The 144179-nt window shown below is 42.9% G+C and overlaps 3 protein-coding genes and 2 long non-coding RNA genes across 9 annotated transcripts; all 5 read right to left on the bottom strand.

Moving 5' to 3' along the window:
* Positions 1-1748: 1748 nt before the first annotated feature.
* LOC118692856 (uncharacterized) lies at positions 1749-3087 on the bottom strand. The gene is made up of 3 exons (XR_004981192.2): positions 2975-3087; positions 2812-2891; positions 1749-2734 (listed from the first exon to the last, which is right to left on the bottom strand). It is a non-coding gene; the product is annotated as an uncharacterized LOC118692856 (long non-coding RNA).
* A 280-nt stretch (positions 3088-3367) lies between these two features.
* Positions 3368-5498, bottom strand: LOC129046876 (uncharacterized). Its single transcript, XR_008508700.1, has 4 exons — positions 4837-5498; positions 4721-4762; positions 4501-4626; positions 3368-4423 (listed from the first exon to the last, which is right to left on the bottom strand). It is a non-coding gene; the product is annotated as an uncharacterized LOC129046876 (long non-coding RNA).
* Positions 5499-15917: 10419 nt separating this feature from the next.
* Positions 15918-20084, bottom strand: LOC129046867 (uncharacterized). The gene is made up of 3 exons (XM_054516742.1): positions 19585-20084; positions 19165-19291; positions 15918-17284 (listed from the first exon to the last, which is right to left on the bottom strand). The coding sequence occupies exons 1-3, from the start codon at positions 20082-20084 to the stop codon at positions 17267-17269; spliced, it is 645 nt and encodes a 214-aa protein (XP_054372717.1). The 3' UTR covers positions 15918-17266.
* Positions 20085-23194: 3110 nt separating this feature from the next.
* Positions 23195-73247, bottom strand: MMP17 (matrix metallopeptidase 17). Of its 3 annotated transcripts, XM_036393350.2 has the most exons (11): positions 73023-73107; positions 46728-46876; positions 43812-43944; positions 42030-42156; positions 35802-36085; positions 33326-33502; positions 33094-33193; positions 31424-31506; positions 27750-27902; positions 25347-25604; positions 23195-24174 (listed from the first exon to the last, which is right to left on the bottom strand). In XM_036393350.2, the coding sequence occupies exons 3-11, from the start codon at positions 43849-43851 to the stop codon at positions 23849-23851; spliced, it is 1548 nt and encodes a 515-aa protein (XP_036249243.1). In that variant the 5' UTR covers positions 43852-43944; positions 46728-46876; positions 73023-73107; the 3' UTR covers positions 23195-23848. The 3 variants fall into 3 exon arrangements, with proteins under 3 accessions (XP_036249243.1, XP_036249242.1, XP_036249244.1); XM_036393349.2 differs by lacking the exon at positions 46728-46876 and having other exon boundaries at positions 73023-73247; XM_036393351.2 differs by lacking the exon at positions 43812-43944.
* Positions 73248-104577: 31330 nt separating this feature from the next.
* Positions 104578-140934, bottom strand: SFSWAP (splicing factor SWAP). Of its 3 annotated transcripts, XM_036392897.2 has the most exons (19): positions 140587-140934; positions 137951-138120; positions 137293-137430; positions 135797-135882; positions 132814-133039; positions 132254-132369; positions 131272-131407; positions 129211-129433; positions 128720-128851; positions 128251-128344; positions 125871-126045; positions 123796-124029; positions 122080-122270; positions 114944-115209; positions 111372-111527; positions 110391-110516; positions 107535-107705; positions 106890-106962; positions 104578-104991 (listed from the first exon to the last, which is right to left on the bottom strand). In XM_036392897.2, exons 1-19 carry the CDS (start codon positions 140838-140840, stop codon positions 104926-104928), a joined length of 3033 nt encoding a protein of 1010 aa, XP_036248790.1. In that variant the 5' UTR covers positions 140841-140934; the 3' UTR covers positions 104578-104925. The 3 variants fall into 3 exon arrangements, with proteins under 3 accessions (XP_036248790.1, XP_036248788.1, XP_036248789.1); XM_036392895.2 differs by lacking the exon at positions 111372-111527 and having other exon boundaries at positions 140587-140931; XM_036392896.2 differs by lacking the exon at positions 111372-111527 and having other exon boundaries at positions 137998-138120; positions 138499-140685.
* Positions 140935-144179: the final 3245 nt, after the last annotated feature.

Genomic DNA, 144179 nt, shown 5'->3' on the forward strand with positions numbered 1-144179 from the left:
CTGAAAAAAATGTCAGGACAAGAGTCAAGCTGTTGCAGGATAACTTAAGAGCTCCAGATATCCTGTGTCCATCTACAAATCCCACCTAGAGTCCAACTACACCCCACATTACAAACTTCAAGTCCCCGGGGCTTCTCCTGTTGCACCGGGCTATGCGGCAGGGCAGAGCAGCTCCGGCACAAATGTGTGTGCAGACACCCGTGACACGGGACAGGACGTGACAGAGAACGGGGACACAACACGGACAGAAATCTCTGGGCAAGAAGGATGACTGCAAGGACTGAGAAGATGCCAAATGAGATGACCAAGGAGAGACTGATGGTGAGCTAATGAGGCTCAGAGAAACCTGGAGGAAGAAGATGCTAACCGAATGATTTATTCCAAGAACTGCAAAGATGGATGCCCGAGAATCCTACGGCCAGAAGCCTCTACCTGCCCTCACCTTCTCACAAGTCCTAGTCCACCATAATGGATCCTGGCGGGACATAGCTGTCCATACAGCTCAGAACAAGACCTGAAAAGACATCTGACCGGATGCTTCTAAAGAGACAAGAGAGTCTGATGCCTGTCTGAGCTCCTGAGGCGAAAGTTCTATGGCCTGGCTGCCAGGCCGAGGAATGCAGAGATCACAGATGCTAACAATGATGCCAGGGTGTCTGACAGGCCCCTCCAAGGCCTAAGGTAAAAGACATGACATATCCAATCACACATAATACACAAAAGACAAGTGACACGATACACACCGGGACTGCTCCGCCCTGCGCACCACAGCACTGTGATCCAAAGCCAGGCTTTGCTTTTATGGGGCCTAAGGGTGTGCACTTCATGGACACCCCCATGTCCATAGGAGACTCAAAAATCCCTCACGGTGGGTCCCTACCCTGCGCCCCGCTTTCATCCCCTCTGTGGGTTGTAGCCCTCTACTTATCTCTCAGACATCTGGGGATGCAGGTCCCTGCCAGGTGCAACAGAAGGAAGCCTCAACATCTGGGAAGTTCCTGCTGGCACTGTTGTTCAACAACTCCCTGTTGTTTCTCAGTCAGCTACGTGAAAGAAAACCAAATATCAGTGCATGATCTCTGCAGCACACTGGCCAAATCCCAACAATTCTGCCACTCACCGTTCTGCTAAGAATGCCCGGCTCCTGGGACTGCACCCTTCGGCCGCGCTCCGAGGCTGATGCCATTGTCACGGGGTAAGCCTGGGTTAAAAGGAGACAAGGTCATGTGGCATGGCTGAAACCTGAGGGGACCATCGCTCCTCCTCCCTACTTCCTCGACTCACCGCAACTCCTTGGCAGGTGCCCAAGGCCACCTGGATGGCACCTTTAAATAGAAAAGTTCTGGGCTTCATCACCAGGTCCTGTAACGCGTCCACAAGGCTCGCACGTGCAGGGAACCCGGTGCATCGGCCGGCTGGTGACGGGGGCTTGGCAGGCTCCGAGTGGATTGCCTAAAGCACAAAAAAAGAGAATGGAAACTTAGAGCTGCACCAGAAAATGAGACTGGAGCAATTACAACTACTTCTCTCCACTGCTCACCTTGACTGCTGGTACCCAGATTTACTTCCTAAAAAGACAGACAAAGAACAGAGCTGTAACAGAGTCACCACAAACCCTCTGCTGCAGAGATAAACGGTGCCTCACCTGGTTGGGGGAATCCACTCACCTGGGATGGGGCTCTCTGGCACACATTTAATCCATCTGAATCTGAAAAAATAGTTAGGACAAGAGTCAAACTGTTGCAGGATAACTTAAGAGCTCCTGATATCCTGTGTCCATCTACAAATCCCACCTAGAGTCCAACTACACCCCACATTACAAACTTCAAGTCCACAGGACTTCTCCTATTGCACCAGGCTATGCGGCAGGGCAGAGCAGCTCCGGCACAAATGTGTGTGCGCACACCCGTGACACAGGACAGGACGTGACAGACAACGGGGACACAACATGGACAGAAATCTCCTGGCAAGGAAAATGGCTACGAGGACTGAGAGAATGCAAAAGGAGATGACCGAGGGGAGACCGATGGTGAGCTGATGAGGCTCAGAGAAACCTGGAGGAAGAAGATGCTAACTGAATGATTTATTCCAAAAACTGCAAAGATGGATGCCCGAGAATCCTATGGCCAGAAGCCACTACCTGCCCTCACGTTCTTTCAAGTCCTCGTCTGCCATAATGGATCCTGGCGGGGCACAGCTGCCCATACAGCTCAGAACAAGACCTGAAAAGACATCCGACCGGATGCTTCTAAAGAAACAAGAGAGTCTGATGCCTGTCTGAGATCCCAAGTTAAAAGTTCTATGGCCTGGCTGCCAGGATGAGGAATGCAGAGATCACAGATGCTAACAATGATGCCACGGTTTCTGACAGGCCCCTCCAAGGCCTAAGGTAAAAGACATGACATATGCAAACAACACATAATACACAAAAGACAAGTGACACGATACACACCGGGACTGCTCTGCCCTGCTCACCTCAGCACTGTGATCCAAAGCCAGGCTTTGCTTTTATGGGGCCTAAGGGACCGCTTCATGGACACCCCCACCTCCAAAGGGGAAACAAAAACCCCTCCCAGTAATTCCCAAACCAGCACCCTGCTTGCATCCCCTCTCTGGGTCGTGGCCCTCTACTTATCTCTCGCACAGCTGGGGATGCCGGTCTCAGGTGCGAAGAAAGGCCACCTCGTCAGCCAGGAAAGGTCCTGCTGGCACCGGGCTGGTGTCTCTTAGACAGCTGTATTAATGAAAACCAAACATCAGTGCCCGATCTTGGCAGCCCCGCGACCAAAACCCCACAAGTCTGCGACTCACCGTGCTCTTAAGAACGCTCAGCTGCTCGGGCCGCATGCTTCGGGCATGCTCGGACACCGAGGCCGTCATCACAGGGGTGCCTGGGGTAAGAGGAGATGAGGTGATTTGGCATGGCTGAAACCTGAGGGGACCATCGCTCCTCCTCCCTACTTCCCCGACTCACTGCAACTCCTTGGCAGGTGCCCAAGGCCACCTGGATGGCACCTTTAAATAGAAAAGTTCTGGGCTTCATCACCAGGTCCTGTAACGCATCCACAGGGCTCGCACGGGCAGGGAACCCGGTGCATCGGCCGGCTGGTGACAGGGGCTTGGCAGGCTCCAAGTGGATTGCCTAAAGCACAAAAAAAGAGAATGGAAACTTAGAGCTGCACCAGAAAATGAGACTGGAGCAATTACAACTACTTCTCTCCACTGCTCACCTTGACTGCTGGTATCCAGATTTACTTCCTAAAAAGACAGACAAAGAACAGAGCTGAAAGAGAGTCACCACATACACTTCTGCTGCAGAGACAAATGGTGACTGACCTGCTCGGGGGAAACCACTCACCCAGGATGGGGCCCTCTGGCACACATTTAATCCATCTGAATCTGAAAAAATAGTTAGGACAAGAGTCAAACTGTTGCAGGATAACATAAGAGCTCCAGATATCTTTTCTGCATCGACAAATCCCACCTAGAGTCCAGCTACACCCCACATTACAAACTCCAGGTCCCCGGGACTTCTCCTATTGCACCAGGCTATGCAGCAGGGCAGAGCAGCTCCGGCACACATGTGTGTGCAGACACCCATGACACAGGACAGGACGTGACAGAGAACGGGGACACAACACGGACAGAAATCTCGAGACAAGGAAAATGGCTGCGAGGACTGAGAGAATGCAAAAGGAGATGACCGAGGGGAGACCGATGGTGAGCTGATGAAGCTCAGAGAAACCTGGAGGAAGAAGATGCTAACCGAATGATTTATTCCAAAAACTGCAAAGATGGATGCCTGAGAATCCTACGGCCAGAAGCCTCTACCTGCCCTCACCTTCTCACAAGTCCTAGTCCACCATAATGGATCCTGGCGGGGCACAGCTGCCCATACAGCTCAGAACAAGACCTGAAAAGACATCTGACCGGATGCTTCTAAAGAGACAAGAGAGTTTGATGCCTGTCTGAGATCCCGAGTTAAAAGTTCTATGGCCTGGCTGCCAGGCCGAGGAATGCAGAGATCACAGATGCTAACAATGATGCCAGGGTTTCTGACAGGCCCCACAACGACCTATGGTAAAAGACATGACATATCCAAACACACATAATACACAAAAGACAAGTGACACGATACACACCGGGACTGCTCTGCCCTGTGCACCTCAGCACTGTGATCAAAAGTCAGGCTTTGCTTTTAGGGGGCCTAAGGGGCCGCTTCATGGACACCCCCACCTCCAAAGGGGAAACAAAAACCCCTCCCAGTAATTCCCAAACCAGCACCCTGCTTTCATCCCCTCTCTGGGTCGTGGCCCTCTACTTATCTCTCGCACATCTGGGGATGCCGGTCTCGGGTGCGAAGAAAGGCCACCTCATCAGCTGGGAAGATCCTGCTGGCACCGGGCTTTTGTCTCTTAGACAGCTGTATTAATGAAAACCAAACATCAGTGCCCGATCTTGGCAGCCCATCGGCCAAAACCCCACAAGTCTGCTACTCACCGTGCTCCTAAGAACATTCAGCTTCATCGACGAGTCCCATGATTCTTCAGCAGGGCTCGAGAGAGCGGCACACCCGGTGCATCGGCCGGTTGGTGACTGGGGCTCGGCGTACTCCGAGTGGATTGCCTAAAACACAGAAACCGGAACAGATGCTTATAGTTGCACTGGAAAGTGAGACTGGAGCAATAACAACTGCTTCTGTACGCTACTCAATGCTCACCTTGCCCACCTCACCTTGACTGCTGATATCCAGCTTTACTTCCTAAAAAGAAAAAGAACAGTGCTGTAACAGAGTCATACTTTACACTCCCCCTTCAGAGACAAACAGTGACTGACCTGCTCGGGGGAACCTCCTCACTCAGGATGGGTGGATGGATTTTGCCCTGGATTTTATCCTTCTGCATCTGAAAGAAAGCAAGGACAAAAGTCAAATGGCTGTAGCATAACTTCACACCTCCAAACATCTTCTGTCTATCTAGGAATATCATCTAGAGTCTGGCAACACCCCACAAACTGCAAGTCCCCGGGACTTGTCCTGTTGCAGCAGGCTATGCGGCAGGGCAGGGCAGAGCAGCTCCGGCACAAATATGTGCGGACACCCGTGACACAGAACGTGACAAACAGGGGGACAACAAACACAACACATTATGCTTGTGGTGAGGGTCTTGAGGGGAAAAGGCAAAAGGGACCCCCAAAGACACACTAGGTAACACGGTACACCGGACAACACGACGTCGACCGGAACTGTTCTGCGCTGCCCGCCTGAAAGCTGCCATCAAAAGTAGAGCCTCTCCCTTTAGCTGTCCTAAGAGGCCCCTTGGAGGAGATTGTTTTTCCCTCTGCTAATTTTTAAATCTGTCCCAGGAACTCCCAACCCGCTACTCTCCCATCATCCCATCTCCAGGCCGTGGCCCTGACTTATCTTTTGGATGATCGGTGATGTGGATCCACATGGCACCTGAAATGAGTCTGCCTCAGAGGGCCCCGTGATCGCCTGTTAGCCTCTCGGTCAGCTACAATAAAGAAAACCAAAACCAAAGTATGAGTACAGAGTTATGTGGGCCAAATCCCAGCGAGTCAGCTACTTGCCCTCTCCTGAGTGTGCCTGGCTCCTTCAGGCTCCAGCTTCATCCTGATTCCAAGGCTGTGGCCGTTATTATGAGTAGCACCTGGGTAAGAGAAAGGCAAAGTTAAATGGCATTCCTGTGAGTGCAGTGGATGACCTTGTGTGCTGCAAGACGTGTGAATGCCTCTGCTCAGCTTCTAAAAGGCCTCGGGTGGGGGGCTCAAATAAACACCCTTTCTCACCCTGCTACCTTCAAAACCACCCCCCCAACAATAACTCCTAACCGGATACCCGCTCACCCTCCCTCTCCTAGTCACAATCCTCAACTCACCTGAAGCCTCAATCTCAAACATAATCTTGGACACTGGGCAGATCCCTCTTGTGACACAATGAAACTGCTGAAAAAAGCGTTGTAGTTGACACAACCTGGAGCCTCTGGAAGCTACGCTCCTCCTAAAAAAAATACAAAACAAAATAAGAACAAAACAGGAAATTACAAATGCACTTTACCACCCCTAAACACAAAACCCAAAATTGTGAACTTAAATACTCCCTGTATTCTATGCTGTTTTCTTCACAGTATCTTCAAAGCCTCTGTTGCTTTAGATGCCCAGAAACACCTGCTGAAAACAAGCTGAGATAAGCTGAAAGAGCCTCTTACCTGAAATGAGAGTGAAATGAGAGTGAAATGAGAGGAGAGCTCTGATCCCAGCACATCCCAGAGAGGGAATGAAGGCCCTGAGCAAAGGCTGGGGTTAATATACCCCTGATGGTGCCCGCCTCTCGTTCCCATGGCACCCGGGAAAAGGGAGGGAGCGAATCCCACCCGGTATGAAAGCCCTCAGAGCAGTTGCAGCTGTTTGGCTCCTCTGACTCAAGTTCAAGGGGAGAAAAGGGCTTGTTATAGAAGAAAACTCTTCTGAAAAATAACAGCGCTTTGTTTTTTGCAGCAACAACTTGGAGTAAATGGGCAGGAAACTGGTATGAAATAAAATTTTCTGTTTAGGCAGCATAACTAGATAAATTGGCTAATTTGCTGTGAACTTACATAATTTTTCTTTAGTGGCTATTAAGAAGTACTTCATGTGTGACTATGCTGGGTGGAAAAGAATGCTTCTGATGTGAATCATCTAAGTCTCCTTGGGACCTCTAATTAGGCCTATCTACATTATAAGTAAAAATAAGAAAAATAAAAGCTTCCCAGGCAGTGTAAGGGTTAAGTGCATGCCAGGCTCACCCTGCTCTGAGATACTTGGTCCTATGGCACAGAAAGAAGGGCCCTGAAATGTATTTTTAAACCCTTAAAATGCTGAAAAAGGCAGAGCTTCCTTCCAGTGCACCCCTTAAAAAAAGGAAATGGGGCAGTTACCTCTACTGAAACTAATACAATAGCAAATAAATAGCTTCTGCCCTTTAATTTACTCTCCTTAATTATTGGGAAAAGAAGGGTTTTCTTCTCTCTTTAAATCTCTCCAGGGATGAAAAAAGAGGGATTTTTCCCTCAGTTCTACTCTTAAGATGGAGGGATAGCTGGGCTTCTCCCTCAATTTAGGCCTCAGGACAACAAAAAGGGTTAATTAAGGCTACCCTTAATTCAAACCCATAAGAAACATTGTCAAGATTTTCCCCTTCTATTTAAACTGGAAAATAATAGAAAATGAGGACTCCCTGTCAATTAACACCCCTAACAGCATAGAAAAGGCAGGGATTCTTTCAACTGAGACCACTAAAATTGCAGGGGAAGCAGAGTCCCTCCCAGTTTGAACACAAAAAATAAAGGAAAAGGAAGCTTTTTCCCTTTTTTCTAAACCCTTTTTCTCCTAATAACCCCTCTCCTTTCTGGGAGTGCTGTGGAGGGTCTGGGGGCTCTGGGGAGGGACTGGCACAGTAAAAGGGGAAAGTTGAAAGCCCTCTCCTGGAACCCCACATGCTGCCTGGCCTGCTCAGATGCTGCCCCTTGGCAAAAGGGCTCTTCCCTTGGCGTTTTCTCAAAGGGGACTGAGTGGTAATAGTTTCAAAAAAGGCAAATGATCCAAGAAATGTACAAAGAATAACACAGAATTAAGAATTAAGACAACGCTTGTACCACTGATTTCAAACACTGCCTGGTTTTATTCTGGTCTTGCCTGAATAAAACATCTCCTTAGGGGAGGAATACTCCAGATAGAAGGATCAAGACTGTTTTTGTGTTCTGACCGTAGCCTGAGAATTGTACAGGGGAGAAGGGGAATTACCATTTCCATCAGTAAACTTTATTTGATTCATTCCAAGACTGGACATGCTAGCTGGGTTATAAGTAAATGCTTGAATTGTGAGAATAATTAGTATTGTAGTTCACAACATTTATGCTCTTATTGCAAAAAGTGTTAAAGTAATAACTTAGTTTTGTGGATGGGAATTACTAGTGCCTGGTGAATGAGAGATACCTGAAGAACGGTAAGAGTCCACAGTTAAAGGGTGTCCAAACCAATTTGCCTGGAAATTATTTAAGAGAAAGTGACAAGGAAATAGAGGCCATGACCAGATTGGCCTCTGTTTTTTGCCACCGAGAAGATCAAATACACCTGCTGTGGGTTGCAACCTCACAGGCCTGGGAGGTGGGAGTATAAGGCATACTGGACCTCTGTTATTCCTGTTTCTGGCACTCATTTGTTCTCTTTTCCCTTTCGGGATACCAGCAAGATCGTGTCACAAATGCTGCAGAAAGCATCACGTGGAAAGAAACCAAAGTTCCTCTTTAATTACACACACCTATGTCAACAGCCACTGTTATAACCCATCCAAATTAAGAACCTGTAGGCAAAATGGAGTAAATTATTGGATTACAAGAAACTTAGGAAAAAGTGGTAATAGATTTGGAATTGAATGTCCAAAAGGAGAGAGAGGGATTTGTTTTACATTTAATCCTGACGGTTCGAGATTTGGTAAAAAAACAAATAATAAACGAAAAGGTAAAACCAGCACAGCAACTTAACTCTGTATTGACCCCAAATTATCTATTGAGTCGTATTACAAGACTCCAAGCAGTTATAGAAATGATAGCAAATGGAGCTGCCCAGGCATTGGAGTTAATATAAAGTCAGCTAAGCCGAACAAAAACTGTAGGGTATCAGAATAGGTTGGCTTTACACTATTTATTGGCCAAAGAAGGGGGTGTTTGTGGAAAGTTTAATATATCAAATTGTTGAAAATTGATGACCACAGAAAAGTCATTCTAGAAAAAGCAAAAGAAATCAAAGAAGAAAAAAATATATATGCATATAATAACCGAGGTACCGGTCCAAAAATTAGAAAACAATGTTAAAACCTAGCTGGTAGGGTAATGTATTAGAAGAAATTAAGATCTTCCATTTTATGTGTTGCAACTATTTTTATATTTCTTCCTTGTGTAATCCCCTGTTTTATTTTGCCCGCATAGTCCAGAAGATGCAAGTAGATAAGAAATATTGCTCAAGCCAAAGGATTTACAAAGAATAAGAGTGGGGATTGTGACAAATGCAGGTATTTTATGATTGGCTTTTTTGAAATATTAAAATGAATATTATATGTGTTGTGTTAGAAAGGAATGCTGTATTAATTCTCTTAAGTAGTGTGTTAAATATAGTTTTAGGTTATAAAAACTGTTAAAATAGAAACGATGCTATGTAAGATACATTTTTTTAAAGAAAGGACTTGCAGTGAGATAGCGGCCACAGGACACCTGGATCTTTCAGGGAAAAAGAATTTATATATATTGCCCTCTTATCAGAAGAAACAAACTTCTTCCTGCCTCCAAGGCGCTGTTAGGATTAGAAGGAAGAAGTGGATGATGAGCAGACAGAATCCTGTGTTTGAATGGAATTTATGCACCATGTACGAAGTGTATGACTATGCAACAGGCTATTGCTTTTAAGGGTTAATCCTTTGTTAACAGGGTCCTTTTTCAGGCCCGTGCTGCCCAGAAAAAGGTACCCGGACGTCCGTAACTCTTTGTTTTTGTTGTCTCATATTGTCCTAATTCAAATTGTCCAAATTATTATTACTCTAATTGTATGACTATTTTTATAACCATTTTATTACTATTAAACTTTCAAAAATTTGAAAAGCAAGTGATTGATGTTTTTCACACCAGTCTGTTAGGTGAAAATTATCAAAAGATTTTTGTGAGTTTTCTAATTTTGGCATTAATGCTGGCAAATTTTCAGGGTTTACTGTCTATTTGTGGGTCGAGAAATCTGTCCCAAACACTGAGGGGACTCTGGAGCTATTTGGGAACAGTTCTTTTTCAAAATTCTTTTGTGTTGGGATCAAAGAGCTGGCATTTGCAGGGGCAAAATAATTCTCTGTCTGTCCTGTATTTATTAAAGCAGCTGTCATATTCCAACCTCCTCCTCCTCCTCCTCCTCCTCGTCGCACGATTTGTGTGCATGGATGTGGCTGTGCAGACGAATCGTGACACAAAGTAGTCCCACTGGGTGCTAGGAGTGTGGAAGGCAAAAACGCAGAGGCACACCAGGTATCGGTTGCTCAGGGTTACGTGCTGGAGAGGGATCTCTCGGTGCCGGCAGAAGGAGAGACGCGGAAGGATACGTGCAAGGCGCTGCAGTTTTCACCTGCTGTGGTGCCGTGTATAGATGCAGTGGCGGCAGAAGTGGCGTGACAGGGCACAGGGATGCCGGCTGTGGCTGGACAGCGGCACGCAGCAGCTCGGAACCGGGAGCGGGCTGTGCCAAAGCTGCGACAAACGCAGTGGGGGGTGGCGGCGGGGCCGTGGAGATAGAACTGCGCATGCGAGCGGCTGATCCTGGAAGCAGCGCTGTGGTTCGATGAGTCGGCGTGGAGTGATATCGCTGGTGCGGGGGTTGTAGCAACTGCGCATGCGTGGGTTCCATCACTACGGCAGCGCGGGCAGTCATCATGGCGCCGGGCGGGCCGGGGCGTGCGGGAGGCGGCGGAGCTGCAGGAACGGGAACGGGGCCGCGGCTGCGGCCGTGGAAGGGAACGCCGGGACACCCGTGGTTGCAGGAGGCGGCGGAGCCACGCCATCCAGCAGCTCTGAAGCGGGAGGGTGCGGTGGGGAAGGCACGGCTCGGCCCGCCATGCAGCGGCGGCGGCAGGAGAGGGGAAGCGACCACGGGCGGCGCTGACGGGAGCCTGGGCTGGAGCGCCGCGGCGCCAGCAGGGGGTGCCTTGGGTGGCTGGGGCGCCCCGGTAAGACAGTCATTAAAACACCCTAAAAATTATTTTTAAAGCCCTGAAAAAGCCCTAAAGGTATCCTAAACATTTCCAGAGAATTCCTAAAAAACTCCTGTAAAAAAACCCCTAAAATATCCCTAAAAATCCCTGAAATATCACCTGAAAGACCCTAAAAAACAGTTTAACCCCTACCTGTAACACTGTGGCCTCCAAACATCATCTCTACCTATTAATCGGGGTAACTGCAAGACCCTCAAATACCACCACAATCACCAGCTTGAGTTGGTCTGGGCAGCACCAAATAAAATAAAATTAAAAGCTTTAAAAATAGAAAAATTAAAAATAAAAATTAAATAAAAAAATAAAAAAAAATAAAATAAATGTTTTAAAAATGGGAAAATAAAAAAAAAGAAAATTAAAAAAATAAAAAGCTTTAAAAACAGAAAAATTAAAACTAAAAATTAAAAAAATTAAAAAAATAAAAGAAATGCTTTAAAAATAGAAAAATTAAAACTAAAAATGAAATAAAAATGAAATTAAAAAAATAAAAGAAATGCTTTAAAAATAAAAAAATCAAAACTAAAAAATTAAATAAAAAATAAAATTTAAAAAATAAATGCTTTAAAAATAAATCAAAACTAAAAATAAATAAAAAATAAAATTAAAAAATAAAATTAAATAAAATAAATGTTTAAAAATAAAAAAATTAAAACTAAAAATTAAATAAAAAATAAAAAAAGGTTTAAAAATAGAAAGATCAAAAATAAAAATTAAATAAAAAATAAAAAATAAAAAAGTTTTAAAAATAAAAAAATAACTAAAATTTAAATAAAACGGAAAATTAAAAAAATAAAATAAATGCTTTAAAAATAGAAAAAGCAAAAAATAAAAATGAAATAAAAAATAAAATTAAAAAATAAAAAAAGCTTTAAAAATAGAAAAATTTAAAAAAATTAAATAAAAAATAAAAAAGCCCTAAAAATAGAAAGATCAAAAATAAAAATTAAATAAAAAATAATAAAAAAATGCTTTAAAAATAAAAAAATCAAAACTAAAAATGAAATTAAAAAAATAAAAATAAAATAAATAGTTCAAAAATAAAAAATTAAAACTAAAAATGAAATAAAAAATAAAATTAAAAATAAAATAAATGTTTAAAAATAAAAAAAAATAAAACTGAAAATTACAAAAAATTAAAAAAGCTTTAAAAATAGAAAGATCAAAAATAAAAATTAAATTAAAAAAACTTTAAAAAATGCTTTAAAAATAAAAAAATCAAAACTAAAAATTAAATAAAAAATAAAAGTAAAAAAATAAAACAAATGCTTTAAAAATAGAAAAAGCAAAAAATAAAAATGAAATAAAATATAATATTTGAAAAATAAAATAAATAGTTCAAAAATAAAAAATTAAAACTAAAAATGAAATAAAAAATTAAATAAAAAATTTTTAAAAAGCATTAAAAATAGAAAAAGCAAAAAATAAAAATGAAATAAAAAATAAAATTAAAAAAATGAAATAAATGATTTAAAAATAAAAAAATTAAAACAAAAAAATAAAAATAAAATTAAAAAATAAAATAAATGCTTTAAAAATAGAAAAAGCAAAAAATAAAAATGAAATAAAAATAAAATTAAAAAAATAAAATCAATAGTTTAAAATAAAAAATTAAAACTAAAAATGAAATAAAAATAAAATTAAAAAAATAATATAAATGCTTTAAAAATAAAAAAATTAAAAATAAAAATTAAATAAAAAATTAGATTAAAAAATAAAATAAAAAGCTTGAAAAATAGAAAAATCAAAAAAAAATTAAATAAAATTAAAAAAATAAAATAAATGCTTTAAAAATAAAAAATCAAAACTAAAAATTAAGATCAAAATAAAATTAAAAAATAAAATACATGCTTTAAAAATAAAAAAATCAAAACTAAAAATTAGATAAAAAATAATAAAATAAAATAAATGCTTTAAAAATAGAAAAATTAAAACTAAAAATTAAATAAAAAATAATATTTAAAAAATAAAATAAATAGTTTATAAATAAAAAATGAAAACTAAAAATTAAGTAAAAAATAAAATTAAAAAACCAAAATAAATGCTTTAAAAATAAAAAAATCAAAACTAAAAATTAAGATAAAAATAAAAATAAAAATAAAAAATTAAAAAATAAATGCTTTAAAAATAGAAAATATAAAACTAAAAATTAAATTTAAAAAAAATTAAAAAATAAAATAAATACTTTAAAAATAGAAAAATTAAAACTAAAAATTAAATAAAAAATAAAATTAAAACAATAAAATAAAAAGCTTTAAAAACAGAAAAATTAAAAATAAAAATAAAATAAAAATTAAATTTAAAAAATAAAATTAATCAAAGATTAATAAAAAACAAAATAAAATCCATAAAGTGCTGTAAAGTACCGTAAAAGTTCCATAAAAGGTAGTGTCGTAAAGCGCGACTGTCGTAAAAAGTGTAATTTACGACACTCGCGCATTACGACACGTTTTACGACAGTCGCGCTTTACGACACCTTTTACGACAGTCGCGCTTTACGGCACCTTTTACGACAGTCGCGCTTTACGGCCCCTTTTACGACAGTCGCGCTTTACGGCACCTTTTGCGACAGTCGCGCTTTACGACCACTTTTACGACAGTCGCGCTTTACGGCACCTTTTACGACAGTCGCGCTTTACGGCACCTTTTGCGACAGTCGCGCTTTACGGCAGTTTACAGGACTTTACGGTTTTTATTTTGTTTTTCTTTTCTTTCTTAATTCATTTTTAATTTTTCCATTTTTAAAATTTTTTTATTTAATTTTAATTTTTAATTTTTCCATTTTTAAAGCATTTATTTTAATTTTTTAATTTTATTTTTTATTTAATTTTTTTTTCTATTTTTAAAGCTTATTTTATTTTTTTAATTTTATTTTTTATTTATTTTTTACTTTTAATTTTTTTCATTTTAAAGCATTTTTTTAAATTTAATTTTAATATTAATGTTTCCATTTTTACTGGATTTATTTTTTAATTTTATTTTTTTGTTAATTTTTATTTAAAATTTTGCTATTTTTAAAGCTTTTTATTTTATTTTTATATTTTTATTTTTTTTAATTTTTATTGTTAATTTTTCAATTTTTAAAGCTTTTATTTTTTTAATTTTATTTTTTATTTAATTTTAATTTTTAATTTTTCCATTTTATAAATTTTTTTTTTTTATTTTAATTTTTAATTTTTCATTTTTCAGCTTTTTATTTTATTTTTTAATTTTATTTTTATTTTTATTTTTAATTTTTCCATTTTTAAAGCATTTATTTTATTTTTATTTAATTTTAATTTTAATTTTTCCATTTTTAATGCATTTATTTTTTTAATTATATTTTTTTTTAATTTTTATTTAAAACTTTTCTATTTTTAAAGCTTTTATTTTATTCTAATTTTTTTTTTTATTTAATATTTGGTTTTAATTTTTTTATTTTATAAGTTTTTTGAAATTTTTTTTAATTTTAATTTTTCTATTTTTAAAGCATTTATTTTATTTTTCTATTTTTTTCTATTTTTAAAGCTTTTTATTATATTTTTTTAATTTTATTTTTATTTAATTTTTATTTTTAATTTTTTATTTTATAAAAGTTTTTTTAATTTTTTTTATTTTTAATTTTTCTATTTTTAAAGCTTTTCATTTTATTTTTCTAATTTCATTTTTTATTTATTTATTATTTTTAATTTTTCTATTTTTAAAGCTTTTAATTTCATTTTTCTGATTTTATTTTTTTAATTTTATTTTTAGTTTTTCTATTTTTAAAGCTTTTCATTATATTTTTCTAATTTTATTTTTTATTTAATTTTTAATTTTTCTATTTTTAAAGCATTTATTTTATTTTTTTTAGTTTTATTTTTTATTTAATTTATATTTTTAGTTTTTTTGATTTTTAAAGCTTTTCATTTTATTTTTCTAATTTTATTTTAAATTTTCCTATTTTTAAAGCATTTATTTTATTTTTTATTTAATTTTTATATTTAATTTTTCTTTTTTTAAAGCACTTATTTTATTTTTTTTTATTTTTTATTTAATTTTTTTTAATTTTTTTATTTTTAAAGTTTTTATTTTTTTAATTTTATTTTTTATTTTTAATTTTTCTATTTTTAAAGCTTTTTATTTTTTTTAATTTGGTGCTGCCCAGACCATCTCAAGCTGGTGATTGTGGTGGTGTTTGAGGGTCTTGCTTTATGGCACTACCTTTTATGGAACTCTTACAGCACTTTACTGCACTTTACAGTTTTTATTTTGTTTTTCATTTATTTTAAATTAATTTTTTTAAAATTTTATTTAATTTTTATTTTTAATTTTTCTATTTTTAAAGCATTTTATTACATTTCATTTGGTGCTGCCCAAACCTGCTGTAGTGCATTTTTATATTTCGTAATACTTTGAAGTAATTTTGTTTTGTATCCCCATATTTCTCCCAAATGGTTTATCCCAAACTTCTACCTGTGTTATCCCTCTCCAGGGATGAGAGCATCCCCAAACCCCCACCCTGGCTCTCTGTCAATCACTCAGCCTCCCATCCCCTCCATGCAGAAGTTTAGGTCCAAGTTGTCCAGTGATTAGCCAGAGGCCAGGGGTCAGCCCCCCAAGCCTTACCCCATACGCTCTCCTATATGTCTATCACCCAGCATCCATCCCTTAGGGTCACTTAATGGTTGGTAGGATGTTATCTACTGTCGGTTTCCACCTCCCTTTAAATGTAACCTTGGCACATCTCCCTGGGGCTCTCAGCAGGAGGCCCCCTGAGGTGCAGGAGCTCCTTTGGGGGTCCTAATAAAGCCTTGGATTAACCCCTGCTAAGAGTCGGCCCTTTATCTTCTACCGCTGTCTCTGGTGTCTCTTCTGCTGCAAAGGCGACCAGCCCAGGTGCCCTCAGTACCCTCGGGGCACACACAGAGAGTGTCTCCCCCCAGCCCAGGTGCCCTCAGCACCCTCGGGGCACAGAGAGTGTCTCCCCACTGTCGGCCCTGTCGGGGCTGCCCCCCCGGTGTCTGCCGACTCGGGACCGGCTGAGGGTTACTGAGAGGCTCGCACAAACCCGCTCGGCCGCTGATTGTGGTGGTGTTTGAGGGTCCCCAGGACAAGGGAAGAGACGAGAATCTTGACTCCACCATTCAGAAGGCTGAAATATTATTTTATGATCTCTATTATATTAAAAGAAAATGAGATATTAGAACTACACTAAAAGAGCAAGGAGACATCAGAAAGCTGGAAAGGAATGAATAATAAAAACCTGAGACTGCTCACAGCCCCGACACCGCTGGACCATGATTGGTCATCAAGTAGAAACAATGCACAGGAGACCAATCCAAGATGCCCCTGTTGCTAAACCATCTCCAGCCCACACTCCACAGCCAGCAGATTGTTACTGGTTCCATTTCTGTTCTGAGGCTTCTCAGGAGAAAAATCCCAGCAAAAGGATTTTCATCAAACACGTCAGTGCCAGGTGATGGCACAGGCAGCATCGGCTGGCAGAGGTCACTGTGTCATCCCTGCCAGCCCACGTGTCACAGCAAGGAGGAGAGAGTTCACCCGGTGCTCACCCTGTGCTCACACAGCCCTGCCAGGGGACCGGCTGCCAAAAGAGAGCCGTGCCATGCATGCCAGTGTCTGCACGGGAGAGAGAGGACATGAAAAGCCACTGAGGAAGCTGCCACCTCCTCCCTGAGCTCTGCCCTGCAGGCCAGGTCATGGGCAGCCACTTTGGGAAGGCTGCATTTGCTGCCCATCAGCTGCTCTGTGTCTGACAGGAATTGGAATAGCCCAGGTTTGGGTTGGTGCTGAGCAGAGGGCAGTGAGGAGAAAGGGAGAAGGCTGTGCTGCAGGGCAGGTGGATCCAGGCAGAGCAAATTTGGGGAGCAGCCTTGTCTAACAGCATTTCATTTTCCAGTGCTTCTACATTGCATTTCATTTTGCACTTCTGCTAGAACTGCATGTCAACATGTTTCAAATATCCTCCTCAGTCCAGCAGCCTGCTTGAAAGTGCTGTGTCTTTATCAGACCATTGATGGTCCCTCTGAAATGTGAGTCTCACTGGCTGCATCCAAACCTTGTGCTTGAAGAGCATTCCTAATTAAAGCAGATTGGGCCTTTGGGGAAGAAGGGGCTGAAAAGCATTTCCTAAAGCATTTTCTACTCAAATTTCATTGTGAGGAAATACACCTGAAGGATGATGCAGGGATTAGGATTGAGATAAAGATGAGTTTGGTAGGTCAATTTTACTTTGAGAGCTTGAGAAGCACAGGAAGCCCAAGGTGATGATCCCAGAGGGTTGAACACAGAGGTTTCACCCTCCCAGATAAACAAGGGCCTTAACCTTAAAACCACTGCTCTCAGCAAGGAGCTGTCTCAACGCTGCATTAATGTCTTCTCCTCTTTGTGCATGAGATTGAAATCCCTCTTGGGGAAGAATCTTATTCCAAGTAAATTCCAGTTTGGTTTTGGCAGCTCAAACACCTTGGCAAGGCCAGGACAAGTTCAGTGGTTCTCCCTGTCCTGAAAGAGAGGAGAAAAGGGAAGTTAAGCTCACTGCAGAATCAAAGACTCCTGCATTTCATCTTTTGGCTTGGATTGCTCACCATGGAGTTTTAGCCATAAAAAAAGGGGAGGTGGCACCAAATTGGATTAAAAAGTGCCCTTTCCCAGTGTTTTTATTCCAGACATTCAAAGGAAGCTCATTTTTCCTCTAGCATTCTTTCCCTAATTTTAGCAGAACCATTCTCATCCCAGACCCCACTCATCAGCTCATCAATCCTTTGGCACTGGATCTGGACAAAGGAAGGGACACATCTGGGTCATGGGAAAGCACGGAGAGAAACCCTCCAAAACTGGACAGAGAAAAATGAGATGCGGGAAGACAGAGCCTGCAGACAGAGAAAAATTAAATGCAGGAAGACTTACCTGCAGCTGGTTGCTCTTTGCACTGGGCTTCCTTTAAAGGAATGGATTTGCTGCTAAACACATCTCAGGCTCAGATGTGACCAGGAGAAGGTGGGATGGAGATGAAGAGCCAGACAGGGAATAGCCAGGGAGATGCAGGGCCCAGGAACATCAAGGATGGAGAAGAGAAGGAACAGGGATTGTTCTCCTTGTTTAGATCCATCAGTGCTGGGAGCTTGGGAAGCACATGAGGGTACCAGAGGGATGCTGGGCAGGAGCAGGATAACTCCAGGATAAGGGCAAGCTGCTCCCACTCCAGGGCTGGGCCAGGGAAGGAGGGGAATTATTTCTCTCCCCTTTCCAGTGGGATGCAGGTGCCACCCCATACAGAGGCAGGAAAACTGCCTTGCAATCAAGTACAAAACCTGCCTGGCAAGCCCAGGATGCCAGCAGAGCAGCCATTTCTCCTGGATTTCCCGCTTACAGGCATTTTAAGCTTGCTTTGTCTCAAAAGCACCTTTTTTGCCAAGGGCATTCCCATTTCTTTTGGATCCTGAACAGAGGTTTGGAAAGCTGACTTTGATGAGGGAACCTTTCCTATTTTGATCCGTGTTAACTTGGAGTTTCCCTTGGCACCAAAATCAGGGGGTGAACCCAACCCTTGAAGGGCCATAAGATCCTAACTATCCAATCCCCAATCCCCTCAGCATTGGCTTGTAGAACCTTCTCAGGGTTAATTTAGCAAACTTAAGGGTTTGGCAAGTTCAGGATCAAAACAACCAAAAAAATTCGTGAAAAAGAAGCTGAACTGAGGCTGGCTAAAAGCTGATGACTCATTACAACAATTCAGTGAAAAGGAAGCAGGATTGATCCTGTGAAAAACGCCAATCATTTGTTTTTAAAATGCTAAACATTTAACAGTAATTAAATGGTTATAAAAATAGTAATACAATTAGAGTAATAATAATTTGGACAAATTAAATTAAATATGAGACAATAGAGACAAAGAGTTACGGACGTCCGGGTACCTTTTTCCGGGCAGCACGAGCCTGAAAAAGTACCCCCATTAACAAAGGATTAACCCTTAAAAGCAATAGCCTGTTGCATAGTCATACACTTCATACATGATGCATAAACTCCATTCAAACACAGGATTCTGTCTGGTCATCATCAACTTCTTCCTCTGAATCCTAACAGCGCCTTCGAGGCAGGAAGAAGTTTGTTTCTTCTGATAAGAGGGCAATAAATTCTTTTTCTCTGAAAGATTTAGGTGTCCTGTGACTGCTATCTCGCTGCGAGTCCTTTCTTTACAAAAAGTCTCCTACATAGCATAGTTTCTACTTTAACATTTTGTTATAACCTAAAACTATATTTAACACACTACTTAAGAGAATTAATACAGCATTACTTTCTAACAAAACACATATAATATTCATTTTAATATTTGAGAAAAGACAATCACAAAATACGCATTTTTTCACATTTTCAATACTCACCAAGCCACCTGGCCAGAGTTCTGTGCCCACCGAGGACACAGCAACCAGCAGGGACCTTCCTCCCATTCTCCAGCACAGGCTTCTTCCCTCCACACGCAGGGAGCTGCAGCCACTCAGGGAACACCGACTTAGTCACAACAGGAGAGGCACAAGGATAATTTGGAACTCGTTGTGACCTCAATGCCGCCCAGACCCAGGAGAAAGCACTTTTCCGATCAGACGGAGCGGGGTATTTCCTGTACCGCCCTCTCTTCTCCCTACCCAAGGCGCATGAGCACACTGCCGCAATCATTGCAAGGGCAAGTGAGCGCCACCCTGAGCCGCCATCTTGGATGTGGCGTAAAAAGTGACCTTTTTTTGTCACCCCTTTCCCTTTTTCACCCCCTGCAGAGGCAGGAAAACTGCCTTGCAATCAAGTACAAAACCTGCCTGGCAAGCCCAGGATGCCAGCAGCCATTTCTCCTGGATTTCCTCTCCGCAATCTTTGGTACTGGCAGAAGCCACTCCCGGCCAAGCCACCATCTTTGTTGTGGTACCCTTAAGCATCCCCCGCTCCTCACACAGGCGTTTCTCTTGCCGGCTGCCTCAACCCGGTCCCGACGCGGATCCCGCGCTCTCAGCGCCATTTTCTGCTGCTTTTCCCGGCGGGAGAAAACGGGTGGCGGGGTCAGCGGCACCGGAGCCCCGCGAGCCGTGGCAGGGAGCGGCGGCGACGCCTCTGCCGGAGTCCTCCCGCGGCGCCATCTCGAGTGTGGCTGGAGCCCGACCCAGCTCATGCAGGGTCCTGGTACGCGGGCGCTTCTCCGCCTTGAAATGGCAGCTCTGTCCCCTCCGCGCCTCCGCCGCCCGCCGAAACCGGCCCCGCCGCTGTCGTTCTTCCCAGCCACCGCCCCGCACGGCGGCCGCTCGAGCCCGGTCATGCCCCTTTGCACCCCTAACTGTGCTTCGCCGCTCCCCTCTGTGCACAGCACCGCTCTGTGCCCACAAGGTGGCAGCACCGTCCCCCGCCCGGGCCAGGCTGGACGCGCTTTGGGGCAGGCAGGGAACGGAGACCGAAGCTGCCGGAGAGCCTTTTGTATTTATTCCCTTCAGCCTCAGCAGCTGTTCCTACGGTTTAAGGGCACTTGATTGGTTCATTCCTAGGTAAAAACATTATAACATTGGTTTCAAAACGACTATGCGTCTCTAGTCAGAATTTCCTACATTCCTGTATACAATAGAATGGATAGATTCTTTCCAAATGGTTTTAGAGATAAATTCCAATTCTTTGCCAATACCTATAAAAACGAAAAACTTGACAGGTTTTGGTGTTCTACACCCACTCCTCCGTGTGAATTTTCTGGCAGCTTTTGGTCCCTCTTGGGGGAGAGTAATCCAGCATGACCCCCCCCTCATTCCCCACTCACCTGCTCCTCCATCACAGCCTGGTGTGACGGTGTTCACAGGAGTCTTAGGATGAGGGAAGAGACGAGGAGTTGACTCCATGTTTCAGAAAGCTTGATTTATTATTTTATTATATGTATTATATTAAAACTATACTAAAAGAATAAAAGAAAGGATTTCATCAGAAGGCTAGCTAAGAATAGAAAAAGAAAGAATAATAACAAAGGCTTGTGTCTCGGACAGAGAGTCCAAGCCAGCTGGACTGTGATTGGCCGTTAATTAGAAACAACCGCATTAGACCAATCACAGATGCGCCTGTTGCATTCCACAGCAGCAGATAATCATTGTTTACATTTTGTTCCTGAGGCCTCTCAGCTTCTCAGGAGAAAAAATGCTAAGGAAAGGATTTTTCAGAAAATATCATGGCTACAGCCTGGCTCTCCCTCCTAGGGCCAAATCCCATCCAGTCAGCTACTTATCCTCTCCTAAGTGTGCTGGGACCCTCAAGTCTCCAGCTTCATCCTGAGTTCAAGACTCAGGATGTTATTATGAGTGGCACCTGGGTTAGAGAGAGGCAAAACTACATGACATTTCTGTAAGTGCAGTAGATGAGTCTCTGTGCTGTGAGACAAGTGAATGCCTCTGCTATGCCTGTGAAAAGCCTTGTAAAAAGATGCAGAACTCAAATCAACGCTATTTCTCACCCTGCTGCCTTCAAAACACCCCACAATATCCCTTAACTGGGTACCCTGTTCACCCCCTCTTTCTCCTAGTCACAATCCTCACCTCATCTGAAGCCTCAATCTCAAACATCATCTTCGACACAGGGTAGATCTCTTTTGTGACACGATGAATCTGCTGAAAAACTCTGAAGTGTTGTAGTTGACACAACCTGTATTTTCAGGAAGTTGTGCTCTTCCTAAACAAAACCTAAAAAAACAAAACAAAAAAAACCCAAACAAGAACAAAACCAGAAATTATAAAAGCACCTTAACACCCCTAAACACACAACCCTAAATCACGAACTTAAATACTCCCTGAGTTCAATGCTTTACAGTGTTTTCCAAACCTCTGTTGCTTTAGATACCCAAAAGCACCTACTGAAAACAAGCTGAGATAAGCTGAAAGAGCTTCTGCACTGAAATGAGAGGAGCTCTTATCCCAGCTGATCCCAGAGAGGGAATGAAGCCCCTTAGCAAAGGCTGGGGCTAATATACCCCTGACTGTGCCTGCCTCTCATTCCCAGGAAAAGGGAGGGGGCAAAGCCCACCACCCCATTTAGAAACCCTTCAGCAAAAACGTTGCTGGAAAAGCAAAGCTGATGTCTGGTGACCTGGAGCTCCAGAGGATTGAGGGAAACATGGGGAACGAGCAGACAGTGAACAGCTTCCACTGCTTTTCGTTCCAATTGCTACTGCAAGTGTAGCTTCTCTGCAATTTCATGTCCAGCATGTCTCTTCCAAGCTCAACAGATGAACAATCAAGTACTCCAGGACTGGAAAGAGGGTGTCTTCTGCTACTTGGCTACAGCTCCAAGAGGAATCTGTAACATGCTGACGTTTAGACTCAAGGACTAAAAGCTGTGTCTTCATGACTGAAGAGAAAGAAATGCAATGGGAATCAATCAAAGGAACTTCACATCTCCCACAGCCCCAGCAACCTCTGCTTGGCTCGACTGGCAGAGGTGGGATGGGGAGCTGCTCTGAACCACAGAGGCAGCTTCACTCAGCAGAGGGAGCTGTATGCCAGAGATTTTTTTGCTTGTATGTTTTTAAAGGCTATTTAGTGGTTTAATGGGATGTTTCATTGAGTCATGACCCATAAAATCACATTATAGCACACCTGTGAGTGCTTGGGACTATTCAAAAATGCAAATAGCAGAGGGAAACTCAAGGTGACCCCCCTCTTTTTGTCAGGATGCAACTGTGCACTTTTCCTGCCTTTCCTGCTGTGCCACAGAGGGCTTTGTCTTACACCTAGCACCAGGGCCACTGGAGCAGCCTTGGGTCCCGCAGTGACACTGTCTGCTCCGTGTCTCCCCGAGAAGCTGGCCTCGGCACGGCAGCAAAAGACATTTGTGCGGGAGCTTTGCAGAAGCAGGGCAGAGAAGACTGTGTCCCAGTGGTCTCCGCCCATGACAACAGCACCTTGACAACAGCAGACTCGAGGACCCTGGCTTCTTTGACATCTCATCCAAGTTTTCACTCACTATTTTCAAGGACTCTCAAATGCCCAAATCATACCACAGAAAATTGATAAACGGTGAGGAATAAATACAAACAGGAGCATCTAAAGGCAGCACTTGACCCTGGCTTCTGCCATTCCAAACTCCTGTCAGAGGCATCAAAAGGAATTTGAGCTGACCACACAGTGTCTTCCCTGCTCCAGCCCATCGTGTGCAGCACGGCCAGGTATGGCAGAGCCACAAACAAATGCAATCTTGATTCCTCCCAAAACATAAGGCCAACCTGACACAGGATTTCTGTGAGAGCAGGAGTTTGTGTGCACAGATTAGTCTGGGGCAGTGGTTGTAACTGCATCTCATTTGGCTGCACTGCCCTCATCCAGAGGCAAGGCTGCTACGAGCCTCAGCCGACAGTACCTTGCTGCAGGTATCAGGCTTGATGTGGCACAGGACCGGGAGATCTCCATGTAGGCGGCCAAGGTTTATTAGAGAAATTGTTAAATTACAATGACTCGTATACAAAGATAAGCTGCAGCGCCTTCTGAAAGGCAAAGGTGTTTCTGACCCATAGAAACTGATACAGGTTACCCAGACACCAGTGACTACAGCAGGCTTGACAGTAAATAATGATCACCTTGCAGTTAATCTTAGTGGAGTCACGGTTTCTTCTACCTAGTACATCCAATGGGATGTGTACATTGTCTCAGCACACAACTACTACCTCCTGCTGGCTGCCTTTCTGTCGCCATCTATCTCAGCAGCAACTCTTCTGTCCCCACTCCATCCCGGGAGCTCTCCCCTCCCTAGTTTGCTGTGTTTAAACATCCAGAGCAACACATCTCTATGAAGCATTTCTAAATTCAACATAAGGCTGCTCTTATCTTTAACTGGATGGGGGAATAAGAAGATGCAGAACTCAACTCTGTTATTAGACCTTTAAACTAAAATCAAGAAGAAAGAAAATCCCAAAACAAAATCACTGTTCATTTCTCATGGAGAATTCAAACCCTTCACTGGCATGTTCTTAGGAATGTTTTTTTTCTGCTTGCAACAATTAGCAATCACGGAGCTGTATCCCGGAGCACCATGGTGTTGATCTGCTGGTGAGATGAGCCGTCAGAGGGCCACACAGACCAGTGCTGCTGTCCACACAGCCAGCACGAGGCTGGCAGTCAGTCTCGGTATGGGGTGAGGGCGCAGGGATGGGGTGCCCGAGGTGCAGGAGCAGACCTCGTAACGGTTCTTCGAGCGGGTCTCGTCATGCTGTCCCGGCCTGGAGCGCGCCCCAGTCCTGCTGCTCCCGGCTGCCTCGGGGGCGTCAGCCTGCATGTCATTGCACACCAGCCAGTCCTTGGCGATGGACTGTGGGTACCCGGGCTGCACCTCCAGATCACTGTCCAGCACCTTCCAGTACTCCTTGCCCTTGAAGAAGTAACTTGCACCTGCAAAGAGACCAAAACCCAAGCGCGAGGTGAGTGGCGGTGGTTGGCGTCCCAGAGAAAGGTCAAACACCCCAGCTGAGGCCTGGGAGCAGAGGCACATGAGATATCACTGCTTGTTGTCAATATCCCCTCTGGCTGCAGGAGGGATGCTCCAGAAGGGAAGGTAACTCTGTGCCCGCGCAGGATCTCTCACCTCAGCCAGGAGCCACCAGCAGTTGGAGGTGGATGGTGAGCTGTTGCCTCTTCTGTGCTGAGTCCTGGAGCAGCTATGCCTCCCAGTACTTGTGGGTGTGTAGGGTCGAGGCCCTGTGAACCCACAGCTGGACACATCATGCACTACTCTCCTTCTTGTAATCGGGCATGGTAAAGCTGGAGAGCCCACTATTCATTAATGACTTGAGGTGTGTGCTGCTGACCCTGGGCTCAGAAAAATAACCTGAGCCTACACAGGACCCTGGGAACCTTCTGCTTTCACGTGCACTTTTTCCACTCTGAACTGGGAGGCTGTGAATTCTCTAAGCAGGCTCCATGCTCAGGAGGACTTCTACCTATGGGAATGTCACTCTCAATAGCTTTGGAAATTCAGCTTGAAAAGTCTCTGGAAGTAGCCTTCCTCTCTGCCTGGTTTAATGATTGCTAATACACTGTTAGGTCACCAGTAAATAAACCCTGGAAGTACCACTTTGTTGTGAGTGAATAGCTGATTGTGACAAAATTTTGTGGTCTTTTCAGGGGAAAAAACCACTGAGAAATCTCATCAGAAAATAAGTTGTAACTCTGGGAAAACATCTTTAAAAGTATTTTCTGTCTGCATCCTCATATAAGCACCTAAAAATCCAATGACAACAAGACCGGGGAGGACCAAATCAGCCCGTAATAGGATAAAAATCACTGCAAAACAGTGACATCGCATGTCAACTGTGTTCTTTTAACGAAGTGCAACAATTATCCCCCCACCTTATTTTTGATGCCTGTTTAAAATTACAAAGTCCTCTAGTGAGCAGTATGGGGAGTTCTGGCTGGAATCACACCTCTCTCTTCAGCTTCCAGTCACCAGGAACATCCTGTGAGGGGCTCAGTGTTTGTGTTGGCAGGCAGGGTAGAAGGGGCTACAGCTCAATAGAGCACTGATTTTCTTTGCTGTGCTTTTTTAAACTGGCATATGGACTCACCATCTGACCACCTCATGGCATCATCTAAAGGGTTGGGTATTCCCTTCCACGGGATGGCCTCTGAAGGATAGCCGGGATCCATCCTCCGCTCGTGGTCATCGTAGCACCAGTAGAGATTGTCCTTAAAGAAATAAGTCTTGTCACTGTGAGCCCAGGAGAAAGCAGCATCGATTCCTCCCAGGGGCAGGCCAAAGTCCGAAATGGGCCGTGGGTACCCTTCTTCCACATTGTTATCTTTGAAGACCCAGTATCTGTCTCCTGTGGAAAGGAAACAAGCACAGAATAAAATGACATGTGTTTCATAGCCTAAACCAGCATTTCCCCACAGATGAGCTGAGCTAATGTTTTGTTATCTACTGTGGTGACAAAGTCTCGGGGCTGAGCTCTGGGCATTTAAGGATGGGAGTAAGAAGGGGTCAGCCCATGGGGGAACCTCTGGCTTTGAATAGCTGCTTCTTTGTTTCAGGCTGTCCACATAGCCCCGCTGCTGAAAGCATGACTGTCGCAGGATATGAACACACAGCATCAGTAGAGCTGTCACTTTTATGTATTTGATGGAGGCATTTGGTTTTCTGCCCCTTGGATTTCTGCCTGATATCCAAAGAAACAAAGCAGCTTTTGTGGGCAAACTGGGCACTTTCTGCAGACTATTTGGTTCCTGAGAAGCCAAGTGTGGTCCACTTTGGAAGAGAAATCACCACTTTCTAGGGCCAGATGGGCCGAAAGACCTGTGCATTATGAGGATGCACAGGGACCTGATACATCCCATACAAGCAGCTCAGTGCTCTTCAAGGGTCTTACACAGCTGCCCCCTCGGCCTGACCTTGGGAAGGATAGAACAAGCAAATTAACTCAGATGTCTCAATTTCTTCATAGTTCTCTAACCACTGGAATGGTCTTTCTTCTTTTACAACACCTATTTAGGAACCCGCAGTGCCCTTTTGGGTATCGCATAGCCTATTTTAAGGATCAGAGGTTTTTCCTCCCTTGGTTTTCTAGAATATCTGAAGGGGCCCTTAAATGCATGCCCATGTATCAGCAGCAGGACCTTAGAGGTCAAGGTAATTTGTGCTCTTTGGTTTCAGTCCAGGGATCAATGAAATAGAGCTGGAGGGAGAGAATGAGTCAGATTTTATAGCTGGAAAGAAAATTCTGAGTTTATGTTGGGAACTAGGCAGGACTAACACACACAGAGAACGCGTGTCTTGGAACAAGATGCCAGCCGTGGCACATCCGGAATTTCAGCCTCCTTAGCAGCTGAGAGGAGCCCCTGGACCTGTGCTCTTGGTTCGTTGTCTGTTCATCCCCAGCAGAGAGAGAAGGAAGTGACTGAGGACCGCTGTGGTCTGCAGACCTGACTGGGAGGGTCTAGAGCCAGGCATAAGGGGTGGCACACCCCTTAAGCTGGCCCCATTCCCTCTGGGAAAGCAGAGCAGGGCAGGCTGCCTGAGGCAGCTGGACACACATGGCAGAGCCTTCCATATGCTGTTCCATGAAGAGATGTGGGGCTCAGCATGGCTCTGCTCTCAGCTGCGGCAGTCCAGGAGGATGTCAGCTGCATTTGGAAAGGCCTTCTGCAAGCCTAGGGGCTTGTGTGGGACATGAGCCATCTCTCTGGCCTGGCTGGGGGAACTGAGAGCAAATTATTGCTTCCAGAAGCACTTCGTTCAGCACTTCTGAAACCGATAATTGCACCATGTTTCAAGCAGAACGGTCGGGAGACAACAAGTAGTTTCCAAACAGGAAGAATGGAGAGCTGGGATGTGTTTAGCACTTCAAGTGCACAACCTTGGTGAAACAAGAGTCTTGCCAGGGTCTTTGGTGACACTTGAGTGCATGGGTGGCGTCTAACCAGCACAGGTAGATGGTGTGTGGGGGACTCAGACATTTGTATAGAAACCAAGAGGTAAAATGTTCCTCCAGCTCTTCTGAAATAAAAGCTTGCAAGTTTTTTTAAATTAAAAGAGAGAATTATACTACTAATTTTAAGAAAAAAACTACAGTGACAGAAATATAATTATTAAAACCGAAGGCCTTCAGTTCCATTTTTATTTCCTCTCTATTTTTTTTCTCAGCAACACATGCTGAAAAGAGAAAAGGTCAAAGGAGGAACACACCACCTTTGAGCATGTGCAGGGGTGGTTTCTGCTTGTGTTTCATTCCTGAAAAGCTCTTGAAAAGATTTTTGTTACATTTGGCTGAACTTTATCTTCAATGACATTTCCCTCATTTTCTGGGGAACGCAACCATTACCTTTTGCTTGCCCTCCCTGCCAGCTCATTTCTTCTGGCCTTGCTCATGGACAACAGGATTCAGACTGGCAGTCGAGATGCTTAACACGTGGCACTGGTGTCTCCTGCCTACCACCGCATTCTATACCTCCAGCACCATGTTTGCTCTCACCTTTGAAGAAGACAATCTTGTGGTCGCTGGTTCTCTCGTAGACTGCGTCTAGGCTCTCCAGGTTGAGCGGCAAGCCCCGCCAGAAACGGTGAATCTGAGCCGGCTGGAGGGAGACCAAGTGCTTATTGCGAGTCAGTCTCCAGAAGTACTTGCCTGGAGGGACAGACTGGACATTACTGAACCACACTCAACCCACCTTCCCAGGGGGGTGAGTGTCAGGTGGGCGGCAGCAGCAGGAAGCAAAGCGTGTGAGATGGGAGCCATGATTTAGAGCCATCCTGCTTTCCAGCAGCAGCTGCAACTGCTTTCTATTTCTAGCAGTCATTAGAAGAAATCCCTTTCTTTTTTGGATTAAAATAATCCTCTGGACATTGCGCTGGAGCTGTTATACTCCTGGCCACAGCGTGAGGCTGTGCCGCTGAGCCGGGGCAGGAGAGAGGAGCCTTTCGTCTCCTCCCTCCCTCTCTGCTCAGGACCTCCTGCAAGCTGGTGGGACCAGGCACTGACAGCCTTAAGCAAGAACTTCCAAAAACACATCCCTATTCCTCCTCTCCTGGAGCAGCCACAACTTCCTGCACACAGGATATCCAGCTGCTTTTATGTTTGGAAATGTCTGGTATGTTACAGTGAAACACAGAAATACCAGATGGGTTGTTTTGTAATGAAGAAAAGAAGTGAGAAAATAAAGGAGGAGGAAAACATCTGAATAGATCTGGAAGGCTTTAGGTGGGGAAGGAGGCAGTTAAGGACTTTGATACCATCTAGAGCTGCAGGATACTAAGCAGAGACTGCAGTCTTGTGGAGCTTCCAGGATGAATGTACTGGTGGTACCGGCAAATGCACTTCAACACCTGCAGCAGCACTGCCCCAGCTAGGAAAGAGTATTTTGGGGATTTCTGAAATATTTTGGATGGTGTAAAAGAAAACAGATTTATCCTTTGTGGGAAGGATGACAAACTTTTTCCTGCTGGAAGAGCCTTATATGGGATTTCCCGAGGAATCTTAATGGTTTTCAAGGGCAACTCCAAACCCAACTCTGTGTTGGCTCTGGGATTCTCAGCCTTTTTGCAGCACATTTCATGCTGTGTTTTCTCCAGAGAGCTCCATGGAGTGATGTGAGCCAGAGCAAGATGTTTAGGAGGCAACTCTCAACTTTGTCTTCTATTTGTTATTGCCCGTTAGAAATTATTGCACATTATTTGCATCTGGTCTTGCATTAATTTCTTGCATGAAAGCAATAGAAAACAAAGACGCATCTTCAGATTTCTATGCCCCACACACTCAGTTTTTTCTCCAGAGCTGGCAGATTGTGACACCAGCTTTTAAAATTCTATGGAAATCGGGTCTTAGGGTAATAATGCAGGACACAAAATTCTAACACTTTAACATCCACAGAGAGGGAATTTTACTCTAATTATAAGGATTTATATAACATTCTTGTTCTTCTGCTCCAGTTTGCATATTTACTCTATCTTACTGAAACATAAATTAATAATAAATTCCAATATGGTGGGAATTGCCATAATTACAGATCCTTTTAAGAATATAAAAAATCCCGAGGATTCAAATTTGGTGGCTATTTTACATCAATGGAAACATATGTAATTAAATAAAGATGATCTCTGCATCTGTAATTAGCAAGGCACTAGACAAGGTCAGATTTCCACCTTTTTAGCAAGAAATACAGCGCAACTTAATTCCCTCTTTAGCAGATCAACATCTGAACTTCCAAGTTCCCTGGGCTCATTTGAGACACAAAAGGAAGCCTCGATACTTGTGACATTTTGTCCCTTTGGAAAGGATGGGCTCAGCATGTGAGCTGCTGCAGCAGAAAAACCTTAAATCTACCCCAAAAGTCAGGAATAAATAGCCTGAGCTGTTGGTGACTTTGGTTGGGTTTTTATAAGCTATCAGGAAAAAGAAAGAAAATAAAGCACTTAAGTAGCAAGGAATGCTAAATGAGACAGCCCCAGTCTGCTTGGGCTCATGATCTGCCATAGCCCAGCCTGCTCACCAAAAGTGCTGCTGTTGCATGGATGATCCTCAGCCGAAGCCAGATCCATGGGAGAACTGCTGCCATTAGCATGCAGGAATAATTTAAAAACCAAAATCCTAACCCCGTATTTGTTTAAAAAGCTCAATTTAAACCCTCCTCTGAGCTGAAAAACTGAACACGATAAAAGCCAAGCGTGAGGTCCTGCTGCACCAAGATATGCATGATAAGTTGAGGCAATTGCTTTCTTTAATTTCAGTTAATTTTGAACCCAGCTGTGTTCCACGTTATCCAGACTTTGGGTGCCTTTGGCAAGACTGCTGCACACACCACGCAGACGCACACACAGGCCAAAGGTGTTAAAAACTTCGGGAGTCTGTGGTGAAGCACCTACATCAAAGCAAGCGGTGATTCCAAAGAGCAGAGAACGCATCGTTGCCTTCAAAATGACAAGCCTATGAGGTCTGGGGAGCTCCAGTCCTGGGGCCTTTGCAGTGGCTTCTTTCCATCTAGGAAACCAGCAGGACCAGCTCAGAATAAAATGTCTATCGAGGGACAAAGCTCAGCACTAGAGATTATTTACTCTGCCCCAGAGGTGACATCCCCTCTCCTTGGCGCACAGGACGGTTTCGGGGGGCAACAATGGAGGCTGCAAGTAAAGTGCTGGAGGCAGACATGCAGCTGGTATCCACTGACCCTGTGCTCTTTACATCTGCTTTTTGGCCTGCAATAAATATATCCAAAAATAGACACCGAGATGGATTTCTCTTTACTTCATCAGTTTTTCCCCTCAGAGGGACAGCCAGCCATTTATCCTGACAGCAGTTCATGTCTTTGAGTTTCCCTTCTTAGCTGTGGCTTTTTGGAGCTGGCATCTGAACAAATAATGTTGTGGAACAGTCCCCATATTGTGCTTCCCTCAGGGCACAGGCAACACCAAATTCTCTGGAGCCCTTTTGCTGTTCTTGCCTGCGACCCAAGGCTCACGCTGTGATACCCAGATGCCAGGACGCTGCTGCACATCCCTGGAGAAAATGCTTCTGCTTACCTGGTGGATGGCTTTGGGGTGGCCAAATGGTGGCTAGGGATGCAAAGAAACACCCATGGGCATTTTTACATCTTGGAAATGAGAGAAAGCAAGCCCAGAGAGTCCAGCCTACACAGGCTCTGCTCAGCTGAGAAGGTACCGATGGGATCCTCATCAACAGCTGGGCATCCTGGGAACACAGTGCCAGCAAGCGTTCGCTGGCACAAAACCAGATGGTCCTCATTTATGTACATACTGTCTTTGAGAGATGTACGGCAAGCAAAATTAGGGAAGGTGAAGCATGGGAGGAAAGGAAAGGAAGGCTCGAGCTATCCAGAAAGAAAGCAGTGGAGTGTTGTTGCTGCTCTGCTTATCCTTGGTTCGACCTCAATTTTGACTTTTAGGTAGCACAATTATCAGATTTTAGTCCTTCACCGGGCAGTCCAGTATGATGGATCGGAGTAAAAACCGCTGTGCTGGATTGTCACCAGTCCGGCCACACACTCAGGTATGAGATGCCTCCCTGGGTATGTGGGAGCAGGCCACAAACCCCAGCCAGCTCATCCTCACCACCCACTCCCATCCCACACTGTCCTGCCTCTGGTGCTGCCACATCAAAGCCACCGCAGGGTGGCACAGACCCCTGGTGCTCACCTTTGAAGAAGAAAGCCTCTCCCCGGATCTGGGCCACTGCATCGAAGTGCGTGTTACACCTGTTGGGCACGTCCCGCCTGAGCCTGTGGAGAGATGCCCAGGTGAGCAGGGCCCAGGCAGGCAGTGAGGGGCTGTGTCCCCCCCAATGCCTCCTACCCCACAGACTGAATCGCCCCTGCTCCTGGAGAAGACTAGAGGCTGTGCCCATCTGTCACACCTCATGCTCAAGCCCAGCCACGTGCACAAGGATTTCCAAGGCGAGCTCGGGCAAACCTCAGCCTGAAGACAGCTTGGGCTGACAACCCTGGGCCACCGGAAGCCATTGCTGGGAGTCGAGCGAGGACATGCTCTACATTCACCAGCTCTGTAGCTGGTGAGAGCCGGCTTCCTGCTCCCAGTGGCACAGCGTGGCTTGGCCAGCTACCCCAGGGCAGCAGGACATGGAAATCAGCCAAGCAGCCTCTCACTCCAGCAGCTCAGGATGCCACTGCTCCAGGGCTAAGCTCCAAACTGCCAGTGAGAGGTGACTGAGCTGCAAAGCAGAAAGCAGCTGAGCTTAAACAGAGGGACCTGGAGGAGACATATGATGTCCAGTGAAATCTACCTGGTGAAAGCCACCTGGCAAGTGGCAGCTGAGATATTGAGCTGCTTTAACAAGGTGGGTGGGGAAGGCACAGAGTATGAAGAACTGAGAGAGCTACAAAGCCCACGTAAGAAATGATGACTGTTGGAGGAACAATGAGAGGATGCTGGGAACACGCACGGAAAAGCTCCTGTGGATGACAAGGAGGCATGAATCTATTCTACGGATAGAAAAATTTTGCTGGGCTGCCAGCACCAGTTTCTTTCCTCTTTGACCACAAAATGACAGATGTGGAGGCAAACCCCATCTACTCTCCCAGAATACAAGGCAGGAACAAGGGGATGACATGAGCAAGTTTCCTGCTGCTCTTGCTGCTGGTATGAGATGGTGGCCTCTTACGACAGCAGGGGGAAAGGCTCTCTTATATCTAGGTCTAAACATGGCCATAAGGAGCCTGGTGGACAAGCGCCTTTAGAAGCTACGTGTGGAGAAATGTAACTAATGGCATTCAGCATGTTCAAACAAAAGGCGCACGAGGTGAAGGTGACCTGCCCCATCTCTGCCGCTCTCAACTGGGGGGCTTTTGGTGTCTGGCAAAAATGTGTGACCATCACCTCCTGCCTTTTTGTTCAGTGTCCCTTCTTCTCTTAACTGTCCTGCTGTCTTGGTCAACATTTATTAATGAGCTATGTCCTGCACTTCCCTTAATGAAGCCATGCTGGTTGCTTGATGACACATGTAAGCAGCCCTTTGCCAATGTTAACCTGCATTGGAGTCAGGCTATCAGTCCACTTGTTCCAATACTCACGCCCTCAGGTACATTAAGCAGTTGCTCACTGTGGAACAATTTAGGTAAGTTATACTTCTGCAATTCAGGATACTGCTGAGGAAGTTTGCTTAAGATTCCAGCAAGGATGAATTTACCTAAGGGTGATGGTGACAACTTTCCACTAATATGAATAAAAAAACTGAGTTTTAGCAAAATATCCAGAGAGACATACCAAAGCCAGAGTGAGCAGGAAAGATATGGATGAAGCAGAGCTTCACTGCTACACATCCTTTGCAGGAAAGGAAGAATTTGACTTACGGGACAGTGGAGCGGTTCTCTGGCAGCTCTGGCAGGATTGGATGATCATCTGTTTTGCTTACTTCAGGCTTGGCTGTGGGGGACACAGATTCCCTGACTCCTGTGTAGAAAAAAAGCAATAAGAGGGAACACCATCCTTCTTGCCAGCACCACTCACCCCAGAGAGCAGCTATTCCAGTGTGTCCTACCTTGGCAGGAACAGGCTGTAGCCAGTTGAGGGACACAAACTTACCATAGAGTTGCCAGATCCGGACTTTGTCCTCGTAAGGCAGGTCGTACTTCAGAGGATCTCCCACTGGACCTTGGTAGTAGGGTCTCATGATAGATTCTATGGCAGAGATGTGGGTCAAGCCGATGGCATGGCCAAACTCATGGACAGCTACAGCAAATAGGTCCATCCCATGAGTGTCTGGAGATAAGGATAAAATTGAAATAATAGTCACTGAGTGCTGAGAGTAATTGGAGGATTTGGGTGGGCTGTAGGGGCAGTAAGAGAAAGTGTAGGTTTATCTTGAATAAACTGGAAAGAAGAGCTTTGGAATAGGTAAAGTTTAAAAATTTTTTTTTTTCCAGTTAGAGAATGGGGTGGATCATATGAAAATGGAAAGCAAGCCAGACTTCAGCCTACATCAGCCTGGGTATCACCCCTCTAATTTCCAAATCACTGTCGGCACCTGAGAAAAAAAAGGGCTGAGACAGCAACCACATCAGAACCATTTGCTGAGTGGCACTGCAGAAGCTGGGCCAGAGCAGTCACTCCCCACATCTCATGCCTGCTGCAGCTGCTGACACAGCCTTTGCATTGCCCAAAATGCTCATTTCCAAACATACACCACTGCTACCAAAGCAAAGGAGGAGCTGCTCCCAGCTGTAGGGGACTGAGACTGCTTGGTGCACTCCCACCACCCAGCTCTAGACAGGCTGGGCCGCATGTCCATGTAATTTCTGCCCCTCTCTGCACAGCAATGTCCTGCAGAGCGATACCAGAGGGCAGCAATGATTTTAAGTGTGGTTCTTATGAAGATCATGATGTCAAGTATTGTAATAAAGAAGCAATGAGTTGGAAAGATCCCTGTGGAGCTCAGGGGAGTGTCACATTCCCTGAGAAAGACTGGAGACAAAAGAGATGGCTTCTTTGCCATCTGCGATGGCTACTTTTTTGCACGAAAGTAGCTGATCCTGCCTAGCCCTTAGTGCTCCTCACCAGGCTCAGGGTGCCAGAGCAGGGAGGAGATAGTCTTTGCAGAATTTTGCCTTTTCCTTCATGACTATTATTTACAGGGTCTGCAACCAGGTGAGATTTTTATAACCTGTGCTGTTTTCCCTGGCACTAAAAGAGAACAAGGCATATGCTCTCTGACATTTTAATGCCAGACTGACAACCTTGGGGATATTTTTATATCACCTACCAAGTTGTTTTTGAATCAGTAGAGAGAACAAAATAAATAAAAGATGAAGCTCAGATAGCTCTAAGATCTTCAAAATAGAGGGCAGCTTTTTGCTGGCAGGCTCATCCCCTCATCTCTTGCTGGAGCTCGGAGGGGCACCCCCGTGGGAGTGCTGGCTCTGAGCTCGCTCCTTCATTGGAGTTTGTTTCACAATGAGCACTCCCAACCACTAGCTGCAAAACTGACTCCATCACTAACACATTCCCTCTGGCAATCTACTGACCACAGTGCTTGTCGCTGCCCTGTATGTCTGCAGATCAAAACTGCTGCTTTTTTTTTTCCTTCCTGATAAGAGCCATCAGCTGGGGCTAGACACATGAAACAAGGAGCATGAAACAAGAAGCAGGTATAATTCTCAAGGATCAGCCTGTCCAGACCTTTAACCTTCATCTCAAGACCTCTTCCAGCACTCTCGGTGAGCCCTTCTGCCCATGAACACTCAGGGGGATGGATGCAGGTCAGCTGGTGGGCTTGTATTAGCTTGTTTCAGAGAAGACAGGTTTAAACAAAGTCATTAAGCTGAGGCAGCAGGATCCCACTAGGAGGCTGGTGGAGGAGGTGGAACGAGAAATAAATTAGCAGCTGGTGGCTGCAGAGAAGACATTCTGTCAAAACATGCCTGACACAAAGGCTCGGGACCTGATCCCCACAGATGGTTTTGCAACTGAGGAACACTTGCCTCTGATATTCCCTCTGCTAATTAAAATCTGCTTTGGCCAGATGAGATGAAGATAAAAAAGAAAAGAACTGCAACTTGTAACCATCCTGATGCTAGGTAATAGACAGGAGATGTGAGGAAAAAACTAGGCCTTTTTCCCAGCACAATACAGAGCCCTTTATATGTAGGTCAGCTAACAGTATACTTTAAAAATAGGGAACTGAGACATGTGGCAGTGAAGGCACCCAAAAGGTGTCAAAGTCAGAGAATGCAGTCCCCATTCAAGAGCTCCAGTAGCCGCATACCCAACCCGCAACCTTCCAGGTCTCAGAAGAGACGGGGACTGTGGTTGGGCAATGGGGAGCTCTGCAATTGCTGGCAGGATAAGGAGAAATATGGAGATGCCATTGAGGCTTCCAGGAACATAAGAGTGTCCTCAACACTGCCTGGGTTGATTTTGCTAGCAAGAGGAATCAGATGACTTCAGGGATCCTGAAGCCTAGGGTGAAGGTGTGGCAGAGGCTAAACCACTCCAGCCACCCGAGCAGAAGAGAAAATCGTGAGCCCTTGTGCTTGGCTGCAGCTCTCCCACCCTGACCTACCTGATGATCGGAAGGTCCAATATTCGTCATCGTCAAAATGAGTGTCCCCTGCTGTGTGATGGTCTCCGGGGAAAAAAGCATGTGCCACCGTCCCACCAGGCCCGTCAAAGGGATAGCCGTCATTGTGATCTGCTTTGGAGAAGTCTATCTGGATGTCAGCATTGTTTCCGGCCACTTCGTGGAAATTCAGCGGAGTGATGTCACTCCAGACCTTCAGGGCATAGTACATCAGGGCTCGGACAGTGTCGTGGCCCAGGTGGGACTCTTTTGGGAAGGTGCGAACTCTGAAACAAAGAGGGCAAAAAAGAGGATGGGTCAGTAGCATGAAAGATCTCCAAGAACAACCAGAACTGGCTCTGCAGGTGCCTGGTGCCTCAGAGCCACAGTGAAGACTTCAGAGCTTTTTGCGGTTTTGGGCTGAGCTGGAATGGAATAAAAGTCAATGTTTCCCATTGAAAAGTCAATGTATAACCCAACTGTGAAAAAGAATGCCTAATATTGTTGATTTAATAGAGGAGATGAAAAGACAAAGATGCAACGAGGCACCTTGGCTTCTAAAGGAGTACATTTAGATAATCATTGGCGATTTTGACAAAAATATACGCGCTTTCCAAGCACATGTACTGTCGATTGAGTAATTATTGACAAAAGCCTGTTTGGATGCCTTCTGGCCAGGTCTACCCCTATAATAACAGATACTTTCTTTTTTGTGCACCAGCACACCATCCAAAGTGTTTTCATGATTTGACAGATTTTTAAAGGCTGAAGCAACAATTATGACCACATCACTTACCCTGCTACATAACACGGCTGTGACAGCATCACTTGGTACCACACCACTTCCCATCACCAACGGGCAGTGATGACCTGACTACACTTCACGAGATAATTACAAGCACCAGAAGGGGAAGTCACACCACTCAAGCTCTTCTTGAATAGTGATCTGAGTGCTGGGAGACAGTATGGGTGTGAAAAGTAGGGAGCAACTTGCTTGCTGAGGTTGTGAACACATACCACACCCTCAAGAGACAGGCAGCCCAAAGCAGGCACCACCTTTGGGCCAGGGCAAGACTAGTCAGGGTTGAATCTCTGATTGAGGAAAAAAGGGCTTATGAAAATAAGCAGAAATCTCACTAGCAGTTCCTCTGAAGCACTTGGGATGCTTATCCTTGAGACAGTGGGAATGAGTGGATGAATCAGGAGAAACACATCATAACCAAATGAGAAAAAATCATTTGTACCTTTGCCTTTGCTATCCCTTGACTCTTTGGGCAAAGAAAAACCTTATTGACTAATCTAAATGAGTTACATGCATGTAACACCAGATGATTGTAGGACTTCAAAGAAAACACATTTGTAAAGGAGACAGCACAGAGGTACAAACAGGATTAGCATGGGATTAGAAAAGACAGTTTTCAAGGCAATTTTTAATTTATAGAAGAGATTATGCCCAGATGTAATCCTCTACAGTACAGAGATAAAGGCCACCTGGATTCCAGATATTCATTAACTAGCTGTCTCCATCTTTCATAACACTCCTCAGGACTTAGGTAAACCCTTCGCTGCTTTAATTTCTACTGAGTAAGTCATTATACGTATAACACACACCATGTTTAGCCTAGGAATTATGACCTTTCTCCAGGATCATAGTGCCGAAGGCACAGAGTCACATTTAGGGACATTATCTGCTCTTTCCTTCCCAAGCCCTGCTCACCATGTGAGCTATTTTCCTTTCCTTTTCTTTCCAGCTGTAGAATGAGGATAATAAATCAGATCTCCCTTGTAAAAGGATAGTGGATAAAAAGCCCTGTCTAAAGAAACAAATATTATTAATATTCATCCCAAGATCTGACTCCAGAAGCATTAGATTAAGGCAGAAACAGGATCAATACCTATTTTACTTCTTCCAAAAAGTCCTACACCTCTGAGCTGATCCACATTTTATTCATATGCTGCAAGTTTAAGTGGAAAGTCCCTTATCCTTGATTCATTATCATTGTCATTTTTAAGAGAATCCCATCAGGGTTTTTTAATTCAGCATCTGATTTGATTGCTAGAACTCTGCTAATTGTTTTCAATGAGATTAGGAAAAGACTATTATGATGATAGGATGTTTGTTGGCCTTGCATCACCCAATTCGACTGAAAAGGAAGAACATTTCTAACAGCATGCAGATAAAAAACCTTCCTCCTACCTTAAATTATTATTAGTAGTAATAGTAGTAGTAAATGGTGTTTAGGTTTCCAGTGAAGAGAAGCACTCCTTCTTGGATGTAAATCCCTTCTGAGATTCCTCTTACAGAACTCAGAACTTTGGCAAAAGCCTGATGTGAGTAATTGGAGAGAAAGCTCTCTGTTCCAGACAGCCTCTGCCAGCCAGAGGGACGGTGATGACAACCGGACTGCTCAGTCCCTTCAGCCACCCCACCAACACTTCTCTAAGCTGTAGGCTCAGTCACATCCTGCTGCAAATCACACTCTGGGACATCCTGAGGAGTGTCTATCCCTGTGGCAGATGGGGCTGCAGGAGGGAGCATCAGCCACAATACCGGAACTGGCACCTGCCGAGCAGGATGTGGTGTTGAGGGACACAACTGGATACCAAGGAGAAAATCTCCCTTCTGCGTTTAGTGCTCAGCCAGGCAGCAGCATTGCCATGCAGACAAATGAATGCTGACTCTCACACAGCGATGCCAGTCCTTCAGGTGTCCTCTGAGTCACCTCCTTTGCTTGACCCATCCCAAACAGACTTTGTATCTAGAATGGTTAATAAGTAGAGACTAGAGAGGACTGATCTGCCTCTGTTTGCCGTTGAGGGGCACCCACACCTATTTTGATTTCTGATTTCCTTATTTGTTTTGTCCTCCAAAAGACAAAAGTGGGAGAGTATCAGTGATGGATGAGAAATCAATAGCTTGTTAATGAAAGCACTCTTTCACTTTCCCAGCCCTGAAACCATGGACAAATAAAATAAATGCAGAGAACTACCAAACACAACAAGCTAAGGAGTGCTTGATAAACCCACACTGATTTTTCTTGGAAGGGGAAGGAAGAGGGGATAGTTGAAAAGGTAGATGCTTGCTGCCTTGGCAAAGGTGCTTTTCCAGCTGCCCAGAGCCATCCATGGCACAGGAGCCCTGATCCAGGAACACTGCTGGAACACTGCCATTGTCTGCAGGAGGAAAACAGCGGACGTTGGAACCCTCCATCAACCCTCTCCCAGCAGTTAGACTATCACCCAAAAATGTTCAGTTTTTTCATTCTCCTGCCCTTTATCACACACAGAACACCAGTCACCTCCAAGCCACTGTGCCTCTACACACCTACCTGCTCTCTGACTCAGCTGCTCAGGGATTTTCCTATGGGGGTCCCAGTTGCCTGTGACAGGGACATTACAAAAACCTAAAGAAGCCTGACACTGACAGGTGACAGCGTGCCCCCCTGGACACCTGTCAGCCCCAGACATGGGGGACAAAGCAGTCTGGGCTTTGGATGGGAGGTCCCCATGGCAGGATGCCACTGACTAAAGGAAGAAAGCAGAAGGATCAGGACCGTTGTGGGGATGGGAGCACAGAACTGAGAGTTATGCCACCTTCCTCTTGACTGCCACCCCTCCACACCTGAGTAAATCCACATCTGGGCTCAGGCCATGGCACTCACAGCAATGGTGGGCACTGACTGACTGGTGTCACTGCTTCTCTGGCAGTGGGCTCTGCTCCCACTCCGGCAGTCCATGGCCTGAGCATCAGTGTCAAAGACTGCAGCTCTGATGAGATGGCACAAGGGAGTAGTCCTTAACTATGGACAGATGAAAGCCAGCTCAGTTCAGCACTGAAAGGAAAAAAGTGGGCAATATTAAAAGCTGAGCTTCCACGGCTCCCCTTTCCCCAGGGAGCTCGAAGCATGCGGAGACGGGGCATGGCCCTGCTGCTGCACTTCCCAGGACTGCGGGGAAACAGCAAGCACTGGGAAGAAATGGAGATGTGCCAGCTATGAACTCCCCTTCTGTGGGGTGTAACCAGAAGTAATAAAGCAAAATCAACAAGTGAAAAACAAGGCTGCAAACATGAGGGGAAGTGGCTGTGGGCAGCTCTGGCGCTGATGCTGGCAGAGGGCATCCACAGCACACCACTCTCTCAGCAGCTGCCTTGGCACCTGGGGAGAGCACAGGGAAAATAAAATAATAACAAAAACAATCCTGTGAAAAGAAAATGTATATGCTGTAATATCCTGGAAACTCTACATGGAGATGAGGCACAGAAAACCATCTATTTCTGATGCAGTAATTGGGTGCTACAAGACTGTACTGTGACATGTGCAAGATGCAACCTGTATAGTTTTGCTCCTTGGGCCCTCCAGTCCCACAGGCTGGTTGTACTCAAAGGTAAAAGGAAGAAATCTGAATGACCTGTATACCTATACAATTCTGTTTGCCCAAAACTGCCTTCTCAATCAGTGCATTTGCCTGTTTTGAGGCCCTCCTTTCCTACAGCTCTGCTTGCCTGTTTATTTCAGCCTTGCAATTGTTCAGGTTTTTCTTCAACTTTTAAATTCATGTCTGAGTAGCATTTAGTTGTGTTTTCCCCTTTTAAAATCTTCAAACAATGTGTAAAAGGTAAGCGAGTAAAACTTTTATGTCTCTATTGGCCGACTTTCAGGCAGTTTCCAAAAAGCCAGTTTAGTCTCAAATGTTGGATATAAATACTACATCGGAGTTTCTGTAATGCTGCAGTGTTCTGCTGGCTACAACCTACCATTGTAAAATACAGCCCTTTCTTGGACAAAAGACAAGATTTTTGAAAGGATCAAAGAATAAAAAGCAGAAATTACATTGTCAGGAGATGGATTTTTTTATGCCTTACATATAATATTGTCTCAGACCTCAACCCGTTTTTATGGCAATCCTTGCTGCAGCATCAGTTTCCAAGGGGGTAGGAGGCAGGGAATATCCCAGGGCTGCATCCACCAGAACAGCCAGACCACATTTCACGTCCACATTTCTCTCCAGCCTGGAACTGGGGATACTGTGTCAGCACATCCAAAGTCCTGATGGCACCTGCAGTGCCAATTCCCTGACCGTGCTGCCCAGCCACGGGATGTCATTCAGGTTTGTCAGGAGCTGCTGGGGTCAGGCTGCGCACAAGCCGTGCCCTTGCACTGGCTCTGGCAGCTCCCAGAACACCAGGGCAGGTTTTCTTTTTACCCCCAAAGGATTTTCTCCTTTCTGAAATGTGAAGTTCTTCCTCTTTCCCCATAAAGTCAAGCCTGGGCAACAGGGAGACAGCTTGAGTTTTTATAACATGGGTCACTTCACGACATGAAGCCATCTATGAACCAAAGTTGTTTCTTACTGAAGCTGAATTATGTTTATCTTCTCTCAAAATTAAGTCTCAAAGCAATCTGCTGGAACAGAGACCAAATCTCTGCTAAGTTTCAACATGTGTTGACAGCAACAGCCAAGTTGAGATTTGTTACTGCAGTGGGAACAGGACTCTCTCTAGAGGCTATGCCAGGATCAAAGAAAATTCTTAAGTTCTCCTTATTATTGATAAGGAGAACTTTTCATAAGATCCACATGTGTTTTCAGAATGGTACAAGCACCTCATGCTGCACACTGTTCTTAGAGGAAAGATCACTGCAGCACACGGTATTTGAGGGAGGAAAAATGAGTCCCAAAAAGCACAAATCTTAATGGGACAGGGATCAGTTTGCTTGCCAACCCTGACCTGCAGCATATTTCTGAAAGCTGGACCTGAGCTTCTGCGTGTCACAGGTGCAGAGGGATCCTGACACTGAGGGAAAAATATTCGCCTGTGGCAAGGATTAGGAGAAAAAAGAGTGACTTTATTATCCAGAAAATTGTCCTTCCCTTGGACTTGGGTGGGGCAAGAGAAGAAGCTCCAGGCTTGGCAGCTGCCTGAGAAAGCACAGAACTAATGAACTCAAGAAAAAAGATGCTCTAACAACAATTGCAACCCAGCAAAAAGCTCCCAGCTAATTCACCAGCCAAATCTGTATCATTCTCAGGCACTGCCAAGTGGGTCCAAGAAGTTCACTGCTGAGACTGTCAGGAGAAGAATTAAAGTAAGTAGTCTATGGGGTCTTGGGAGGCCACTGGGACATGTTTTAACCATCACCCTAAAACTCATCTCAAAGCCGTAATTAACAAAGATGATGGTGGAATGGGTCTTTTGCTGCAAGATTTCAGCAGGGATAGATGAATTCCTACCTCCAGGACAAGTTCCTTTTGCTCCACTTGGTGACAGCCTGGGCAAATCGCTTCCTCCTGGTCTCTTCAATGGTGAGGTCGGGCAGAGAACAGCGAGGGGTCTTCATCAGCTCCAGGGTGGCTTCATCTAGGGTTAGAGAAAAAACAAGAAATCATGGGAATGGTGGGTTAAGAAATCCCAGGGGGACAAAGAGATATGAAATGAAGTGCTAAGAATGAACCAGAAGAGCAAAAGTGAATACTCAGGAGCCCACTGGGACATGGCACCAGCCCCAGCATGTTGTGGTGACACCCACAGAACACTGAGCCCCCTATGTCTCACTGCTGCTCCCACCACTGGACAGCAATTCCTGCTGGAAGCCCACCTGTGGCCAGCTTTGATCATGCTTTTAAACATATTTTTTCAAATATTCTGTCTTGTTCTCGCTTGATGAATTTCCAAGGAGAGACAATCACATATAAATAAACTCCATCTCTGTTCAGCTAGGAGCTTATTTGAAGAATGTCCAGGTTCTTTCTTATTAAATTTTTTTAATAAATGAAAGCGTGAAGTGTCTATTCTCACCAGCTGAAATGCAAAAAAGTTGTTTCATTCACTCATTTCCCTGCTGACTTTACCTCTTAAACTCTGTTTTCATGAACAAACCCACAACTATGACCTGTGCAGGGCAGCCATCCCTCCCACCCCCAGACTGTTTCAAACACCCTCTCTGAAAATGCAATTTGAATGGCCACTCCTGTTCCAGGGTCTCCTGCAGCTTGTGATGCAGTGGAAGAGAAATTATTGCACATGCTCAATTAAGACCAGAGAAAGGAAGTCCTCATGTTGGGATGCAGCTGTGCTTTCAGGAGACCAGCAGAGGGATGCTGGGATGTTGGGATGGATAGAGACTCGCCTGCTAATTAGCTGCTACTCCTTAATTATGTCCCGAGCAGTAGAAGCATGCTGGCCCCATGGTGGGAGGATCACAGAGGGGAGGAGAGCAGAGAGGTGCCCTTCTGCAGGCCGGGATAATGCTGGCTTTCTCCTTCCCTCAATGAAGGCTTTGAGAGGAATGACCCCAGCCACGCTAGTGAACTCGTGCTGCTTCAGCCTCCCCTTGGACTTCTCCCTCCCAGGCAGATGCGGCTGCCCCACAGATGCCACTGCCTGCCTCTGCTGGCCAATGGAGCTGCTGGAGCAGGTGATGGGCTCCCAGTTGGCTGGGCATGACTGAGGAGTACCTGGAGCTGCTGTGGCTCAGTGAGATCCCAGGAGAGCCCCAAAGAGCCTCCTGCAAACAAAGTTGAGGTGATGCAACATCATGCCTCTCCCTTCCCTGTCTGTGCCCCAGCAGCAAGGAACCCAAAATATCTTCGCATACAAATTGGGGGGCTTAATCAGGATTTTTGTTCAATTCAATTTGATGCTGCAAGTAAAGCTCTGAACAGGACAACTTTCTCCCTTTTTTTCCCTTCGTCTTTTTAAATTTTTTGTTGTTTTTTTTTTTTTTTTAACACACCAAGAGCTATTTTAATCACACTGAGAACCCCAAGGGTCTGTGGGTCTGTTGAAATAATTGCTTGCCTCAGGTTCTTGAAAACACAAGGCAACAGAACACCTGAGCCATGTAATTACTCTTATAGCTCCAAACTGGGCCATATGCTCCACCCACGGTGGAGCTTTTCCTGCTGCTGCTCCAGAACACAGGAGAGGGAGAGTCCCTTCTCCCTCATGGACCTGCAAGAAGCCATCCCTGTCTCGCTCTGCACCAAGGAGAGGAGGGGTCATGAGCCACTGACCTAGGACTCCTGTGGCCTCAAGCCCCCCGAACCTCTGCATGGCAGTGATGGCCTTGGTGAGCTCCTCCTGCGTCTGCAGCTGCCCCGTGACAGGGTCCGGAGGAGGCAGATACCCAAATTTTGTCAGCCAGTCCTGTGAAACAAGGCGAAGGGGAAATGAGAAAAGGAAAGGAAGGAAATACAGGGAATGACGATCTGAAGGTCCTCTCCCTCCACTGCACCCTGATAGTTTGACGGCCTTAGCTTAATGGTTGGACTTGATGATCTCAAGGGTCTTTGCCAACTTAAATGATTCTGTGGGGGTGGATTGTTTTGCCTTGCTTGGCCCATCCCCCTGGGGAGAGCATCTCACAATGCTCTTTGCATTATGCTCTTTACATTATGAGTCTTTACAAGACTCAATTTTATCAGTCATGCAGTGAGACTCAGTGGTCCTTTAGTGGAAGAGATAAAGAAAACTGCCCCACCTGGTTTTAGCAGGCAGCCTAATTAAGAGAAGATAAGTGCCCTACCTCTTAACAGATAACGACAGAATACACACCCCCAGCCACATCTTGCATTTGCAACAGAAGACACTTGACTTTCACACCAGGATTTTGTTTGGAAATAAACTTAGCCATGAAGTCTCCAAGCCCACTTTGTGCCACACAGTTATCCAAGACCTGAGGCAGATTACCTCAGCATTGACACAAAACAGCCCTTCTCTCCAGCATTTCCACACTCCCTGGTTTAATCATCTTCCTGCCAGCTGACCTAAAGTATTTACAGACGGGTGTGGGTCTCTCAACCACCAGAAAGCAGCAGGGACCTGTGGAACCCCTGGACGTCCCTCTTTCCCAAAGCCTAGGCAAGCACAGCCATGTGCCAGTGATCCCCTTGCCACAGGCCTCTCATTAAACCCAAACCCACTGTTCAGTCAGAATTTGTCTCTCAAAGGACAATATATCTTTATGAAGATTTTTCTCTTTCTCTCTTCAGGCTAAAATTGATGAGAAAAAATGCTATAAATCTCCTTCTTATAACTGCTTTTTAAAGTGAAATACCTTCCTAAATCCTTTCTTACCTTTCTAAATCCTTTCTTACCTTCCTTCTCTCTCCTTCCCTTCCCTTGGCAGAAGAATGAGCAAGGAATAGTAAAACTGCACACAGGGGATGCCATAAACACCTGCTCTCTATTTTCTTTATCTGTATCAAACATTGATCTGTTGAGCCTCTTGTAGACTGATATTGATCCAGACTTCCACTGCAGCCAATACATCACAAATTGATGGTAGCCAGATTAGGGCCAGAAGCCAGTAGCTACTTATCGCTACATTCTGAGCATCTCAGTTTGGTGTCACCTGCAGCTGCCGCCCTAAATGCCACAGAACCCCCAGCCCCTCTCTGCAAAGTCCAGTTAAACAGATTCACACTTACTGAGCTTTATGAGTGATCTCCTCAGGCTTGGTGTGACTCTCCATTGGGGAGCAGGGCCTGCTGTGCTGGTTTTCTCACTAGCATTAAACTTCCCTCCCAATCCTCCTTCACAGTTGCCTTATTTCAGTGGGATACTGTGCTCAGGAAACAGCTTATCTGGCCACTTCTTGTTGATTAATGCAACTCCATTAGCCACCACCTTGCTGGGAATGCGTAGGCATCATCACAGCCGCTCCCTGCCATCGGGCTGATGGCCAGGCGCAGTGCCGTCCCCTCTGCTCCCCTGCTACTATTTTTCCCTTTGCATAGCCAAGCCATTTGTGACAGAAATTAGAGATACAATTAATCTTTGATTCTTTGTGAGAAATTGGCTGTGACATGGAGGTCAGCAGCTGGCCCATCAATTGCTGAGGATGGTGGAGTTTAATTTGGTTTGTTCCCTGACCACGGAGACAGTGCCATTTATCCTCTAATGACAATGGAGACACTGCCACACCAGAGACAGGCGCAACTCTACTGTCCTTGGGGGCTCCTGGGGATGGAGGTGGCAGCAAAAGGCTGGGGAAAGCAACAGCAGAGGAATATCCAACAAAAGTTGTGCAGGTCTTCTTTCCTTCCTAACCCCAAGGGATAGAGAAAGCACAAACACAAACCGACACCCCAAAGCAAATTGGGGGCTTTCTACACAAAAGATGGAATGAGTGGTCAGAGATCACAAATCCTTCACCTGATCTACCTTGCAAGCACCAATTTCCCTTCATGTGATTTTTCATCTAGACCATCCAGTTTATCCTGCTTTACTCAGATCCTCCTTAGTTTTATAGACATCTGTGATCTTGCTCTTATTCAGCTCTTTTCCATGTAGGGGTTTTGACTGGTTTCCTCTCTCCTTGTAAGCAAAGCCGATTCATAAAATTGAACTTTAACATTTAACATTCTACTTTTGCTGTGGCAGAAAATTTCATGCGGGAGACTGAAGCTGGCTTGGAGATGAGAAAGAACAGCAGAAATTGTCTGCCTAATTATCTGTGTGCCCCATGAAAGCTTCTCAGATATTTTCTTGTCCTTAATAATGACAATGGCTAAATTTACATACTTCCATAAATAAGAATTATGAAAACATTTTCCATTGAGATAACTTCAACACATCCCCTTCTTATTTCCTTCTTAATAAAAAAAGCACTTTTTTTGCCAACTCTCGTTAGCTTAAAATGTTTAAATGAAATAGTGATTTCAGCTGAAAGCTAAAATTCTTTGAACATATTTCTTGCCTGAGCTGGCACTACAAAAATTTTTCCTTAAAACTGGTTTGTGCTAAATGAATTGACCTACTCCCACGAGAAGATTCAGCTTCAATAACTATTTCAAAAGTAAAAAAAAATTGCTTCATCAAAAAAATGAGGAGCTTAACCCAACGTCTAACAATCTTCTGGCTCTGAGAGAAGCTGGGAAAAAGTGGGGCTGAGCTACATGACTCATGCCATGCCCCAGGGTAGGTACCTTGGTCTGAGGCTCACATGATCCCAGCTCAATTTTTGTACGAATCACCACCAGCAAAGATGGTCTGGGAGCCAAGTCCAGAATGAATCTTCCGATCCAGCTCCACCACTGAGCAATACAGAATTAAAGGCTCCACACTGCACTGGCTCCTGTCCAGGAAAAGGAAAAAAAAAAAAAAAAAAGGCAAAAAAAGGAAGAACTGCATGCTGAGGAGAAAGGTCCAAAACCACCCACCCATCTGCCCCTCCTCTCTGCCAGCTAAACACAGCTGTCAGCAAGAGCCCTGGTGCTACACAGCGCATAGCAACAGCAACACGTTGTCTACAAACCACAGCTGGGATGTTTATGGACAAAACAATGTCCCTTCTGGGGGCTGGAGGGCCCCCTTGCCCCATTCCAGATTGTGGGACTTGCACCATGTCCTCAGCATTGGGAAAAGCCACTGCAACTGTCTCAGGACAGTGGTACTTGGAAAAGTGAAAAAAATGAAAAAAAAAAAATTTCCCATTTCCCCCTGGTTTCATTTTACCATCCTACCATGGGCGGTATGCAATAAAAGATTTACTCAGTCTTAAACCAACTGCTCCAGATGAGAGTCTGCCTTTGCAAAGGGACCCTGTTAGCAATGCCACAGTGTCATTCCTTCGTGGAGCAGTTCCACATGTGTGTTTGGAGACAGATTACTCACTCGGCTGGCTAAAAATAAACTGTATTTTTTTTCTCATCTGGGTTCCCATCTGTAATGGGGAAAAGCCTGCTTCTTGACTTAAAAAAAAAGTTTAACAGAATTCAAAACTACAAATATTTTCACTTTTATTTTTCCCATTTGGAGAAGCACAAAGTTAAGAAAAAATGGTAGTGCAGTCCTCCCCTCTGCAAACAAGCTCTGCTTCAATTTTGGACTTTTTTTTTTCCTCCTAAAGCCACTTGAATGGAATACCAGGTAGCAGTCAGGGACTGGAGCTTTCCACGGTCAAGTGATCAGCCAGAGCAAAGCGTTAGCTCCCGCAGTAGTGAGGCCTCTGGTATTACTTACGCAGAGACAATTTTCAGATTAAAATGGCAATTTCATTTCTTTCATCTCTCCACTTCCTTTGTATCAATATCCTTTTGTTCTAGAACCTACTTACCTGCTCCATTTTAAAACAGACATAGATATTGCCCCTCTTTTATGGAAGATTTATGAGCTCTGCTTTTACAAATATTAATATTATATAAGATGATCTGCCACAGGCAAAGGAAAGACTTGATCAGCAAGTTTTCTTCCTGATCATTTCTTTTTAAGGGTGGTAGGTTGGCATTTACAAGAAGACAAACCAGTTCAGGATAACAAGGAGAGGATAAACAGGATAAACAGCAAAACAGAAATCAGGATAAGCAGGAAAATTATACTCAAGCTGGCTCCACAATTCTGCCTGCTCTTGTAGTATTAAAATGACCATCTATCTAAAGCTTAGCCCTAAACAATCAGGACATTTTTTTCTCTTGGAAAAAAACAGCCTTAATCCCGTAGAGGTTGTAACATTCCCTTCGCTCAGGGATGGAGATTGTTATCCTCAGTGTACCCAGCCTGTTGCCAAGCCGAGAGAAGAGCAGAGCTTTACCACAGTCCCTCACTCCTTGGCAGATTCATGAAACGGACCCTGAACTTTGCACCACCAGCCCACACTGTCTCCATACCCATCCCATCAAAGCTGAACGAAGAAACTGGGGTAACTGGGGTTAAATTTAGAACACTGCTGGCAGGGGTACAAGCAGCTCCCTCAGTGCTCTGCCTGAAGGTGTTGGTAGCAATACCCACGGGCTCTTCTCCCTGGTCTGTGTCACGGCCACCAACATTTCTCTAGGCACCTCTTTGCAGCCAGTGACTAACACACCCCCAGAGACCATCTGGATGTGCAACGTGCACTGAGAAGACCCCAGTATGTCACAATTTCCAAATCTTTGGGGCAGTCCAAGGCTTGACCAGAAGCAAGTTTTCTTCCATTGAAAAGATCTCTTTTATTAACAGTCTTTGAAAAGCCTTACCAAACTGCACCTTTTTTTCATTAATCAAGTGACAAGTTGGTTTTATTCATTTAAAAAGGGTGTTGTTATGGCTGGGAGGTTAAACCCTTACCCTGACCTGAACCTGGCCCTCGGCTTTCTGGCAGGGGCACCCCGCTCCCTACCGACTGTGCCCCATGCCCTGGGCTGCAGCAAGAGCACAAACCACCCCACCACTCTTCTCCACAGCTCATCTCCTGCCTTCAATGCTGGATAACCACAGAGAAACAGACCTTGTTTCAGTGGAGTTGCCCAGAGACAAGAGGACTTTTCCTGCCAGAAGTCCTGTTGTACCCTGCAACCATGCTTCACACGTGCAAGGGAAGAAAATCCAAACATACTAGTCAACAAAATTAATGACCCAGATTAGTAAAACAAAGCTACAACTCAAACATCTGGAACTAATTTTCAAATTACACTTTGCTTTATCTCTGCAGCTACCATTAAATAGGGTGAAAGCTTTTAAATAATAATAATAATAATAATAAAATCCCAACACCACAAGCTAGATTAAAGGAAATTGCTTTGAGCTGTTTGAGGTTTTATTCCAAGTTATCGAAGGTTTACAGTATTACAATTTTTACAGCCATTTTCCTGAGATCAAAAGACCCCGGGAACAACACCCGTTAATTAGAGCAACACATATGGTCCTGCAATACTCAAAGGAGCATGTTCCTGCAATGGAACGGCCTCCGGGACCCACAGAGCCAGCACTTCCCTTCCAAACGTTGCCACACACCTCTCTAATCGCACGCACACAATCAGCTGATTAATTCATTAGGAGAAAAAAAATTGCAGTTTGGATTACAACCAGGATTTTGGCTGATACCACTGCTGAACTGCGGGACTAGTTTCATTAGCTGCCATCAGAGGAGTTGCTTGAATCCAAACAGCTCTCTTTAATTTGAACAACTGTTGTGTACAGAATCCAGGGTGGAAGTTAATGCAGCTGCTAATAACTTCCTCTCCCTAACCCTTGCTTTAAATGTTCCGTTAGTGGAACAGCCAGCAACTGGATGCTAACGTGGCTGCCTGTGGGTCCTGTCAGACGTGGTCAGGTCTAGAATGTAACTTAATGCTCATTAGAACAGTTCTGCTCATGTTACGACTCTCCTGGGTGTTGGGGGGAGGATGTCCTTTGCCTGGCAAGGTGGGGAGAGAAGAGGGCTGTGGTGACTTGGAGACAAGCCTCATCCACCATGCAAGAGCTGTTACACAAGGTGCAAGCATCTCTTTGGTTGGATGCATACCCAGAGCCTTCCAAGAAACACAGACTTAATCAGGAGATGTTGCAGAAGCAGAAGGAAATTCTCTGCAGACCACAGAAACAGCCTTATCAAACCTTTTGAAATGAAGATCAAAAAACCAATTCCTACCCACAGAAGGGGGACAGAGCAGTGCAGCACAACACAGTATTTACTACAGATGGCTTAGATTTCTTTTCAGAGTACCAACATATAAACAAGATACAGCTTATTCTGCATTTTCAACATAAATGTGTATTTTTCTTGGTGGAGATTTAATACACTAAGGCTTTAGGGAGTCCTTCAATCACTGAATGCTTTCCAGCACATCCTAAAAATTTCCACTTGAAGTCAATAAACAAAGCAAAAAAAACCCCAAAAAACCACAAACATAAAACCCCAAAAACTGCATCTAACTGAAATCCCACATGAACATCAAAAAGCGGTTTCAACAGTAATAGTTTTCTGTTTCTACATCAGTCCTAGTTTTGCACTATGCTGCCTGTTGTGGTCAACATGTCAACATTGAGTTATCTAGAAAGGAAAAGAAGAAGTATAACGGTGTATAACGGTGTATAATGGTCTCTTGAACTGTGATGGGAAGTTAGGTAAGCGACAGAATTAGCATCCTTTTATCTTGCTACAGAAATAGCTCTAAATCACATAACTCATGGCTGGTTTATGAAAATAGCCCTGCTACATTGAGCAGGTGCGGTTGGAGGCTGCTGGTGGCAGGCACAGGAGGCTCTTACCTGGCAATGCCATGTCTTGGTGACAGATGCCTATGGTCAGATCCTGTGCTGAACAGCAACCTTGGGACCTCGGCTTTCCCCAAGTACCCTCAGCACTACTCACCACAAAGGAAAATGTAGTGGAAAATAAAACCACAATGAGTTCTAGTCCTCTGGTGGGCACAGAGGCCAGTAACATCACTGGAGGGGAGCTAAACAACCCCTGTGCTCCATTCTATTGAGAAGCACAATAAGTAACTACCACTGCAACATATGGCTCATAAATACTGGCATCAGTTTGGATGTGCTTTCAAACCCACATTAGATTATGTGTGTGGCTGGTACCCAGGTTGTGTCTGGCTTTGCATCCTTCAATGTGGTAGCTGTTGGATTAATTCACAGACTTGCTCCACCTCCATTTACACAGGATGAACCATGAGTATGGTCTCGACTGACAAATCCAGTGGCTAAGCAGAGTAGAGGAAAACTCAACTCCAGTGTTAAGAGATGGAGCAACAGGAATCCACAAGACCTGTTAGTTGCCACTCTTGAAGCGGCTGCAGATGATGATCTGTGATGTTCACAGCTCACACAAACCCCAGGACAGGCAGTTCTGGATGCTGGCTCCTTCTGTGCTGGAAACCAGCAGCCAGCATGTGCACAGATCTGGGAAATCTTTTTCCCTGGCAACTCCCCTTCTATACCAGCATCACCCACTGTTGTGCTCTGAGCAGGTATGACTAACCTCAGATCTGCTGTGACAGGGCTATATTAAATGTTACCAGATCCAGTTCTGACAGCATTTTGTAAGCCCAGAATTCCTCTCCGCATGTGCCCAGCTGCAATCCACACGCAGCCAGGGAAGAGAAGAGGTTTCCCTGCCTGACACCGCACAATAAATCACAGTGAGTGACTGCCTCATCCATGAAATCACATCCTCTCTGTATTACAAAAAGGGAAAGCCAAAACTTTGTGAATTCGGGGTTTTCTGGGCACAGGACAGGACTACCCGTGGTTTCCTGGAGAATTTTGCTCAAGGATCATCAGAGTCCAAAGCTGCCTGGGAGCTGCTGTGAGCAGAGCCAGCTGGACAGTGCTCCTCAGGAAACATCTGCTGAAGAGGGGCTGAGAGAACAGAACGTGCCTTGACCTTCCTCTCCCCATGCTTCTCCACCCTGTCTCATCCATACACTGGGGAGAGCAGCTGCTGTGGCCCATGTCCAAGGGAATCCCAGAATCAGGAGGCTCCCTGAATCCTCTCCATCACTGGAGTGGGGACACCTGCCCTGCACATAGCGGGGAGGCTCTGTCAGCACACCGATGTTTGGATTTTTACTTAAAATCTCAAAGCCTCCCAAGTATCTGACACAGGGCTATTGACATCACCCAAAAAGACTGTGCAGAGAAGTTCTGAACACTCCTATCTTCCTGTTGGATTGAGACCAAGATGAACAAGAGGATGATGCGTTCTTTTAAAAGAAGTACAAATTGCGCTTTACCAAAATGAGAATACACATGGAGGTTCTCTTAAGGGATGACATGAGAGGTTCTGATTTTGCTTAGTGAGCCTGGCCATCTCACCAGACCTGAAGAGCACATGGCTCATGGTATGTAGGGAAAGTGAGTGTCACACAGAGAGCACAATGGAGTTAATCTATACTCTCTCCCAGTGTCACAGAGATGAGCTCCTACTCCTTCAGTTTCAGTCACTAAACAAAGCATATCTGGCAGCAAACTGAACAGACTGCTATACATCAAAACAAATCCTTGCTAACTCCACTTACCAGATCCTTTGTTAGGACAGTGTCTTCTCCAGGAGAGACTCCAGACCTGTCTCCCTGCAGTATGACCAGGAACACCAGAGTTTGCATTGGCCTGTTCGTGTCCTTGTTCGGAGCTCTCAGTCTCCATCCTAGCCTTTAGAGTTGCACTTCCAGCATGACTTAGCTTACTCCCCATTTACAGCAGCACGTGACCACCCAGGTCTGAGGAGTCACTTTCCTTTTCCATTATCCCAGTCACACCCAGCTTCAACCATGGCCAGCTTGCACTGTGCAAGTCCAAACATGTTTGCAAAAGGCATCCTTTGATGTATGGATGGATGAAGAGAGAGGAACAGAAGAAAATCTATTCAGATTGCTCTGACACAATTGCATCTGACTAAAAGCTACAACCACAAAGGCAGCAGCAGGCAGATGCCCATAGTAACCCCAGCAGGGCCCACCGTAATGGACTTTTTGTTTGCTCTATGTCTAAGTGAGCACATTGTATGCCATCATCTTGTACAACAAGAAGCATTAAAGCAGCTTCCCAGCTCTCAGGGCATGAACAACACATATGACAGCCTGGGGGGCCATGCAGTGGGGTGCTGGGGTGAGCAGGCACCACCAGATCACCCTCAAAGCCTGGCATGTGGAAAGGCAGCCTGCAAGGTGGGTTAGGAAGTGCAGGGAGAAGGCAGGAAGAAAGCATGCCTCACCCTCATAAAGACATCACAGACTACTTGGTAAGAGAAGGCAAGTGTCAGCCAAGAACAAAGAGACCTCAATACAGATCTGACTGAATAGAAAACTGCAGCAGTGACCTGCATTCCAGGGATTACTAAAGCCAAGACAGGTCCAAGAAGGAAATGGTGCTGGGATAAGCCTCACCCCCATGGATGCTACCAAGCCTATGTAAGCCCACCACCTCCTGCTGTCCTCCAGCACCCCAAACCTTCAGCAGGCAGGGGCAGGCATATTGCAAGAGCCTGGGGTCTTCCCATGGTGTGCTGTGCCATCCAGCATGTTTTTCTTGCACAAGCTACTCAGCTGCAACTGAACTGGTGCAGTTATCCCCCCACCAGCAACAGCCCACGTGCAGCATTCACATCCCACTTGGCTAGCCAAGCGCTCCAGGGCGATGCTGCCCACAAAGCCACAACAATTCCCCCTGAGGATCAGATATCAGATACTGTCACATAGGCATGTGGCTTCTTGCTCCCTTGCCTTTGTACACACCACACCCATCCTCTCACCTGTGCCCAGAACACTAGAGATTGACCCCTGCCAACTTGAGCATCCCAAGCAAAGCATTTCCAGCCATAAATCCTCCACTATAGCAAACTGAAACTATTAGGGGAAAACAAGCAAAGCCTTCAGACAAGAAAAGTTCAAACAACTTTAGGCAGGGTAAATTCAAGACATATGTGATCTGAACAGCAAGAAAAATAATTTAAGTGTGTGGCTTCAGCCTCCTTTTGCTGCTGGAGCATCCACTCGCTCCCTGCACACAGCCCCAGCAAACAGGACTGAGCATCTTCTTGGCCAATGCAGGCAAGATCTGGGCATGCATCAGCCATCACAACACCAGGGACCTGAGGATAGCAGAGGTAAAGCAAAAAATTCCTCACTACTTGAGCAGGTGAAGCTGCAGGGAATGAGGCAGTGCGTAAACGAGGAGCTTCCAGGGACAGGAGCCCTCCTGAGAGCCCCAGTGAGTAAGTGCATTTTAATGTTACGTAGGGGTGAACTTTACACATCTTGTAAGGGAAGGTTAAAGCTTAAATTATTCTCTGTGAACGCGAAGGTTCACAAGTCTTTTATGTATCTTAAGTACTGGAAGCTGGATGCACAGCCCTGCATAGGGTCTGGCACTGGCAGGACTTTGGGTTTCGAGGGAAAATAGAAAGTTTGCAGGCAATTATATTTCTTTGTATTTGCACACTTACCACAGTGCTGGCTTCAGCTGGGAGCCAGTGGTGAAACCACATTTTTTTAATTAAAAAGCTGGCTGACTATGCTGTTATTCAAGCTCATTTTGTGGCTTTTCTGGCCATGAGTCTCCAAGGCACCCGGCGCAAATCAAAGCAGCATTCTCAGGCACTGCCCCTCCCTGTCCCCCTGGTTTGTTAGGAGGGACTGAGCAGGTCCAGTGTGGCCAGATGCTCCCTGGGGCTCTTTACACCTGTGGGGCCGTGATCCCTCCCTCACCACTCACAGAAAACCTGCCCCACAGGAGCAGGAAATTGCTTTTTCCATTACAGCTACAGGATGCTCCAGGGTAGTGTTTTGGGAGGTTTTTGGTCCAGCCTCTTCCAACAGCCACTGCCCATCAACTACCCATGCCTGCAGGGAGAGCACCCTATCCTAAGAAAATTACTCCCAGTCTAGCCTCCTGCAGTTCAGTGTCTGAGCTTTACATTATGCCAAGAAATAGACAAGGAGAAAAGATTTACTGCTTCTCATAAGGGGATGTCTGAACTGCTTAGTGTACCCTCAGAAGGCTCTGAGCATCTTGACACCTGAAACAGGAACACACTAGCAAAGTGAAATGACAAAAACAGCTTCTTGACCAAACTGTAGACTCTCTCTGCCTTGCCATATGATGTCCCACTCTCCAAGCCCAGAAACTGGGGAAAAGGGGCAAGATGGGATGGGACCACTGTCCCCAAGTGATCAGCCAGGGCCCTACTCAGGGCAGCTCTGCGGCATCCTTAGCAACAGCAGGAGCCAAACTCAGAAAGGGGGAAGATTCAGGGGCTGATTACTCAGCCTAATAAGTTAGCTGAGTTGCTGAAGCAGCTACATAAAGAAGATAGTTAGGTAAAATTTTAATTATGCATATAATGGTTTTATATTTTTGTTACCTTATTTCATTATTGAAAACCTTTTCTCACATATACATTTTTATTCTCAAATCCAGTCACCAACAGAAAAGAATATAAATAATTTAATGCACAACAAGGCACCAATTCTTCTAAAAGCAGCAGTCCTGGAATGAGGCCACTCAAAACTCTCAGCATCTGATACTTTAATGTCATACCATCAGTATTGCACCCAGAGGGTAGCAATACACAGCTCCTCCAAGCTATACAGGCTCATTTAGAAGCTGCAGCTGAGGAGCTTGTGCAAGAAAAACACCTCTTGGTGATCATCAAAATAGAAGAGAAGTCTTTGGCATGCACCAAGGCAAGGAGAGCCTACCACTGAGCTTGTAACACCAGCCTGTGAGCTTCACAGAGTGAAAGGAAAGAAACCTCCAGCTGCAGAGTCCTCTGTGCCCTGGAGACCCATAACCAGCTACAAAGATTGGGCTGGGCAGGAACATTCCCCTATCAAAGCCCTTTGGCACCACAACACCATATTTAGGATGAAGCAATTGTTACAGCACATCAAACGACACCAACAAAAGAAGTTCTCCAGCACTGAGAGCAGCTGTTTAGTACCAGCTAAATAAGCCTAGGAGAACTGAAGCGAGACCCTCACCTCCAGCTGTTCTTGGAGGAAACACTGCTAGTCATCCTCACCCACAATCAGTGTTTGCTTAACAGACAAATTTTTCTAATTATGTTTGTCAGCTTTGCTAATTACACAAGATATGAAGCACAACACCTTAATTTTTCATGTATCTGCCTCCTTGTTTTTCCTTCCAATAGAATGAAATTAAAAACAAATTCATCCATACAGACTCTACCCCAGTAGAAGCCAGATTTTCACCACAGGTATCCACACAGCTGGGCTTTTACATTTTACTTTCTCATTGCATTTATTCCTCCCAGTGAAGCTGTATTAAAAATGTATCAGTTAAAACAACACATACCTGGAGATCGAAGTCTGCGCTGTGCTTTCTTGCATTCTTTTCCTCTCTCTTGGTCCTGCTACAGTGAGCATTTGTGTATAAAGCCCAGTGAGGTCAATGGGAATAAGCAGGTGCTTAAGTTTTATGCATGTGACTAAATTAGCTGTTATCAAAGAGAGTGCATATTTTACTGATTGCTGAATCAAGCTACCAAATTGGATCAGCCCAATTACCATCACAAAGAACCTTTTTTGCTTCTCCGTCACTGAGACAAGACTTTCTTGAACTGATAATTTTTGCATTACTCAGTGGAATGAGCCCCTGCTTCCACAAACCCTTCCCCTAGACCCCAGTGCTCTGTCTTGGGCTCAGGTAAGGGGCAGATGTAAAAGGAGTTGCTGAGACAGCTTTGTAGCACTGCAAATGGGAGGTAAGTGGATCCACCTGCTGTGGGTGGGATCACTCTGGATTTGCTGCTTTTCCATGTGTGTGGTGCAAGGAGCATGGGCAAGCCTTCTGCTCTAAAGTAAGATGGGAAATTGGGACACATTCCAAAGTACCATTGGGTTTTGCCAGGAATGCTAATGAAACCACAGCTGGCATTAAAAAGAGTGCAGAAAACAGTCTAAACTGGTACTGCAACATGGTGACAAAACATTTGCTGCTAGTGGTGTCAAATGAGCTGCAGGCAAAACTTCATCTGAATGACCACCTGTATGATGAGTTTCCTCCAAATCCCTCCCACAGACAAATCAGAGCATTTGCTAATGTCGGTAAGGGGGAATGCTCTGGATCACCCTGGCACTGTCTGTGCCAGCCTGCTCCATGATGACCCAATTCTACATCCTGCAGGCAGGATCCTGCTCTAGGTGCTGTGGGCAGGCTCCGCCCTTACCTGCTGAAAACTTCCTGCCCCCCAAAAGACAAAGGGCTGGCTGGTTTTGCCAAGGATATCCCAAATCACAGCCCCCCATCTTTCCAGCCCCATTTATACACAACTAGGAGGCGTTGCTGCAGGGTTAATTCCTGGTTTTGGAATCCCCAGGACTTTCAGGCAAAAGGTCCCATGGCTGTGGCAGGCATTGCCCTCTGCTCCTCTCCCTGCTTTTATCTGGTGTGGGAGCAAACAGGAACAAACAGCCTCTGCAAAGGGACTTTATCTTTGCTGGCAGGAAACCGTGAAGGTTAGAAGGCAGCAAGGGAAATCTGTGCTGTCAAAATCAAAGCTGCAGTAATTAAACAGACGTTTCTTCTGTCCTGGGGAAGTGGTTGGCAGAGCCGTAGTTGTGAGCAGGGACTCTAGGGACTACTTGCATACGACAGGAAATCTCAACCCACTACACAGCACACCATCTCACCCCCAGGGCTGTGGCTGGTGCCAGAAGCAGGGTCACCAGGCTGCTGAGCCTGTCCCACTCCTACATACCAGTGCTGTCTGAGGACCCTCACCCTGCTCTTCCAAGTTCATCTTGACCCTGCAACTCAAAACTCACCCTTTCTTTCTTCAAACCTAAGAAAATCTCCCAGAAAGAAGAAGTGGGGGAAGAAAAGGAGCAGCTTGTAGAGCACTTCTCAGTCTGATGTGCAAAAGCCAATTACCCAAAACAGAGGTGAATCAATGGAAAAGGCCCTTGGGTGTGAAGGAAGGCAGCAGCTGGCCTTTTCCACAGCCTGGATCAATGCTGCTGTGCACTAGCATCTGCTCGCCAGATTTCTATTTGTTCCAGCGATGGGTTGCCAAGGTGTTAATGTCAAATCATTCAAATTGCTCACAGAGTGAAAGATACTCAAGATTCAAATTACACCTTGACCTAGTTGGGTCATTTTGCAGCAATTATCACCAGCTTCTATGGTGGAAGATTGTAAGAGTTCAGAGGAGGAGAATAAAAAAGTCTCGTCCTTTCTTCACCTTGCATACAAATGAAAAACAAAAGTGATCTTCTTGCTCTTGACATAACTATGCTTTAAAGAGCTTCACAAACATCCATTTCCTCATTTGAGCTCACACAGAAGACATATTATCTCTTTTAAATAAGATTTCTCCTTGGCAGCACACACCCTGTTCTCTATCTGTAACACTTTAAGAAGCCAACAAGCGGTTATTTGCAAAACTGATGGTAGGAGATGGATATAAGCTATTATAAACCTCAGCAAAATCGGCCAATTTCATGAGGTTTGAATATACGGCCAAATTAATCAAGTCACACAGATTATGAAATGTGAAATACAGCCCCCGAGCTCTCCACCCACATGGGAATGATTTGGAAAATGCCCAACCATATCAAGGAATAGCAAGGAGAGAAAATTATTATTATTATAATAATTATATAATAACAATAATAATATAATAAAGCAAACAGTTTGCAACACAATGGTTTCTCAAGCACTGATGCTCTCCCTATCAGAGCTTCTCTGTCTCATAAGTTCTGCTTCAACTTGGCTTTCTGTCATTGCCACACTCTGATCTTCCAGTAATGAAGCCCAAGGAAATTGGGAGTGATGTCTTTGGGCTCTGGACCCACTGACTTCTGCCTCTTTTGCAGTGGGGCTGGATCAAACCCTTTCTTACCAGATGTTTTGGCTACCTTCTGCCTTTCCCTCTTGCCTCTCGCCCAGGTACTGGCACCACAGGTTCCACTCTACAGGAAAGGTGGCCCTGTTCTGCTTGGAAACAATTTCACTCTTTACAGGAGAAATAAACACAGGAAATGGCATTTCCTTCAACATCAAAATTACGGATTCCTCTGACTTACTTGATCTTGTTTGTGAGGTCCTGTATTCAGTCATTTGGAGACTGTATATTGCTTCATTTCCCCTTTTTTTTTTTAATGGTTGAAATCTGTTTTAACAGAGAATGAGGAAAAATTATCTGTTCCCAGGCAAAACTGCCTGGAGCTGGCTGTGGCTTCCATCTTTTGCTAAAGATAGGGCATCACACACTGAATGTGCCTTCCAGTGTAGATCACTGGGTTGGATCAGGGACATCAGCAGAGCAAGGCCATGTTGTGCTGGTGCTACTGAAGAAGCTGCTCCCTGGATCTGGATGCATTGTTTTTGAGGGTGCAGACAGTAACCTCTCTCCTAGGGACACCTGCTCTCAGGTACCTGCACTCAGAGAGGATTTTCAACTGTGACAAATACAGCACACACAGAGCTGGATTGAGCATTTCCTTGCTCCAGGGACAGGCAGCATCTGCCAGGTGCCAGTGGCTGTGCAAATCCAGGGAAGGCTGGATGTGGCAGGAATGCAAACAGGCTGGGATAAGAAGACAAATGGTTCTGAGGGAAGTACAATGACCTCCCCAGCAGTGTCAGGAAACATTTCTCAAATGGAAGAAGTCATTAGCTGCTTCTATGCTCACCTAGCGGGAACGTCACCAGCTGCTTCATGCAGACCTGACAGGGCTGGTTCTACTGGGGTCGAGGTCACCTTCCTGCTCTGGGTGGCAACAGCCATCTTTTCTCAACACAGGCTTAGCCACTGGTCCAGGCCCCCCTGACTCTGCCCTGGCCTAAGCTGATGGACAACAAATTGAGCCATGCCAGAAAAAAACTAACTGGATCCTGAAGTAACTCCCAGTGCTCATTCCTCTATAAAATCATAAGATTTTGCTAAAGGTGGAAGGCTACTGCAAAGCCTGTTGCAACGGGTGGGAAACCAAAGACCTGAGCAGGTAAAGAACTTTCTTAAACTCCATGAACAATCAATGCATGTGCATGGGTTTACACAAATACTTAAATATGCATTCACTCAATGCAATTTAATACTTTGCAAATAACACTCCATCTCATCTCAACCAGGGCACCAATTATTTTCCAATGCTGCCAGTAGCTCCCCAAGGTCCCAAATTAGCAGCTGCAGCATAGGGGGCATGGCTCAGCAGGGTGTTAGAGCTCACCCATGCTGCAGCCAAGCGCTCTCTTGAGAGGCTTTTGCCCTGCAATTGCCTTAGAATAAAGGAATGCAAATAAGTGCACTCATCACCTGGCAATGGAATGTTATCATCAAGGGTCTTTTTGGAGCAGTCAGGCACAGAAATGGCACAGATATCTGAATCTGTCAAAAAGGCTAGAGTGAGAAATGAAGGAGGCTAATCCAAACCTAAGTGTCACCAAGGGATGCTGAGACAAAAAATGAACTTATGCATTGGGCCACCCCACAAAGATGAGCTTTAAATTTAGCATGACTGAATCAAGATGCATTCAAGATAAGATAATCTTCTGCATTATTTCTTAATCGTGAAGATGAGGTGGTACACCCAGGAAGGGCAGCCATGGTGGAGGTGAACTAGAGGTGTGCAGCAGCATCAGGCCACTGCTGCATCGTCTCCTTCAGTGGGCTCACCAGGAGACCCTGCATGAGTGAGAAGTGTCCTCCAGCCCACACTCCACAAACTGTGGCCGTTTTTGGTCCTCCCCTCTGCTCAGAGCTGTCCCTGCAGACAAGAGGACAGTGGCAGGGAAGCCCTGCAAGAGCCTCTCAGCCACAGCATGTCTGTGCATGCCATGCTGGGCACCCTCCTTCCCCCACCCCAGCGCAGGGCTGGCATATTACCAGGGAAATTAAGCAGGCAATTCCTAAAGCTGAGAGAAAAGCAGCAGCCACCTGGGCCCTAGTAGCCAGGTCACTTAATGACCAAAAGGAATTTTCTAGAGATGCCAGAGAAACGCAACAGTGAATAAAAGAAACACTAACTGCTCTGATGTATTCAGAGATTGCCGTAAGAGAGACGCTTTCAGGGAGCTCTGGATACTGGGTAATGCCCAGTCCTGTCTAATTAAAAGATGAAGCAGGAGATAGCTGGAGTAGTGGGAAGCAGGAAAGAGCAGGGTGGGCTGGGGCCGAAGTTCAAGGTTTTCTGTGTCACAAAGAGCCAGGACAGCTGCCCATGAATGGCAGGAGCATCCCCCTGCAGCCCCTCTGCCCACGCACTTACTGCTGCACCTATGGGGGTGGCATTTACATCACCAACTCTCCCAGGAGACTTTATATCATAATTCACGGCATATTCCCCTACACAAAATGATCAGTGCTCATATGACAAAGTAAAAGCACAGGTGACTTCCCCAGGTTAGAGCTCCAAAGTTCAGGATACAAAGCTGGCACCCTTGCCCTCACCCTTTCACATCCACCATCAGCAACAGACACCACCTCTCCTTTCTGCTCTTTCTCACAGGAAAACCATCATCACTCATCATTCAATTTGCAAGTATTTTCGCACTGTACAGCTTCATGCTCTACCACATGTCCTAGCCTCCTTTGCACATTTGCAGGCAGCACTCCCCCTTCTCCTAGGACTGGCAAGCTGTTTTCTCCTGAATCTCTTCCAGGTTATTGAACTACTTTGTTAATGCACCTTGTTTCCCATCAGTTAATGGCAGAGTGCCGGGGACACAATTTATTTTCCATGTTTATTTATGTCAGGAGAGTCCTTAAAGGATTTGTTTGCTGTTGCCTCAGTTGCTGCTTATGCTGAGGTTACTGCCTGCCCTGCTGCATTACCAGCAAGTCAGGCTTGGGGTGACTGGAGGCCACCAGTTTCCCCTCTGCTGTTCTGACATTATGGAAACAACTAATTTCCCTTAGGCTTCTTAATTAGGAGCAGAATCATCCTTTTCACTGGCCAATAGGCCCTTATGCCACATGAAAAAAAGGTAAGCTGAGAACCAGCAGTGGCTCCTCAGCTCAGCAGCTCTGTTTCTGCACAGTCGCCAAAGATGGGTCAGTTCTGGTCACCTCCTTTTAGGATGGTTTGAGCACGTCCTGTCTGGACTGTGATAATACAATGACAGCAGAAAGTGCTCTTGCTCCCACAGTGGAGTGCCCCAGGAATGAGTTCCTTCTCCAGAACAATGTGGATGGAGACCTGAAGCCCTTGAAAAATTCAGGTATTGGGATTTTCTCAACAGAGCAATTCCCCCTGACCTCATCCTCATAGGGGAACCAGCTGGGTCATATTTTACTCCAGCTGCCACTGCCTTTATTATTAAAATTTCTCAAGGCTCAGTCACTTTGTTTATAGAAAAAAAAAAAAAAAAACCAACAACAAAATCTGTGGCAAATTTGCAAACTGAGCTGTCCTCCTCCGCACCAGCCCATACTCAGGGCTCCCCACCAGCCCAGCTTCATCACCCACAGATGGCAGTGAGACCCTGCACCCTTCCCCAGGTTGTCCAAGCCAACACGTCACCCCACTCCCAGCTGCTTCCAGCAGCTTTCCAGTTCTTTGGAGCATCTCAAGGTGATGTGCTGGGGACCTGGCTGCCAATTAGTTTGCTCTTTAGGGTTCTAGACTACCCTGGGGAAGGAGAGTAAGACATATTGATTTTCTTTGGTTGCTGTTGTTGCAACCATCCAGGTAAAGAAACATTTATATTATGTCTGTAACAGATCCGTATGGAAGCCGTTCAAGCATCCTACCTGCTGCAGAGCAGAGCTGGCAATTTTGCCAGAAACTCTGTTTTGAAGGGGTTTGCAATGTTAATTAAATTTTTGCAGTTGTATCTCCTGGCTCTGAATAAGATCAGAGCCTCTCTGAGAATGTGAGCTCAGCTCCTTGGCCCCATTCAAGCCTGGCTCTGAACAAGTCTGGCTCTCAACAATGAATTCCCTCAACACAACATCAGAAATATATTATTGTTCCTCCACAAAAGGAAATTAATTCAGGACTGTCAGGGTTCAGACACAGTATTGGTCCAGATAACCTACAGGCTGAGAGATGATCGCAGAGCTACAAAAAACCAGCAGATGTCCTTGCCCAAAGAACTGATTCCTCTAAACACACAAGCAAATTGAATATCTGTGATCACACAGACAGGCACAATGCTGGAGGGACGGCAAGTCTCCGCAAGGACTCTGGATGAATTCCACACAAAGTTCCCAGAACTCTGGCTTCCTTTCACTTCTGATGATGCACAGCCCGTTCCTGGGCTGGTACTGGTGACATACCCAACACAGATGGGCTTTTATTGACTCTGCTTTCCAGGAAAACATGGAAGGGAGAGGAGCTGGTGAGTGTGGAAAATGCAAGAGACAAGTTGGCTTTAATGGTTAAAATTCTTTAGACATTTAAAATAGGCAGCTTTTTAAGGATATTAATAAATTAAATAGAAGAGAAACATGGAGAAGATAAGGAGAACTTGAACTCAGGGGAGCTGTGGGACTGGGGCTCCAGGGCAGCAGAGCCAGATCTATTGCCAGGGCTGTTCTGCAGCAGCAATGGGAGACCAGCACATGGCTCACCAGTGCCCCACAGGGCTGGAAAACCAGAACAGAGGATGGAAAACACTGACAGTGCTGGGCTGGCGTTTCCTACCCAGCACAGTACCATTTCTGCCAGCTCTTACAAAGAGGCTTGGGAGCAAGGTGGGTGGCAGAGTCAGAAGCCACTTGGCACCTGCAGGTTTGCTCCAGAGCCGCTATTCATCACCACCCTTTGCAGCCAGAGCTGCTGCATATGACTTGGGGCTGGGGTTTGTGAAGGCAAGAGCCAGCAGGTCGGCCCTGTGAGCTCCTGGACACATTCAGCCACTGATGTTTTCAGAAGATGACCAAAGTAGCGTGGCGTTTTCTCAAGAAAACAGCAGAGCTGCTGCAGTTGGCAGGCTCAGTGCTTGTTCAAGAAGAAAGTTTGTACAGCTGTCAATAAAGGTGTTTGCTATGAGGGACATGGGAATTACTGCAGAACAACAGCAAGGAGGTGCAGAGGCACTTGGGGAACTTCACCCATTAAAAGCACAGACAGCTGTCACCGTACAGGAATTCTGCCACCAAAGGTGTACACAAGATGCAGGATTTAGGACCTGGGAGCCCCTATCCCCAGGCTCAGTTAATAGCATCTCCCACAGCGTCAATACCACTGACATCAGTGACAAAGGCTCTCGGGCTGCAGCTCCAGGGGACCAACCACCGGGCACTTCTCCCTGCTCCCACGGATGGGCTTCTAACCACCGCTCCCAGCCCAGCACCAGCATATTTTCTCGGCTATTTTCCTAGTTTCCACAAGAGGGCATCGGCACGACACCGACGAGACGCTCCTATGTCCCCTCCGAGCGGCGCCGCCCGCTCCGGTCCCCGTGGCGGCGGGAGCCGGGGCCGGGGTCTCCCCCAGGGTTCCGTCTGCAGAAGGAAAGCGGCTGATGCACATCTCCCAGGAGATTTCGACTCTGGTGTCGTGACTCATCACGACGCTTGCTATTTCAGAAATAAACTCCTTTTCCTCCAAAAGGCGCGTTTCTTGAATAGCTATGCCAATACGAAGGGGCTGCAGGGAAGGGAACAGGCGTTCCTCGGGGGCTGCGGAGGGGCTCCCACTGGCACCTCTTTTCTCCAACCTCCACATTCCCGTGCACAGACCAGGCAGGGAGCATGAACCCTCGGGAGCTGTTCCTCTGGGGAAAGAGCTTTGTCTGAAGGGTGTGCTGGGCTCCTGGTAAACCCTGATGCATGGAAAGACTTTGCTGGCAAGAGATAAACCAGCGAAAGTAACCCCCTGTTCCCTCCCCCAGTAATAAAAATCTGAATGAGAAACACACAAAAGCCACCCAACTCCGGTCTGGAGCGGATACCCTTCACAAAGGAAGCTTTTGGCTTGGAAACCTGGAGCTCAGAGCTGAGGTCACCTTTCAGGGAGTGATGAAACCACTTGGTCTGGCAGATCAGGCACTTGATGCTGTGGACTTTCAGCAGAGAAAGAAAGTTTTTAACCCAGGTGAGCCGGTAGAAGACTGCTCAAATCAGTGATGGCCTCTTCACTGCCCATACAGGACTCTGTGGCATGACAGTTGATTTCCTCTAGATTATCTTGATCTTTCTGGACATTGAGTGTGTACCAAAGCACAAGATGTATCAGAAATGCCAAAACAGCAACAGATTGTCTGACAGGCCTGTCATTCTGTCATGAAATGTGACATGCATCCTGCCCGAGAGGAAGGACTGGATTGCTGTACACTTGAGAGCCAGCTGAGGCCTGGCAAGATTGCTCATTTCGGAGTCTCATTGATCAGACCTGGAGGATACATTGCTGCAGTATAAAAGAAATGTGGCAAGAGTCCCAAACTACCTATCTCTCTTTAGCTGTGCCTTCATATAAAACATGTTGTCATTTCACAGGTGTGTCTGTGAGGAATGTCCCATTTGTGAATCCAATATCCTCTCACTTTTGAACAAAAATGCATCTCTGACGTGAAGGATGCAAAGGTAGAGAAAGCATGGCTCAGTACAGAGCAATGGGGAATTTGCCAAGCAGCATCAAAATGGAGAACAAACAAGAAAAATAAAAGCCAGCTTAATGCAGAGAGTTTATCAAAGGAGAAAAATACTTTTTGTGCATCATCACTGATTATCCTGCTGCGACAGATGCACCAGAGGGACACTGTGAACATGACAGCCGGACAGAAATGACAAAGTAAACACAAATAACAAGGTGGGAACAAGTCAAAGGGTGGGTGGGAGCTCCCATGCTCCCCACCACAAGCCTCATCAAAGACACAACCCTGACCAAGCACCAGCCAGAACATGATTAATGTGGAATAGATGTGCTATCTCCAGAGGAGATAGCATGTGGTGGACTCAGGAAAAACATGAGAGACTGCTGGCTTTTTCTTGCTCGGTGATAAATGAGACCTAACACCCTTTCCCAAAGACCAAATACATCAACTCCAGCGCTGCAGGTAATGAGGTCTGGAGTCATGGTGAGATTGTCTCTAGCAGTCATGGTATCATTTTGCTTCTTGTGCTTCTGTTGGGGTCCCATCACTAAACTTCTCAGTAGCTACAGAAAGACTGAAGGAGCATTTTCTTGTGTTACACCTTTAATCCCAGCAGTCATCCAAGTTTTTGGTAATTATAGTTGTGGAGGAGCCCAGCAGAGTCACCCAGCAGCTCAGTGAAGTCACAGCTTCCATTCTGAGGAAAGCAGGAGAATCTGTCTCCTGAGATGTACTTCAACCACACTATCAGCAGTAGCACTTTTGCATGACAGCATCTCACTGAGAAAAGCAAATCTTCATGAAGGGTTAACTGATATGTAGACAGTCAAGAGCAAGCACTGTAGCCAAGAACTTGCAGTATTTTGTAAAGTCTACAGCTGTCAGTCAAGTGGATGCTTCCTCAGAAGAGTGTTTCCAGGTTTTCCTCTCAAAAGAGATCCCATGGGAACCCTTTCCTCACACACTGATCTTTTCCATCTTTTTATCCCACTTGGGACCCCTGCAGGGTTCAGCTGCTCCCTTGGTCCCAACACCATCCTCAGATCTGCTTCCTCAGCCTTTGGACAGAGAAATCTCCCCAAGTCTGCAAGCAGCCCCTGAAGTTTCTTTTTGATCTCTTGGTAGTCTGCCATCTCCAGACAGAGGCATTTGGTATAAAGTGAAAAAATCTAGAGCCAGGTGGTTTTGGATGCAAGCCCTGGGGAAGCTGCATGGAGGTTAAGTGCCCCCACCACAGTGCATGACAGGCAACCTCTGCAAAGAGACAAACCTTTGGGTAGAGCAGTCCACTTATCTCCCACTTCTGTTTTGGATGAGGAAGACTTTTGTCCTGTACTCTTAAAGAAGGATGTGTATAGCAGGACTGTGTAGAACACTCATGGATTTCAGAGCAAACCCAGGATGTAACAGCAGCACCAACACTGTTGGATGCTCTTTGGCAGCTGGGAGCTGAACCACAGAGATGCCAGCTGGGGTTTGTTATATGACAAAATAATCTAAACATGTCCATCACCTTGGAGCAAGGGCCCCGTGACACAGGTAAAATTGCTTTTGTACACTCAAAAGATCAATATTGTCAGGATGAAATAGAATGTGAGCCGGTGTGAAGAACTCTGCCTGACCACTGACTGTCAGAAACAGGCAGAAACTCCCTCTTGTAAAAACAATATGAAAAAAAAATCCTGAATATACTGCTACTTCCCAAGTCACTGTATTTGGACTGTTGTCACTAGGAACTGTAGGTCATCTCTAGATTTCCTGGAAGAACAATTTTCTGTGCACGTGGTGTCTTCTGATGCAGGAAGTTCCTCAGATTTAATTGGGTTCTTTTCTATTAAATCATCATGGCTAATTAAAAAGTTGGAATCCCATCTGAAGACCACGCTCCTCGCTGAATGTCGGCAATTATCCATGTCAGGTGTTCCCTCAGAACAAACCTGTTGTCAAATGCAGTTTCTCATTCTGATCTAAAATTCTCTGGTCCTCCAGCAGCTCCTTCCCTTCGCCCCTTTGTCTGCTTTGTTTTGCATTGGATTTAACTTTGCATATGTGGTTTGGTGCGGGTTTTTTTTTAATATAACATCAAATCTCTTAATTCTCTGACCCAGAAAACAGAGACAATCCTCATAAAAATCTGGGACAAAGAAGATGCAGCTGGCACGTGTGCAGCAGCAGGAGATTCCAAAACTCCCAAATCTACCCATTTAAAGTGATCTTGATAAAAGAAAGAATTTTGAGAACTGTTGCTGTCAGATCACAGGTTATTTTGAAAGCAAATCCTAGGCTTTTAAGTCATGCTCTAGTCTGAGCGAGACCCTTTAAAAAGTGACAATGTGGTGGCCCGTGTTCATCATCAGCCAAGATGTGATGGCTTTTCCCTCCAAGTTGTCACCTCCACAGGGCCAGCCAGGACAGGAGACCCACACAGGGTATACAGCTGCTCCCACAGGGTCTAGAAATTCCAGAAATAAAGGTTCCCTCAACCACAGCATGACCCTTCCCGGAGCCACAGAACCCCATTCCTGCCGCACTTTTGACAATGAGTAAATAATGAGAAATTAGTGCACAGCCCTGATGATGAGTCACAGCGAGCCGTGACTGGCAGTTATGAACCTGCCAGGACAAACAGAGTGTCACAGACAGCCCTGTCCTCCAATCTCATGGATACATCACCCATGTCACCCCTTGTCCTCCACAGAGCCAACACACACTGGTCCCACTGATGAGTCACACCCAACACCAAAACAGGAGAGCCCTGGCCAATGCTGGGCAGGGAGGGGGACGCATTGCATTTGGTGTTGCCTCTTTGCGTGTTTACTTTAATGAGGAAGAATAACTAAATATCCAGCTGAGTCACATAGGCAGCGATCTCCCTTCGCCACAGGAGATTTTAGGGGCAAAAGGAGAAGATGGAGGTACAGTCACACTACATGCTGTCCCCAGGGAAGGGGGTGCCTGCTAGCCAGGAACTTCTACCCCCAACACAGCACCAAGGATGAAGAGCAAGGCCAGTGCAAGAGCTCACTGCTCCATTCCCAGCACCAACTGTAGGGAAGTCCCTGGTGACAGCAGGGTTTCATCCACTGGCTCTGAACACTTCCCGAATTTCATTAAAGTGGGTAATTTAGCCTGACTACCCTGGCTAGTTCCCACGGCTGGGACCACAATAGCAGCCAAGCCCAGGAGGAAATTGCATTACTGTACATGGAGGTCTCAAATCTGAAAGAGAAAGAGCAGCTCACACCAACAAGGGCTTTAATACCAGATTAAATGCTTTCACAGCAGCCCGGGTGTTTGAAAGCTTCCAGACAGTCTTTTGTCAATTTAGTTTGCATTGTACTTTGGCTTCAAGAGGTACTTTAAAATGTAACCAGCTTTTTTTTTTTTTTTTTTTTAATATGGTAGCTTAGCTTTCTTGAAGGGAATTCATGGACCTGGGATGGGCACTGCTCCATATGGGAAGGCGTGAAGTGCTTTAATGGCAGAGGGACCAAGCAAAACTCCCCTCTCCAAGGCTGTTTAGGGACTCTATTAAGTATTCTGTCCTTAAAGACTTGCCATTTTAGAAGGCTGAATGAAGCTCCAACTGAAATTATCAATTTTTAATTTCCCCATTAGCAGAAACAGAAGAAGTACAGTACTTGCTCCTGATACAGGGAACAGCCTACATTTGTACAAGGATTTTACTTTGAAAGGCTGATTACCCAAGCCTTGAACCAGGAGCTAAGCCATGTCTCAGGGACATGCCCCACTGGGTACTTAAATGCAGGAGTTTAGGGGAGATCTTGGCTAACTGGGCAGATGGGAGCACGAGGGCAGCTGGACCAGGATGCGGCATGTGGGCAGCGGGATGGTCCTACCCTACTCAGGGCTGGGAAAGCACCCCAAAAACAGCAAGAATGAGTTTGGGCTGGCTTCTACTCTGAAATTTGGCACTTGGGAGATGCAGGGCACACACTCATAGGAAACTGCTGTTCCTCCTGTCCCGCTGCTCCCTGACATGGGGACACAGAGGAACCTCTGTCTCTCCCCTGGCCCACCACAGCCAGCGGGAGGAAGCGGGGGGGGGAAGGGGGGCACAGCCTCGAAGGGCTCTGTGCCACCATGTTCGGCCCACAAATGCATCCTTGTCATTCAAACGAGAAGCGGCCATAAAAGGAGGGCCCAGCCCTAAACAAAGAGCCACTTGGGATAACGCAGAGAGGGACCGAGGGTCGTGGTCTCCACCGACAAATGCAAATGCCTCCAAACCCTGGAAGCAACTTCTCTGGGAACAACACAGACAAGGCTTTGTGAGCAGGATGCTGTGCATACGAAAGCCCTCAGGAATGCCCAGCAATCCCCAGCTGGAGAAACGCCTCGGGGGCATGCATAGACCTTCCCTCTCACCCCTGGCCACAAAGTCAAGAAAAAGCAGCTCACAGTCTTCTTTTTTTTCACCCATGCTCTAGTAACCAAACTAAAACTTTCCTGGCACTCCTGCATCCTTCAGCCACTGACACCAGAGCCCATGTCCACAAAGGATGATCTCAGTGATGCCACCAACACCACCACCACCATCACACTGTCAACTCCTCTCTGGCAACCTCTGTGCCAGGCAAAGCAACTCCCTAAGGCAAAACGTCTCCCTTGGGGCCAAGCTAGCCAAGCCACAGGTTTTGCCCTGCATAGCCATGTCCCCACAACAGCAGCAATGCAGCCCAGTAGGCGGGAGCTGCCTGCAGGAACAGCCGGCTCCCTTACAAAGCAGCCAGCCTCCACGTCAACACCTTCAGTGTCCAGGCTCCACACGCCAGCTATTCTGAAAAGCGCAGCTTGAAGGTAGACCTCCCGCCAGACCTGGTACAAAGCCCAGTGAAATGAGAGCTCTCATTACTAAGTTACTGCTAGTGTATAGGAAGTTTTTGCTGCTTGCACTCCTGAGACGTCCGAGCTCAACAGCCATAAAAAGATGCAATCTGTGAATGTTGTGGCAGGGAGGGCTTGGAGGTTTACTGTAAAGGCAGCAGTGCAAAATGCAAAGTCATAAATCTCAAAAGCAGTGTACTAAAATTCAATGGAATCACTCAAGTCAAGCTCTGTTCCATCAGCTATTTTATGTTCTCTTTGTCAGGGCAGCTAATGGAGAAAAACAAAAACATTAATAATCAAGTTAGATTTATAAACTGGGCAGGATATTCCACTAGTAATGAAATCTGGAGAATCGTTCCATGTTATATTGCTTTGGGCAGCATGCTAACAAGAATTGCCTTTGAATTTTAGCCCTCTTTCATTCTGCTGAACTTTAATTTGGCCCACCACCATTGTTTCATTTAAAACAAACTCCAAGCAGGAGCGGAGCAGAAGATAGAGATCAGAGGCACAGTCCAGTTCAGCACTGAAAACCTCTGGGTTAGAAGGGGTGAGCATTTGGGCTATAAAAGCGCTGTTGACATTGTGCTCTGTTTACTGCAGAGAATTGCTGGATATAATTTTCCACGGTTAGCAGAGCTTTCTATTGGCATGGTGTCATGTTTCCTAGATTTCAAATATTTGATTGAAAAGCCCCATAGATCTTTAATTTCGTAGTTGCTTCATAAAGTGGATGTCAAATCATTCTTGAGGCTCTCACTTCCCTGAGAGTGGTAGTTTTCTAACAAAACCTCTGAAAATATCTGGCTTCTGTGCTCCCTACTGCTCAGTAGAGGGCGTAAGCTTAAACCTGATTTACATTCAACCCCTTGATTTACACTCAACCCCCTCACTCAACGCTGTCTCAAGCTGGAGAGATTCTTTGCCCCAGCAAGGACATCAACAGGAGGGAGACAGCACCCTGACATCAATCATACATCCTAAATGTCAGATTCTCAGCCTAAACAAGTCTTGGTTTAATGTAACCCCCTTCTCCCGTAGTTAATTTCTGCTCAAGTACCACCATCCCCACCACCTTCTGCTTTGCCAGGCAGCCCCAGCTCTTCAGCAGGGTTTGGAGAGAGTGCTCAAATCTACTCCAGGGCTAAAAAATTTACATTAATGCCTGAAAGTTGTCATCAGAAACTAATAAGCCCCTCGAGTATTAACATTTACCCTGTAAAAGCTGAGTGCAGCTTATTCGGTAGCGAGGGTAAAAGCAGGTCAAAAACAAAGTTTGAGTTAAATTGACTGGGGCAGAATACATCAATCTGTGTGCTGTTTGTATGAAATATTAATTCCAGCTTTAACATCTGGTTACAGAGGAACGTGAATGCACCATAATGATGCAGGTATACTTTATATTCACCACATTTTCTATTCTCTTAGGAACAGATGGGGAACGATAGGCTTTGTCTTCCCTGGCAGGTGTCTGAGCCGGAGCCTGTGAGCCAACGCACAAGCTTGGAGCCGGAGCCTGGGAGGCGGAGGCAGCGTCCTGGCGCACTGCTCTAAGCGAGCCCTGCTCATTAGATAACCCTACCGCGCCGCAAACCCTTCCTCCCTCCCGCCTTCACAGCAGTGCACTGGCAGCATTTCGAAATGTACTAAATTTCAGGGAATTTCTCTAAACTGGAGGGTCCAGCTCCAGGACTGCCCGCCCACACCCAGCCACAGATGGCTTTCTGACACACAGGTTTGATATAGTCGCAGGGCATCTCTGAGCTACAACTGGTATAAGCTACAAGAAACTTCTCCTCCTTCAGGAGAAAACCCTTAATTTCTTCACTCTCAGAGGGGTGAAGCTGTACAGACCTGCTGGCACTGTGACCTGGCAGAGACGTGACCTAAGCTCTCCATGCCTGCTGAAACCTGTTATATCCTTGCGGACTAAGCATGCACCTGTGAGGGGAGAAGCAGGACCACAAGGATGCCCACGCTGTGCAGCCAACCCTCCACCTGCTGCCGGCACCGAGCAGCCCCTTAACATCCCCGAGGCATGTCTCAGTCCTAGGGGATCGCTCTGACTCAAAACGTGCCATTTTACCCTGCTTGCTGCTGGAGTTTGTGTGGCTCCACGGCGGGCAGGGAGCCCTCGAGATAGACCAGCCCTTTCCCAGCGCCTGAGAAATCACCATCCATGTGTGAAAGCTGGTGAGGCCATCGCCCCACGATGCTCGGCTGGGGGAAGGTTGGGTCACCAGGCAGGAGAGGCACCATGCATTGGGTGCTAGGGAGGGGGACTCTGGCTTCCAGAGGGCTCGGTGCAGTGGGTATGGGGTGGGAGGCGCTGGGTGCGGGGCGCGGGGGGGGGGGGGGGAACAGACCTTTCCGTCTGCTCGGCGAGGGGGGGGGACCAGCTGCAACGAGCGGCACCACGTAGATAATGCTGGAGGGGACACCGGGTGTAAAGGGCCCGACCAGCGAGAGCAGGACGGAGGGCAGTGGCGCAAAGGGGGTACTGGGCAGCGGGGTGCGCCAGGGAGCATTTCCAGCCGCCGAAGCTCGCCCCGCGCCGCGTGGGCCCGCGATGCCCGAAGGTGGGGGAGTACCCGACGAGTCGGGTGGCGGGGGAGGGGGGAGCGGAGAGGAGCGGGGGGCCGCGGGTAACTCACAACTCCCCGGGTGATGTCCTCCGCCGCGGGGGTCGGCGCCGCGGGCGCTTCTTGCCACGCCAGCCACAGAGCGAGCACGAGGAGCATCTCCCGGAGGCGGGCGCGGTGCCGGGCGGCGGGGCTCAGCATCCCCCCGCTCTTCGCGGCGCCCGGCCCCGCGATGGGCTCCGCCGGGTTCCGCGCCGCATCCGCGCTCCCGCCCCGGGCTGCGGCCGCCGCCGGGGAGGGAAGGAGGCAGGGAAGGAGGAAGAGAGGCGGGGAGCTCCACTCTGTTCCGCGCTGCTCCGCCGAGGATGGAGGAGGGGGGCTCCGCTCCGCCCCACCGGGAAGAGAGGCTGGAGGGACTCCGCTCCGCGCTGCTTCGCGCTGCCGGCTGCGCCGTTACATCGCCCCGCTTCCGCAGCCTTCGGAGCGGCAAAGTTGCTGCGGCCGCTGGCACGGAGCACAGCGCGGCTCAGTAGCTGCAGCTGCTGCTGCCGGGAGTCGCCGCGGCTCCGGCGCCGCTGCCATGCACCCCTCTGCGGCCGGCCGGCGGAGGAGGCGGAGGAGGAAGGGATGCTAATGAGGGAGGCGGTGTCAGGGCTCCGCCGGTGTTGGGGGGTGCTCGCAAGCGCGGTCTGGCCGCGGCGCAGCGCCGAGCCCCGGTAGCGATCCCTGCCCGCTCCCTCTGCGTTGCGCGGGCTGGAGCGGGCTCAGTCCCCTCCCGTTTTAATATCTGTGTCTGGCTGAAATCCCTCAGGATTCCGACACGTTTTTTTTCTAAACATCAACATTTCTGTAAGTGCCAGGTTCATCTCCGAGTTTTGAAGGGGCTATGGCAAAGACCGCGTGGTTTTAGCATCACCCATACTGTCTCATACTGTCTCAGCGAGACAAATGTCTGGCTTGTCCCCATAATGGGATAATGGGATCCTATGGCCTCTACAGCGTGTCCTCCCTCGAGAGCTGTGAATCTGCCACATGCTTCGACAGACCAGATGGCAGGGGACACCCTGACAGCTCTAGCTCCTGCTAGTTGAGGATGAACATGTACTTCCTACTCAGCATCTGCCTTCCCCCGTTGCTACTGGCATGTTAATGCATTCAACAGCTTTGTAAATGATTTTTAAATTTGGGGGCTTTCAAAATAAAATTGGAGTTTCTGTTTTAAGATAAGTAAGTGGAGATAATGAAGAAGGGACAGAGATGAAAAATTGGTGCTGCTCAGGCAAAATTGTAATGGTCATTGATATGACATCTTCTGCACAAATAGATTAATCCATCAATGAACTGTAGCTACTCCTGGAGATATTTAATATCAGACAGGACTGGAGAAAACCAGTGGGTAAGGGAAGAAGAAATCTTTGTCCAAAAGAAACTGGTTAAAGAGAATTGGCAGGGAAACCTCACTTCCTGGGTGTGAGTTTGCACTATCCTGTGTCCCTGTAAGCTGGACTGAAGTCACTGCTCCAGCACCAGAGATATCAGAGGGAAAACACCTGAATTACAGGGCTCAGAGCCCCACCAACAGCTACCTGAGCTAAAGAGCTGTTATCTTGAGAGATTTTCTCCATACTAAAACAAAGAGCATATCCATTTTCAACAATTGTAGAATGTGCTAAACTTGCATATTGCAAGAGTATTATTTCCACATTTGTTTCACCCCACAAAAGCCTCAGAGTTTTTAGGGGGCCAAATGTCAATGAATTTCCCAATCTCTGACCTCCGTAGATCTCAATGCCGTTTCCCTGTCTGCTCAGGTATTAGTTATTAGCACCTGTGCTGCGTCAGCACCTCAATCTGTTTTGCACCACAAGAACCTGCAATGTGAATGATTACTTAGGGTGGATGAGTAGTTGCTTTCTCCATACCTTGTTGAAAGTAATTCCTGACATATTTATAAACATTTTTAGCAAGCACTTACAAGAGACAAGATGGCAGATATCTGCCATAAATTACAAGACCAAAAGAGTCCACAGCCATGCCAGGTGCATAGAGCTGGGAAAGAATCTTTAATAGTTTAATTTTATTGCATGAGTCTTCCTCCTTTAATAAAACACTGCTTGACCATCAAGACCCAAAGAAATATCAGAGAGCCTCTAAACACTGTACTTGAATGTGTATGGCATATATACTCAAAGTTAAGCGTCAATTTAAGATCTTAAGTAATCACACTAACTTCACTTTACCATGATGAATGTAATAGAAGAGCAGCTCTCCCTGGAAAGTGGAAGCTGTGCCCAAAATAATGAGACACATTGTGTGGATGCCATCAGCTCCTTACAGCTACAGAGAGCAGAGCTGGGCAATAAAAAGGACCTGGTTATAACAAACTGAACTGTGAATGGTTTTCCTCTCTTTCCTTTTTAGTAAACAAAAAAACCCACTTCAATGGCACAGGTTTAAATCTGCATTTACATCATAAGAACTATATGAGGGTAGATGGAGTTTTCATGCCATTCATTACCCAGGTGAGTTGCTGAATAGAATTTATTTAAGGAAGGAACAGTGTGATGATTTTAATTCTGTTAAGCATAGTTTCCAAAAAGCATTCTTTATATTTCATTTATTGCAAACGAATGACTCGGTTAAAACAGCATTTCAACACACTTTAGCCAAAATATTTGCTTCGCATAAGAATACAAAAGAGATAACTGCAAGCAGCTGTAAGTAAGAGCAAGCAAATAGGCACCCAGAGCAGAGAGCTATTTGTGGTGATGCCTATGGTCTGTTTTAGCACAAAACTTCCATGCTGAACAAGAAATGCTAGTAAAGCTGATTTGCACATTCACATTTCCCTGATCTGCCCATTATTGTCAGTGTTCCAAAAAACCTGTAAACAAATACACAATTTTTTTTCCTTCCACATACATTCCAGCCAAATGCACATACTTATAATATTTTCACCTTTGTGCACCAAGATGACAAGTATGAATCTAAAATGTCATTATCTTCTAGCTATACGTGCCATGTGGAAGATGAAGGTTTTTTCTCAGTGTCTTTAGCATAATTAGCATGTATGACAACATCCAGACAATTTAATTTCCTAATTACACAGTTATAAGGAAAATATCCTTTGCATCAAATATGCAGGAGTTCTTATCAGTAGATACTATACAACTTTTTCTGCCCTGTTACATCACTGCAGATGCTTGTATTTTAGCAGGTTCAGAAATGAGAATTTTCTGCCCTATCAACCAGAAACTGCTGTGCAGAGTGGGGGCCAGGCTGCTGCCATTGTCCCTCTCTGTGCAGCTGCTCCAACAGCGCACACGGAATTCCCAAGGGGCAGGAAGGACTTCCTCCCAAGTCCAAGCAGTGAATCTCAGACCCTGCAAAGTCTGAGAATGAGGACATTTCTGATATTATCCTGCTGTTCTCTAGAAAATTTGGTAGCCATAGGATAAAACAGTTGCTGGAGTATAATTCGCTTACTTGTAATTAATATCATCCAGAAACTACTTATTTGCATTCCTACTTTTAAGATGGATGGGTGACCAATGAAATTGGAAAAGCAAGCAATTATTTTTCCAAGACCAGTGGTAGACACCCAGTTGCACGTATGTTAAGTACTACTCATGGGAAGTTTAGAAATTTTTCATTTCCCTGAGTAAAGCCAAAGTGGATCAAGGCATTTACAGATGGCTTAGGAGTATGCACCTTTTTTACTTCCTTGTCCTCCAATTGAAAAATCAACCTGACATTTTTTCATAGCTTATACTAAAGGAGCGGAACCACAGTTGGAAGGGGCATGGAAACCAGTATTTTCCTGCAGGGCAGGGCTCTGGAGCGATGCTGCAGAGATGCTCACAGTGCTCTTGGCCACAGAACTTTTGTTCTCTAGTAATCACACACTAGCACAAAGAACCTCCAGCATCTCACGGACATCCATCTGCCAGCTTCGGCTTCACAGGCTGAGACAGCACTGATCATTATTCTACCAGCGCCCACTATCGGCACAGCTTAGTCCTCTCTAACTCACTCTAATGTCTAAATCTCACTGATTTCTCTCACGTAACACCTGAAAAGTGCAGCCTTCCTGGCTTCCCCTGAAGCTGCAGCTCTTCCCAGCCTGCTTCTCCTCTGCTGGAAAACCCTTTTATCTCCCTGCCCGCCATACTCCTGCAGGTACCCATAGCAAATCCTTCTTTCAGAGGTCTTTTTCCAAGTCTAACACTTGGAAATCCATCAGCACAGCTCTCAAGCAGTTCTCTGTGGAATTCTTTATATCAGATAAAACAGATAAAAGCTCTTTATTTCAAAGATTTTTCACAGACAACCCTACTTTGTCTTTTGTTGCTCATTTAGCACCAAGAAATCAGCTTCTTTGTCCACCTGGCCATGAAATCCCCTTCTTCCTTCCTTGCTCAAACACCCGCGTTCACATTCTTGCATGCTGCCCCTTCTGCATGGGAATATTTCCTTCTCAGCAAGCTGGAGGCAGGCATGCTATCCTCCCTTTGCCTCTTATAAATACACTGTACACCAGGACACCACCACCCAATCCCAGGACATTTTTTCCAGTACAATTGTACTCCAAGAATTTGAACTTTATTTTTCTGTAATTTCTTCTATCTCCCATGCTTGCAGACATGTCTTGTTTTCCATCTTCTCTTTATTCCAGGTTTGTGATGCACCCAGTACGAGGTCATCTCAGTCTGCTGCTGGAATCCCTTGGCACTACGGAAACATTGGTGGCAACCCAACAACACCCACAGCCTCAGCTCAAGGCCATGTTGCTACTGAGCAGACATCAGCACAGACCATCTGGAACAACACTGGCCACTTCCGCCTCCCTGCTGCATCCTGTTCTTCTCACAGAACAGTGTTTAAGGCATTAACACCCATGAATTATGAAACAATACAAAAAAAAAATCATGTTCTGCAGGCTTAGCTTTGCTGCAGTGTCCCCAATACAGAAAAGCCTCCATTCAAGGTCTTGTAATAATGAGCCAGGCAGAAGGATGGGTCAGAGCTGCCATGTTAATGCAAAGCAAAGTGTCATTTTCTCTTCACTAGCAGCATTCCTATCCTCATTCGCATTGCTTTTCAACAACACTCCATGAAAGGATGTTGATGTCTTGTTTAAGCAATGATGAAAAGTTCGGAGGTTAATTAACAAGAAGTAGAACACAGTCACTTTACTGAGGAAAAAGTCCAAGAAAAAAAACAAACAAAATTTTTTAAAGCTATAAAGTATCATTAGATTGCCTTTTCCAGTGGAAAATAGTACTAATTTTAACACTACTTAGACACTACAGACTGTCCTTTGGCCAGGGAGAACCACAAGTCCTCTGACCTGTATTTTATAATGCTTTAATACATGTTTGTGCTTTCTGTCAGTCAGGAAAACAGCAAATTATGTGGCCTACAAAAGCCAGCAATCTGTAATATTCACACATACTCTGTACCCTACAGAGGCAGCCACCTACTTTAGCAATGTCAGAACAGCTTGTCAATTAAATCTGGCCATATATCTTCTTTTGGCTTGTGACATGTTGATTGACAACCTATCTGGAGGCCTGGCCCAGACAACTGGGGGATTTTACCAGCAAGGTCAGGAAAACTTCTTCTGCAATGCAATTTCCATCATGGAGCCCTGGGGAACATGTTAACAGACCTCACCTGCACTCTGTGCTGTGCGACTCTCCTGCAAACAGCGCATCCCTGGCTTTGGCTTCTTGCTCTGCTCTTCCTGCTTTACCTCCAAAATCTTCCTCTGCTTAGCCCTTCTTATATATATCCTGCCAGTTCTGTGAAGTCCCTCTTAAATGGTTTTTGACCATACTCTGCTCCCCACTGAGGTCAGTTTTTTTGGAGGGCAACAACACTTTAGGGTGCTGAGAGCCCTGGGTTTGAACTCTGGATAAATTCTGGTGTCCTTCCCCTTCCAGTTCTGTGAATCTCTCTGAGGCAAGGATTACTTGGTGTTAACAGAGAGCAACAAAAAGCATTCAGACATTTTATGGGAAAGAACTTCAGACTGACCATACCCATTCTTAGGGAAAATGTTACCAGGAAAGGGACAGAAATCATTCATGAAGATGGGAGGCAGAGAGGAGATTAAAACAGAAGATGTGAGATAACTCTTATGGAAAGCTAACAAAGCTAAAATAGTAAAGTATTTAACGAAATTGCCTGGAAGGGCTGTGCAAACCCTACCAGCAGACCAAGAGGCTCTCAGGACCAGCTCAGGCAAATCTGATGTAGGAAAATGGAGAACAGTCTCCTGATGGCCTTCCTAATCTTGTTTTAAATTTAATTTCTTCTGTTCCTCATTTGAGCTGTATCTTCTTGCATTTAAGATTTTCATGAAGAAGTTCAAAAGGTGAGGAATATCAGCCATTAGCCTAAAGCCATTACTGCACTCATGCAGCTTCCCCCATATAATGGGATTTTGGAGCCCGAGTTTATAAATTCAACTTTTTCTACAATAAGCAAACAACCTTTAAGATATGTTTGAGCCACAGGTCTGCATTTAGAGCTAGACACTTACCAAATTACATGTCCAGGTGTTTTTCCCAGACCACTTGCTTACAAAGCCCAGTTGGCAACCATAGAACCTGTTTTGAAATGTCAGCAAAAACCCAGGGATATTTTGGAGCTAGTGTTGCAAATTCAGGGCTTTTTCTTGCTATAAACAATTAATGTATTGGAAATACAGTGTCCATGAAGTTAATGTGGCCCTTAGCAGAGCTAAGCACAGCCTAAGGACAGCTGCCAGTGCTGCCCAGCTTCCCTGCTAATGCCCAAACGGGAAAACCCTGCGTTTCTCAGACAAAGATATTTCAATGCATCAAATCCAGACAAATCAGAGCCTGCCTTCTCAGCAAAGCTACAACCAAAGGAAAGTTTCACACCCTTGATCAGTCCTCCCTGCTTGAAGCCTGAAGGAAGAACATCAGTTAAATCCTTACTATGAAAACTGTTCTTGGTGGCAAAACTAATTTTGCCTTTGCAGCTATTCTCACACATGGCAGTTTCCACTAAGCTTGAAAGTTAAGTGGATTCTCTTGGAAGTGGAAGGATTCACTACTGGAAATTTGAGACCAAGTCCCAGGAGGAACATCATTCTCTTACTTTGCTCTCCCCTGGACTAATGAATGTGAGGAACGAAAGCTCCACTTGGACTGGAAGGATTATGCTTCTGTATGTCAAAGTCATGTGAAGTAAGCAATGTAATTTGTGGAGCAATCATGGGAATTTAATTATTTCTCAGGATACAATTTTAATGACTCCTCTCTACTTCATAGATCTTAAGCAGCTACTGGTGCCGTGTTGCATTAGAAGCTCAAGTTGCAGTAGGCAGAATGGCAGCATGACAAGAGAAAAAAATAAACCTTTGAATGGTTTTCCCAAGAATAAACATGCGGTAGCACAGTCTTTTGCTTTGGAAGTAAATTGCTCATGAACCTTCTGGCTTGAAGCTACCAGTAAATATCTCTGTTTGCAATGATGGCCAGTTATATACAGCACAAAATCTCACTGCTCTATTAAAGGTCTTACTGAAAAGTTTCCCTGTTTTACAGAAGAGCTCTTATTTGCTCCGTGTCCTAAGAAAAACAGATTACCACAGCTCCTGTCACTCACAGCACAGCTCAGCTCTGTGTCTACACCACAGACTAAAGTGCATCATACACATTAAAAGCTGTTACATAAACCAAACTTTTATTATTATTTGAACACAAGGTATTCAAAGGGATGGTTTATATACAGCCTCTCTCTTAATCAAAGCACAACCAAATGACTTTTTTAAAATTAAAGCTTCACTAGAGAAATGTTTTATTATTTTTAAGTAATCTGATACTTTACCCTCTAATTCCCCGTGTTATTAAAGCTTGAACAGGGAGACTAGGGTCTAGCTCCTGCAAATCCTCAGTCAATTGAGTTTGGGGTTGCTAAAGTCTCAGTGCTGAGTGATCCAGACCTGAACTCATTGCATCTGAACAGCCAGAAGAGAGCTGCCAGCGGGCAGGAGGCTCAAAATGGCCCTGTTCTGCTCCTTATTAGCCCTATTTTGTCCTGGGAATGGGCAGCTACATGATTTGGGAGCAGGATGGAGGAGTGGGTGAGCAGGTGGCCTGGAGATGTCTCCAGGCACTTTGGCCTGGAGATTGGGCACAACCAGCAGTGCCCAGTCACCCCAGTCTGACAGCAGCATCATGTCTCTAAGGGACTCCCTGAGGAAGATACAGGACAGAGCACAAGATGTTTGGTTGACATGGTGCTGTGTCTGTGGGAAGGAAGGAGGCTGCTATGGCAAAGGTCTGGGGTCCCAGGTCCACTGGCTTTCAGGAAACACCCTAGAAGTGACCACCCCAGTGGATCATTATGCTCTGTTCAGCTGGCCTGAGTGTGAGAGCAGCCAGAGTGTGCACGGACAGGGGTGTGGGGGCTCAGTGAGGGGTGTGCTGTTTCCAGCACTTCAACACCCACCTTCTGCACCACAGCATGCACATAGTTCCAAATACCAACCCCTCATCCTGCCAGAGCCATCACTCAGGAGCTCTCAGTGAACACAAGTCCTCACCCAGGGGACAGGAGCAACTATTCCTGCCCAGGACAAGTGGACTATATCCTGACAGTAAAACATACTGGGCACAATTAAGCTTATTCCTACCTGTAATGCAATTTATGTGGGAATGCTGGCTCAGCACAGGAATTCACCTGCGTTTGTGTCTCGTTCCACGAATGGCACTTTGTAGTCACTCAGACAATGGCAGTGACTGGGGTCTGTCTCATCCCTCGTGGAACACTGCTCCAAGGGCACCAGGAGCTGGGACATGCCCAGCTCTGCCCTGGGGGAATCTGCTCAGGGTATTGGGGCAGAGCCACCCAGCCGGGGGCACAAGAACATCTTTCAGCCTAGGGCAGCTTGGCCCTGCCAAGATCCTGCTCTGCACCTGTAACTGCAGTGCTGTTTCACTTGTTGGATGTTTTTCATTTTTCGCTCCACCCCACCATAAGATTTTTGCTTTTCCTCACGGGCTGCATAACCTTTACAGCCACAATCAAGGGGACAGAAAAAAAATTGTTATTGTATAAGAGCTGAGAATTCTTTCAAAGGGTAGCAGAGAGGTCTCCTTTTATTGGCACCAGTAACCAAAAGGAGGGGAACAGTCCCACTGCTTTATAGAACATTTATGTACATAAATTGTGCAGAAACACAGCAGAAGCCTCACTCAGCCCTTGTTTGGCTCTGCACGGGGAATAGCCTGGAGAGCCTTCCTGCTGTTCTATAGCTCCCAGCTGGGCTCTCCTGGAACCCTCAGCATGCAGCTAGCACCAGGCTTTCCCTCTCAGCACCTCCCAGCTGTCTGCAAGAAATTTGACATCCAAAGGAAGCCAAAGAAATGGCAATTATCCAGACTGGTAATGGGACTCAGCACTGGCTGCTCTTGAGTGGTGTCAGGGAGGCAGTGCGTCACACACGTGGGGACATCCTGCAGTACCTGATGGCACAAGAAAAGCTGCCCTTGTAGAATTTTTCTAGTTTACCAGAACTGAATGAGGAGGCAGTGGTGAAATAATGAAGTTTCTGCAACTTCTTAGCACCCAGGTGCCCCTTTGCTTGGGCAGAGCTGCGGCCCTATCACTCCAGCCAAGGCACATTTCCACAGTTCTGCCCAATTCCCAAACAAGAAACATCTCACTTCAAGCATCACAAATCCCCAGCAGAAGGAAGAGGCTCCACTGCTATGGAGTGCTCCAGGGAAGGAGCTGTCAGGTGCGTCACCACCATAGCAGCCAGTGACCAGCCCCCAGAAAGGACTGAGTGACATAACAGGAAACACAACTGTGAAACCCTATGCAGAGTTTACAGAAAAAAATTATCGGACATGCTAAGAACCTAGTTTAAAGTTTTTGTTTTATCTGAGAGTGTTAGATGCTTGCAAAAAACCTCATTTGGAAAAGAAAAAAGGGCTTTTTTAGCTTTAGTAATTTTCTTAAAAGTTTTCTTTAAAGGACAACTCCATACATCTAGGAAAAAAAAATTCCACCCTGAAAAAACAGAGTTACTTAGAGTTACTTCATTTTCTGGTTCCTTAATAACTGCTCTTCCAGATTACTTTTCCCCCTTCCCATGTCACTTTTCCTCACACTTCACACCCCTGTAGAAATTACACAGCACATATGTTCAGTTTTACCTGTACCATTTCCCCAAGACACATTTCCACGCCTGCTTCATGCCTCCCCTCTCCTGTAGTGCAGGGCCCAACCAGTCAAGGTAGAGAAGGGAGAGAGCCATCAGGCACATAATGTGCTCTCAGTAGTTTGCTGGGAATTCTCAGGGTGTTTTCCCTCTGCCCCAGAGCAGCTGAACTTCATCACGATACCCAGAGCAGCTGAGCTCCATCATGATCTCTCAACTTCCAGTCCTAGCTGCACAGGTAGGGCAAGAGCACACAAACTCTGAGATGCTGAGCGCATTTATATTTCAATATTTTTTTTTTTTGCAAAATAAATAAGAGAGTTGAATTGATATTTATCACTTTCCTTTTAAAATTTGGCTTTTAAAATTATTTCATTTGGGAGAGGAAAGAAGCACCTCCCAAGCAGGGGAAGGCTGGAGAGATCAGCACCGGGGGCTTCAGCTGTGATGGGTTCCCATCCATCAGATGCAGAGCAGTCAGTGGCAGAGGCAGCTGGGAAAAAAAGTTGAAAATCTCAAACGCAAAGACCAATTCAAGAACCACATCATGTCCAGCACTGCTGAAAGATAGAAAATGTCTCCAAGGACATCTCAGCCCTGGTGTTCCAGTTGGCTGTGGCAGCTCTTTCCTGGGGTAATGACTCCCAGTGAGAGTCCCAAGCTGGGGTGAGCCTGCTGGGTCTGATCCTGACACTGACAGGTTGAATTAAATCTTGTGTTTTGGGCTGAAATGTTTAAAGGAGCTGAGGAAAATGAACCATGGGAGTTAAGTGATAAGGTGAGAAATCTGCTCAGGAAAACCAACTGCCTCGGGGGTCTCCTTCACATGAAAGGACTTGAGATGGTGCCACAGCAATGGAGAAACAGTGGAGTTCCAGGAGAAATCCCAGAGAGACCTTGTTTAAACTTGGTTTACTTAAAAAAGCAATAGGAAAAGTAGTACAGAGAGCTTTGTGCCCTGGGCCTGCTGACATTCTTACAGGTCCCTATCCTCTCCTGGGGTCTGGCTACTCCCATGGAGGTTGTGTGTGTGTAAACACGTGCACGGCCTGTGCTGGGACTGGGCTGCTCTAATCTCTAAAAATGCTAAAAATGCTCAGGAACTGTTTGAAAGCTTCTGGAAAACTCCTGCCTCCATTCTGCCTGGAGTTGTGTGGTGGGTACCTGTCACTGCTGTGCTACAAAGGTTAAATGCACCTGTGGAAACCCATGCTGGGTGTGAGTTTTGGCACAGTTCTGTTAGAGGAGACATTTAGGCCTATTCTTCCCACTGCTCTCTGCAGTATCCCCAGGCTGGTGGCAAGGCTGGGACCTCGGCTGTAGGAAGCTGTCAGGCTGTGGGAAGGGGCCACCCTGGCTGGGCTGTCCCAGTTCTCCTGCCTGCTGAGCATGGGCTATGCATGTCTTTCCCATGTGCATAGTCAGTGATGCCAATGCATCCAGCTGCTATTTGGGTTTCCCACAGGATGCACACTGAGTGCTCAACATGATGTTCACAGCCAGAGATGGCACAATAATCTGAGTAAGAGGTGTTTGGGGCTCTTGGAAATGTCAGCCTTTTACAGCTCAGGCATGCTGGGGCTGCTTTTTCCTGTCTCAGAGCAAGTAGGGAGTTAAAGGTCAGTACTTGTAAGCCTTCCTTGGCAAGCATCCAGACCTTTCAGTGCATGGATACCCACCTATTCTTCCCCAAAGTTGGACACTGCAGTCTCCATGCTAAGGAAGAAGGAGGTGACCTGAAGGTTTCCAGGATGCTGGAGGCACCTGGGCGGTCATTCTAGGCTTCTTGTCTCTGTAAGCAGCTCAAATCTAGCTGGATGTGCCTAAGTGTTTAGTCAAGATTTGTCCTGCAAGGGATGTGCCCTGGCCTTTGAGAAGCATCCCCCTGCCATGGGCCAGGCAGTTCCAAGGAAGTGAGCGATGGCAGGTACATCATGCTGGTACTTGGCTCCTCACCTCCCACCCAGCATCCCACTATGTCCCACTGAAACCAGTCCCCAGCTGCCCTGACCATCACGGTAAGTTTGGCCTCGCTGCCGGAGGTCCATAAGGATGGGAATAACCCTTCGTGGAGCATGGGCTGCCAGAGCCTGTAGGGTAGCACAGCAAATGTCCCAACCCCCAGCACCACTGCCTCTCCAGGCAGTTCTAAGAAGCTTCAAGTTTGTGTCAAATACCAGGCTAGAGGTCTGAGGATCACATCTTCTGACAGCTCATTCTCCTGCAGGCTGGAGATCGGTGCAAACACAAGGAAAGGCGCTGATCCCCATTATAATGCTAATCTCCTCCAACTCCCAGTAGGAGCCGAGCAGCATCCTGTTAATGAAATTATAACCATGGCTCACATGGTGCATTTCTGCTGAACACATCTGAAATCTCTTTCCCTCAGAGGCTACATAACCAACGCCTGGGAGTTATCTTGCTGCTGTTATAGTAGCAACACGATTAGAGTGCTGAAGCTAATTTAAATCCTGTTGAATGACAATATAATGCAGTGAGTAAAGCTGGTATGTGACATGTTTAGATATCCTTAGAGCGGGCACATCAGGCTGGTCCCCAAAAAGTTTAAGGGCTACATTCAGAGACTTCAACATAAATTGAAAATCCCTCATGAGCAGGTTCTATTTGATGAGACTTACAGGTGCTTAAGGAACAAGTCTCATTTAATTGTGTGATGACTCCAGGACTCTTAGCTGGCCCCATACTGAAGTACCTTCTTCTATCTTCAGTTATCCTGAGCATCTTCCATTACTGCAATATCTCTGCTGCCAATGTGAGCAATGTGGGAAACTACTGTGCTAAACTTGAGCACTGGCAGTGAGGCAAAAGTGGAGCTTAACTGTATAGGTCAGTTGTGTTGGGGGTTCTTCTAGTCTTGCTTTATGGGCTTAGGTGGGATTTGGGGTGACTGTGGGGGTTTTTAAGAGCTGCTGCGTTTTGTACCTCTGAAAAAAATGTCTGTGCACCTCTGCCCTGTCAAACAGCAATGCAGCTCCCACGCACAGCCAGGACATCACCCTGGGAGTTACACAGAGGCCCCCGTGCCCCGTGCAGGGCAGCCCTGGCAGCCTCGCTAGTAACAAGCAAACCAAACACAGGGCTGAGAGATTTTGTCTTGACCTTTACAAGCTTCCGCAACACCCCAGAGCTCCAGCAATTGCCACCTTGCAGAGCCTGAGCAAACAACTCTGCAGTGCAGCAGGGAGTGGAATTGGTCCCTATCCCAGCATGACAGCAGACAGCAGCCTCAAGCTGCTCTCCTGAGCCCGACACAGGGAGAAGTATTCCTGACAATCATTTTATCATTGTTCTGGTGATATGGAGTAGGGTTGAGTTGTGCCTTTTCTCCTGTCTTCTACAGCATACACGAGGGCAGATCACAGGGATGCAGTGGAGCAGAGGGCTCCGGATTTTACCAGGCCCCAGACAGTCACCAGAACCTTTTGTCCCAGTTCAAGTCAGCCCTACCTCTGGCTCTTGGCCATGCCAGACACGGATTTCACATCCCACTCCATTCTCTCCCTTCACCTGTTGCTGTCAGGATGTTCTCTTAAGGCCAGCAGGCAGCATTGCATTGGTTTCAGCCCTTTGTGGGAGCTTTGTCCTGATGTTGCTGCCCCAGCCACACCATGATTTTCTTCTACCTAATTTAGCATCCTACCCCACAAAAATATAAGTGTGTGGAGGGGAAGAGGAAAGAGAAATATCTACAAGGAGCAGCAAGGGAGGGATCCCAAACTCTGTGAGGAGATCATCTGTCACCTGTCTTTATGGCAGTTTTAGAAGAAGATATGGCAAATTTAGTAGCAGCAGCTGTATCTTTACCAAGGTAAAGCAGCTCAGCTCTTTGCCCCAGCACAGGTGTCCTGCAGCCTTTGCAGCCCCAGACTTGTCTCGGCTGCCCACACAGCAGGGTCAGCTCTGGGAGTCTCTGTGTTCCTCTGAGCCAGATGTTCCCTTCCTGGGGCCATTGCCTGCAGAACACAAGACTCCTCCAGACCAAGGTATCAGCCCAGGGTTGTGTGGCAGAGCTGGAAACTCAGTTCTCCTGATCTTTAGAGCCTCTCCATTGCTCTCCATCTTGGCCATCAACATCACCCTGCTCTCTGAGGCCTGCTGTAATTAGAAACAGATAGTGAAGTATTTCAGGAGGGGAGGTAACATCCCCAAATGAACTCATCCTTTCAGTTCATGTGCTAGCAGCACAGGCTGTCACAGCTTTATTTTTAAATGGCCTTTCCCTTTATCACCAGAAAAATTTCTTCCTATTGACCTGAAGAGCACCAGCAAAGTCAAGTGGAATATATATATTCTTTCCTACCCACTGAACACGGTCATTGTTAATCTGAGCATGTTGAAACCAAAAGGGGCAAGATGTGGAAGTTGTTTAACACTAACTTGATGGGAGCAAAGGGGAAGGGGTGAAGACCAACCTTGCTGAAGGTAGAATTAGATGTTTAAAATGGAAGTGAAGAGAGTACCCATCTTAGACATGTGGTACCTGCCTCCATATCCCAGAACACAACTGCAGCACAAAGACACTTGACTGAGAGCACACAGACAGCCACCGGTCTGGTGGAGTTAACAGCAGTCTGAGAAACATGGCAACATGGGTAAAACTGGGAGATTCAGAGTAAAAACCCAGCAAAAGCAGCTTGAACAGTACTGCCAGGTCACTGGGAAAACTCTTTGAAGCCACTTTGAGTCAAGGTAATAGTCAGCTGGGGACTCTTAGCATCTTTTTAAGTTAGACTTCAAGGATAAATTCAAGGCCGGGGAAGGCAATACAGTTTTAATAAGTGGTGACTTATTTTGGCTAGGTTAGCATTAATAAATAGCTATTAGCTATGCAATGGAGCATTTGCATAAGCAGCGTTTGAGGGTCAGGTTATGGCAAGACCGTCTCAAGTGAGGATGAAGGGTGGACAGCCTGGTGCTCATGCCAAGGTTCTTGAAAGAAACAAATTCACCTGAAGCCCCTTCTCTGAAGTGTGCTGGAAATGATCCTACAATGTCCTATATCCTGGAAACAAGGATCTCCCTTTCCAAGGGGAGGGGGAAGAAAAGCCCAGAGGAAGAGTTGGAGCATTCAGCAAACAGAGGCAGGAGTGTTTGAGTAGCTGAGAGAGGACAAGCACACTGTTCCTTCCATACTGAGCACTTTATAGGGATGAAATGTATCTGTATAATGCATTCAAGGCTGGACAGCACTTACATCAGCCTGTGGTAACTGCTAGGAGGGAGAAGGAGGAGTAGGAACTTACAGAGCAGAAAGAATTGAACCCTTCTGCAGGACCCAGAAGGCAGGCAAGTCCTCCCCAAAATCAGTCTCCTCCTATTGGTGTTTATGTGGAAAAATTCAAAAGCAGGGACTAAGGTTGTGCCTTGGAATGATTTCTAACACAGTAAACCCCAATTTTAACAGCGAACTTCATCTACAGGGAAGAAAAAAAACCAAGTGGCAAATCACACCAATCCATCAGTCATAATTGTCTTTGCTGGTACAAACGTGTCTCTCTAGAGGCACACAATGCTAGAGGTTTAGAGCAGAGCAGAAAATCTCTTACAGAGTTTTTTTTGTTTTGGTTGTTTTGTTTCGGTTTTTTAATAGTATTTTAAGTATACCACAAAATGTGAGTCTAATTAATCCCTAAAATTGGTAACATTACACTTGATCCCATCCTTATGGAATGAGTGCAAAATGCCACAGGACTGCTACCACTTCCCAGGCCCACAGCCAACTCCCCATCAGACAGTAAGTCTGACCCTGACCCTGCCTCCTACTCGCAGAGAGGGCTCCTTTCCCTTTGGGCATCGCTCCTCCAGACAGAGACTGGGAGATGTTTTAGTGCATTTTCCATCTGCCACCCCAAAACAGAGCACACTTGCGTTTCTTTCAGGATCTATTTCTTCAAGGATTTCAGCTTGATTGATTTCAGTCACAGGTTATGTAGAGAGCAGCAGCCAGCCAGGCCCCTGTGCCTCCACAGTCCTCCTCCTGTGGATGCTGCCCAGCCCCATAGCTCCAGCCACTTCCCAGACACAGCTCCAGCACCCAGCTAAGTCCAGAGACACCTACTTACCTGCTCTGCCAGCTAAGCTGCCTTTGGCAGTCACTACCTCTGATCAGGTATCACTAATGATTTTAATAACATGATATGTGATGGCAAGAAAAACCAATAACCTAAACCCTGATGTAAGATGCTTTTGTCACAATCTTGAGACTCCTGCTTGGAGCAGATGCCTTATTAGCCATTTAATTCTCAGCTCCATAGCGAGGCACTGTAATGAGAGGAAATATAAAATCAACAAGGCAGCTGCAACCTAGCTTCATGTTCTCTCTCAAATTTAATAGAGATTCATGAGGCTTTACACTAATGTGCTGAGAGAAAAGGATTACAGGCTTCTTGCACCTCACTTGGGTCTAAGGGAGGTGAATATCAGCAATCACACACAGATGATAAATGTCTGGCAGAAGTTATTCCAAGACCCAACTGTATTAATATCAAACAAGGCACTTCAGCTCACGTGGTGTGTCCAGTCCAGGCCAACCTGTCTCAAAACCACGAGCCCAGAAGTAAAGGAGCAGATTGGTAACAGAGGACAGTGGTATCTGCTCTCTCCAGACTGTGCAGGATCCACGCTGGCTCTTGTTCCACCATGAGGCTTTCAGCCCTTGTTCCACCATGAGGCTTTCAGCCCTTGTGCACTGGTGTCCCTATGCTCTGAAGCCACTGTGCTGGCAGGCTGCGCCCATCCCACTGCCTCCCTGTCTCCTGCACATCAGCACAGGGCTCAGGGCAATGTCCCCAAGGGCATGATCAGACCCATGTTTCTTCCCCTTCCCTTTCCCCAGCACGCAGCTGATGGCTCCACCAGTTGTGCCCAAAAACCACTGACACAACCGATTTCACTGTGCCAGTACCACTCAGTCACCATTTAGTTCCTTTAACTCCCATCTCTTGGGTATTTCATGCAAGACAAAAAGCAGCTGAGCATTAATCCTGTGGCTGCTGCACTGTGATGCTGAGCCCTCCACCTTCCATGTGTCCTCCTCTTCTTCTGCCCCTCTCTCCAAATGCATTTTCCCATGGGGTTCCCAGGCTCCCATCCAGGCCCTGCCAGCAGCATTGCTGCCTGGGGGCAGCAGGAGCAGCTTGGGGTGTGCTGGGCACATTAACAGGTCTGGCTACTGAACTCAGGTCTGAGTCAGTGAGCTGTCAGGCCCAGCAGTGACACAGCAGCAGATGAGAGAGTCCCCTCATGCTACAAAACAGAGCCTCTCTGGGAGGTAATGCCTCTGGAACAGGGTCCCCAGGTAAGTGGCCAAAGCACCAAGCCTGAGTTCAAGAAACATTTGGACAATGCTCTCAGGCACATGGTGGGATTTTTGAGGTATCCCGTGTAAGCCCAGGAGTAGGACTCAGTGATCCTGATGGGTCCCTTCCAACACAGATATCCTCTGATTCTCTGTGCTTTCCAGCACATAAGGAAAATTGACAACATTTTTACTTCAAAATGCAGTTCACTCTGACGAAAAGGAATGTACCTTAAGAAAGACATGCCACTTGCATTCTATCTGTAGCCTCAGTAAGTCAAAACTTGCTGCTATATATTTTCTTTACCAGGCAGGAAAACTTGGCTGCCTTTCAGGAGTGTGACTGGGATGTAATGGTAGCATCCAGCCCCAAAGCAACCTGGACTGTACTCACTGGTACAAAAACAGCCCTGAAAGGGCTTGACTGAGACCAGACTGTACCGTAGCAGTTACAGGACAGCTACTAAGAAAGAATCCTGACCTTCAAAACCTTATTCAGGTAGCTAGCAGGCAGGAGACGGGTTATTTTGGCTCTGGTTTGTTGGTGTGGAAGCTGTTTGACAAAGGATGACATCAATTGCACAAACCTTGAGCTGAGCCAAGAGAGGAGCCTGAGGAATGATTCCGATTTCCTGTCGAACCTGCGATTCTCCTGTCGCAGTGTGAGCAGGTCAGGGCCACTGGCCATGCTGCATTTGTTAAATGTGGGGACATATGTTACATGAGCACACATCCAGAGCTGCTGTAAATAAGGCAGAGCATTACACAGGAGTTAATCCAGCGCTGTTCTGCTGCTCATGTCAAAGATACTGACCTGTTTATGCTCTGCATATCTCTTATTGAAAATAGTGGAGCAGATTTCACCTCAGCAGTATCCCCCCACAGAGCCAGCCTCTGTGCCCTCAGTGAATGATAATAGCTGCACTGCCACTGTCATTCCCATGCAGTAAAGCATGTTGGAAGCTGTTCCTCCTTGTTTGTTCTCAACATGGATCATTGCTCCTTCCAGCACTGCGAAAGCCAGACCAAAAGAAAAGCCAGTGGTTTCCCAGCAGAGGTGTTTCATAAATTTATCACTCTGCTGTGAGGAGATGCAGTCACAAACTGGCACCAGAGGCTCTCAAAGGCTTCAGGACTTCCTGTTGCTGGTGTGGAACAGATGCCCAGCAGGAAGAGGCCACCCCAAATAGCAACAGAAAGCACAGAACATTGGGCATGTTCAGCGCCAGCCAGGGCTGAGGGCACAACAAAAGCTTCTCTTCACTTACTTCTCCGATTTATCAGAGAACGAAGGGGTGCATTGTTGGTTTTCTACATCTGAGGTACTGTCAGCCTTAAGCCAACAAGATATCATGCAAGAATTATTTTGAGCAATTCAAGGTTAGTTTTTGTTGCTTTTTTCTTTAAGTTTCCAGCAGCAATCCATTTTCATTTTGCACATGGACACATTCAATAGCGCAGGCACTGAGTGCTCTTAGGCAAAGCACAGGCAAGAATTCTGATAAAGAAAAAAAAATCTGGGTTTTTGTCCAGTCTTTCAATTAACTTTGTTGGCAATCTGTAACAAAGAATTCATAAAAATCTTGAGGCACTTTTTACAAGCAAGATGGAAAGTAGCTGGTTGGGTTTTTTTCCACCTTGCAGGAAATTCCCTTTTCTGTCTCTGAAGCAAGAGAAAACACATCAATAAAGAATGAATTTCCAAAAACTTTCTTTGACTCAAAGACAACCTGAAATTATACAGCCTAATTCACTTCAAGCACCTCAGCTCAGCCGTGCAAGTGTCATTCCCAGAGGCAAACGCTACGTTTCTGAACGACAATCCATTAGGCACCACCACAGTTCCTCTCCCTGCCTTCCCACACTGGGCTAGACTGCACATCCACTCAGTCTTCTTGCCCCCTTGGCATGCCAACTCCCTTACCTCAGCTCTGACTGCTGGCACGAGCAGCAGAGTTGCCCATGAGCATCACCATCCCTTGATTTCTCTCCTACACACCCAAAATCTCATAATACAGAAAGAAAACCAACCATTCCTGCTGCAAAATACCTGCAGAAAAAGAGCTGGGGACTTTGCTCCCTCCCTGCCCTCCATCAGTGTCTTTCTCTGGGCCTCAACACAAATGTTGTGATGGATGTTACTGGGTAGCCCAGCAGGGACTGCAGTCACACCACCACCAGCTACCACTCTCCAAACATTTCAGTCTCATGAAAACCCGCCAGCAATTACAGTGAATCCCTGGAGCTGAATGCTGAGCCATATTCCAACAAGCTCCAAGCACTAACCAGTTTACTACCAAGGAGATGGAGATTCCATCACACCATCCATATGTAGCCGTGTCTCTCCCTGGAAAAAACTGTTGCTTTCCTCAGTGAGTAGCTCAGAATAAAAAGAAAAGCATATGTTTAACGCCCAGCCTGCTGATTATCAAATTCATTGCTGGTTTGAGAGAACACAAGTTGAACAGAATTAATGAATTGTGCCAGCTGCAAAACTTCTGGCAGATGGAGTAGAAAAATTGCAGCCTGGGATGCTGGGAATGATCTTTACCTCTTTTGAAGGAGATGTTTCTACAATGAATATATTTAGGTGACCAAAAAAACTCTTGTGCAAAGACAATCTTGCTTTGAAATAATTATTTCAAACACAACAGCTCTTCAGAAGATCAAGAGGTAGGATTATAAAAATATCCCAGCACAGACCAATTGCTGCTGAAGAAAGAATGATTACTAAGGCTCAGCTTTCACTTTTTTTTTTTTGTATTAGATAGACACTATTTACAGCCCTGAAAACTCCATGTTTCAAGATCTGAGATGACATTTTTAGCTATGCATTCATCTTTTTGGTTCACATCAACCACGATCATCTGTTGAGCCAATAGTTATCTTCCCTACCTATCTCCGAGATGTCCTGAATGAACCCATCAGTCAAGGAAGTCTTCAGCACTCGTGATGTTGGGAAGAAGAAAAGGCACACACAGATCAGAAGGAATCAGGTGGGAAAAGTTTCTTCATCCATCATCACTGAGCTTGTTTTGTTAATCAAAATATAAACTTATCTCCTTATCTATGTGAAGGTATTTAGGATGCAGAGCCAAAGAAAACTGCTGTGCCATATTATGTGCATTTACTGTTCAGATTTCAAAAGCCAAGCATTTAATCTATCCAAAAGTAAGCCCAAAGGCAATTTTAGCAGTAGGATACAGCTGAAAATTGGGTAAGCTAAGTTCTAGAAAAGGTTAGAGAAGTCTTATGCAGAATCTCTGGCACTAGGAAACATCAGTCCACATCTGCACTACCTGAAGTGCATTTCTTATCAAATGCTGTGATCACACAACAGGGGTGCAGACACCTTGGTGTAGGATTGTACCTGCATTCCAGTGCAGTCTACAGTTTTTAACCTCATTGCACAGTAAAACAAATATATGACCTCAGAAGTAGAGAGTAGCAATCTGCAACCATACATTACAACCCAGCATCACACTACTATCTCTTGGTCTCGGTTTAAGCTTTTCTTTCTTGTCACCTCTGAGATATGCTGAAAGGTTTCAGAAAAAACACACTGTCCTTAAGCCCTTGGTTCTGCACCACTGAACAAAGCCAAGAAGTGAAACTACCTTGATTTTTCTTACATAGAACCAAAGTGATCCATACATCACATAAGGACACAGCTGGAGAGCTGAGATCAGTACATGCTCCCACCTAGAGCCAGCCAAGTGTTCTGGCTATGCCATGGTTCTGCTTTACTTCTAGAGTTCCAAAATCTTCAGCTTCATTTTTCCCTCTTTCAGTTGCCCTGGCTTGTCATGTTAATATGCTGTTATAAGGAATAACACTTCAATCTCCTGGTCAGGAAACATGCAGTCTGAGAGTATAGTGACAGATGACAAGCACATTTTGTGAACAGTTGCTAACTATCAAAGCCTTTTGATAATATTTATCCAAATAAACTAACAGGTAGAAAGCTCGGTGCAATTAGCAGAAGTGCCCAAGGCTTGATGCTGTGCACTTGGACAGAGTTTAATTAGTGACACAGCAACATTTTTGTACAAATCCTGACAATTAAAGCCAGCAGCTAATAACATTTACAATGTTAGGCTAAACTGTGCCCAGATAAAAATTGTAATGAATATAAATTAAAACTTAAGCCATAACACAGATTTCTAAAGGCAGTTGCAAATCTCTTTGACCAGCAGCATTTGAGAACAGCAGAGCTGTGTGCTGACAGAGTTCAGGTTATATTTTGGTTGTGGGAGGATTGTTTTGTTATTTTTCTTTTTGCTTTATCTCAAAAAGCTGAAATACTTCTATATTTTGTAGCGGCCAACACAGGAGAAACAGCACACCAATAAAGAACCCTTCTTCATTCCTTTACTTGTAATTTCTGCACTCCTGTTGTTGCCTGTGGCCTCACAAGAATCCTTCCAGCCAGGAGCAGCACGCCCACAAGGACACACTAAAGTAATGTCCTCCTTCACCCATAGAGGACGTAGGCTGAAGGACAAGACAGATGAACTCTCCCTGCAAGCCAACAAGGCAGTGACAACCTGCAGGGAGAGGGGGGAAGCACTCACAGGATCCTCCAGTCCTTGACAGCAGCAACCCCCTTGAGCCTGCTAGTGGGAACCTGTGTCCCTCTCCAATCAAGCTTTTGTTATGAACATGGGTCGATAAAGATAACAGTAGATTCTGAAATTTGGAGCTCCTCTTTCTCACTGAGTTTTGTTACAAAAACTTCGAGCAATGTAATTTAAAATATTACATAGAAAAGGCAAATCCCTCCACTTTTTCTGCAGCAGCAGAGAACTTTTGCCTTCCCTTTGGTGAGGGTAAGCATTTCTGCAGAACATCTTTCAGAACTACTCCAAGGGAATGAGATGGTTATTTTCAAGGACAGCACTAGCCCCTCTCCCTGTTTCCCACTCCATGCAGCATGTAACAAACTACACATGTAAAAATAAAAAATAACATTTTACAGCAAGGAATTAGCCTGTTATGGTTTCTGTTGATAGGGAGAATCAAAAGGGCAGACTGGCACCATGCTACAAATTAGCTGCTTAGTATATTAATTTTCTCCCTTTTGAGTTTTCATGGGCACTTCCAGACACTGCAGAGGCTCATCCTTCAGACAGCCCGATTAAAAAGAAAGATTCAGTGAATCAGTGTTCAATACAGCACTGTTTACAGCATTTTTCCTTGTTATTTCAGGACATAAATGGTGGATAGAATAAAACCCAATCAATTTCATTTTCTGGTCATGGGGCTCACTTTCTCTCCATATGCAGGCTGTTGACCTTTTTGAGAGAAAAACTTTTGTATTGCAATATGTTTCATTTTCTTCATAAAACCAGGATTCCAGGTAGCTGTGGTTACAGTCACACTTGAACCAGGCCTATGCACTTTAAGATTTAACCCATAGCTGTCCCTCCTCTCTTAAAAGAATTGAAGTCTCCTGAATCTTTCAGTTGTCAGCAGTGCTTTCTGAAAGCAGTCCTGAAGTTATTTGTCCCATAAGTCAGTAAGAGCTCATTGCCAGTGTGAAGAGCAGATGTGCAGAGCAGTGCAGCAAACAGAGGCAAGATCTTGTACAATTTATCTTTACAGTGGGACAGGACCACATCCTCTCCTCCCCAGCCCTGGGCAGGCAGTGAATGGCCTCATCCCCAACAGGCATTTTCTTAACCTTTATTTTCATACTGCTTTGACTGGTAAATAAGGAACACTTCCCTGTTTTCCTGCCATTGTCTCAAGCTCTGCCTAACAAACCCACATATGGAACTCAAATTACAGCTGCCTTCTAGAAAGCAGCTACCTCTACACAACATCATCTGATAAGTCAAATGATCATCTGGAATGCTTCCCTGAGAGTTGAGCTACGTGCTGAACACTGTAATACCCCTCTAGGAAGGTGGAGGAAAGGAAGTGTGATTCACGTCATTATTATTTATTGGCAGATCATTCACAGTCCTGGGCACCGTGGTATAGACAGAAGGATTTGGAAGGCTTCTTAGAAAGAGCCCCTTCTGCAAAGATCAGGCATTTTCAAGGAGGTTCTGCACAACTTCCCCACTATTAATTTCTGCTGAGGCACTAGACAGTGTATGAAGCGATTTGTACAACAGACTGAACAAGATTTTGGCTGAACTCAAACTATGTGATATGAACAGAAAAGTAACTATGTAAGAATAAGTAATGGGAAGCTGTTTCTTAAGGTAACAGGTCATTTATAGAAGACTGTTGAGAAGATACTTTTGTGCTGCTGACAATGCCCGAATGAAATCAGAGACTCTTCAGTGACTTTACAGAAACTGCAGATAGAGCCTGCTTTGCTGAAGAATTTATTAAGGTGTAAAACTCATTACTAGCAAAGGGCTAAAAGCTGTAAAACTTTGGTCTTGAAAGTTCTAGTGTTCAGATGATGAAAGACCTTGAAGAACTGCATTTTGAAAGAGCTGTCAGGTTCAGAGTTAGAACGGAGCTTTGAGGTACTCATTAGAAACACAGAAATCCGGGATAGGGTACTACTTTAAACAGAACAAGCTGGACCAGTCATAAGTGAGTCAGTAACCAAGTAGAATGCACATACCACAAGCAAAAAAATACTTAGAGGCTTCTGGGGACTTGCTGGCTTTATCCATGAGAGCTCCACTCACAAACAGAACAACAAATCAGAGACTGCATGGAGATCAACATGTTAAAGGACCAAGAATGTATTTTCCTGAGCATCAAATCAATTGCTGGCTGCCCAAACTTGTTGCTTTTTCCAGATTTGGCAAGATATTTTGAGAATATTCAGCAAGGTGACATGGGAAGGGATAACTTCAAAGCATGAAAAACAGCAGGCAAGTGCATTACCTTGAGGCACGGCTACAGAACACTGGCAAACAGGACCAGTGCAGGCAGGCCACTTACAGAAGGAAATTTTCCACATCGTAAATCTTATTTATGGATAAATAGTAATATTTACTGTATGCATATTCTTAAAGCATAAAGGCAAAGAATATTCTTTCTTTATAAAATAGTTCATATCTTCTGTTCGCTTGTGGCTTGAATAAGACCACCACATTGGTGCTCTTCTGCACTGTCACAAGGGAATACTGAGGTTAGCAAGACAGCCTAAATTTCAGGGACATTTCAGCACACTGGACACAGTTAAGAGAGTAAGTTGAAACTGTGCACCTGGGGAATCTAAGTATTGCCCTGTCTCCTGGTGAGCAGCCAGTCCAGAGAGCAGAGGTCTCTTACCCATACACATCCTCAATAGCTGTTTCTATTTCTCTCTCTCTGTGAGATGGCACCACTTACCCACAGCAAGGCTAAGCTTGCTTGATTCACCCTTGCCAAAAAAAAAATCTACCTAAATCAGATGTTACAGAAAGCATATTCCTAGCTTGCCTAAATCAGAACCTCTGCCTTAGGCTGGGAGGACTGTCAGAAAGAGGAAGCAAGTGCAGTGACTCTGAAGGCCAGTAGTTCCATCATTTCCATAAAGAAAGTCTGATTGCATACTGCCTATTATCCACAGCTCCACATAAAGTAGTCATTATTCTGGGAAGAAAACACAGAATTGCTTCTGCCTCTGAAGAAATAAGACTTCATTTGTTGGCAAAGTTGCACTGGCCTTAAAATCCAGCAAATTTTCACTGGTGCAGTATGAGAACAACAGCTTTTCAGCACCCATTATTGTGCCCAAGTTCAAAAAACTATCATGGTATCATCAAAACCATTAGGTTGTCAGACTCCAGTGAACAACTTTTTGCCAGTGAAGAAACACTGGACGACCTCCATCAGATTTGCCAGCATAGCTCACTCAATTTTACAGTATTGTCTTAAATTCAGCACATAAAATCACTCTTTGTCCAATTTGTCTCCTTGTCTACAATGCTTTAAAACAGAAATAGCTTTAGGAAAGGATGAAAGATGTGTTTAATTTCTGCCAAGTGTGATACCATTAAAGTCATTAGCCAATATTGGTTCCAACAGGAGATTATAAACAGCGGAACTTTAACGTGCTCCTTCTGTAGAATTAATAGATACATGTCTCAGTGTTTCTGTGTGCAGTATAAGCTTAAGGCTGTCAATTTACACCATTTCCTAATTAAAAAGCATCAGACAAGCTTACACCTATTTCAGAAGTACAAATAGAAGATGCAACTGAAGACAAATTTTTATGTGATGTACAAAGGTTTAAAGCATAAGAAATTTTTTGCAACGGGATATGTGGATTCAGGGAGTGTTTTAATTGGATCACAAAGCTGCCAGTGTTCAGCTAAGAGATTCCCCAGATTATACTGGATATTATTTTTAAATATAACTTTTATGAAGGGGAATGAGTTCAATAAAAGCTAATTAAGTTTACTGGCTTTGACCAGACAATTTCTATTGCCTGTTGTGGTAACACACAGGGCATTCAGCTTGGGACTTAACATATCCCTGCACAGCTAGTCCAAAAACATGGGGACAGCTTCACTCAGGATATGCAAGTGGAGGCAAACAGACCCTCTGTGGACAATGACAGCAGCTAGTGAATTAGACTCAAGCGACAAGGGTCATGGAGCATGAGGTCCCTGGAGGAGGGCACTGGGAGCTCAACTCAGCAACACAGGTGGCAGGGCAGGGACGTCTCCAGCCTGAGCACAGCCCTGTGAGCCCGGGAACAGCACCTGGCATCAGTGGTGAAGGTCTCACACAGTCTGCTCAGGACTATTAAGGTCTATTCCCACATCCAGGGCCCTGACAGTGAGAACACAGATGAGCTGGAAATATCTCCCTGCTGATAAACAGCAGCACAACTCTCAGGGCCACTGTGAATCCAAACAGAGAAGGGAACCACACAAGATCATCTATTGCTTGCAATGGCAATTCCAAGAAAACTATTGACTTACTAACTCACAGGTTTTCACAACTCATGACTACACTGAGTAAACTGGTGCCTTCTTATGATGCAACTACATTAAGTGTTTTGTTCCAGGAATATAAAACAATGCACTGGGGTACCAAAAGGACTTCTATTCCTCTGTCATTATTACACCTTTACACTTAAATCCTGCACATCTTACCATAAGAATCCAGGGGAATAAGAGGTTTACAGCTGCAACTGTATCTCTCGAGTAGATCAGAGAAAAGTCCTAGCACATCTTTTCACTCCGTGTTGAGTGTCCACTATGAGAAGGCTTCCAGTTGAGGTCAAGGTGATAAAGCTCTCTAATTCCTCTTGAAGCACAGACATCTTACTGAAAAAGGTCTGCAACGATACCATTGTAACACAGGCTTCACCCAGCCCACCATTTTCTTAAAGCAAAGCCTTATGATTTTGATAAAAATCTTTTAATTGTTGCACTTGGTGATTTATAATCTTCACCGTGCATAAGCTAAAAAGCTCAAAGACCTGCAGAGAGTGTACTTTTAATTGCCTCAACAGCTTAAGGCAGAAATATCACCTATCACTTACTTGACCCAAAGTGGAAAAATAGTCATATTTTCATCGGTGCTTAAAATATAAATTTTTCCTTTCCATTTTATCTTAGAAAATGAATTAGAATTTCAGAAAGGAGGAGCCAAGATTACAGATTTTGTTTCCTTTCTTGTTATAGCAAACCCTCTCGCCTATTTCTTGATCAATTATGGGTAGTTTTTTTTCAAGCTTTAGCATTTTTGGAGGAGAAAAGCTGTTATAACAAACCAGAGCAGTAATTTAACTGAGAGTGCCCACAATCACCCCAGGTGCCATATCCTAATAAATAATGTTGCAGATACTCATCTTTGGATTGCATTTTAATGAGAAGCCCCATATCCTCCTACATTTGAAGAGAGGAAATATAAGCATATACAGAACTTCTCTCTGGAAAAAGACATCCTTAGGATTATTTTACAGGGAACAGGAAAAGAAACCTCTGAGATCCACAGACAATGCCAGTTTCCCTGCAGTGAGGCATCACATCCGTCACTCTGTGCAGTCTGGGAGATCAGCACCTGCCCTCCTCCAGCCTTGCATACTGGGATTGCTTTTACCCAAGCAGGCAGCTGTATCTGTAACACTGTCAAGTGTCAACAAGAACTCATCTTACTTCCTATGCAGAGATCATCATTTGAACACTCAGTGTAAAGAGAAAAATGAGTTTGTCAGCAGGCAACCATTGCACGTGAAGCCATTTCTTCCTTATCGGAGAAAAGTCCTACGACATCTCCCGAGGAAAGCGTGGCAGCAAGCCAGAGAGCAGATTATCACCATCACTTTTAAAATGGTCTGGCAGAGCTTTTTATGTTTGCCATGCTATGTGTTCAGGATTAATTGTTGCCAAGAGATTATCATCTTCATCCAAATTAAAGATATTAAGTTAATACCACGGAAGTTTCAAGTACCCTGAAAGTAAAAATGGATTTTTTATAAATGCTCACAACTTACTTTAGGATTTCAGAAAATGCAGTAGGGTGAATATACCTCCTCTGTAATCCAGAGCAGGGAAAATTAAGGCAAAAAGCAAAGACATGTTTTGCATCAAGATTTCTCAGGAATCCTTCGATGGTTCAAACAGAGTAACAACAGCAATACCACTCCAGCTGCTACCAGAAAGACCAAAAGCTCATCAGTGTGCAGGCAGATTTTAGTTTCCAACCAAATGCTCCAATAAAGCCTTTCCTTTTACATGTAATATTTCACTGAACTACACTTCTGTGCTGAAAGGATCTGTCTAAAAGCAAAACAAGATATTCAGACCGTATTTGCATTTAAATCACAAATAGAAAAATAAAGACACACTGAACTTTTAAAATCTGCATTTATAGAATTTCAGACAAATTTTCATTATATAGCCAAGTTATTTTCATCTTGTAAATTAACAATGTTGAATTAGTGCAATGATGTATTTTATGCTTTCAGATCATAATGGCAAAAGGAAAACTAGCAAAGAAGATGCCTTAGCAGTTTACTAACCTCTATCTACAAGTCTTTTATTTCTTTGCTTAATATAATTAGTTGTTGGCTAGGGGTGGAAGAAGAATAGGTAAGAAATGCCATTTATTAAGTAGAAATTTAATTAAATAGGATTTCCTAATAAAATGTCTTCACAAAAGATAATAGCCATTGCCTTAAATCCAAGAAAACATTTATTCTAAATGGCATCATTTGTTGCCCCACTGAAAAATGAAGAATATAATTTTGATGTTTCTAATGCAAGAAGCTTACAAGTGAGTACATGTATGTTCCTTCTAAGAGAAAGAGAAAAAATAGGCTATCACATTACAGACAAAAAAGCCCTTCCAAAGTTGTTTGGAAATCCAATATGAACATTCCAAGTCCTAGTTCATTACACTTATGCAGAGGACATTAATAACTCAAAGTACCTAAAGCTCAAGAGTTGCCTGAATTATTGTATTTAACTGAATTTAAAGCAAAGCAATCTCACCATATGTAGTTTTCAGACAACTGAGAAACTTGGAAAACCAAAACTAATTACTGACAACTCAAGAGCTGCCACAGCGCTTTCCTCGTGGCTACTCAGAGCCTGCTTTCCTCCGTCCAAAGTGCTCCTGATTTTTTAATTCCCTGTTACAGCAATCTTGTGTATTTCTCACCAGAAAAAAGATTCTGGCAATAGAGCCAGGTGATCCAGGACCTTTTTAGGCCTGTTGGTGCATGGAAACACAGCAAGGAATTGAGTACATACAGTTTTGTAGACGGGAGGTGGGCTGCGAGGCGCCATCTGATCCAGAACCGGACCCGTGGTCCCAGACGCTTGGGGATCATGCTGCAAATTCATACCTGGAAAACAGACATGTGAAAATTTCCTAATTTGAAGTTTTTAAGACACTTTCCTGATACTGGTCACACATTCTCCTGATATACCAGACACCTGACATCGCACTCACCGTATCACAAGCTCCGTGCTGTATTTGCAAGTAGCTACAATACAGCCAGTGCCTGTGGTGAGACCAAAAAAAGCTGCATTGCTTTCCAAATGTGAAATTATCTGGTAAAGCAGTTCCAGCCCTTTTAAAGCCCCTTACTTTTTAGAAAAAAATAGCATAATGAAAACACTACTACTTTTTAGAGAATACAGCTCCCCATGAGACTGCTAGATGCAAACAAACCTCAGTAAAAAAATAAAGACTGTACAAAAATGCAGTTTAATCTAAATTTTTCTGGAGCTAAACACTCCATCTCCTGACATATCACAAAAGAGATTAAGGAAAAGAAAAAAAGACTAGAAGACTTGCTCATAGAAAGAGAAAATATTCTGAGAAGTCATAAAGGCAGCAACCTTCCCAAAGAGAATGAATCTGCAAAGCAGCAGCCAAACAAGCTGCCCAGTCTATTTAATCAAAGATCTGGGATGCTTTCCTATTACTTGGCAAACAACTTGCATCCAAGCTACCAATTATTTAACCATGGTGGGACTTTTAACTCCATTTAGGGGAGAAAAATACAGCTGCTGTAAATTTCAACGTTGCACAACAACCTACAATAGCTGTCTTGAAATCTACTTTATGTCCTTTTTTATCTCTACTAGTACTGTTTCACCAACTGGGGCAGATGAAATGGTGCCTCTCTGGTACCGGTTGAAAGTTATTTTCCTCCTAGTCAAAACACTGCAAATAACTTTGAAATAATTAGGTAAGTGGTGGATAACGTCATTCTACGTGACCATTTAGATGGCTCGGTTTCATCACAGGTTATGAGCACAGTATTTCTTTGCATCAGACCCAGCATTTTGTGTTGTTTGCATGAGTGTGAATTCTACTAATTATTAACCAAAAATTGAAAAGAAACCTGATCAATTACCATTCCCAATGGCTTAAATACTGTGCTTGCATTCCAAGGGAGCAAGTGGCATGCCAGGGACCATTAGACCATCATGTTACTGAAAATTTGAATTATATCAACGCTGTTTCTCCTCTCCTTGCTTTGAACAAGAAAATTTTTGCATTAGGGTTGTTTATTTGTCTCATTCTATTGAAATAATTTACCAACTGGTCTACGAGGAAGTGTGAACTTTAATTTCTATAATCTGTTTCCAACCTCCACCTACTCAGATAAAATCTGAGAAAATCAGGACAGTGAGTCACTAAACCCAGAATCTTTCTGACTATAGATTACAGACTTTTTCAGGGATCAGTAAAAGCCATGATCCCATTCTTTGTGGAATTAGACAATTGCTAATAATGGCACCTTTTGAATATAACCAACCATTACAAAGCAGGCTTTGGTAAAAATCCACTCATTTTTTTGGTATTAATTTTAAGAGCATTTAAATTAAAACATTAAAAGAGTCTCAGTGTGGAAAAAAGAATGCATAATAAACAAATGTGCAATTTTACTGAAGACACAAACTTCCTGAAAAAAGTTAGTAAGTCTATGTCAATAAAATACAAGTTAGTAAATACCATTTTCAACAGTATGTTAAATCAGAAAAATGCTGGATTTCTATACAGGATGCCTGATGAATGTCCCAAAATATCCTCTTTTCTGTACCTAAGTAGAGAGAACAAGGTACACTAAGACAACGCAGCTACTGACTGTTGCCATCTTATTGCAAATCTCCCTTCTCACTGATTGCTCATGTGCAGCTCTCCTCACAGCACAGCCAACAAACCCCAACTCTCTCCTCACCAACCTAACCCCCTCTTTTGTAGCACTCGTCTTCTTATTGGACACAGCTGTGGCCTATTAAGGGCAGGCCTGCTCCTATTCTTTGGTGATTGGTACAGCTGCGACTCCTCAGGTGTGAGACCACCTTCTGCACTATCTTTATTTTCTTACATTCTATCCCTCCACAACTGACCATTAGTTACTGACTTTAAAGGGCCAAGCCCTCATATGGAGGCTCCAAGATCTTTCTAACTCATGGACAGAAAATCGTGAGTTTTGCCTCAATTCAAAATCATGAATTTTGCCTTGTTCAAAAACTGTCTGCTACTGACATCCAAGTATACAAGCATTTTTCTGAGATCATCCTGTGCATGAAGGAAGATAAACAGAATTTCTCAGCTTAAGGTGGTAAGCAGGCAAGACAGTTGTCAAATAAAAAGCAGAAAATAACAAAAAAACCAATTAATTTGTAACAAAATTAACTGCAAACAATTAAGGACTCCACAAAAACTCTAGCTAATGAAAGATGTTTCCTTCTTTATTATTGTGTAATACTTTTCACAGAAACATAGTATTTACAAATATACACATACAGACTGCTGATCATAAAATGTTATTGAAGATTAGTCAAAAAAATCAATTTACAAAACCCAAAAACTTTTCAAAGATATTCTGGCTGAAAAAATTTAATGAAATTTCAAGGAGATGCTTCTGTACAGAAAGATAGGTTTTAGCTTCTTGAGTTCTGGTAAATTAGGCGAGTTGTGAACCAAGTGAGCCAAGCTCAGCTGTACATTTGAGATGAGGCAGTTCTTTTCCAATTGTTCTTTTCACACAATTTCTTGATGGTCAGTTCCGACAGGTCTCAGGAGGCACTGGTTTGGATGTTTTTGGAAGCTGCAAGCATTGCTCTCACTTTGGCCATAAGATCCTGTAGACAATAAAATGAAAATGATCAGACACGTCTGAGCTTTGAACAGAGCTAAAACACATGACTGCAGAACTCCACCTGAAAGGGTTAGTGTGCATTCCAGTCACGTGGGATACTTGGAGTCATGACTATCAAATGTTTAGCTCCTAGGCGAAATGAGTCAAATCATTTGGAGAAAGCTCCTATGACAGCAACTGAATTCTGGTTTTACCTGAATGCAACAGTGCTCTGCATAAATATATCAAGCAATTTCTATACAACAAAGCACAGAAATCACATCAATTGGAATAGAAAAACGATGACCATTATCTTCAAAGAAACCCTGTAATGAACACACAATTACTAACCACTGGAGGTTTAAAATGGGAAAAAAGAAAAGAGAAAAAGAGAGAGAACTGGTAAGAAAAGAATCTAACAATTACTCTAAACCAGAAAGTTTTTTTCCTTGCTTTGTAAATCTGAACCAAAAATTTACACAGCAGAGGCATTTTCTCATATGACAGTAACTGTGAAAGCAAACACTCAGTCTTATCTGAGCATCCAGTTGGAACAGCATTAGAAAAAGAATTGAAATTTCATGTAAACGGCATTGAATAACTGGGTTGCAAAAAATGATGACAAAATAAAAAGTGTGTATCAGTAACAAATCTGAGTTACTTAAACATTTGTTCACAAAGGCAGCATAAATAAATTCCTTAGTGCTTTTAAAGCATTTTGCATCTGAAGTTCTCAAAACACACCAGAGGGGAATTTAGCATCATTATTCCTTCTGCTTTACAGATGGAAGGATCTGAATGAGAAAAAATACTGACTTGGTTAGGGTCAGGCAGGACAATGGCAGCACAACAGTTTAATAATTAGTTAAATTCCATTTTTTGGAGCCCTTAATGATAAAGAGATGCTTAACTCATCTCTATTGGGAAATATCTTGCAAATTCATCTAAGTTTCATTCCTATTTTTTACTTTTTGCAAATAGCAACCAAGAACTGTATTTTGTTTCAGTAATCATTCCTTCTCTTCCAGCTGTACTTCAAACAAGCAGTCTAATACTAAAATAGGAAATGCTATGCCATAAGGAACATTTAACCCAAAAATGCATAAACCAATGATCTTTGCAGAGTATATGTGTTTGAAGGGTGGGATGTTTACTCTCCTTTGAAGACCATGCTGTAGTTTGTATCTCATTTCTCATGCATTTGTTTGGTAGCAGGAATTCCCATGCATTTGTTTGGTAGCATAGGAAATGCTGTGATATTAACACTCCTTTTTCTTTCTCTGCTGCCTATACTTGTTATTTTTCCTGAATAATCTTGTTTAGGGTTTGTCATAAGAAATGGATCAAATTTTGTATGTAAGGTACTAGACCACTAGTATCAATTTCCAACTAACACTATTTCCATAGCAGAACTAAATTTTTGAACAATATTTATTTCTTGAAAGAGTAACTTATCCACTGAAAAACCATCAGAATATAAAAAGCAGCTCTGATTTTCTACTATAAATTGTTCAAAGCATAATTAAGACAAATTTTCCTTTAAAGTTGGCTTATCCAATTGAAAAATGTTAAGTATTTCCTTCTTCCATGAAACTTGTAAAGAGCTCTACATGGTAAGATGGGCTGTTGATAAAGGGAGTATTGCAGCATAACATGGACTTTAGCATCTTTACAGTGGATACAACTGCAGCCTAATGAATTTAGCTTGGTCAATGAAAATTGAAAGGACAGCACCTAGGGAAGCAACAAAACTGTTGCTCCCATAAGCAAACAGATTAAAAGACAGTGAACATGTCTCTACATCATACGCGAAGTTCAGAATTGCCCAAGGTGGTAAGAGAAAAAAACAATATGTTGGACATACTTAATTAGGCAATATACTCTGAATTTGCCTGTTTGTACCTGAGTGATTTTACTCTGCACTGATGACACAATTGCTGAAGAGATTTGGCCATCTTTTTCCTGAGAAACTCCCCTAAAAAATAAAATCAGAAATTTATAGTAAGAGTTTTGAAAATGCATTTCAATCACCATCTTGATTTGGGTTTTATTGTACATGTTTCTCCTATGTTAGTCAACAGCTCTCTCAGTCAACCACAGAATGTAAGTCAGGGTCAGAACAATCACTTGTACAATTGCTCCGACAAATCTGAACAGCAGCTTGAGAATTTTTAACAGGGCTGTTCTATATTCTAGAAATAATTTAATCATGAATCTTGACACATGTTATAATTCAAACCACTCTATTAAAGTTCTACTTCAAAGAGTAATCCCATTTCATGAAAGCTTCCAATTTCCAAGTTAGAAATAGGCTGCAGAATTTTCTGCACCATTTTCCCGTAAGGTTGAGAAATTTACTCCAGAAAGCAAAAGAGATCCAACACGTTTATCAGACTGATTCAGACAGTGCTGTGCTCCCAGTGACTTTTACTTTTGATAAGCACACATTGCACACACACAGAGCTCTCCCCCCACGACTCTGGTCACAGACACCCTGCCAGTCACGAGGCAGCAGCACTGCAGTAAGACAGTACCAGAGCACGGTACCTGGAGCGTTCCTGGCTGGATTCCCTGCTCTCCACAGGAGAGACACTGGTTGAATGTACAGAATTTTTGTGTGTGGATGGTTTGCCTGGTGACATGGATGGGGAGGGAGACCTTGCTCTGGATTTAGTACGTGATCTAGACCGCCTTTTCTTCTTCTTTTCATGGGGACTTCTGTGAGAAGAGAATATTTTAGTGAAGAATATTTAAAGCAATATTACACTAGCTACGCTGAAGTTACTTTGCACACTTCGGTTTCTCTTGCACTCAGCAAGCATTAGTCTTACCCAATACCGCACAGTTATGGTTGTACAAAATACTTTATCAGAAGCTCTTTTGAATATACTACATTAGGTGACTACCGGTTCCTGAGGTTCTCACTTGGAATGCAGGACAACAACAAAAAGCCTTTCACTGGACATTTGCAGAATAATTTTGCTAGAGGGAAGTTCCTTCCCAAACAACACCAGACACTAAGGATGCAGTAAGAAATGTAAGAGTTTATATCCTTTACAATTTTCCTAGCTCATAAAATAAACAAAACATGGAATTATGGCTATGTGAAATATCTACAAGGCAAATCCAGTTTGTTTGGTTTTTAAAACCGAAAAAAATCCCCTTTCTTTGTGATCCAACCGCAATGCAACAAACCACAGGATCAAAATTTTAAATGAGATGGTGTATTGCACTCAGACTAATCTGGACCTAACAGTGTGCCTAAGTGAGAACTGTTTCAGACCTGGAAATTAGATCCACAAATGTTTGTCAGTATGAAAGCTGAAACAAAGGACTTATGGGTACCTGGTGTGTCATTACTGACAGAAGGGAACAGAGATAGTCACCTCACAAGCCAATATTAAGTTCAAAGAGAATTCAATTAGTAATATATTAAAGATGAAACTATTGAATCTTTTTACCTGGCTATGAACTTATGTCTGTATGATTTACACACTACTATTGATATTACTATAATTAGAGTAACTAGAGTGATGCCTTAATTAGAGGTAGGCAATATCTCACTATAAGCATCCCTCTCTAGTATGCACTCCTAGAAGTCTATTCAGAGAAATGTTCTTGAAGCTTCTAGAACATCTTAGAACACTAAAACTTTTAGCCACCTTTTAAATATCATATTATTTATTCCTTTACTTTGAATTTTTGTGGGAATTTTCTACTTTAAAAGGTGCTATACTGTAACGCATTGAATTTCCATATAAACAGCGTACAACTTCCATATAAACTCAGAATTTACCCCACAATTTTTTATACAGAGATCTATTATATTTTATATAGAGACATAATACATATATTTTTATATAGAGAAAACACTCAAGATTTAAAATTGCAAAACCTCCTTACACTTTTCTTGAATGAAAAATGATTAAGTGGCAGACAAAAAACCCCACAGCCTCTAACATTTTCATGACTACACAAAACCATCAACTACAAAGTCAGTTATTCCTTGACTAGCTATGTACTTTACTTGCTTTGTTTCTTAAAACATCCTCACGTAACCAAGCTGTGAACAGATCTCATATTTGACTCTTGAAAATCTTGGCAAACATTTGTCATGCAAGAAAAGTATTTTACTGTAAGCTTTTTCAGTATTTTTCATCTCAGACTACAATGAACAAATAGAACAGCTGAATGATGAAGAAATCTGTTCCATAATTCAACATGGAAATTGGTCCATCACATTTTTACTTGAAAATTTAACATGTCAGGGCTGAAACAGTTTCTGATTTAATTTCTGCAATCAGAGCTGCAAAATATCCTTATCTATGTTTAACTACATTACTCCTTCTTCAGTCTACATCTTCTGTACTTACTGCCATATTTTATTGTGCCACTTTCTGGTTTCCTGTTTGAGGCCTAACAGAAGTTTAAAATTTTGACCTATATAGCAATATTATTCACAATTACCAACTTATAATTTACGAATTGGAGTAGCAAAATTCTAAAAATCCTTTATAGTTTTAAATGCTGAATGCATTTAAAGCAGCAGACACACCAACACAGCATTAAGAACAGCATGGAGATGTGAAAAAAGCGTCTTTTGTGCATTTATAGGAAAACAAATATTTTCCACTTAACCAAATTTGCATGAATTCCACAGGAGTCTCTATTATCTTCATTTGATGAATGTCAAAAAGTAAATCATTTGAAGTATACTTAGGAAGTTCTCAATTATACCTACCACACATCAATTAATTACAGGCTATCAAGAGATGTTGCCGTAAGAAACAATAGCATTTTTTAAATGAAGCTGAAAGTGATCTCTTTCTTTCTTATTCCACAAGACATATGGAGAAAGAAGTTGAAGGCTAAATGCCATTTTGATTATAACAGTTTAAGAGTGACTGTATGCAGGATGCTCTCAAAATGACACCATGATTCATACTTCACATTCCAGTCTGCCAGTAAAATAACTGTTAAATAACTGTTTGCTAAATCAGTGTTGCCCTTATGCAGATATGATGTGATGTCAAGAAAGCTGACATCATAGTTGTGCTATGACCTGTACAGAGGTCATAGAGATTGCACAATCACAGCATGAGAAAATGACCCAAAAAGAGGAAAATACGAAACTCCCAATGAAATCTGAACTCTCATGGCCAGCAAACAGCAGTGTATTAACATCCACCAATTTGACTGTATGGCTGCTGTTCAAACATATGCAAGAACAGGGAAGAACAACAAGTGTGTCCATATTTCTTTTCTCCCGAAAAAGTATTTTTCTATCAAAATAAATCTCCATAACATACAAAGGATACAGTGGTTAAGTTCTAGCTAAGGATTCTACAAGACATGAGGCTGTTAGGATGCAAGACCCCACTGTCCAGGAGCAGGAGCCCTTACTTGGAGCGGGGCCGTTTCCTGGTGTTCCCAGGACTATTGCTGATGCGATACGCTGTGGGAACGCTTCTCTCGTCTCTCCGCCGTTCTGGTGTGTGAGCCCTTCTCCGGGGTGACCTTGATCGTGACCTGAGGAGAGAAAAAACATTCAAAAGTTTGCTTTTTGTTAATTATTTCAAAACTTTTACTTCAGCGGAATTGTGCTTCATCAAATGCAAATAGCTATTTTATACCAACATGGTGCATTTAGTCTCCAAGACTTGTCAGCTACATAAAAATTTGTTGCCTATCCAAGACATTTGAGATGAAGTTATCCATTGCTTTTCATGCCCAACAGGGAGCTAAAAAAAGGAATTATTTTTTGGTCTTTTAAAACTTTCTTTTAGTCTAGCCACCTTTTGTGGCAACACATTTTGCTAAAACTGATATGCAGAAATCCAACTTGCACAAAGCCTGGGATTGGCAGACCTGACCTCGTCTTCTTAAATTGGTGGTGTGCTTCTAGAACTGATGTCTCACAGAGATAAATGCACATTCTTGATGCAGTGGCCGTCTAACACTGACAAGTCCAGGACATGTCCTGGATGCTGCAGAACAATCCTAGCACAGCCAATATTTTCACCAGTGCAAGTGACCAACAACCCATTATCAGTGTTGTTTGGCACTAGCACTTTGACTTGAAATATTTTTCCTAGAAAAGTGAGGAGATCAAGAAGGGAAAATAGAAAGCATGCCCAGTTAAGATCAGAGAGCTTTAGGTTCACACAATATAGATAATATATACACGCCTACAAGGTCCTGAGCCATTTCTGTTACTCCTACAACAAAAAAGCCCAACTGAAAAGAAATAATCTCAATGGCAGATAACTGTTGCAAATGAACTGCTTTGACACTTCTAAAATCTGATCTTTACCAAGCCATTCAGAAGGATTAAAAAAAAAGGAAAAAAACAACAGATTATAAAACTTGGGTTCAGTCAGACACCTTGACATTTTACCAGGATCTCCCTCAAAAGAGCTCCAGCAGTCAAATCTTTTCATTGCCCAAGTTGCCTGATAATTTTTCCACTCTGCTGCTGCTGCCACTGATGAGCTGCTCAGACTCGGCTCCATGCTCAGTGTCGCTGTGGATGCTGAGAGTCTGTGATATGGAGGCACACACTTCACATCCAGACTAAAATGTCCTAGTTTTGGTATTAACTAGAATCCTGAAAAGGCTTAGTCCCTTAACCAAAAGCTGAACTTTAGTGAAACACGCCTGTATGGACCAGCCTAAAAAAGTCCAAACAATCAGAAAGAAAAAGACATTAGCTTTATTTTTATGAACTGACATTTGTTGTTCTACAGCATTCTTCCAATCACCAAATATTAAGAACTTTGGCCACTTGCTCCAAACAATTAGAAGACAGCTAATCAGTTTTACTGCAATATGTAAATTGTAACTTTCATTAGACTGTAATTCCAGAAGGCACTTTGTTCCTTTATGACTTATGCTTAGAAGGGTCCCAAAAGTTCAAAGGGTTATGAAGCTTGGCATGTCTCATTACAAAACTGGAATTAAAATTATGTGACTAGACACCGCCTCAGCAATAAGAAAATCACTTTTGTAGGAGAAAAAAAACCCAACACCAAACAATCTTTTTTAACAAAGAACAGCTACTTCCAAGCTACTGAATTCCTAATACTGAGGGTAAAAAGTCTCACACAAACTCCCACACAGGTGCACCCCATCCAAACTTACCACAACCAGTTAATGAATATTAGCAGTAATTGGTTGTCATGTAAGTCTAGAATTAAAATTGCATGATACCAAGCTTTATAGGACTAATTTTGTTCCAGAAAATAACAAGCATTTATACAGAGAATTGCTGTTAGCACACCACATGCCACAATTAAGCTAGTATTATCTGGGTTCTCTATATAGCTATGATTTTTTTAAACTTGTTACTGTAAAATAGGTTTGGCTGTTAACCAGAGAAATGAATATGCAAAACATGCTCTCAATCAACTTCATGTTATTGGAACAGAATTTTTCAACTTTATTACGGCTGAAGATGCATAAGAAAATATAAAAAATGCAACAGTTTCGAAATTGTATCTTATCACCAAAGACTATTCTTAAATGCAGCAGAGCCTCTAAGCCTCTAACAACGCAAAAATAAATGATAAGCAAGTGATGTAAAATGCTATACAAAGAAGTATACTGCAAAGTTCATTTGTGGAATTTCTAAGCACAATATGCATTTTGGAAAAAAAGAATAAGATGATAAACCAAAAAGGAAGAGCTTGCAAAGTATCCTGAATATTCCTCAAATAATAAGCAAAGAATGTTATTGCAAATTTTGATGTTTATCTACACCTCCCACATTTTACCCCCATTAACTTATTGTGACAAGTTGTATCATAAAGATGATTTTTAATCTGTATTTTGAACAGATTAAAATAAGGCAACATCATTAGACTGGGGCATTCAAATACCGCACAGATACTCACAATAGGGCTGTTTCAAAGTAATTCAGTATCACTGTCCACACAGTAATGACTGTCTCCAAGTGCCATCCACTCAACACACGATGAACACATTAACATCGAGAAACAGTTTACACTTTATTCTAGGAGAGGATGGCTCTTTACGAAACTATTCATTCGGCTGAAAGCTGTAATAATATCCAGTGCTTTGGGAAGCTAGGGAAGAAAACTGTTCTAGGTGAAGCTGAAGAATACTATTCTAAGGAAAACTGATGAGCAAAGATATGTGAAACATGCTGAGCTTTGAATGAAGCAACGCAATGCACTGAACTTATTTTATCTGAAACAACAGTAAAATAAAAACAAATAATAGTAATGGTAAAAAAGTACAAAACCTAGTAATAAATTCTATCTAGGCAACAACACGAGCCTTTTTGTGGCAATTACTAAGACAAGGTACTATTTTTGCCTAAACATTTGAGAATCAAAACACATCAGTATCTGACAGGGTTATGAATCAGCCTCTTGCTCTTGATTATTCAACAGTTTTTCTTTTTCAGGAGCAAGAGCTCTAACTTTGGAAATACAGTATATTAAGGCATAGCACACGCCTTCAATAAAGCACAGTTTTGATCATCGCCATTTCTTCTACGAGGCCTTTCCTGTTCAGCTCTAACTTTTATGAAGTTAAAATATGCAAAATGTTTTCAGTGCAAAATCTGGTGCTGTTTTTCTAAATAATTTTAAAATTCAGCCAGCCACCATCAAGTTTATTGGAATTCTGAGATTTCAGAATTCAACAGCTCATCAAGGAAATATCTAACCAAATTTAATCAGGTGTTGTGGTGATTCATGATTTTCATGCTGTTGTGTTTGCTTGTAATTTGATTTGTCCCAGGAGGCAAAAACAAGATTAACTCCTACAGATTACCTATTCTTGATGACTTTTGGTTAAGACACAGCATGTCATGACAACATACTGTCAAAGGTTGTCCAATAAGCACCATGTCAGACTGATCATTTCAGTCCAAGTTGTGCTCATTTAATTCCTGGCATCTCTGAATAGCAGAGATTTCTGCAGCAAAGTATTGCTCTTAAACTCAAAAACTGAGTATAAACCAGTAAGTTGTAACATGTTAAAATTCCTGCTAGTGTAGTTAAGACACTTCATTAAACAAAAAAGCACAAGAAAACTAAGAAGTTTTGGCACATTGTCATCAGAGGCTAGCAGCTTTTTTCAGGCATGAGCCATAGACAGAGACAAAAAGAGGAAGTACTGTATGGTTTCATATGCATCACATACTTACACAGCTGTGGCAGTATTAATTATGCAATTTGCTTGAACTACAAGCTACATAAGTAGCTACACTGTTCTGTACACTGATCCACAGAATGTACCCTCAAAGCCCTTCCTACTGACCATAGTAACTTGACTGTGGAAAAGCATTCAGATATGACAAATTTTACAGACAGTAAACTTTGAAGGTGCCTAGACCCAAATATCTTTGACGGAATTAACAGTATGAGTAAAACACAATATACATCATATTATAGCTGGATAATTAGCATAGTGTATTTAATCTCATTAATGATTAAGCACAGAGTTAACAGCACTGGGTTACACTCTTCCGTACTATCTCTCTCCTTCACCTCTGTTCACACTCTTCTTGGATTCCTGCCATGTATCTCCATCATATTTTTTCACTTGTTACTCAACTGCTTTGTTTTCTTCTGAGCTTTGCTGCTCAACCACCTAGTACTCTACCTCTATTTCTTGTCTGAATATTGTCTAAGTTACTTTGCTCCAGTAACAGCCACAGATTTATTAGCAAGCTCTCTTCCTGCTATCATAACATTTCTACGTACTATCCCCAGGTATTTCAAAGATCAGGAAAAAGCATTTACTGGTAAAAGTTTTGTAGTATGTAATAAGAGATAATGATTCATTATTTCACTAAAAGGATTTTCAAAAGACCTTCAAGGTGACTGTGACCTTTGCAATGGGTATAAAAACACCTATGCAATGGAAGAAGTGCAAAGACGTTAACCCACAGAATGCTAAAGAATATGTTTGGTTTCCAAACCCACCTTGAATGCCTGACAGTCCTATAGGCAGTGGGAAGTGAGTGTTTTGCTTTTGAATGTGATCTAGACCTGGACTTAGATGATGAATGATACTTGAATGGTGATCGAGATCTTGACCGAGATCTTTTCTTGTGTTTTTTCCTTTTCTTTTCCTTTTCTTCATCCCTAGGAGGATCTCTGCTTCTGCTTGAAGGCCTTTCTGCTTGTTTAACTTCTAAGGTGGGTAAAGTTCTGACTGCAGTCACAGGACATGGTATACTACCGACGCTCTAAAATCAAAGATAAACAAAGAACAGTGATCAGTTTCCAAAATTAGTCAAAGTTAGCTAGTGCTGCACTGGGATTATATAAAATGTGCAGAAGTAAGGCTCACATCTTCAAACACATGCATCCAGAAAAATTTAATGGAGGCCTGTACAGTTTCCCAAAGATACACATGCAAGTTGGTATATGCATCCTAAGACTGTCAGCTTAATCAGGACATAGTTCTGAACTTTTCATCTTTAGTTTTTAGAAGAAATGTGTTCTAAAAGAATGAGTACTATCAGGTATCTTTTAGTCTATTTACATGTTTTACTTAAAACACGATAAACCTGGAAATACAATCAGGAGCTAGTGACATTCAAAGCTAAGTTTTAGTGTCACTTTCCTCCATGAACTGTGCTGTTTGGATGACAATTTCAACAGCAAAATGAACCAGTACTGATAGAAATTACGTCTGAACTTCTCAAAATAAATGTTTTAAATGTAAAGGATTGGGAAGATCACAAGATTTATAAATCTCAAAGACAGAACAGGTCCATGCACAGTTAATGTTCAGTGAGTAATTCCAGCTGAAGGAGATTAAGCAAAATCATACCACAACATTTTCAAACTATCAGCTTGAACCCCAGAGAATTCGGCTCAATGCCTTCTTTAGAACAATTCAAGTCAGGCACCATAGATATGCTCCTCATTTCAAAGCCTGTCATTTCCCCAGCTGCCATTTCAAGGCAACTGGAGAAATCCATTTCCCTGTCATAATTTCTGCTCCACCTTATCTGAGTTTCACTGTTTGATACAAGGATACTTACCATGACTGGAATAAAAAGTAATACATTAAAACCTGAAATAACCAGATTAGAAACAGGTGATCTTTTTCTTTCTTTTTGCTCTTCTCCTACCATGAATACATAAAGACAGTAACTGAACAATCACATTTGAATAATCAAAAAGGCAGCTCTGCTTCAAGTTAGAGACATGACACTTTTTCATGCTTTAACTGATAACTGCTATCACAATATTTACAAAACTAGCAACAAAGCAGTACTAAAGAAGCTTGCTTCAAAGATTATAAACATTTTACAGCATGATCATTTGCGTGGTTTACCAGAGGCCTATTTCCAATTTCACAAACTCCCATGTGTAACTGCAGGCACCTCACAGACACCTCATCTCCAGTTTCCTAAGAGGCCACCAGAGTTGACTTTCATTCCTTTGACAACATTATTCACCTCTTGATATGGTACCTGAGCCTTTGCTTTGAACACTACTGAATATGGAATAGCCCAGTCTGCCTTGAAGTAGACACCTCTAGTAGCTTCAAATGAAAAAACTGTAGGCAAAGTAGCATTAAGAGGAAAACGAGACAGGAGAAAAACCCAACGGTTTTCACTGCTCAGGTTTGTTTGGCCACATAAAATACAAGCTCTCCTACCACTGCCAAGAAGGAAGTTAATAAATGAATGACACTGATCAGGCTCTGCCAATATGCAGGCCAGCAGAGCAGTTTCAGAAAGCATGGAAACAAACCTGTTACCTGATGAAATTTATTACGCATCTCAAGGGATGAGAGATTTACATTGTCTGAGAGCTCTTCTAAGAAGTTAACCCGCAACATTCAGATAGCATTCACTGAATCTCACTTCTTTGTCTATTTTTTGGCCTACTAAACAGTACGGGTTTTTTGGCCTTTATTAAATGCTACGCTGTCAGACGAATTCTCTGGCAGAGTTGTTCTTCAGCATTTTATTTGCATGACTGAAGCAAATCTGACAAAAGTAATGCCAAAACATGATTTGACAACTCTTGTTTAGCAGGAATGGATTAGGAAAGAGCTCTGTAAATAGGGAGAATTTATAGCCATATGAGAACAGAAATCAGTACTTCAGTGCATTTGCATATTTGCAGTATTCATAAGCCCAGAACACACATTAGTTATTCTGGGGTTACACTACTTAATCAATACTTAAAGTCAAAATTAGAAATTAACCAGAACGTGCTTATTGCAACAGAAAAAAACCCCTAGCACTGTGTCTGGTTCAACTAGCAAAGGACATCAATAATATTACAAACAGCTTATATGCATTTTACAGCAACTGGAATCCTATGTTAGATCAAAACTGCAAAGAGTGAAGAATGTCAGAACTGTAAAAAGTTAATCAACAATTCTTTCAGTTCACTAAAATCCAAAAGTACTCCAGATTCTTTTCTATCATTGTATCTTTTTTACTCCAGGTTCCTCAAAGCTTATAGTGAAGTATTCCCTGAGTGAGAATTAAAAAGCAGCTGTCTACCAGCAATGGAAGTGTATTATTTCTGTATTCATTGATTTGTGGAACAAAGCAAGCTGTTACTTCTATTTAGAAGCTTGTCAGTCCCAGTATTCATGAACTGGCCCAAAATGGTAATCTGAAGAGATTAAAGTATTTCTTATAGAATACGCTCCTACAGAATTTGTTCTATAGGAACTCAAAGACTCAACAGTTTTATCAGGGTTACTCTGCTGCACCAAAAAACACCTTTTAACAGTACACTGACCATGGTAAGGTCTTCAAAAACAGAGATTTTGACAGGGCCAACTGCAAGGAGATTAGTGGCTGTGAATCTGTTTGCTATGTGGATCAATATACCCTTTTATTTTGAGCACTTTGAAAACTAAAAATCAACGCATAAATATTCTTACCTCCTCACCTATCTTAATTAAAATGGCAGTTCCTAATATTTACCCTGGTTCCCCCATTTAATAATGACTTAAGTATTTATGCTATAAGGAATTGCAGCCCTCATGTAGTTTTTTAAAGCAGGGTTATTGCAATAAAAAAAGTTCCAAATGCTAGCAAGTTATCTACCCCCTAAATGCCACATTAGTATGTGACATTTATGTTTTTTCTTTATCTTGCTTTTTCAAAAGGACAGATAAATGTACAAGCAAACCCAACCACCCCTCCCATGCTAATCAGAAGATGTAGATACCTAAAGTCTGCAAAAAAAGTAAAGAAAGAAGTGAATGGCTCCAAAATATTCTAAAAAAAATTTATCTTTAAATACTTATGGGATGGGTTTTATTAGTCAATTATATTTTGCTCAAAAATTAACAAAGAAAATACACAAAACCTAAAATGATGTTATACATCATTATTATTATTCCAAAAAGTCATGCAGGAATATCTACAGTCCATTGCTAAAAAAGTAGGATAAACTACAGTACTGTGAAAGACATACACTATCTACAGCTGTTGATAACCCTGTTATGCTTGACAAAACTAGAAGATCATCTCATTTTTCAAACACAGCACACTTCTATTTCACTCATAAATAAGACTACTTTCCACAAGAAAAAAATAATTTTTACATACAGGACAAAAGTAAGGACAAGTCATCTAAAGAAACAAATGATAAAACAGAGTTTCAAAACCTGGGAAGATGAAAGAGCCAAAAGAAGGAAAGTTCTGCTTTGTGCCACAGAATCTATATATTCAGAGGCATAACACCAGATGACATTTGGGACAAGCCATTAAAAAAGCATCACTTTCAAATCATGTGCTTGTCTGATTTTGCAACATAATGACTGTGGATTTCTCTTCTATTTAAATCAGATACTAAGGTTTATACAGGTAACAGTTTGGGTATAGCCAACTGGCTTTTGCATGGCTATCAAAGCACTATCACCACTAAAACATTTCTGACACAGAGTAAAATATGACATTTGAACATGCAGAATAAAACATGCCATATCCCACTACCGAGGATATAGAATCCTATTTCTTAAAATTTGAATTGAGTTAAATACTTTTGGAATGAGATTTGCATTTCAGATCATGAAACACCTTACTTTATTTGTTCTGAAGTAAAAAAGGCAGTTCAGTGAAGCACTCCATATAACCTGGCTCAGCATGGAAGAACTGCAGCTGTTTGCTGTTCCAGGACAAGGAACCTACATTCATTGCAGAATGAAGACAACTTCTCAGGGACACTGAGAGATGTGCCAAAGAGTCTATGTGTACCAAGACCAAGAGTCTATATGAATTATACGTGTAAGCACAAGAAGAGAATCATCAACCTTTTACTGTTTGTCCATGTCCTGAACAAGGGCACAGACTTCACTGGCTACAGCATCACTGGAAGTTCATCAGTTTTGCAAACTAAAATAAGCTCCATGCTTTCCAAGTACTGGTCTGAGGAAATACTATGCATAACTGTGCTGTTCTAATGCATGCAAGGATGGTAAGGAGCCATTTGTGAAAAGCTGTGCTGCTTCACTGCTCAAGCTTTTTCAGTCTTTTGTTTCTTGCTTGATTTCACTTTAAAGAAAAACAGGAAGCCATATAAAAGAAATAATTCAGCTATGGAAAACACAGAACAGACTATTTTTAAAATTCAGCTGAAGCCAAAACAGCTTAGAAGTGCTCTGTTCTGGGGTACTGACTGTCCTTTACCTGCGGTGAGTAGAATTGATTTCATTCAAAGACGTAATGTACACTCGGTACCAGTGATCCTTCCAATAAATACAAGGTATCAGGAAAATCTGGCAGAGGTCACAAATGCTTCGTGCGTTTCATTTATTTCTGCACATCGTGATCAACAGATTTTCAGCGCAAATGTACGCTGTATGTACACATAAATAGCATTACTGGTTTTTTATATACTTATTAGGCTGGGGCAATGTAATGGAGATTCTGCATCTCCCATAGATATTCTCAACTCCTCTCCATGCTTTATTATACAACTCAGTCATTCCTCCACTTTTGAGACAAATTTTAAGCTACAAAAATCATGTCACTAAATTAACTCTGATCAGTGTATATCAGTCTTTGTTTCCTGGACTCCGCATTGGATGTTCCTACCCCCAAAACAAGAAATGAAATACATTTAGTGATGTTTTTGGTGGACACAAGTATTTAATTTTTTCTTTCTTTTCTAATTTAATTACCCCAATTAGTTCCATTTACCAAACTACAAAATTTTACATATCTTTCTCGCTCATCTTTTTAACATACTTTATATTACAGCCACTGTAGTTATCTCCTGTTACATTTGCAATCAGTATCTTTAGATGCATCTTTAGTCTGAAACATGGCTGAAAGTCTGAAACACTACTGAAAAAGCTTAAAAAACCAAACCAGTGCTACATATTTATTTACAAGCTGGTTTAGACATCATAATGCAGCATACTGGGTTCTCAGGGTAAATAGAACAGAGGTTAACAAATCACTCATCTTTCTTCAATACGATTTCTTGACTCAAATGGGCTGTTACAAATAGGAAAAACAGGCAAGGAGAATAAAAGGCAGATTATTTGAAATGAATGGAAATGGATGCTTTTTTGAATATGGCAAATGAAAAAAACAAGCTTGAAAAACGTTTATGTTTCAAAATAAGCTTTTATCTGCAGAAGTCTATATACATGTATCTATGCAAGTGTGTCACTAAGCAAACCACATTTAGCAGGAATACTACTTCCAAAGACATTATGGCATTGTTGACTGTTCATTAAAACAGTACAAGCACTCCCAATACAATAGTCAATTATTTTTAAAAAGCAAGGTCACATCAGAAAACATTTAAATACACATCTGAAATTCTAAATAAACCGTTTAATAATAAACAATTTCTACTGGTAAGGAAGCAGTGAAACTGATTACTTTAAAATTCTCAAATACACTGGAATTTTTTGTGTAAGAAAAAATAGATGCCTTCTCTGAGACTGTACTTCTGTGGAAGAAGAAAAAGAAGTTTCTAGAAATTCAATTTACTGAGAAGTGGGATAGGGTGTAGTTTTTTGTTGAGAAGTTCACTAGCAAGTTCAGCTTAGAACTTCAGTAAGTTCAGATGTGAGCAAGAACATTCGTTTGCTCTTCTGAAAAAGAGTCAGCTCTCACTGGTTATTTCAGGCATTCTCTTAAAGAAAAACATCAAAGGATCCTTAGCTTAGAAATGTCCGTGTCCTTGACAAAGTCCCTTGGGAAAAAGAGCAGAACTGCAAATATGGGGAGTTTTGCATTGTCATTGTCTCTTTGCATTCACTCTTCAGTATATAACTGAAAAGAGAAGTACTGAACACTTGTGTCAGGGAAAATTTGTTAGCAGTAGCAATGAAAAAACCAAACAGGATCTCTTTTGGGATGTGACCACACTTAATTCACATATCTGCTACTCTCTGCTGGTATGGATCACCTTAACTGCAGGAACGTCTCTTTCAACTGTTCTCTTGAAAGTGTTTGGATGGGTAATCCATGATTTATTTGGAAAAATCGGGAAGTGGGCAATGAACTACTTACTGGAATTCTTTTGAGGGAAAGGAAACAATTGAAAGCCATGTCATTATTTCTTGTAGCCAGTCTGTCACAATCAATAGTTTAAATTTTCCATCGGTATCCAGAGATTACCTTTTGCTTGACTAGTGCAACCAAGAGTGACTTTACTGGCTTTTCTGAAAGCAATGTAATTCCAAACCCAGGAACCCGAGATTCTACTTCAACAATATTTATATTTATAATGTACAGCAAAACCATCAATATACACATCAAATAAGAAAGTTTCACAGCTTAAGTAAGCCCTCCCAATACTCTTGCAAGATGAGCATTCCAACACTTGGTTCACTAGTACATAGTTAAAACATGGAAGCTTCTTTTCCTTTCTGTACCTGTCTAAATCATCTAGGAATTGTGCAGCCTACTTCTCTACCAGTTCTTTAATGACAGATGAGAGACATACATAAGATAATGGAAAAAACTTAACAGTGTTTAAACTTCAAATTTCTCTCCATTTAGAAAAGCTTCTATTTCATCAGTCAAGTTCATAACACACTGTCAGAGTCACATTCTAGAGGTAAGTCTTCTACCAGCTTTATGGGAAAGAGTAATTTATTTCTTGCTTACCTCACTACTGAAGGAATTCTCCTCTATCTTCTCAGTTTCTGCCTCTGCCAAAGGGTTTTTCAGGGTCTGCAAGAACAAGGCAGCTTTCCTTTTGCGTTCTGCTTGCAGCTGCTTCTCCTTGGATTCTTTGGAGGCCTGTGCAAGTTTCTCCCTTGCTGCAGCTGCTAATCTATCCTCTAGTTTCTGCTTTGCTGAAAAAGACAATTAAGCATTAAGTTTAGAGTGAGTCATGCTTGGGGAACTCAGGCTTCCTTAAAACAAACACCCATCCCCATCACCAACAGCTCCTCCAGCCATTCTCAAGCCTTCCCAATATAGCCATTCAATGACATGATAAGAACATCAGCTTGAAATTAAGAAACTCCAAGCATCTTAATTAATAGATACATCATCTGCTTAATGTAAAGCAGATGTAAAGCAGTGAAGGTGAAGTAAAAACTTCTAACTTAAAATTACAAGAAAATCCAATCCTGATTATTCAGGATACTTGTCCTTTTCTATTTATAAAAGCTATCTAAAGAAACTAGCTCCATAAAATCAGAAGCTTTTTAAGTCTTAAAGTGATGCTAACTCTCCAGTTTGCTCTTTCCACTGATGTGATCTTCACAATTTCCATCCCTATTTATATGTTAATGTTTATAGAAAGAGCTACTCCAGAAATTTTCAGAAACTGTTTCATCATTGTTACAACCAGCAGATTTTGTTGTGTGTGATTACATGTTGTATGTGATTACATGAAGAGAATAAGCGAATTGATTTAACTATGCACCTAACAGCTACTTTGTGTAATGTTTTTCACCTTTCACTTTCATTTTTGTGCTTGGTATATGTACAAAGCAACCAGATTGTTTTGTTCACAGGTTTTTCAACACACAGATCTTCCTAAGTGTGTTTTACACTTCATTTTTATTATCATACAAAAAACTTCATATTTGCTTTAGATATGTAACACCACAGCATACTTCGTGCTACTGCAGTTTACAAAGCAACTGCTACTTGGAAGCAAAAAAACACCATTTTGAAAATGAAAAACTAAATACCTGTGGCATACTCATAGTTGTGAGAAATACTGAACTTTTAAGCTGGTAAATACTGACAGAAAATCCACTTTAATAAGCACACTCTGCTATGAAACAGCCTTGGGGAGGAATGGGTGAAACTGGCTTCTTTTAAAGCATTATTTCATTGAAATTCACACAGCATGCCCTTCTGCCCTAATGCACATTAACACAGTAACAGGAAAAACCCATACAAAGATTTAATGGCATTGCATTATAACAGCAACAAAACACCAACAAGGCAGTATCAGTCTATACGGGCGTGCTATATAAATGAAAAATAGCTTGTAGCAATTCACTGCTCGCTGAAGAAAAGGACAAACAGGTATGTCTTTGCTGGGCTTTGTTCATGCAATCTGGAAACTACACAGTCAGTGCTTTACTAGAAGGTTGTAATGAAAAACCCAAACAAAATTCAGAAAGATCAGGCATTAGGAGAAAGCATTCAACCACCCCTGTGTGCTCTAAGTTTGACTTTGTCTGAGCAACCAATGAAGATTTCATTGTTAAAAATAAGGAGGAAATTGTGGGAACAAAATTCTGGTTCTTATAAACATGACACATAAAATATTCAAAACACCTAGAATGTCACACATGGCTGTTTTGCAGTTTGTGTGAAGGACTCAATCCATTTTGTTTTCAGTGCTGCATGGAATACCTTGTTTAGCTTCCAACTCCTCCTGTGTAAGTTGAGGCTTTTTCTCTTCAGGAGCAGTACAAGGAGCGGTAATTGCTGGAGTATGGTTTGATGCACTGTTAGCACTCTCTTGGCCTTCCTTTCCCTCCTCTTCCTCCTCATCACTGTCATCATCTAATTTAACACGGTTTTTCTCCAAAGGAAGAAGGTCGTTTTCTTTGGCCTTGATTGCAAAGCTTATTGGAGCAAAGGACGCTGTGAATGAATGGGTAAGATTCCAGGCATCATTAGACTACAGGAGAAGGCAGGTTCAATTTCCTGACTTTACCCATTACTCCTGCAGACTATGCCACAAAAAAAGTCATCATCCTGTAACGCTAATTATTTTGGTGGAAAGGACAACATAATCCATTTTTTCTCTTTCTGTGTTTTTAAACAAACATGGGAAACTTCATTTGCAGTGTAAAGATCTCAAAAAAAAAAAACCAAACAAAAACCCGGCACTAATCTCTAACCCATTTATCAAAAATAACACTTTTAAGAAAAAAGAATAGAAGAATTTAATTTCTCACTACCTAGTACCATACGGTCTGCTGCAGCACTTATGTTCCTCAAGATGCTTTTTGCATAAATGCCCTATAAGATTGCAATTAGGGAAATTTAAATACAGTAATTAAATTACATACCACAGTTTATAAAAGATAAGCTTTGATTCTGGTAATAATAGGCTAAGGAAATAGGCTCAAAACCAAAGAACTCCAGAATTCCAGGAGAAGAGGTAACTGTGATTACCAATTTTACCCCAATTGTTTGGGATTGAACAAATCCTAAAATGGGATTTTATTTCCTCAGAGGCAGAAGAAAAGTCTAGTATGGATGCCATGTCTGTCTTGGAGGCAAGTACTGCACTTAGGTTATAATATAGTGGGATTTGTACCATATTAAAGGAAATGAAAATAAGTTTATAGGAATCAGATTGCCACAAAATGACTCATTGGTTATATTCCATTATGTAAATTTGAGCAGATTACTACTATTAAAGTACAGGCTCCAGTTTGCCACTTATTAATAGCAGGACAACAAAACCAATACATATTTCTTGGTGTACATTGCAGCTCTTAATAAGGCATCTTTGAAGGCAGGGAAGATTGTTCCTTCTGCAGGGAAGCTACTCAGGCTTCTCAGAGAAGAAACTGCAGAGTCTGGAGAGTCAGCCAGCCACAGCAAAGAGCCCAGTGTTTGCTGGTTGTGGAGGAAATGTGAGCACAGTGAGAAGCGGGAAGAGAGAATTCCAAGGAACCACAGGGAGTAGATAAAATTATCAGTAATTAGGTAAGCCACTCAGGTGGCAGGAAGGAAATTTCCATTCATGGAAGCCCAGTTAAAGAGTGCTTTTTCTGGTTTTTTTTTTTTTTTTTAGTGGCTTTCAGTTCCAGTAAAAAGATGCACATTTTTAAGTTTTACTGAAAATAAGAATTTTTAACAAATCTTCTCCTGACAGGTCAATAAATTGGCTCCCAGATATAAACAATAATTTCTCCAACTCAAGACACTAATAGTGTGCTAGCTAGCTTTGAGTGGCATCCAGAGAGATCTACCCATTCTTGTCCCTCTGCTGCCATGACTGCAAGAGTAAAAACATTTCATTTAGAAATGAAAAGGGCCTTTTCCTCCAGCATAACTAATGCATAACAACACGGGAAGAATGAGCAACAATGCATCCGCCACATGTATCCTTTCAAATAAGACCACTGCTTTTCTTCAGAATGAATTATTCCACTCTTCCACAAAACTTTTAACTGTCAAGTTGAAAATGACAAAAAAAGATTTTACTGGCATCACTGCTGAAAGCCTTCAACTTTGCACAAAACTGAAGTAAAACAATTTATTGTGTCAGACTATAAATACCTGATAGTCTGATAAGAAAGAAATATGAAAGCAATCAAATTACTCATTGCAGACATTTTTTGATGCCTTCAGTGAAAATGTATTTTTCACATGATGAAATTATCTTCCCTACCTTCCCCTGCCTTCTTTTCTTTTTTTATGTATATGTTATGAAATATTTTCATGCCCAATAAATCATGTTTCCATACCTTTCACCAGTTTACCATCACTGACAGCTTTAGAAGGAATATCCTTTTTAGTTCCTGGAACTCCCTTAGCACTCGGCTCAGATGCATCTTCAGGTGCATGTTCATCTGCAAATTGAGTCTCACTCGGTGTATCATTGGCAGCGTCTGCTGGAACATCTTCAGAAGAAGACACTCCCTTTTCAAAAGAAATGAGCAGAATTACTAACAGGATACTTATGAAATCATTAATACAATGTCTGTGGAGCTGCAGCTTTGTCAGCCATTTGAAAAATCACATAATCACACTACAGGTGATTTTATATCACTCAGCACTCATGACCATAATTGGGCCCCACGTCAACCCACAGGTTGTAAAACCTCCAGACCTACAGTAAGAACATGTTATTTTACAGAAAGAAAATAATGTTCTTCAGCTGATACACTTTTGCCAAAACTGCTTTAAAATTATATTTTTAAAATTAGACCCTAAAAACATGTACTTCTTCTGTATATTTATTTAGGTCTTGATTTCCAGGGTCCCAAACCAAATCCATAAAGTCAATTCCAAGGGAGAGGGTGAAAGCTTGTGACACTTTTTCCTCATGTACAACTGCACGTAAATTTTTCGCAGAATCAGATTTCACGGGAATAATGTTTGATTTGTTCCAACATTCTGCTGAAGAACACTGGGCCTAGCAAGGCTTTTTTGTTGCAACAGATATGCTGAGATTTTCAAGGAAGTAAAGAATTACTGGTTCTACCATTACACGACTGAATCATTCAGCATGATTTCTGAACTCACAGCAAAAAAATTTCAAGAAGGATATTATAGAACATTCAAAGCATTTACACAGTGAGTCGTGTGATAACATTAAGTAATTTAACATAGTCAACCAAGAGTTTGGTTGCTCTGGCTGTTAAGCATACATGACATTGAAATTGAGACATTTAGCAGATCTTCCCTGCAGCCATTCCCTGACCAACAGAACTGATTTCTGAAGGTCCTCAAAGGGGAAAGCACAATGAAATCAAGCACTTCACCCTGTATTTACTGAAGTCAGTAGTACGGTTTCTTATTAATTTTAATGGCCAAAAGGAAAAGCATCAGTTGCATTAGTTGCCTATACATATATTACTAGAGCATAAAGATATCAAAATCATTATTTTAAGAAACTGAAGAGAATGGCATTATCTACAAAGCCATGCAGTACAAAAATACGTATTGCTATGCTTGACCTCAAGGGACTTAAACCAGTTTCAGTTTCTTTTTAGCTGTACTCATTTGAACATTTAAAATGAATCCTTTACTATTATGCTTTGGTTAGTGTACAATTTCCCCCCAACTACATGTTAACAAGTCCTTATTAATTATGTAAGTATTATGAATTCAACCCACTGGTTTGCAAATAACACTTTGTAGAACAACAGTCAGCATTGTGGCACAGGACAATTTTGGTTGTAATTTATCAGCTGAATATGATCATATTTACCACGGCTTATCTTTATAAACAGTGTTTCCAAAACATTTTTTCACTATTAAAACAAAACATCAGACACAAGTGTTCCAAACAGCAACCATTATTGAATTTCTTCATTTTCCACAAAGCAATTCCGAGGAGTTTACCCACAGGCCTACCTTCTTCAGTTTAAGGCTCCCCAATCTAAGCCTTGAGATGACAAATGACATAGGGCCTAAAAAAAAAATAGCTCTTTCCCATGAAAAGTTAACATCAGATAATGTAGTTCTGATATTATTTGCAAATTTCTTTTCAGTAAGAGAACAATCTAATTATCTAACATGAGAATAGTTAAAAACATGGATGCCAAGTCTGGCTACCACTTTCTAATAACATGGACTAGAAGAAGCAAAGCAAGTAGGAAACGGCTGGGAGATTCTGAAGCTCCAGTATTGCTGCAGTCATGACTGGACTCTAAGAAAACCTTCCTCAGAAGAAAGCATGTCAGAAAGCTCCTCCAGCCTCTGTGCTACTGTTGTACACAGAAGGACAAGGCATATGGGAAGGTATGGGGGTTAAAAGCCATAGTTAACCCTTCTGACAGCAGAACACTAATCACAATCCTACAAAGCTCTAAACCTACACAAAGCATATTTTCCCTTGTATAGAAAGCCAGAAGATTTTCAGGTTGTCATTTTATATTACAGCCACAGTGGAGTGGCATATAGTAAAAAGCAAGAATTAAATATCACACCACCTCACAGATCCTTACTTTAATGCTGTACAAAACTAAAAAACAAAAAAAAGCATTCACATCCTTTGCTGATCAATTTCTTCCTAATTCAGTGTTCCACTTTTAAAATATCTCATGGTAAGACAACTGATAAGTCCTTTTCTCACATTTACTGCATTTTTAATAGAAGCATATATAAAAATACACATACCTGGCAATTGTCACCACTCTCTTTTTGAAGGAAGAACTGTTTTTTAAATTCATAATATGCATTATACTGGTGCCATGGTTGCAGGAATTCAAACCTGTTGAAAGAAAACTGAGCATGTGAAAATGCACATGAACATAGCTAATACTAACAATTCCTTACCATCTAGTCTTCTCTAGCAAATGGATTGTTATTTGATGTTTGGAAGCACTCTTACTTAATCCTAAACTTCAGATGATACAAATTCAGAGCATGCTTACTAGAGACATTTTTTACAGATTGGTTGTTTTGATAATTTGAGCAATAATGCTTTCCCATTGCCATTAAGTATGTCCCTAAATTTCAATTAAACAAACAAGCAAACAAACAATAATACTTCTCTTCTCAAAACCTGCATGTCCTGCAATTTAATATCTTAAAAAATTAAAACCTTAGTTTTTGAAATAGCAGTTTAAATAACTTTTTCTCTTACCTGAGATCATTCTTGGCACGAACACTAGTTTCAAATTTTACCCCATTCCTAGCAACATACTCAGCTAGCTTGTCAATGACAGGCTGGATATCTGGAGGTGGAGGTATAATGGCAACCACTGGAGCAATTGTGCTGAAAACATCACAAGTAAATGTTTTTTAAAAATAGAACAAAAATCTTTCAGACTCTTGCTTTAACAAAAAAAAAAAAAAAAAGAAAAAAAAAAAAAAAAGAAAAAGAAAACAAATAAAACCCAAAAGACCCACCCAAAACCAACCAACCAAACGCAATACAAACAAAACCCCAAACAAACAAAAACCAAAACAAAACCAAGAAAAAATCCCTGAACACACAATACAGAGATGTTTGTTCTCTGTGTTCATCGTACAGTTAAGACAGCTTGATTCAATAAGAGAACCCTTGCTAAACACTCCATATCGAAGTGCAGGAACAGGACTCCCCCAGTCCACAAGCAAATCTGCCTGAGGTACCTGGTGGATGCTGCGGCGCTGTCAGCTGCGTCCGGGGGCGGCGGGGGAGTGGTGCCGGGAGGGGGAGGAACTGTCGCTGCCGCCCCTGTGGCGCTGGACACCGTCACCCCCGGGGGCAGGGCGCTGTAGTAGGCAGCAACGTCGATTCCCGGCGGTGGAGGCGCCAGGCAGTAGGTCCCGTCGGGGAGCATGTAGTAGCTGTAATACATGGCTGCCACAGTCGCTACAAAGACACGTTTAAGGACAAAATGCTAATTAGACGAAAAGCACCCGACGCAATGCATTATTACATGAACACAAACACACTGAGAATCCGGATTCACACAACACACTATGAAATGCCATCTCATTTCTTGTGTAAAAAAAAAAACCAAACAACCAAACACAAGGCAAAAAAGGAAAGGCTCACATTAACAAATTCAGGATGAGTAAGAAATATGTAGATGAAGTGACAGAATGCAAATGTACTGAAGGTCATAGATGTGAATACAGAAGTGAACTAGAGTAGGCATATTTAAAAAGGAGCTCGTATGAAATCACACTTCCTAATCTAATTCATGTCCAGCAATTTAACTCCATTAAAACTATGTTTTCATTAAGAAGGAAATGCGCATATATTCAAAATTAGCATTAACAAACTAAACCACTAGAATCACTATACACATATTAAACCCCTATATTACTATATATAGGAGACACACCTACTTGCTTAAACCTCAAAAAGTAGACAGGTTTTGCAAATCAACAGCAACAAAATGAACCAGGCATTTGAACACGTTCTTCACATTAAAGGCTTCTCTGATTCTAAATATTTCTTGAGAGTGCAAAAGCTTATTATGTCTTTCTATCTTCCTTTAAGGACAGTATTTTATAATGCTCTAATCAGATTAATAGATTTACAAGAAGTATCCACCATATAAATGTAAGTGATAAATGTGTTTTCTGCAGAAGAACTATGTATAAAAAAAAAATTAATGTAAAATATTTCAAATTAATTACAGTAAGAGTTTGCATTTCTAGAAGGAAGGTTAATCAATGCACTAGATTTCAATGAATTATTATCTTAAAAGTTTCATAAACATTCTCATGTGGCAGTATTTACTTTCTCCAAAGAATAAATTGTAATGAGAACAGAATAAAGTTCTGTTAAGTTTTAAAAGCAGGGAGAGGAGTTGCAAACTGACCTAGTTTTGGTACTAAATTATAATCTCCCAGTTTCTATCATATACGTTCAGGTTCAAACCTGACATGAAAGTAATCAAAAAGCTGACTAGCTCTGTTCTCTTAAGATACTTATTCTGATTTTTTCTTTCTTGAAATAACCAGTGATTTTCAATTTCTTCACAGAAATCTTACTTTGATTTTAAGATTCCCTTATGGTATAGTTTTAAATACAAATTACTTCCTTGCATATAGACATTACACTGACAACACCTGTAATCCTTTGGGGGTTCTGAATCTATAATGCATAAAAATCAACTCAGTTATTATGGTGATAACTGATCTGCAGCAACGCTACTGAAAAACCAAGAACTCAATCAGCACCACACTACTCATTACTTACAAATGTATAATAACGTGAAACTCTACTGTAGCGAAGGCTTCACTACAAGTTTTCTTATATCTCAGTAGTGTTATATTGTCAGTCCCATAAATTAAAGGGTAAGTGGCATTTCTATATTTAAGGAATCAAGGACTTTCAGAATTCTGAAAGCTGAAAAGAATTAAGAGGCACATAAACTCATTTGACTATCTTTTTAAGTATCAGAATTTACAAAATCTGCAAGAACAAAATAATATAATAATAAGGATATTGTACGAAACGTACCCACAGACTGGAGACTTGGCCTCCTGCCTGCTCACCCCCCCCCCCCCCACCATTCCTGGTTTTCCTGAGCTGCCACTCAACAGATACTCAGAATAGAACTTCAAAAATTCAGGAGATTGCAAAAGAACAAATACACAGGATGAAGCACGAAGCCAAACTTATTCTCTTCCCACCAGCATCCACACACGATTCATCAAAACACACCACCAGCTGCCTCCTCACAAAGCACTTACAATCAGAGGAATATTCTGCCTGTGATGTCTGCACAGCTGCCCCGTCTGTTGACTGTGGCGTAGATGAATTATTATCTGATTGTGCTTTGCGCACCAGTGCTGCAAGGGGGTGATCAGGGTCTACCACCTTCAAAGGCTGAAAATATTTTGAAGTAGGAAAAAAGATTAAAATTGGAAGTACATATTTTAAGAACAGTAGCATCAACATATTTGGGAAAGCAAATTTATCTATGTTAATAGACATCAGCAATTGTGTGCAAACACTGAAGTTACTGTTTTTGTAGCTCACATCCGAATCAATGTATTTGAAAATAAGTGAAAAACAAGACAAAATCATTTTCATGTAAACAGAAATTAATGACAGAAAAAAAAAATTGGTTATTACTGTTAGCCAATGACTGCTATGTCTGGGATAAGGCACAAAACCTGCCTTGTCTAAATATCAGACAGCATCACAGCCATTCCTCTGAAAGCCTCAGATACATACAACTGTCTGTCACTCCCATTATTCCATCGCTGCTCAGTCTCAGAAAAAAAACAACACATCTAGCAAAATTTACATTTAATGAGTAGCAAATTCTGGTGAACTATTTATTTGCTGGAACTGTTATTTCATGTCAACATTTTATCTACTAAAATCTAAGAAGAAAAAGATATCTCTCTCAGCCTATATTCAGAAGGCATTAAATACCTTAATCTCTTTGCTTCAACACAGGTTCTGTAGTATAAATCCTTGAGTGGTGCCCTCAATACCAGAGGGCATCAGAAACAGAAATCTAATTCCTTGGAAATGTAAAAATAACAATTTGTGTACTAGAGAAAAGGTAACTCAAAAGTTTACCAAAACAGACTTAAATTACAGTCTGAAAAGAACCCCAGCCCTCTATCCATAAAAGACCTGAGCACCTGCATATTAGAATTTTTGTGTCCATGAATCAGGTGGTTTACAAGATAAAAAGGTAATTTTAATAACGTCAAGTACCTTCATAAGCTCTTCAAGCCTACTGCATTTTTTAGATGCAAAAAGACTTGGATGAAGATAATTTCCGTCATCGTCATCATCATCATCATCATCTTCCTCAGATTTGACTCTCGACTCTAAATAAAAGCAATGTCTGAATTTTATTTGGGTTTGCTACGATCTTGCTTTGGGGGAGAATGATGATACAGGACAAGCATGAATTCTTAGGAAAGCATCATTCATATACATCAGCTTAGTCACAAAAGCATAGATCCAAGATATTGCCAAGATATTATCCAACATCACTAAAACTGAACCCTAAATAGACAGACCAACCTTCTGTTGGACTTGAGCTATATGACTGTTTCGAAAACTTCCACATCATAGCAGCTCCTGTAGCTGAAAGTTTCCACAAACAATATTTTTTCTTTTAAATCTCCAATTTAATCAAAATTTTGAATCATCACATCAATCTCAGCTCCAGTGGAATTCCAGAAAAACGTGGCTATTTTAACAAAATGACCAGCATCTGTTTCACTGATTCCCATCCTGAAGCCAGCATTTCCCAAGGAACAACTCACGTTTTTTCTCGTCAGCTTTACTTTCCGAAGGAGCTGCATAGCGTCCTTCCTTCATGGCCTTCTGGATGAACTTGTAGTAGGGATTGAGGTAGTGATCAAACCGCAGAAAGTCAAACTGGGAGTTGCGTGCTTGCTTGGCTTTCAGCATGATCTCAAACTGGGCTCCCTGCTTGCACACAAAGTTTGCAGTTCGCTCAATGATCGCATGCATTTTTGCCGTTGGTGGCTGTGAAAGTAAAATAAGACATATTTGTATTTTCATAAGCAGCTTGTACAGTGTTTTAGAACTCCAAAGGGAATCAGAAAGTAGTTCCCTGTCCTTCTCGGCTTCCTTTAGCAACTTCCGTTTCATAATCACTTAAAACTAGTGATAGTACATCAGCCCTAAAAAAATAACCAAAACAGTCCCCAACTTCCTCAGCTGCTCAATCCATTCCTTTTGCAAGATCCTCTTCTTTTACCAGCACAGCTGTTTCTGCATTGAACACCAAACTGAAGATGGCAACAGATCCTGGATGACCTTGGTGTTACAGTATCTCAAGGTGCTCTGAAGACTCAACATGTATGGTTTCCTTCCCACAAGCTGTCCTTAAGTCTGTTATCTCTGAATGCACAAATATTGCTCCCTAACTAGAAATTTCTTACTTCATATTTGCTTGGGAAGAACATGTTGCCTCTCAAGACCAACATACAAACTACAATTCCCATGTCCATTCCCTTGAAGAGTCATTGAAAGCTGCAGCAATAAAGCAAAAGATAAAGTAAATAAAGTTTAGCAGCATCCTTGCTTTTTCACTCCAGAAATCCCTAGGGAGCAGTGTGATATGAAAGCCAAGATGTGAAGAGAACAAGAGTACACTTAAAGAATGAATGAACATTAGTCACTGCTTTTAATCTCATATTCAGCTGTTTTGTCTTGTACTCAGTAAACTGTAAAAAAACCATCTGTGTGCCTATGAAGACTGGAGTGTCACATTAATTTGGTTTAGCTCTGCATTTTTACTGCACAGATACATAGCTACGTTGCAAACCTCAAAAAATGTTTCTCAGAAGATTGGAAACACTTGAGACAATGGTGCTCCACATAGGGAAAAAAGTCTGAATACTATCAAACAGTCCTATTTTAAAAGCTGTTTTCTGCCAATTGGATCCTTTACCAGGACATGTTCAATATGAAAAATAACTAGCTGTTTCAAGTTTTATTTGTCCTGCTAAAACCACAGCAAATATTATTTTAATGAGAGGCAAGGAGGTTCTTAACAAACTTGTAACATTTTGTGCATTATCAGCTTCACATCATGTATCAAGTTTTTCTCTATCTCTCCTCAGAAGTTATTAAGCAAAAATTTCTTCTAACAGCCCACTTCAAGAGCATCCACAGACTTCTTAAAGTGCCCTGCTGAAGAACAATCATCTTTGCCCATAATCAGTTTTAAGCAGTGGAAGACTTTTGGCCTGCTTCTCACAATTCTTCCATTCTAAATTCCAGAATGACATAACTGCTGCAATTAGAGCTCCCATACACTGAACATTCCATAGTTCTTTTTTTGTGCTGCCTGGCTTGTCTTCACCAAATATTTCCACTTTGCATTCATCTCTATTACAGGAGATATAAAGTATGTGTCTTTATTAAACTGCACCTTGCAGACTGGGAGCAAAGTCTCCCAGTCTAGCAAGCTGATTCTCCAATTTCCTGAATTTAAACAGAATAAATATCTTCCAAAAAGCTGAATGACTTGAATAGAAAAACAACAACAAATCAAGGCTTACAAAAAAAATTCTCACAATTCCCAATCCAAGGTTAAGTATACATTGCTTTCAGAGCTGTTGTCTAGACATTTTGATGCTTGTTTATTTTTATTTTAATCAAAATCAAATACACCTCTATTTGCTTTCTGTTTCTGTGAATATACTGGAGTCCAACAGCTGACTGAGAAATTACTTCAGTAAGCCCCACACTGCACTAGGCAATGTACACAGGGAATACAGCCTAAATTTCAGAAAAAAACTCAAGCCAGGCAGCTATCTAAACCAACACTTTCACCAGCAGGTACGTTTTGGAAACAGTTTCAAAATGCAAAATAAGAACCTTTACTCTGAAAACTCAAGGTTCTTTAAATAAAAGCTAATGAAAAATAGAAACACACAAATACTCTGTGTTCAATATTAGTTATTCTAAAGGAATGTTCCGAATCGTCATTGGCCAATGTTATCAAGGTGAGAATACCAAGTTGAGCCCACAACTAAATTAACACTTTCATGACCACAGTTATACAAGAAAGAATATGACCTGATTTTCCAGCATCTTTTATGAAACTTGAATTACATTGAAAACCCTTATAGTTAGACCTGTACTCAAGCAGGTGTCTGTTCAGCTCCCTTCAAGAACAATACACAAGTCCAATTAAGTCTACAGAACACTTAGCAAATTCTAGCAACACCACATGAAGGAAGGCGCTTCCAGGTACTAATACTTCCAAGGTATTTCAGACTTTGCTAGAAATAAATTACTGCTTTTCTCCTTGAATATGCTAGTTTTATATACAGCATTAACACTTGATCAGTTCCCATCCCCTCCAAACTGGGACCCAATTAAAAAGATTCTAGAAAAGAATTCTTGAACAGAAGCAAACTTTTAGTTTAATGGTCCTTTATGTTTGGAATGTTGAATCTTACATCTCAGCAAGTATCCATTCCAAGAACTGCCTCTTCTCTGCATTAGCTAAAATGATACCACGAGTTATACCAAATGCACTTAGCATAAGCACAGCAATAATTTCAGTGTGAAAAAGAAGATTCAAGGGTGTTCATGGAACTCAAGAGTTCACAATAGAACATCTGAAATTAACTTACTACATTAGAATAATTTAAAATGTACCACACTAAAAGTTAATTGAAAAAAAACGAACCCAACCACCAAACAGAGCACCATCAACTACTCAAAAGCTGGCAGAAGTGTAGGCTGCATTACATGTACACATACCAGTTCCACATCAGAAGGTACATTCAGTCCTGGAGGGGCAACAAAAGGTTCCTCATTTTCCTCTGTATTTTCTGTCTGAGCCATTTCTGCAAGAAATGCCAGAACAAAGTATTTAGGAAAAAAAACCCAAGTAGACAAACGCTTAAAAAATTTTTGAAATAAAGTATTTCTAAAATGATGTGCAATCAAGGAATTAATCAAATGCAGCTATATAAACAGCATTTATACTGAAGACATTTAAATATGGTTTAAAATAATAACATGTACTACATTCCACTATTTGCTACAGCAGAAATATTCCTCTGAAAATACTTTGCTTTACAGATTTTTATAATAATTGAAGTAAAAAGTTTACTTCCTAAAGTATCTTGTAATATTATCTATTCCACTAGCCTTAACAGAAATTGTATTCCCCTTTTCCCCTGACAGATTAGAACAAGTGCAGAAACACCTGACCATGGCAGCTGTGGAAACAGAACAACCTTGTAAGGAATGAGATGTCCCAGTGATTACTGAGAGCAAACCATGCAACAAGGGGAATTCACTTGTTTGGTTACTTTCTGGTGGGTTTGTTTTTGTTTTGTTTTTTGTGATGAACTCAAATAGTTTAACTCCACAAAGGTACAGAGAAATTTTAGCAGCAAAGAAAGAAGGAAAGAGCAGCAGACAAGAAGAATAGACTCTTTCTTTTGGCAGCAGCTCCAGCTAACAGTATTTACTTATAGGGTCTTAAACAAATTAATTAAACCCCAGAAAAGACAATCAATTCTGCTTCGGTACCAAAGTACACAATCTCTCAGACACAGCAAAAAACACTAAATAAACTCTAGCACCTAAAATGATCTTGCACTGCAACTTGGAGGAAAAAAAACACATATCACAGTAACCCACCAAGATATAGTTGGGCAACCCAACTGTTAATTAAACAATCCTCACTTTGCTAAGACATAGTTCAACAACATTTGAAACCTTCCTAAAGAATGTATGATAAAAATATGAAGTTACTGGAATGACAACATGACAACTGAATTCTGTATTTTTGAGGTCATAGATCAGGGCACACTAAGCTGAAGACAGACTCATTTATAGCAATTAAGATGACAAAATCAAAACTTAAAATTATATATTCTTATAAATTGTTATTTTATGCTTACAGTGACTTTTTCAAGTGCTTTTTCATCTTGACTGAGAAAGACAGTGTTAGCAGACAGCCAATGTAAGGAATTACTATTTTTTCTGTTAAGAATCAGCATGACAGCAGAATTAAATTCCCTGACTACTGCAGTATTGACTGTGCCATAGCAGGAAAACATTCTTAAGCTCAAAGAGAACAAAGTCTTCAAAAACTCAGTAACAGAGTCCCACAAAGACTTTGATGAAATGTTCTCAGAATTTTTACCCGCTTTTTAATAGCACATATATTTTAAACCCTCGACTGCAAGACAGAAATGCTATGTCCCCCCTTTCAATTAACCCCTGTTATTTTAACCCCATACCTCTTTGTCTTGCAGGCTGATGCTCCTCCTCTTCAGTGGGTTCTGAAGGGTCATAATAATCACTGCCATAACGGAATCCCACTGCATTATAGGTACCATCCTCTGCCAAAGCTTCACTCAGTCTTTTATATTCCTCCTCTTGAACAAAAATGCGATTACCAACATTAGAACATGTTCAGAAGCTAATTTATTTAAAAAAAATTAATATTTCTTACTTTAGTTTTTAAATAAGAACTTTTCTCCTGATCATTTTAGCTGTCATTAAAAATGGAACAGAAAAACACAGTATGTACACATGCTGACCATTTATTTCTTCTCGAAGAGACACAGACTGTGGATTAAGACATTCTAATGCAATTATGCATATAAAAGCACAGAATTTCCTTTAAACAACACTAAAAATGAATAAGAATGTGTTTATTTTGGGGGGTCTGAAATCCCAGTCTGCTCTCAGAATCTGGGCAATTTCTCTGTGGATCTACAGTTAAAATATCCTAGGGTCCTCTCACATACGCAAAGACTCCCGCTCTTTGAATCCACTGGGTACTGTCAAGATAACATCAGAAAAAGAGGGTATAAAATTAGGAGTAAATTTGGTTTCATAATAATTTATTTAAACCTGCTTTTTTAAATAACCATGTTATTCCTTGAGCAATACCTTGCCTTGCCTCCTCCTCAAGCAAGTCCGTATGCAAGGCTAAATACCTCTCTTCATCACAGAGGGCTTCTATTCTAGCCTCCTCTTCGGACAATTGATAATCTCTGTTCCAGGTGGAATACTCAGCATCATATTCAGAAAGGTCATGCAGGTGACCACGCCCATCATACCTGCAGGATGAAACAGCTGGTCAATGCAAAGAACTTAGGGCTTGGGTTTATGCGACTACTTAAATACTTACCCAATAAAAATGAAAAAAAAGCAACTTATATGTTAATGCATACTCCCTTTTAGAAGTTACAATTAATTTTGCTAATCATTTGTCACCAACTATCGAAAATTTGTTTAATAGTCTAAATTCCTCTCAAAGAAACTAATAAATTATTACAATTAAAGGCAAAGGTATCCTTTAATAGTTTAAGTGGGATCCACTTCCTTAAGAGCTCTTACCGTACGTGCTTCAACCAACCAATCAATGCCACTTGCAAAATACGTTTTTCTGGAAAGTCAAATAGCTTACATTCACACAAACCCGAGTACATAAATACCTATCCGTAAGAACCAAACGGTCGAAATTTCCTCGCTTCTTTCTGCTAGTCCCGAACTCTCAGGAGAAATCTTCACCATAGAAACTTGCGTCCATTGGAGGTAAAATCATGGCTAGGCTCGGCCCCTAGCCATTTGGCTGAGGAAATAAGTTCTGGGTTATGTGATAGAGAGACACACATACATAGGAACAGTAACATAAACATGCAATTTAAGGAGGTTCACCGCAAAATCGGCAAAGATCAAAGATGCACAGTTCCTTTCTACTAAGAAATCACTTTATTTGCAGGAAAAGCACTGCATTGGGATAATGTTTACGCAGCAGTAAGAGAAACTGATTGGAAAGTAAAGTGACAGTAAGCTTGACTCCGCTGAGGTGTCTTCCCATACACAACTCTTGACTTGTGCCAACTTGCTAGACCAAAAACAAAGAAAGTAAATATTCTTATAGCAAAAAGCAAATGAAACATAGGTCTGGTTAATCAAGCTCTGTCCACAGGCAAACTTGAACTCAAGTCTTCTCATAGCAATGTGTTTTCTCAAAATGGTGAAAATTAAGACTTCCTGCTGCTGGAGATAAAAGGAATCTAAGCTTCCAAAGGAGTTTATAAGATTAGCAATTGCAAGCTGCCTTAACTCACAAATGTACGTTATTTGGTATTTCAGTATGTGTGCACAGACATGCACATACTTAGTGTTTGCTCCCTACAATTTCTGTAACACCTGTGAACAGGGCTCTGCTGCAGAGCACCCCAAAACCCGCCTCTACCTATGAATGAGATCAATCACAGTAATTATTTTAATTATTATTTTTTTATTTTTTAGAAGTGTGCAACACAACACTTCCACTGCTGTGTAAGTGAGAAATGAAACAAAACTACAAATATTTATGGTTGCTTTGTCCTGCCTTCGTGTCTATTTCAATTTAACAAATTTATTTCAATGACAACGATCATTAATGGTGTAAGCACCAAAACAGTGCAAGGGCACATTCTTTTTTCTCCAGTCCTATGGAAGGCAATCAAAAGACCTTCCCCCACTGACATTTTTCCAAAACAAATGTGGCTTTTAAGTCAAAATAAGAAAATCCTGTCTAGCACCAAAGCAGTGATGAAACTGAGGGAACAAATATCTATAGTATGTTATGTGACCCTTTTCAAACCAAAATCCTTCCATCTTTCCCACTGAGGTTTTCAGGGTCAGCCACAACTTGTAATTATTCTTTCAGTGCTCCACTCAAACATAACCAACCTGATCTCTCATCTTCACTTTGTCCAACAAAACACTCAGGTAACCCTTTCTGAATGAGTTTATTTCCAAATCCCACCCTGCAATGCTGAAACAACTCAAGAGACCAGAAGAAACATCAAAGCAGATTCTATTACTCTCTGTGACCACGAACCTGGACCTATGGCAGAACAACCAAGAAGCCAGCCCTGACACAGAATTTCAAGAGCAAGCACCCAAAATCAAATCCATTCTGTCTGATACAGTAAATCATGGCACCAGGAAAAGTAAAGAGACCAAGAACTACTTTTGGGGTGTCCCATCAACAGCCTGCAGCCAGGTTATGTAGGAGAAACAGGAAATCCCCATTTTCTTTAAGATGGATGAACACCTTTGCACTCTCAACACTGCCCCATTCTCACCTACAGAACATACAATGTACCTAATAAATACTCCGACAATCAGGCTCCCTTGTTTTCCAAGTGAAAAAAGAGGATGTTTGTGGTTTGCACTGAAAAGGAACAGATCATTCCCACTCTCCACCCTGCCCAACCTGCCTTCACAAGCGGAGCAGAAAGACCCATCGCACGCTGACTGCCAGGAGGAGAGGGACCTCCCAGCGCTGCGAGAGCGGGAAACCCCAAGTTCCCGCAGACGGGGGGGCCTGCAGCGTTCCCAGAGCACCCTCGGAGCGCTGTGCCGGGAGCAGCTGCCTCCAGCCTCGCCACGGAAGATCCCGACGCACCTGCCAGAGCGAGCCGTCTGCTCAACCCCCGCCCTCACTGCCCACAGCACAAGGGGGGGAACAGAAAGAGGCTATCACAGGAGATCTCGCAGCAGTCTGGGGGTTGTGTTACACCGACCTATCGATCATGATCTTGGGGTCTCCCATCCAAGGAATAAGGTGTCGCCCCTGCTCCTGGTACTGAGCCTTCTCATCATCCCGAAACAGCTTGCAGGCATAGCCGAACACCAGCAGCTCCACACGGCTACTCCCGCCTCCACCTCCACCTCCTCCGGGGGGGCCGGGCACCGTTCCCCCGCCTGACAACAACATTAGGGGCGGCGGGCCTGCTTCTTCTGCAGTCCGTCGAGACCCTCCGAGCCCTCCGTACATCACCGGGGAGCGCAGCGAGGCGGAGGCGGCTCGCAGGAGCACCGACTGTCCGAGCAGCAAGTCCCCGCACGGCCAGGCCCGTGCTAAAGCCCCCGGCCGCAGAGCACCACAGCCGCCATCACCCGAAACAAAATGGCGACACTTCCGGTTCCGCTAGCGGCGCAGGGACGGGCTGGTTTTTGGCGACCGCAGATTCGAGTCAAGTTCCGGCAGCCCGAATGTTAAATCCGAGGATAACGTGACTCCGCCGTACCGGCGAGGACACTACGCGCTTAGTGACAACAGTCGAGGCCCGACGGGGCGGTGGAGCCATGGGCGCGGCCGTGACGAAAGTGCAGCACGGCGGAGGGTGGGGCAGTGCCGCCGGGCGCGCTGAGGGCCTGAGGCGGGCGGCGAGCGGCGGGCTCGGCCGGAGCGGGCTCGAGGAGCTTAAAAACAAAACCGAAACGTATTCTGGTGTCCGCCGCGCCGCTTTGGAACCCCAGGGGAGGTTGAGGGGCTCAAGGCAGTGCAAGGAGCTGCGGCACAAAGCGGGCATCAACCTCAGGCTGCGCCCGTGAAGCTCGAGGGGAAAGCCTCGGAGGCAGGGTGGGAATCACAGAATCTATGCGGTTGGGAAAAGAGCTCTGAGACCACCGAATCCAATGTATGACCGAACGCCACCTTATCAAGCAGACCAGGGCACCGAGTGCCACGTCCAGTCTTTGAAAGGGGAGAGGCAGGACTTGGGGCACTGACTAAAAATATTTTAACAAAGTTTATAAACTAGAGAATTTTTTTACTAAAATTGTGTGAAATTTGGACTGAAATTTTCAAAGTTGTCTACTTTGCGGTTATTACTTTCATACCTCTTCAAGAAGTATGAAGAAACATGTTGTTTTGTATAATAAAATTCTGTAAGGAAGCACATGGTGTTCTGTGGTTCAGAGTGGGAATTATTCCATATCCTTAGTTTCTGAGTGCCCATAACTGCTGGCAGAGCTGGTGGAATGTGTGAAAAACTCTTGGCATCATTGTGCAGAAAGGGTTAAAATATGTAAAATAGCGAGGGAAGAAATGCATGAGCACTGGAAGAGAGGTGGATATTTGTATCCGCATTTAGAAATCCTACCATGTGAACTTATCAGAGGATACCAAGTGTACAGATGAGAACCCACTTGATCATTGTAGAACAATATGATACCAGCTTGAAAACACTTGGAGTCAAACAAAAGAGTAGGAGAAAAACATAAAATGAACAAAACAAACAAAAAGTTTTTGATGGGGACTATAAGAAAGCAATGTGTGGTGATGATTTTGTGACTTCCCTAAGTCCTTTGGTAATGCAAAGGATTCAGCAGGAAGATAGTACAGCACAAAAAGGGCTCTGTGCAGTAGAAGTGGCAGCATTATAAGATAGCTTCAGACCATTTTCCTGGGATATCAGCATTTGAGACAAGGACCTGAACAGTGCATAGGTCAGATAAGGGACAAAAATGGAAGACTTAGTTAAAAGAATGTAATTACAAAAAGATGGAGAGAGTATTTTATCCAGTAAAGTAGTAAGGCATTTTCCAGACAGCTGAGCCATTTCTAGAAGAACAAAAAGCTGACCAGAACACCCAGGAACAATAAAGCACCAGGTGTTGATAATGTTCCCACTGAACTATTATGAATGGAAGGGGATAATGCCTTAAAAATAAATTTGTGTTAATTTGGTAGCTTGAAAACAACATAAAGAAATGGTAAAGGGGAATCATGTGTCAGTTTTTGAGAAAAGGGACAAAACGAAGCTTGAGGGCTGGAGCAGTATCTTTCTGTATATTGCAGCACGTGATGTTCTCAGCTCTCTGTTCACATATTATCATTAGCCTGTCATCAAAAGAGGGATTCAAAAAGGTTTCTGAAATAACAGGACAACTGCGCCACAGTTCTTTTCTGATTATTGTGTACCCGAGGGAAAGAAGAGAAACAAACAGACTGCATACAGATTTTCAATATGTTTAAGCAAGTTGGTCATAATGCATTGTGAATTTGCATTGGAATAAAAAAGCACCCATCCATTCCTTTTTTTCCCAGCATGAGTAAAAAAATTAAACTTTTTTCCTCTTTTTCTACTCTACACCAACACTGAGAAGAAAATGTGGTGCTGATCATAGCACATGGTATGCCTTTTTACTGCATTTAACAGTACAACCAGTTTTAATATCTACGAGTAAGCAAAAAAGTACACTGAGCTTACTATAGACTTGTGAAGTCTTTATATGATAGGATGACCATGTTGTTTCATTCAGACCCTTGATTAATCCCAGCTGTTCTGGCTGCATTGCAGAGAGGGAAAGTGTAATGAGGAAAATTTACACAAACTCTATCCCACTCACTGTATTTATTTTCGTTTTGCTATAGGTAGAGAAACACCTATAGCAAAATGAAGACAAGCTGTTCTTTCCTAGGCTAATAATAGTAATTTTCCTCTATCTTAATGGAAGTGTAGTCATTTAGTATCCGTTTGCAGCTTAGCTAAAAGCGGATAATATTTATTCTCTAGTTCTGAAATTTGAAAAAAAAAGGTGTGCTGTGCTGATTCTGAAAAAAAAGTCCCATTTTTATAATGATAATCAATATAAAGGAATTTTCAGCATACCAGAAGAGTGCATCAAATGTTATGCCAAGCACAGGGGAGATATGTTCTGCTGCTCTGGGCAGCAAGCTAAGGTTTCATTTATACCATTTGGCAAATGGCTTGTCAGCACTCAAACTGAATTAATATATACCTTTTCACTCCTCTTTTCAAAGTAAAGAAGGTCAGAAGTCAGATATTTGGGAAGAGGGAAAAGCATATGGAATTTGAAAACTAATCTGTAAGCTTGGATCTCTAAAGTGCCTCTCAAAATTTCCCTATATTTATCACAATGCAATGCATCCTTTTTAAAATTCACTGTGAATCTGCTCAGTAATTAGGAAAAAAAAAATTTAAACTTCCATATTTGACATTTCCCATCAGAAACAAATACTTAGTTTTGCTTCTGCTTAGCATAGAAACCCTAAGATTATTTCTATTTGTATTCTAGCATGATCGCTTTAATCCCCTGCATTGAAGGGAGGAAAACTTGGCTGTTTTTCCTGAAAAATTGGAAGCTGTGTACAGTAGCTGCCAACTCTTACAGATTTTTGTCCCTCTTAAACCATCTTGTTACAGAAACATGGCTGAAATTTATCATTACTTTATGGAGGACTGCTTACAGAAGAAGTGAGTTATTTCTTCATTTTGGCCTTGGTCAAAGAGGCAAAAATTGTATACTAAACTCCACCATTTAAAACTATTCAACCTATTGTCATATTTTGATAACTTTCCTTGCT

The sequence above is a fragment of the Molothrus ater genome, chromosome 18 (assembly GCF_012460135.2).
Source record: "Molothrus ater isolate BHLD 08-10-18 breed brown headed cowbird chromosome 18, BPBGC_Mater_1.1, whole genome shotgun sequence".
Lineage (NCBI taxonomy): Eukaryota > Metazoa > Chordata > Aves > Passeriformes > Icteridae > Molothrus > Molothrus ater.

Bases quoted from the DNA above. Each gene is read 5' to 3' on its own strand.
- LOC129046867 (XM_054516742.1), bottom strand. From the start codon at position 20,084: ATGACCGGGCTCGAGCGGCCGCCGTGCGGGGCGGTGGCTGGGAAGAAC. The intron at 19,292-19,584 runs GTACTTGATTGC...GTTGTGACTAAG, and splicing joins GGGCTTGCCAGGCAGGTTTT to TCGGTGTTCCCTGAGTGGCT.
- MMP17 (XM_036393349.2), bottom strand. From the start codon at position 73,151: ATGCTGAGCCCCGCCGCCCGGCACCGCGCCCGCCTCCGGGAGATGCTC. The intron at 36,086-42,029 runs GTAGGAATTCAT...TCTTTGTTTCAG, and splicing joins AAAAGGAACTTGTCCTGGAG to AGTTCGCACCTTCCCAAAAG. The intron at 31,507-33,093 runs GTAAGTCAAATT...ATCTCTCCACAG, and splicing joins GAGAACCGCTCCACTGTCCC to GCTCAGGCGGGACGTGCCCA.
- SFSWAP (XM_036392897.2), bottom strand. From the start codon at position 140,840: ATGTACGGAGGGCTCGGAGGGTCTCGACGGACTGCAGAAGAAGCAGGC. The intron at 135,883-137,292 runs GTATGGGGTTAA...CATTTCTTGCAG, and splicing joins TCAGCCTGCAAGACAAAGAG to AAATGGCTCAGACAGAAAAT. The intron at 104,992-106,889 runs GTACAAACAGGC...TATTGTCTACAG, and splicing joins TGCAGAGTAAAATCACTCAG to GATCTTATGGCCAAAGTGAG.